At 41.0% G+C, this 116,142-nt stretch overlaps 3 protein-coding genes across 9 annotated transcripts; 1 reads left to right on the forward strand and 2 right to left on the reverse strand.

The window, feature by feature from the left end:
• Positions 1–14,496: 14,496 nt before the first annotated feature.
• Positions 14,497–18,034, reverse strand: LOC140085276 (relaxin-3-like). Its single transcript, XM_072126521.1, has 2 exons — positions 17,676–18,034; positions 14,497–15,051 (listed from the first exon to the last, which is right to left on the reverse strand). Exons 1-2 carry the CDS (start codon positions 17,890–17,892, stop codon positions 14,714–14,716), a joined length of 555 nt encoding a protein of 184 aa, XP_071982622.1. The 5' UTR covers positions 17,893–18,034; the 3' UTR covers positions 14,497–14,713.
• A 1,609-nt stretch (positions 18,035–19,643) lies between these two features.
• PLGRKT (plasminogen receptor with a C-terminal lysine) lies at positions 19,644–75,469 on the reverse strand. Of its 2 annotated transcripts, none has more exons than XM_072151934.1 (5): positions 75,250–75,469; positions 69,885–69,967; positions 37,927–38,057; positions 26,161–26,270; positions 19,644–20,352 (listed from the first exon to the last, which is right to left on the reverse strand). In XM_072151934.1, the coding sequence occupies exons 2-5, from the start codon at positions 69,963–69,965 to the stop codon at positions 20,231–20,233; spliced, it is 444 nt and encodes a 147-aa protein (XP_072008035.1). In that variant the 5' UTR covers positions 69,966–69,967; positions 75,250–75,469; the 3' UTR covers positions 19,644–20,230. The 2 variants fall into 2 exon arrangements, with proteins under 2 accessions (XP_072008035.1, XP_072008043.1); XM_072151942.1 differs by lacking the exon at positions 75,250–75,469 and adding an exon at positions 73,289–73,309.
• Positions 75,470–75,622: 153 nt separating this feature from the next.
• Positions 75,623–107,957, forward strand: LOC140132776 (programmed cell death 1 ligand 1-like). Of its 6 annotated transcripts, XM_072151965.1 has the most exons (9): positions 75,660–75,677; positions 83,619–83,640; positions 86,555–86,623; positions 95,789–95,856; positions 97,693–98,058; positions 99,167–99,457; positions 102,605–102,700; positions 105,859–105,984; positions 107,293–107,957. In XM_072151965.1, exons 4-9 carry the CDS (start codon positions 95,796–95,798, stop codon positions 107,331–107,333), a joined length of 981 nt encoding a protein of 326 aa, XP_072008066.1. In that variant the 5' UTR covers positions 75,660–75,677; positions 83,619–83,640; positions 86,555–86,623; positions 95,789–95,795; the 3' UTR covers positions 107,334–107,957. The 6 variants fall into 6 exon arrangements, with proteins under 6 accessions (XP_072008088.1, XP_072008098.1, XP_072008056.1 ...); XM_072151955.1 differs by lacking the exon at positions 95,789–95,856 and having other exon boundaries at positions 75,652–75,677; XM_072151987.1 differs by lacking the exons at positions 83,619–83,640; positions 86,555–86,623 and having other exon boundaries at positions 75,623–75,677.
• The last annotated feature ends 8,185 nt before the right edge of the window (positions 107,958–116,142 follow it).

Consider the following 116,142-nt stretch of genomic DNA (forward strand, 5'->3'; position numbering starts at 1 on the left):
TCTAGCATGGAAGGCTTGATCAATTCCGGAAGCAAAGCCAAGAAGAGATTACATATCCATGTCATTGGCGGCAGAGGTCCTCCAGGGGGTTGTGTCAGCTGCTCTTTCACCGTGTCTGCCTACAAGGGGCCTAGGGCTTGGCGTCTGCATGACGGGTTCCCCTGATCACTGCGAGATGCTCCGGTGGATTGGTCCTCATATGGGAGCCGGGCAGCGTCGTCTGCATAGGGGTTGGGCCTCTCGGGTATTGCATGGTTCACTCTCCTAGCCTCCCCCCTGGGGCTCCCGGAGGAGGCTGTTGGCCTGGCGTCCTCCGAGGCAGTTTCCGAAGCTCCTTCATCTTCAGTGGTGGCAGCCATTCTGCCCTTGTGTGGTGGCTCCACTGCCACGGATGCCACCATTACTGCTAACCCTCGAGTGTCTCCACTCTGGTGACTCGTCTGCTGGTGGTGAGACGAAGCAGGTATGACGGCCCCGTCTGGCACCCATGGTGGAGCTGGTGGAGGCCAGCTCTGTGAGATATCTCCCGATTATAGGGATATAGGTATTGCCAGAGTACTAGGCCAACCCTTTCTCTTTGCACCCATTGTAGGTAAGGGAAGCTGGATGGCTGGTGTGAATGGGGAAAGCCATGGGTAGAGACAGGAAATACACAAAGATGTGTACGCAGTACTCCATGGCTAGGACATGCCCCCTTGCGTAATTTTAAAAGCCCTTTCTTTGTAATAAACAGACATTCTTACAGCAAAATAACATTTAGGCCTCATGCAAACAGTTGTGTGTTTCATCCGGACCGAAACCCAGGCAAACCACACGGCTGTGTGGAGATGGGAGAGTACTCTTTACCTCACCCCTCTCCAAAGAGAGCTCACTACACCATCCCTGTGCACCACAGGCCTCAAAGGTTGCCGGCTTCAGCTTGTGCAGCCAGTTCATGGCCTTGTGTGCATGATACCTAGTGGTCATAATATAGAATTGTGTATGCTTACATTCCTTCCCTTGCAACCCCTGCTTGAACTTGATGTTATTTTCAACTGTAACTTTTTAATGCAATATATATTTCTATATAATTTACCATAAATTTGTTTTTCACTTAAATTCTACAGATTATAGTTCACATTAAAGTTGGAAAAAAGTTATGAGACTATTCTTCCTGGTCCAATTGTTTTTACAGGACCAGAATCTGCCATCCCAGTATATGAAGACTTTTTATATCCACTGTACAGTAAGATTATCAGATTGAGCTTGTTCACATTTGTCTGCAACGCCACCATGTGGCTATATAGACGTGTGCTTTATTCCTTTGCTAAGCTTACAATACTGTAAATACTTGCTGTTGTGTGCTTCTTAGTTTTTTAATCCTTCTTCATGATAATAACTGTATACAGTTTGATGGTTTTTACTTAAGGGTGCGCAAAGTGAATGCCAGAATTTAAAATATTTCTTTAAAGTACATTTACCACCGTGATGAAGGTTTGTAAAGCAAGCACACTGACATACTGGTGTGTGTCTCCTTTGTCAGGATCTTCTCTTCTTTTAGCTTCTTATGCCCTCATTTTTATAAGAAATGGCGTGAGAAGTTATGCAAATGGATTCAGGCTTAATAGGTGTTAATAGCCCCTCAGGCTCATTTGCATAATGCATAAGCTTTTTTTGTCACAAAACAAGGGCATTGGAAGCAAAATTAAGAGCAGATCAAAACAAAGGAGGCACACACCATCATGTAAGTGTGTTTTGTCATCAATCCTTCATCCTGATGGTAAATTTCTTTGAAGCAATTTAGCTGTATATTTTAACTAAATGCATCTCCTGTATTGCAACTATATCAGGTTGAAGTTTACATATTAAGTCAAGACCAGCTACTCTCTTAACCCCTATACGCATACTCACATTTCATGACAAAGCATTCCAATTTCTACCATTGCTCAGCTTTAAATCTCAGAGTACTGACTGCAAGAAAACCCATGTGAAAAGCACAACCTCCACCCTGCATCACTCCATCTCATCTCTGTTGATACCACATAAAGTGTAAACAGTGAAGTAGCCAATATGGGCAAGTGTGCAGGGCTACATATATACAGGGGGGAGTGTCCTGGGTTATATATGTTGGGGCTGTGAGTGTTTGACACATTTTGTGGTGGTGGGGGCTCTGTATATGTATGTATATGTATATACATATATATATATATATATATATATATATATATATATACAAATATGGGCAAGTGTGCAGGGCTACATATAGACCGGGGGGAGTGTCCTAGGTTATATATGTTGGGGCTGTGAGTGTTTGGACACATTTTGTGGTGGTGGGGGCTCTGTATATACACTCACCGGCCACTTTATTAGGTACACCATGCTAGTAACGGGTTGGACCCACTTTTGCCTTCAGAACTGCCTCAATTCTTTGTGGCATAGATTCAACAAGGTGCTGGAAGCATTCCTCAGAGATTTTGGTCCATATTGACATGATGGCATCACACAATTGCTGCAGATTTGGCGGCTGCACATCCATGATGCGAATCTCCCGTTCCACCACATACCAAAGATGCTATATTGGATTGAGATCTGGTGACTGTGGAGGCCATTTGAGTACAGTGAACTCATTGTCATGTTCAAGAAACCAGTCTGAGATGATTCCAGCTTTATGACATGGCGCATTATCCTGCTGAAAGTAGCCATCAGATGTTGGGTACATTGTGGTCATAAAGGGATGGACATGGTCAGCAACAATACTCAGGTAGGCTGTGGTGTTGCAACGATGCTCAATTGGTACCAAGGGGCCCAAAGAGTGCCAAGAAAATATTCCCCACACCATGACCTCAAAGGACCTCAAAGGTAATTTTCTCCGAAATACTGCCTGTACCACGTGCCACACCAGAAAGGCAGCGGGAGATCAAGGAGGTAAATAAGTGGCTCAAAAGTTGGTGTAGGAAGGAGGGTTTTGGGTTCATGGAGAACTGGACTGACTTTTCTGTCGGCTACAGGCTCTACAGTAAGGATGGGCTGCACCTCAATGGGGAGGGGGCCGCTGTTTTGGGGAAAAAATGGCTAGAAGGTTGGAGGAGTGTTTAAACTAGAGACCTGGGGGGAGGGCAACTACACTTGTGCAGGGCAAATAGACAGTGTACATAGAGAGCTGGGAAGAGTCATAGTCCATGGGGGAGGAAGGGGTGCTGGAATGAGATTGGCGAATAAGGACAAAAGGAATACGGACAGGGAAAACCATATAAAGTGTATGTACACAAATGCCAGAAGCCTCACAAACAAAATGGAGGAACTGGAACTCTTGATGTTGGAGCGGAAATATGATATAGTGGGTATCAGCGAGACATGGCTGGACAGAAGCTATGACTGGGCTGTTACTATAGATGGTTATAGTCTTTTTAGAAAGGATCGTATAAATAAAAAAGGTGGAGGGGTTTGTTTATATGTGAATTCTTGCCTCAAGCCCGTCCTGCGAGATGACATCAGTAACGCAAATGTGGAGTCCCTATGGGTTGAGATAAGAGGAGGGAAAAAGAATAATAAAATATTACTAGGGGTTTGTTATAAGGCTCCAAATATAATGAAGGCAGCAGAGGAAATGCTGATAAGTGAAATGGATGAGGCTTCAAAGCAAGGTGAAGTACTTATCATGGGAGACTTCAATTACCCAGATATCGACTGGGGGGCAGAAACCTGCAGGTCCTTCAAAGGCAGCAGGTTCTTGTCAACAACAAAAGGCAATTACCTGTCGCAACTAGTCCTGGAGCCAACAACCTTATGCTTACCAACAGACCTGATAGGGTATCAAAACTACAGGTTGGGGGGAACCTGGGGAATAGTGATCATAATATCATTGATTTTGTATTACGCTTTACTAAGAGCGTTAGTGAAGGGGCAACCAACACTCTCTAAACTTCAGGAGGGAAAATTTTCAGCAACTAAGGGAAGACCTTAAAGGCATAGACTGGGATAATGTTCTCAAAGACAAAAGCCCCCCCCAAAAAATGGGACTTTTTCTCATATATTCTGAAAAAGTCCTGTGAGAAACACATACCTTATGGGAAAAAGCATAAAAGGAACAAGAAAAACCCTATGTGGCTAACTAGTCTTGTAAGGAAAGCAATAAGCGAGAAAGATAAAGCGTTTAAGGTGCTAAAACGTGAAGGTAGTGATGAGGCATTACAGGATTATAGAGATAAAAATAAATCCTGTAAAAAGCAGATAAAGGCCGCAAAAATAGAGACTGAGAGAAATATTGCCAGGGAGAGCAAAAGTATATAAATGATAAGAAACTAAAAACAGAGAGTGTGGGTCCCCTTAGAAATAACATGGGGATCATGGTGGAAGGAGGTGAGTAAAGGGCCAATCTACTGAATAAGGTACCAATAACCTTATAACCCAGCGTCACCATGGGTTTATGAGAGATCGGTCCTGTCAGACTAATCTGATTGGTTTCTACAAGGAGGTAAGTTCAAGATTGGATCTGGGGGCCGCTGTGGATGTTGTATATCTGGACTTTTCAAAAGCATTTGACACTGTGCCACATAAAAGGTTGGTATATAAAATGAGACTGCTGGGAATAGGAGAAAATCTGTGTATTTGGGTAAGTAATTGGCTTAGTGATAGAAAACAGAGGGTGGTCATTAATGGCACATTCTCAGATTGGGTTGATGTTACCAGTGGAGTGCCACAGGGGTCAGTATTGGGGCCGCTTCTTTTTAATATTTTTATTAATGACCTTGTAGTGGGTTTACACAGTCAAGTTTCAATATTTGCAGATGATATTAAGCTGTGTAAAGTAATAAATACTGAGGTCGATAGTTTAGCATTACACAGGGATTTGTGGAAGCTTGAGGGATGGGCAGAGAAATGGTTGATGAGCTTTAATGTAGATAAATGTAAAGTTATGCACTTGTGCCATGGAAACAAAAAGTATAATTATGTTCTAAACAGTCAATTACTTGGTAAAACTGAAGCTGAAAAGGACTTGGGGGTATTGGTGGATGGTAAACTTAATTTTAGTGACCAGAGCCAGGCGGCTGCTGCTAAAGCAAATAAAATAATGGGATGTATCAAGAGAGGAATAGATTCTCATGATAAAGACAGTTTTGCCCTTATACAAATCCCTGGTCAGACCACACATGGAATATTGTGTACAGTTTTGGGCACCAGTGTATAAAAAGGATATAGTAGAGCTGGAACGGGTGCAGAGGAGAGCAACCAGGATTATTAGGGGAATGGGGGAACTAGAATACACTGACAGATTAAAAAATTTGGGATTATTCAGTTTAGAAAAAAGACTACTGAGGGGAGACGTCATTACAATGTACAAATACCTGAACGGACAGTACAAGGATCTCTCCAAAGATCTTTTTATACCTCGGCCTGTGACCAGGACAAGGGGGCATCCTCTACGCCTAGAGGAGAGGCGATTTTACCATCACCATAGACAAAGGTTCTTTACTGTACGAGCAGTGAGACTGTGGAACTCTCTGCCGCAGGAGGTTGTTATGGCGGACTCTATGTACATGTTCAAGAGAGGCCTGGATTACTTTCTGGAGAGAAAAAATATCACGGGTTATGGGGATAAAACATTTATTTAATTCTTAAAGGTTGGACTTGATGGACTTGCGTCTCCTTCCAGCCTTATATACTATGATACTATGATGACACCACCAGCCTGAACCGTTGATACAAGGCAGGATGGATCCATGCTTTCATGTTGTTGACACCAAATTCTGCCCCTACCATCCGAATGTCGCAGCAGAAATCGAGACTCATCAGACCAGGCAACGTTTTTCCAATCTTCTACTGTCCAATTTCGATGAGCTTGTGCAAATTGTAGCCTCAGTTTCCTGTTCTTAGCTAAAAGGAGTGACACCCGGTGTGGTCTTCTGCTGCTATAGCCCATCTGCCTCAAAGTTCGACGTACTGTGCGTTCAGAGATGCTCTTCTGCCTACCTTGGTTGTAACGGGTGGCGATTTGAGTCACTGTTGCCTTTCTATCAGCTCAAACCAGTCTGCCCATTCTCCTCTGGCATCAACAAGGCATTTCCGCCCACAGAACTGCCACTCACTGGATGTTTTTTCTTTTTCGGACCATTCTCTGTAAACCCTAGAGATGGTTGTGCGTGAAAATCCCAGTAGATCAGCAGTTTCTGAAATACTCAGACCAGCCCTTCTGGCACCAACAACCATGCCACGTTCAAAGGCACTCAAATCACCTTCTTCCCCATACTGATGCTCGGTTTGAACTGCAGGAGATTGTCTTGACCATGTCTACATGCCTAAATGCACTGAGTTGCCGCCATGTGATTGGCTGATTAGAAATTAAGTGTTAACAAGCAGTTGGACAGGTGTACCTAATAAAGTGGCTGGTGAGTGTATATAACTGCAATTTGTCTACTGATCCTCCCTCTCTACTGCAGGGCTAGACAGCCGAGCACAGGGTGAGGTTCCAGACGGGGTCGCAGCTTCATAGGGTTGCAATCCAGTGTTGAGGCCACAGGTTGCATTTAGATCCTCTTCCCGTCTCTCCATTAGGGACATTTAGGACCATAGGGGGACCTCTGAGACCTTATCAAGGTTCATCTCCCCCCCTCCCCTTGCCTCTGCATGTCTCAATACCTTTTATACCATACTTACCTCTCACTGTCCGTTGGTGTCTCCCCCTCCAATTCTACTGTTGGTACCTTGGTCCTCTTCATTGATCAATATTCAGCTTGGAGAATATGAATGCCTAGTACCTGCTCAGCAGCTGTTTGTTAAAACGGAATAGGCATACAGCAAACTACTCAGGTTTGAGAACCATCTGGACATGGATAAAGTATCCTAGCATACAAATACTTCAAGGTGTTATATGCTGACTGGCACAGCTATCTCACTGTTCATAACATTATTACTTTTTTCTACTCTTATATGATTTTGGATTATATTAAAAGTTACGTTTTAAATGGTCTTCTCACCCTCTGTGTACTTACTAGTTTGAATAAAATATGAATAAGAGTCAGAGTCAAGTACATCTTTCCTCTCATGCTAGGGAATGCCCCACAGATAAAAACAGAATTACAAAAAAAGGCTGCAGTTTGAAATTAGGATTCATTAATGACATGAAACGTGCAGTGCACAAGACGGCTCTGCGCTGAGCTTCTATTGTTACTGCACAGAGCCGTGCACTTGTGTGACATCATATTACCATGGACAGATTTCTATCCACAGGAAGTAAACAATGAAGCTTCCTGTTGAATGATAGCAAGCAGAGATCTAGAAATTTGAAGAATTGTGCAGAAAGTATAGTGTAAAATGAAATCACTTTTCATTACAAAGACAATATCAACTATTTTCTAAAAGTGGACCACCCCTCTAAGGCCCTGGAAGGTAGAGCATGCAAGTATTGCTCATCGACATGTAGGATCACATGACTCTGTCTCATTTGCTAGTTTATGGACAGGAATTCAGGGGACTTGACTTTTCATTTCAAGAAAGTGGTGTAGAACTTTAAATATATGTATTGCTCCCCCCGCACACATTACAAAAAACATAAAGTGGTTAACCCCCTCACGAGAATTGCATAACTAACAAAATAGTGAGCCAAAATTTGTCTTGAACAATGTGATGCAAATTATCATACAAATCTGGTATACACAAATCAGTGTTATTACTGACATAGGATCATGTGCTGTACTTAGTTTCTCACGTGTATTTTTTTATTTTGTTAAAAAGCCATGTGGTTTCACTGACTCCCACTTACTCCTGCTTAGCACATGCCTCCCTCTGAAGGATGTAATCTTACTGCGGCAGAGCAATAGTTTAAAAGTTTTTTTTTTAAACCTCTAAAAATACAGTGGGGCCTTGGATTACGAGCATAATTCATTCCAGGGATGTCCTTGTAATCCAAAGTGCTCTTATATCCATGCAAGATTTCCCAAAGGAAATCCTTGAAGCACACTGGATTTGTTCCACATGAAAGAATACCTTGCATTATGAGAAAAATTCTTACTTCTAATTCAAAGTGCTTGTAGAACAAAGCAGGATTTCCTATAAGACCTATATACACTCACCAGCCACTTTATTAGGTACACCATGCTAGTAACGGGTTGGACCCCCTTTTGCCTTCAGAACTGCCTCAATTCTTCATGGCATAGATTCAACAAGGTGCTGGAAGCATTCCTCAGAGATTTTGGTCCATATTGACATGATGGCATCACACAGTTGCCGCAGATTTGTCGGCTGCACATCCATGATGCGAATCTCCCGTTCCACCACATCCCAAAGATGCTCTATTGTATTGAGATCTGGTGACTGTGGAGGCCATTTGAGTTCAGTGAACTCACTGTCATGTTCAAGAAACCAGTCTGAGATGATTCCAGCTTTATGACATGGCGCATTATTCTGCTGAAAGTAGCCATCAGATGTTGGGTACATTGTGGTCATAAAGGGATGGACATGGTCAGCAACAATACTCAGGTAGGCTGTGGCGTTGCAACGATGCTCGATTGGTACCAAGGGGCCCAAAGAGTGCCAAGAAAATATTCCCCACACCATGACACCACCACCACCAGCCTGAACCGTTGATACAAGGCAGGATGGATCCATGCTTTCATGTTGTAGACGCCAAATTCTGACCCTACCATCCGAATGTCGCAGCAGAAATCGAGACACATCAGATCAGGCAACGTTTTTCCAATCTTCTACTGTCCAATTTCGATGAGTTTGTGCAAATTGTAGCCTCAGTTTCCTGTTCTTAGCTGAATGGAGTGGCACCCGGTGTGGTCTTCTGCTGCTGTAGCCCATCTGCCTCAAAGTTCAATGTACTGTGCGTTCAGAGATGCTCTTCTGCCTACCTTGGTTGTAACGGGTGGCGATTTGAGTCACCGTTGCCGTTCTATCAACTCGAACCAGTCTGCCCATTCTCCTCTGACCTCTGGCATCATCAACAAGGCATTTCCGCCCACAGAACTGCCGCTCACTGGATGTTTTTTCTTTTTCGGACCATTCTCTGTAAACCCTAGAGATGGTTGTGTGTGAAAATCCCAGTAGATCAGCAGTTTCCGCCATGTGATTGGCTGATTAGAAATTAAGTGTTAACGAGCAGTTGGACAGGTGTACCTAATAAAGTGGCCGGTGAGTGTATTTCTTTATTTTTTTTATTCATAAAATTTTTTTAAACGTTTTTCGCTTTCTTAACGTTGGACTTGAACAAGCTTTCCGCTGATCACTTGTTCAAGCCACTCCACTCCACTCCACTGCAATACTTTTACTAACAAACACAACACACTTAGTCCTGCTACATCATCCAACCCCACACAGACACACACACTTCATACCCAGTCCCAGCCGTTGTCCCCATCCTCTGACTTAGTGATGCAGGAAGCATGTGATTAATCACATGTTTCTGACATCATTGAAGATCCCGAGGTATTACTCATTTTGGGGTTGGCAAGGGAGATGGGGAGAGCAGTGCAGAGGTTGTGCTCTCTCTGAGAATGGTTTAAGTGCCTTGATACTAATTGATGGAGCAGTGACAGTGACTAGCCACAGGAAACCCTGGTATTGAGGGGAGAACATGATGCTTGTTAACAAAGTTAAATTTTTTTCTTACAAGTAAACTCATCTTGCGAAAAGCTCGCAGACCAGGTTACTTGTAATCCGAGGTATATAAAGAATTTAATTCACAGGGTAAAAGTGCTTAACCCCTTACCGACATGTGACGTAGTATTACGTCACATGCCAGGTGCGGGTGCATGGAGAGGGCTCATGGGCTGAGCCCTCTTCATAGCCGGTAAGTCTTTGCTACATATTGCATATTTGCCGCCGGCAAAGCTTCCGGCGGCTTAAAAAAGATGGTGGCGCATGGGTACCGCCATCTTTCTGAGGATTGTCGCTCCCCATGAGTAAAATCCCCATATACTGCCATACTGTAGTATGGCAGTATATGATAGGATCGTACAGACAACCTAGGGTTAAAGTACCCTAGGAAGTCTGAAAAATAGTAAAAATAAAAATTAAAAAAAAGTTTAAAAAAATATAATTAAACAACCTAAAAACTCAAATCACCCCCATTTCCCTAGAACTGATATAAATATAAATAAACTGTAAAAATCATAAACACGATAGGTATCACCGCGTCCGAAAATACCAGATCTATCAAATTATGCTAACCGTTTTTCACTGCTTTTAACCCAGTAACGGAAAATAGCACCCAAAGTCGAAAATGGCACTTTTTTGCCATTAAAAAAAAATTAAAAATTCTATAAAAAGTGATCAAAAGGTTGCACAGTCCCAAAAATTATAACACTGTAAACGACATCAAAATCCGCAAAAAATGACATGACCCATAGCTCTGTACATTAAACTATAAAAAAGTTATTAGCACCAGAAGATAGCAAAATCCCCCAAAAAATTTTTGTACAAGAGGTTTTAATTTTTTTAAATGTATGAAAACATTATAAAACCTATACAAATTTGTTATCCCCGTAATCGTACTGACCCAAATAATAAAGTAGACATGTCATTTGGGGCGTACAGTGAAATCCGTAAGATCTAAGCCCACAAGAATACGGCACAAATGCATTTTTTTTTACCAATGTCACTGCATTTGGATTTTTTCCGCTTCCCAGTACACGGTATGGAATATTAAATACCACCATTTTGAAGTGTAATTTGTTACGCAGAAAATAAGCCGTCACACAGCTCTGTACATGGAAAAAATAAAAAAATTATATTATAACAAAAAAGGGCTGTGGCGTTAAGGGGTTAAACATCAGGCTTTCCCTACATTTTCAACCAAATGTTAGTCTGCAAGTATTGTTTTTGGATTGCCAATGCTGAATAGTTAATAGCTAATGTGAAATCCACAGAATACCTCACAGCGCAACCTCTTGAGTTAAGATGATAGCATCTTTATTTTGTATGTATTTTTTTCTAATTTGTTTTCTTTGTTCTTTCACTCTATTATTATTGAACATTTTTCACATATATTTACTGTAAGGGGGGTGAATGCCATACATGCTGTCTGACTTCTTAGTTTTGATCTAGCAAAATGTGCTAGATTAAAAAAATCTAACAAAAAGTGTACATATTTTTTTGTTTCTGTAACTTTTAACATAACAAAATTCATGAATTGGTTCCTGTTTACTGTACAGCATTTAGATTTATAGTCATAGTGGATCCATTAGGATTCAGGCACAGTTTGGCATAATTTTTTTTTGACTGAACATGGCAATTACAAGAGCAGAAACTATAAGGCTGGTGCCACACACACCGCTTTGTCTGCGTTTGAAAACGCGAACGCAGACAAAGCCGCACCCACCGGGGCGGGCCGTGGCCCGATCGCATCAGCGTTTCTATGGAAACGCCTGCGATCGGGAACGAGCCACCGGTGTTTTGCGTTAATTTAATGCAAAACACCGGCGGCTCGTTCCCGATCGCAGGCGTTTCCATAGAAACGCTGATGCGATCGGCCCGCGGCCCGCCCCGGTGGGTGCGTGTGGCACCAGCCTTAGGGTGCGGTCACACGTCGCATTTAGAACATGTGTTTAAAAAACGCATTGCAAAAGCTGAAGAGAGATTTGCCTAATTAAACAACTGTTAACACTTGTGTTTACAAAACGCAGCCATTAACGCATGTGTTAACATCACGTTAATGCATGAGTTTGTTAACACACTGTTAACAGAAGCGCTAACATTTGAATTTTGTAAACACAAGGGTTAACAGCTGTTTAATTAGGCAAATCTCTCTTCGGCATTCATTAATCGCGACGTGTGATTGCACCCTAAACCCACACAGTGGGAAAGAATAATCTTATGTCTATGCTCGTGTCTGGCGTATAATAGAAGTCCAGCCACTCTTAGGCTTCCTCATATAACCGATGGGCGGCTGAGCCAAAACTAGTTTTGCGTAAAAAAAAAGGTGAAATTTGCATGGTCTAAGGAAAAACATGGATATCTTGGAGCAGCTTGACCTTCTTTCACCTCCTCGCTGTATGTTAAACCTGAATGATTAAGAGACTTGTATCACATGGTGAGCTGGCTTAAGCCGTTTCTTTTTCCTTTATTTGCATGGTCTAGGTAGTGCACAGGCAGACAGGAGGAATGCCCCTTGCCGACCCAGTCTGCTGCCAGCTGCATCGCCTTCTTGCCCACTCGGTGCAGAGATGGCGTGAAGGGGAAAATCATCACAATTACTGGCATTTATCACAAGTAATTGGGATTATTTCAGGGCTTATTCACTGTGGGTCGAGAGTAAGATTGGTATTAAAACCTAACTTTTATTAATACATACTGATAAAAGGATAGAGACAACTAGGTTATATACGTGTTAAAAACATTAGAGATCAGACCCCGGCTTCAGATAATTGTATGTCAATGCCTATAGGGATCTGAGGGATGTAGATGGGAGGCTGAAGCAGCTATCTAATGAGACGGAGACACTAGCCTGTACCTGTGCTGTTTAGGCACTAAACTCGCTAGGCTAGTCTGATATATTCTCTACCTAAAGCTAGCACTCCTCATGATAGTGTTATGATCCGACGCGTTTCCTGATTACATTCATCAGGGATCCGATATTAGATATTATGATCAACGAGTATGATTATGTGGTTGACCACATTTTGGATAAGACACATATAGATGGCGTGTCCCCGCATGGATATCAACGGCAGCCGCCCGCGGGGAACGCCGGGTATATATTGTTTAGACCCCACCCCCTTCGTGACGTCACATCGCGGTCTCTGACCAATGCGGGGGCGCTTAGGAGACGGGCCTCCCTGCATCAGTGAAAAACCCCTTGTGTCAGTGGACAGTGCAGCCAATGGGTATTGACCTGGGGCCCGCCCGCCCCCGATCATGTGACCGGAGGCGGGACAGAGCCCGGTCATGTGACCGCACGTCAGAGCTGATCCAGAGGGACCGCCCAGACCGCGCGGTGTAGGTTCCCATTGGCTGCTTGGGGCTAAGATGTAAACAAAGGTATGAGGCCGCGTATGCCCTTGGATAGTTCGGGCAAAGGGGGTAAAGTGTAAAATAACGAAAAGGGGATAAAGAGTACACTCGTCTTAGGGTGTACCTGGCCGGTAAGTATGTCGTACACCTGTAAAGGCAGACGTTATATAACGATGAGATGAGATAGGACGATAGGATTTGGTGTGATGCTCAGATAATCGTAGGATGTAAGAATATTGATTATTTCAGGGCTTCTATTTCCTGACAAATGTCCCTCAGTGAATTTAATATAAGGGAGCTGCATGCCATACATTTCAATGGTCTTTAATAGATCATTTTTAAACACATTGCAAATTATTGTACACAGACGTAAATAACCGGTAAGTTGTCAAGTTGCTGGTAAAAGAAAATTGGGTCAAACATTTTGATGCATTTTAATACAAATATTAAATTGTAACAATATATTGCAAAGTGTACACAAAAACTGAACCTGTGATCATCAAAATATAGTCCAATATACAGCCACTTGTTGCAGCACTGGGGTCATGGGTTAAAGTCCCATCCAGGTCAACATCTGCAAAGAGTTTGTATGTTCTCTCTGTGTTTACGTGGGTTTCCTCCGGGCCATCTGGTTTCCTCCCACACTCCAAAACATACTGGTAGGTTGTTAGATTGTTAGCCCTATTGGGGACAGGGAACAATTTGTCATGGTTTGTGCAGCACTGCGTAATCTATGCTCGCTATATATATAAAGAATTATTCTTATTATTAGACGTGTACAAGCTCAGCATGATAAAATATATATAGCTTAGTATGGGAAAATTTGTCATTTATATATTGATGTTCTTTCTATGCTCTGAAATTGAATAGTCTGTATGTACGGTGGGTGGGTCTTATGTTACTATTGATTCCTAACCATTATTTCCGCATGCTCATTCACACATTGAAGGCTGTCAATTACATATAGACTCTCCCTGAAATGAAATAATAATTAAAGTACAAACAGCCCAGAGATACATTACAATAAAAGTTTCAGTCCTCCTACTCAATAAATTCTTTCTGCAGATTGCACTCTATTATATGTAACAGGTTCAATATACCTTAAATAAAATAAGTAACTGATGCTGGGATATTATGTACAGTGACCCAAAGGTAACTATATTAATTCCAGGACAGGAGACATTATAACTCTATCATAACTCAATTAAACATTATTGATTACTGATGTAGTTCCAAAATTTTATTCCAACATGAAAAAAGACTAAAGACAAATAGGCACATAACTTTCTATATTAGCACATTATTAGATGCAAAGGCCCGAACAAGCATTTGAAAAGTGTTATATCTGTAAACGCAGGTTACCTAAAATAAAATAAGAAAACCCTCACCTGGTGTCCCAAAGAGCTTCTCCTTCTGGCACAGGTAAAGAGCAGTGTAGTGCAAATAGTATGGACATCATGCATTTTGTAGATAATGTATGCTTAGTTATTGGTATCCTGTTCGACCACTTTATATAAAAGCCTTGCACTTTGCTGGATTGCTGAATTACTAAATGACCAACAAATGTTCCACGGCACAGCCAAAAAAATATTTATTGACAAAACTATTACTATTCACACAACATGTAAAAGCCACAAAAAGGCCTTTGGTTAAAGTACAAATAGAGATCAACCAAAATATTCTGTATAGTCAAAGTATGTGAAATACTTAGGTGGATCACATTACTACTAAGCCTGTGTACACTGTATACGAGCTTTAGAAGTACATCATTATATCTGGCATTTTAGCACAGGGTGCTGATCTCTGCCTTTGTGCAGCCCCATTTGCAACAGATGCCTGCCACTCCAATAGACAGTTCCCTCTTCCTTCTAGAAGATTTCATCCAAGGAAAGCCATCAGAAAGTGCAGCAGGACTGTTTTCTGATTCATTGATATCTTCCACCTGCTGTACATATTGACCGAAATCCTCCACTGGTGTATAACTGTAATCATCATAGGAAAGGTAAGACTCTTTCAATGGATGCTGTCTTGGTGGTATATTTGACTTCTGAAGCTGTTCCAAGCGAGATCCTAAAAGTGACTGCATCTGTAACTGATGTACTGCTGAGTCCTGTAACGTGTCTTTAGAAAATAAAAAGGTACAATTACAAAACTAAATTGTAACAATGGAATTAGAGATTTTTCGTAATTTAGTCACACAATGCTACATGCAAAAAATTATATATTCTATATGTAACCCCCCAGTCCACTTAAAAGTGTTACATGGATTTTACAAACCATTGAACATGAACATGAAAGCGTCTCTGTAAAAAACCCTATGGTACCCATGTGATTCAGCTTTTAGGCTGGATTAGTACATGACAATGGTACAGAGTGCAGATTATGACTGAAAACTGTGCCATGTTTTTCATAGGAAAAAAATAAGCATGTAGACGCTGAATGTTCCTGATCAAGGTACTGTCTTCATCTGCTAGTATCATCATAACTCTATATTGTCAAATGTGAATCCATATGATCGATTGTAATACAGCATGCAGGTTGAATTGAACACCTTGTGCGGCCTAATGTAGCGCTGTATATGCATTTGGAAACATTAACGTCAACTGTCTTGAAAGAGCACTCGCATTTTTCACACCCGTGTTCTGCACGTGCTTTTGATGCAAAGAACTTGCATTGCACTCTGACCCATTGTAATCCACCATGCGCCAAAAATATGACAAAATTTGGTTCATGACAATGTAATTTGGCCCATACCAACATTTACTGTGTCTGATAAGCCCTGTCCCTTTTCCATATTAATTGTAAAAATCTCTAAAATGTGTCTACAACAGTTAGAAAACGTAGAACAAAGAATGTAAGGCATTTTAATTTTATTTTCTTCATTTATCTCCATTGATTTTGTTACTCTCCCCCCTAGACTACATTCCCATGTGCTCTCGGGCTGACAATGGGTCAGTCCTATGTGTGACATCTGCTCATATGCTGATTGACACCAATAAATAATAGGAATAGGACCTGCTTGTGATTTGCGGGAGGAGCAGTCAGCTCTTAAATGGAGCCGTGTAAACTATGCACAGAAATATATTGCACTGGGTGATAGTTGTTGGAACAACGATGGTGGGCATGTCGAAGGATATTTGCTTAAAGTTTGCCGCACAATGTACTACAGAAACCCATTGAAAATTGCCCGTAGATTTCACTATTTTAAGGTCAGATATGCTGTTTACAATGCAGATATTTTACAGCTTCTGTGCATGGGATTTGTTTCTATCTTATCCATTATGCTGCAACTGGGAATCACAATGGATTGTCTTCCCACAATTACATATAGATGACTTGCCCTATGTGTCCTGAGACTTGTAGTATATTTACAATTTCTTGAAGCCCAAGAAGATAAATGTATCTGATGTTCCCGAATTTTCTGCTGAAGAACTTACCCCTTGTAAATATACCTTTTGTAGCTATAGGAAACCTATGTAAATATATGAAATTATTAGATCCAATTTATTAGATATGGCAGGCTTGTTTTTATGCAATCCTTGATCTATGAGTCTCTCATGTTTTGAGGGAAAGCCGTGATTTCATAGATTGTAAGCTCCTGTGACAAGGCTCTCATTGTTTCACATGACTATGTTACTGCTCTGTCATTACTTATTATAATTGTATACCATGTACCTCGTGCTGAGGCATATGACGGCGCTTTACAGATAAAGATTTATGGATTTATTGAATAAAGACCTGACATTCTAAAAACAAATGTTGTAGACAACAGAAAATAATCAGCCTAAGATCTGCATCTGTGCCCTGTATATACAGTATTCAACATGATTGTTTGCTTCCATGACATACAATAATAATAATGATACAATTTTGCTGTAATTGTACCTACTGATTGTTTCTCTGTCTATCCACTGTCCACAAGGACACTGCTGTGGGGAAACCCCTAATGCCAACTGTGCCACACAGAAGCTTGCTGTGGGCAGAGGAACATTTGCCGCCTTATTCCTACAAGCTCTAAGTCCTGTTGTTGCTGGATGAAAGGATCCTCGTGGTTTTGGGAAACACTGCTCTCGGTTTATGTTTATAAACTATAGCAAATTATATGATGTTGTATTACAGCGAAGGGTTACGCATGATAAAGAAAATAGAGTTTTGCCAGTAGTCACTCCATACACTGCGTATTGTACTACATTGCTTGGCTGGTAGTGCCATAGAGACTATAGAGACATGGACTGGCAGGGCACAAGTTGAACCTGTGGCTCCTTTCATAAGGCAAAACAGGATCCCCATTCTCATGATCGGTGGATCAATTCCACAAACAAAATCAGCTTGGAATCTCGAAACAACGGATATATACATCCGCTCCGCATGTTAACTTATACAAGTAAATTCTGTGCCGCAGCTACATATGTGCGCTGTACTGTAGTTCTAAGTCTGTAAAGAAACCGCAACATGAGTATTTACCCTAAGCCTAAATTAGAGGCTGTATGTGAGTGCACAAACAGGAAATATTCTGAGTCCCTCAGATAAGCTGCAGGCATTTACTCAAAAGTTTAAGTAAAAGTTTCTTTTAGTAAAAGTAAAGTTTCTTTTATGTAAGAATTTAGATTGACTTTTTACCTAAACTTTTGAGTAAATGTCTGAGGGACACAGAATATGTTTACCTCATGGTCCCAGGTGAAGTTCTTCGCATCACCCCACCCCTGGATTCCTCTCAGTAGAATGAACTATGGGGGGCTCCTCACCTGTACTCCGGCTCCTCCCATCATCCTGCTGCAGCCGCTTCCATCGGGACCCGCCACAGGCGAAGATGACCGCCCGGATAAACTCGCGGCCACATAACTTCACCCCGTACTCTGAAGCGGCAACAGGGCTCCTCTGTCCCCTCAGCTCTCCGGGCAGCGCAGACACCAGCATGAGCAGCGCCGCGAGGAGCAGCGACCCCCTGACAAGAAGCGCCATGTGTAGCCGGCGGAGGAGGCTTCACTGCAGGACAGGACTTCTCTTACCGCCACACCGATACTTAGAGAGGAGAGAGCGCTGGTTATTAGCGGAGCAGCCAAGTTCTCATCACAGTGTCCTGCACTCCCTGCCCCTGTCAGTGATGCCCCTTATATCCTCCCTGATAGAGCATGAGTCACCGTGCCCCCGCCTGTATCCTCCTCATCATCACCTCAGCACAGCAACTTTCCTTCTATCATTAGCCCCCTCTCCTGTACAAGTTATTAGACAGACCTGCCTAGTTCAGTATGATGACATACTGGCTGCATACACAAGGACAAAAAAAATTACAGTAAAGGGATCACAAAAGAACCTCTTAGGATTAAACCTGTCAAAAAATGCCCTTTATTATCTGGCTATAATCATGGTCAGGTGACCATAATACTGCATATACTGCATTTTATCTACAAGAATATAACTACTATAATACTGTCCCTAGGTACAAGAATATAACTACTATAATACTGCCCCTTATGTGCAAGAATATAACTACTATAATACTTACCCCTATGTACAAGAATATAACTACTATAATACTGCCCCCTATGTACAAGAATATAACTACTATAATACTGCTCCCTATGTACAAGAATATAACTACTATAATACTGCTCCCTATGTACAAGACTATAACTACTATAATACTTACCCCTATGTACAAGAATATAACTACTATAATACTGCCCCTAGGTACAAGAATATAACTACTATAATACTGCCCCTATGTTCAAGAATATAACTACTATAATACTGCCCCCTATGTACAAGAATATAACTACTATAATACTGCCCCTATGTGCAAGAATATAACTACTATAATACTGCCCCCTATGTACAAGAATATAACTACTATAATACTGCCCCCTATGTACAGGGATATAACTACTATAATACTGCCCCCTATGTACAAGAATATAACTACTATAATACTGCCCCCTATGTACAAGAATATAACTACTATAATACTGCCCCCTATGTACAAGAATATAACTACTATAATACTGCCCCCTATGTACAAGAATATAACTACTATAATACTGCCCCCTAGGTACAAGAACATTACTATAATACTGTCCCCTATGTACAAGAATATAACTACTACAATACAGCTCCCTGTATATAGCCAGCCACTCCCCCAATGTATAGCCAGCCTGCCCCCTCGGTATACAGCCAGGCCCCCCCTCAGTATACAGCGAGCCAGACCCCTGCCCAGCACATAAAAATAATAAACCATGTACTCACCTTTCCTTATGACATGATGTGGGATTAAAACCAAACCAGTATATCTATGCCAGAAGGAACAGACTGCCAACTATAGACAGCACTGTTTCGACCTGGTTGGGTCTCTTCAGTACAGCGTAGAGAACTGGTTTGGCGTGAGAGGTTTGTGACTAAGATCAGGAAGTAAGAGTTCTTCTTACGAAGACTGCGAATTAAGGCCACCGTGTAGGCATGTGGAGTCTTATAGCCATGGATGCTCCACTAGGGGGATTCTGGGAAAATACACAGGGACACAGACAGAGTTGTATGCAGGAACTAGCGAAGCCCTGCTCTGATCACTATGGTAATACATGTAGGCCGCCTCCTGACACACACACAGCATATAAAAGAAATCATGTATGCATATAAACTTTATATTTAAAAGCAAAAATAGGAAGTGTAAATGTCATTATTATTAGCTGCAAACAAAAATAGAGATGAATCTATTGCTCGTTATTGGTTAAGTTTATTGGTAGAAATCTTTACATAATTTATTGTTCTCACATACTGTGCATTCCAATAAGTTTTATATGCTCTTTGAAATAATTAAAAATTACAATTTTTCATTTACAGAGTTTTGTAGGAAAAAAAAATGTCTAAAAGTATCTAAAGTTGACACTATTAGACATTGGCAGTTTTACAAATAAAAAGGCACCAGAATACAGGAATTGATATGCGCCAGCAAAAACTGGTGTATTATTTGTGACTCACCTGACAAGGGCTTGGCACATTTTCTAAACCAACAATAATATTTGTCTTATTTGTTTCTTGTAACACACTAGTCTTCATATGCAGACACTTGAGGTACATTACATAAGTTATGTACAAATGAGAATTTCATAGGTTGTTTCAAAGCTATCTGACCATGATATTTGTATCTAGAGTGTATTTTATTTTCAAGTCAACATCTGTAAAACAATATAAAAAAACTAGCACCAATGCCTTATAGAAATTGGAGACTTTAGCTTCGGACGGAATATAAGGTCTAGTCTTGACATATTATCAACTTCGTTTGATGTTGTGTTTTCACTAGATGCTCCTACTTTTCTACAAAAAACTTTCTTTGAGCCTTCCTTGCTTTTTCAATCAGTTCAAAAGTTGGTAAACCCTTTGGAATTTCTAGTAAGTGTTGCTCATTTTCAAGAATATCTTCAGCTGTACCTAAAACAGAAGAGAAAAAATACATGATTTTGATGACCAAAATAAAGGAGTTTAATATATATATATATATATATATATATTTATATATATTTATATATGTTTTCTTATGCTGAGGATAGGTCACCAATATCAAATTGTTGGGTGCCGAACACAAAACTAATAAGTTTCCAGGCAGCAGCTAATCAGAAACAGTGTAGAAGTTGAACAGTGCAGTTTAGATCCCATTCACATAAATGTGAGGTGGTATCCTGTAGTCTGACCATTTGTTAAGGACCTATTCTATGGTTATGTTATCTCTATCAATAGTTTTACCATTTGCCTACCTTATTTAAATTGTCTTCTTAGAGACAAAAGGTAACCAGTTCCATGCACATAATAGTTTCACTCTGAGACTATTAAGATTTGTCTTAGAGAGGAACTTCTTCATTTTTGAGGACCGCCTCTTCCACCAGCAGAGGGGTACAGCAATGGGGAGCCCTCATATGCGAATCTCTACCTCGGCTGGTGGGAGAGTGCGGTGGTCTTCTCTGAGGAATTGTCCCACTGGGCATCATCAGTGGCCTTGTGGATTAGGCACATTGACGATGTGCTAGTGCTGTGAATTTCCTAAGTACAGGCGGTCCCCTACTTAAGGACACCCAACTTACAGACGACCCATACTTGGAAACCTCAGCCCCCTGTGACCTCTGGTGAAGCTCTCTGGATGCTCTACTATAGTCCCAGACTGCAATGATCACCTGTAAAGTGTCTGTAATTAAGCTTTTTTGATAATCCTTGGTCCAATTACAGCAAAAAATTTTTAAACACCAATTGTCACTGGAGCAAAAAATTTTTTTGTCTGAATCTACCATTATAAAATATACAGTTCTGACTTACATACAAATTCAACTTAAGAACAAACCTCCGGACCCTATCTTGTATGTAACCCGGGGACTGCCTGTATCCTCCTTGAATGAATTTGTAACAGCCGTCAACATAAACAACCTAGGGCAGTGATGACGAACCTTTTACCGGCTGAGTGCCCAAAAAGACACCCAAAACCCCCTTTATTTATTGCAAGGTGCCAACCAAAAATTAAAGTGTAACTTACTGCTCCATGTTCTTCAACAATCATATTGGCCTCCTGAAGACAGCAACACAGTAGAAAGATGGAAAATTTGCATGATTCTAGATTCTTTCCAGTGTCCCTCTGTAGACCTGTAGGGGCCAGCAGGAGGTCCTCCAAAGATAATTTGGCCCTGTCTATTCATTCTCCCTCTTCCTACAGTCCCAAGTAGCAAAGTAAGTATCAAAATATGACCGAAAGCAGCATATTTTAAGTTGCTTGGAACTGCAGGAAGATTCTTCGAGTCCTGTCTGGTGTGCTGGGGTGATGGCCTGGGTGCCCACAGAAAGGGCTCTGAGTGCCACCTCTGGCACCCGTGCCATAGGTTCGCCACCACTGACCTAGGGCTAAAATTTACAAGTGAGATTAGCAGGACTGAATTATCATTCCTTGACTTACGAATTACTAAAGTGGAACCAAAGTCCACAGAAAGGTTACTGTTACAAAATGTTTTTTACAGTGGCACAATTGCCACCCCATACCAAATTGTTCCAAAATAGAGGATTATAGAGTTCAGGCAAGGGAGATGGAGAATCTATTCCTAAGGAGAGGTTTCCTCAAATCAGTGGTATACAAGGCCAACTCTGCTGCACAGGAAAAAACCTAAGAGATAGGTTGGTACACAGTTACCTAGAACCAATCCCCCAAAAAACAACATGGCTTGATGTTAAAAAAAAAAAAAAGGCACATACAGATGTGGGAATTGCACGACATGTCCCTATATACAGACAGGCGGTTCCTTTGTAAGTGCATCAACCCGAGAGGAATACACTATCAGGGACTATGTAACATGCCTAACCACAGTGATTACGTGCCCATGTCCCTTGAACTACGTAGGGAAAACCTACAGGCGATTTAGAAGAAGAATAAGGGACCATGTAAATGATATGGAGAATGATTGTGACACACCAGTAGACACTTACACCTACATCACACCATACAGCACTAAGGCTCTTCGGTTTAAAGCAATGGAATGGGTATGACCCCCCGGTAGGGGGTGGTGGGGTTGTTGGAACAACCTTATCCTACGGTAGGAGATTCAGTGGATTTTTCGAAATGAACTGTGAACAACCAGTGGGACTTAAAGACCAAATAATATATACCTGTTTGATCTGAAAAGCATTGAGTAACTACTATACACACATGCAGTGTCGGACTGGCCCACCAGAGTACAAGAGGATCCTCCGGTGGGCCCTGGCTCAACCCAATATTGAACCCCAGAGGTCCATCAGAAAACAACACAATTTGAAGGCTGCTAGGGTATATTTCCTGGGGGATAATGAAAAGTGGGCCCCCAGATTGATTTTTCTCTGGTGGGCCTAAGGAAACCCAGTCCGACACTGCACACATGCCCGTGTCTACCATAGTTTATTCACTCTTTCGAATATCTGAAACTATTCCCCTATGTAATGATGGGTTATTTACCCTTTTCAATAGCTGTAAATATTTGAAGATGTTATGATTATGAACATTCTCAGTTCTCTGGTCAGAGTTCTATGATAAGATTATCTACAATATCTTGGGCATTGTCATGAGTGAGCATGACTCCGGCTGGGAGCAATTTGGGACATGGTCCCCCGTTTATTGCATTCCTCAGTGCATTATGTACTGTCCCCTCACATTGAGTTAGGAATATGCTCCCTTTCTAGGGAAAGGGGGGGTGATTTGAGTTTTTAGGTTTTTTTATTATAATTTTTTTTTAACTTTTTTTTTTATATTTTTATTTTTACTATTTTTCAGACTCCCTAGGGTACTTTAACCCTAGGTTGTCTGTACGATCCTATCATATACTAACATACTACAGTATGGCAGTATATGGGGAATTTACTCCTCATACATTACAATGTGCTCATTGTAATGCATGGGTTAACCCGCAGTAGCCTCGGGTCTTCGTGAGACCCGATGCTACCATGGCGACAGATCGCCGCTCCCCTCCCATCTTTTTGAAGCCGCCGGTAGCTTTGCCGGCGGCGATCAGCACGGAAACACTCGCGATCGGTGCTGGCACCGTTTTTTGCGGGGATCTGGCATGTGACGTAATACTACGTCACATGTTGGTAAGGGGTTAAGTGTCACTGGTTTATCATGATGGATTTTGATGGTAGATTTTCTTTAAGCAACCAATGCAAAAACCTTTTTATGTAACTTCCACTTGAAGGTGATTGAGTGAATAACAGAGGGCAATTTTACAGTTTTAACCCCTTAGTGACCAAGCTCATTTGCGCCTTGATGACCAAGGCCTACTTTTCAAAACCAGCATGTGTCACTTTATTTGGTTATAACTTTAGAAAGCTTTAACTTACCCAAGTGAAATTTTGGTTGATATATTTAACATTTATTTATGAAAAAAGGTGAATTTGGTAAACATTTTTTTTTTTAAATTACTATTTTCAAACTTCAAAATCTTCTGGTTTTCAAACTGATAGTCTTACTATCCAAATTAGTTACTAACTAACATTTACTAAACTAACATTTACCATATCTCAGCTTTGTGTTGGCGTCATTTTGGAAGTTCCCTTTTGTTTTATTACGACACTAGAAAGATCACAAATCGAATGGCATTCTCTAAAATTTTCAAAAAATTGTTAGAATCAAATAGATTGTGCAGTTACTTCGGAGTAAGAGGACACCCCACATGTGTATGCAACCCACTGTCAGGGCACATGGTGGGCGCAGAAAGGAAGGAGCCATTGAGTATTTGTAGGGTAGAATAGTTTTCAGGTGCCATGACTTGTTTGTAGAGCCCCTGGGGCATTTTGGTTGCGTTTTGAAACAAAATCCAAAAGCTCCACCTGCGATCGCATGTTGAGGCAAGATTGCATTTACTTTGCGTTTAGTTAATGTGTTGGAAACACAATGCTACCAAAACATGTGGTCACGAATGAAGCCTTTGGATTGCATTTCCAAACTTAACCACAATGACACGTGTGAACGTGGCCTCAGGTATGACAAACCATTATCCCAGAGAATTTGTAAACTTTTTATCATGTGGGATTGGGAGCATATTAACCTCTTGCCACTGATGAGATTTTTCCATTTTACTATCTGATTATTGCTCCCCACTTTCAAAAATCAATAGCTTTTTTATTTTTTCATGTACAGAGCTGTATTAGGGCTTATTTTCTGCATAACATATTGTACTTTTGGACTGTTTTTATATTCCATCCCTTGTACTGGGAAGTGGAAATACAATTCAAAAAGTTTGGTCCCCGGCTGCTCGGCACTGAAGACTGCACCCCGCAATGGCATCGTGGGTTGGCAAGGAGGGAGCCCCTCCCTCTACTGGTACATCGATCCCGCGGTCACAGCATTGACAGTGGGATCGAAGGAGTTCACTCCGTTCCAATCCGGACTGTTAGAGCAGGGTCCCGGCTGTCTTATGGGTACGGCTCTTCCCTGCACGGGCAGCCCATGCTATCCTCAGGTAAGGCTGACGGAGAAACCCATCAGCCTAGCCTAAGGCTCCTTAGTGACCGACGGAGAAATCCGTATGGGTGGTCACTGAGGGGTTAAAGGAATAGTTTATGAAAAAAAATCATTCTATATAATGAATAAATAAGAAGCTTTTAAGTACTTAAAAGGATTGCCCAATATTGTAATGTGTCTCCTCTTTACAACACACTAAAAGCAAACCAGGTGTTCTTATTTCCAAGAAATCCCCTTAATTAACTGAAACATACATAATGCAGTATAAAGTGTTGTAGGTAAAAATTTACATCACAATTTCCATTGCATCTATACCTATTGTTTTGTAGATATTCAAATAATTACTCAACATAAATTATTTGTGGCTGCACAGAAACCTGTTGCCATAATATACCCACTACAACAATAGATGGCATTATCCTCTAGTAGTACATCAAGCGCAATGAGATTGGTTGTCAATACTGGTCACATCAGTTACTTAAAGGCAACCTGTCATCAGGTTTAAACATTTAAAGCAAATCACAGGTTCCTTAAGCATTATTCACACTTATGCCAAAGCTGATTTAATAATAAGAATCCATTGCTCATACGACCGGAAAATAAAGTTTAAAAAAAAAAAGTACCTGGCACCTTGTCTCTTATCTTCAGTCAAGTCATGGAGTAAAAAATTAGCACAGCTCCCCCTTCCTCATCCCTTCTGGCAAATTAATTTATTTCAAACCAGCAAATCCCACTCTTGTGAGATTCACAACCCTGCTCCTGACATACACATACTGCTTTACATCCTTCCGCTACAGAGCTTCTATATAATCTGACATAGAGCCAGCAATTATGGTGTTAATTCTATTGTGAAGGTAGCAATTGCAATTTAGACAATTTACTATATACTAAGAGTTACAGGCGGTCCCCTACTTAAGAACACCTGACTTACATACGACCCCTAGTTACAAACAGACCTCTGGATGTTGGTAATTACTGTACTTTAGTCTTAGGCTACAATAAACAGCTATAATAGTTATCACTGGTGTCTACAATGAAGCTTTATTATTAATCCTGGTTCTATTGACAATCCAACATTTTTAAAATCCAATTGTCTCAGACCAAAAAAAATTTGGCTGGGGGTTACAATGATTAAGTATACAGTTCCGACTTACGTACAAATTCAACTTAAGAACAAATCCACAGAACCCTATCTTGTATGTAACCCTGGGACTGCCTGTATATAAAAAAAAACAGGATAATTTTCTGTACATTAAAAAATAATAAAATATTTGTACCTTTCATCCTCTGAACTAGAGTTCCATATCCCATATCATACTGGTATGCAAAGACAAATCCCAGTGGTATAATTGGGATAAATAATGCTGGCTTCTTTCTTTTTACAGCCCTGCAAAAATGAACACAATTTCATAAGTCAGGAAAGTACAGAAAGAGGACATTAAAAAACTCTTGAATAAAGTAACCTATGTCCCAAATCACCCCACAAATAGATATATAATTGTGCAGGCCATTTCATAATATTTTAAGACCAGCCTTTTCTTAGTGCAGTTCTGCCTCTTTACACAGATTGATAACCATCAAAGAAGAAAGAGGGCATAGAAAAAAAGTATACTTTCCTTATTGTAAAGTGTATCAACAAGTTACAATATACATGTTCCATTTCAGAAGATGACACATGACACTGGCTAAGATGTAGCTTTTCTTTCTTTACTAACCACTAGTAAAATTAAAGCTTAAAACTAAATCAAGTAGAAAAATATTAACCATTATAATATTTGCAGAGAACATCTCTTTGCTGTGAAATATCATAATACACATAACTGGGTATTGTAAATAAAGCGTACTGGACACAAGAGGACATGGTATACATACATAGTACATTATCATATAGTACTATGTTTCCCCAAAATATGACAGTGTCCTGTATTAATTTTTTCCCAAGAAGTCTTATTTTCAGGGAATGTGTTATTTTCCATGACCAAGAATTCCCCTTAGCAGCATGACGTAGCCGGTGTACGGATGCTTCTTGCGATCTCCGCGCCCTAACGCGTGTTATGAGGCCTGCTGGCGTTCTCAATCCATCCAGACTCCCCAGTATGTGGGCAGGACAGAGGTCCAGAGCCCTCATAGACTCACCGGAGCAGCGATCCACTGCGAGAAGTTACCAAGGTAACCTCAGTGGAGATGACTACGGCTTGCAGCCAGTTTTGTGGTGGACGCAAGGCTGAGGCTGTACGGGCACCGGGACCCGTGGAGAGCCCAAGAGGGAAGTCTCTTTTTGTGGTCCTGGACCATCCCAGAAAGTTGAGGTGGGGCGGTGTAGTGGACTGGCGTGGTTGGCACCACGCGCTGTGAGATTGTTCCATGAACAAGCTATTATATGTCTTTATAAGCTAATATCCTCTTCTGCTAAAGTCTAAGTCGGTTGGTGTTTTTTTTACTTCTATTCTTTTTTGCTGCCCGTGTTCTCATTTCCCGCAATTTCTTCTTGGTGATAAGCGGGGACACATTGGGTATTAAGACCATAGACTTTGCATTTAGGATTGTCATTGTCAAATGGACAGAGTATGTATCATTCCTGTTGATTCATTCAGTTCCCTGTGGACTTATTCAAGATGGCAGGCTGCCTTTTTACCATGTTGAATGGATCTATCACATTTGGTATAAGGATTATTGACCAGGATTATCGAGAGATACATTATTAAAAAAAAGCTATAATTTATTTGTCTTACTAATTTACAGGTCAAAAGACTGGTCAAAAGATTGAATTTTCCTTTTGCCCCAGCGACAAGTATTGGCCCTTTGGGCATTAAGTCACTGTTTGTGTATCTATGGTTGATAAGGTGAAAGGAATTGATAGAGGATTTATTTTCTTCGCTGATTCGCATGGCTTTACCTGTATGGACTTACTCGAGAGGGCAGGTTCCCATGATTGAACAGGGTCTAGCAGTACATACATGGGACTGTTTTTTTCTGCCCTATTCAGATAGTACCAATTTTTCATACCTGTTGCATACAGGTTTCAGATAGAAACAAACTTTATATGGTTAAAAGGTCTATGGTTAAAAAGTTTACGAATTCGTGTATGTGTTTATGCATGTATATTTGTGATTTGGTAGGTGGTGATCAGGTAATATAAGGCCAAAAGCAAATGCCAGAAAGTCTCTGGGGACTTCCCCTCTAAAAGTGAAAACAGAGTCTCAAAGTAAGATTGAGAAATTATGGAAAACCTCCCCAGTGAAGACTAGAGGGGTTGGTAAATGTGTTGGACAGGATGGGCAACAGGATAATAATCTAAGGGTTCAATATACACCCCATTGGACTTAGAAGAAGAGGAGGAAGTTGGAAGGGGAGGAGAAGAGAAGGAGGATGTGTTCAATGGGATACTATCATCAGTTAAGATATGTAATCAATGTATAGAAGGATGTTAAAACACCATTAAGGACTTGTCTAAGCAAAAAGGGGCATTCAGAAACGATATATCACTTTTGAGAGATGTTTCAAAAGTTAAAGAATTGCCAAGAGCCAAGAGATGAGAAAATTAAAAAAGTTGAGAACCTACTGTTCATAGGGATTCCAGAAGAGGCAGAAGGGGATAACATGACCAAATTCATTCATGACTGGCTTATTGATAGAGTGGGGAAAGACAATTTCTCTTCATCATTTGTGGGAGAAAGGGCTCATAGAGTAACAGGCAAAAGGGCTCCCCCAGGTTCATTTCCTCGTTCAGTTTTATGTAAAATACTGCTATCCAATGACAGAGACTTTAAAAGAAATTGCGAGATCACCCGGACCCCACAGTTAATGCTACAAAAATCTCTGTTTATCCTGACTTCTCCAGGGAGACATTACTTAGACGGAAAACTTTTGATGAAGTTAAAAAAGGATGAGGGAAGCCAATATAATGGGTATTAAATGTTCCCTAGGCTTTGTATATATCCCACCCCCATTTAAATTGGAGATCCTCAAAAATATATCACGTTTTTGGACAAATATGAGAATTGTCCGGCATAAATTATGGGGGACTTCTATTCGGTCATGGTTCCTGGTAAGGATAAATGGAGTTCTAGTGGTGAGCCGCGGAAATTAGAATAAACAACCCAATTGTTTAAGTTCTGTGGGGAGATAGGATTGCTTGTTGCCTGCAGGGATTTGGGAGATGGGACACAACTTTTTCATGTTATAGTGCTACGTATAAGACAAGGTTTCATATTGACGCGGCTACGAGTGGTGGCTCTGGGTGAGACACATTTCTTTGATATGCCTAAGGATGCCAGGGACTGGCTTGACATACATAGAAAACAGATCCGGGAGGATTGTCACAATGCCATGGAGGACTGATCATTTCTATCAGGAGCAGATGAGTATGCAACAAAACAGTAAAGAAGGCCAGAATGAACGTTTATATGCAAATAAATGCGGGACTGTATTGGATATCTTGCACACTATCTAAAGGGTTATGAGATGGAGAGAGATGGGAGGCGCTCAGACCCCAGGTCCCACTATGAGTGGTAAATGTCGATGTTGTCAATGTCTGTTGGTTTCTTCTAATTTACATTTATTGTATTTTGAGTTTTCAGGCAGTTGGGATGGGGGTGGGGGTCGGGAGGCAAGTCAGGAAGCAGTGCAAAAAGCGGCACAGTAATAGGCATCAGGGACACAATACATACCCATGTATATGACAATGGCTAAAATCAATGTGTTGGCATGGAATGTGAGAGGCACAGGGGATGCAAACAAAAGGTATGCTATTTTCAGAACTCTTAGAAGTTTTCAACCTGCTATACTGTGTTTGTCTGAGACGCATTTAATTAAGGAGCATATTTCTCTCTCAACAGATCATGGGTGGGACAACAGTATCACTCCACCCATGCACGAGGGGTTAGCGTTCTGGTGCACCGGGATATCCCATTTGTATGTCATAGACAACTGATTGATAGCGAGGGTCGATTTGTTTGTCTACAATGCTCCATATATGACGTACAATGTATTATTGCTGCAATATACACTCACCGGCCACTTTATTAGGTACACCATGCTAGTAATGGGTTGGACCCCCTCTTGCCTTCAGAACTGCTTCAATTCTTCGTGGCATAGATTCAACAAGGTGCTGGAAGCATTCCTCAGAGATTTTGGTCCATATTGACATGATGGCATCACACAGTTGCCGCAGATTTGTCGGCTGCATGATGCGAATCTCCCGTTCCACCACATCCCAAAGATGCTCTATTGGATTGAGATCTGGTGACTGTGGAGGCCATTTGAGTACAGTGAACTCATTGTCATGTTCAAGAAACCAGTCAGAGATGATTCCAGCTTTATGACATGGCGCATTATCCACCACCAGCCTGAACCGTTTATACAAGGCAGGATGGATCCATGCTTTCATGTTGTTGACGCCAAATTCTGACCCTACCATCCGAATGTCGCAGCAGAAATCGAGACTCATCAGACCAGGCAACGTTTTTCCAATCTTCTACTGTCCAATTTCGATGAGCTTGTGCAAATTGTAGCCTCAGTTTCCTGTTCTTAGCTGAAAGGAGTGGCACCCGGTGTGGTCTTCTGCTGCTGTAGCCCATCTGCCTCAAAGTTCGATGTACTGTGCATTCAGAGATGCTCTTCTGCCTACCTTGGTTGTAACGGGTGGCGATTTGAGTCACTGTTGCCTTTCTATCAGCTTGAACCAGTCTGCCCATTCTCCTCTGACCTCTGGCATCAACAAGGCATTTCCGCCCACAGAACTGCCGCTCACTGGATGTTTTTTCTTTTTCGGACCATTCTCTGTAAACCCTAGAGATGGTTGGAAAATCCCAGTAGATCAGCAGTTTCTGAAATACTCAGACCAGCCCTTCTGGCACCAACAACCATGCCACGTTCAAAGGCACTCAAATCACCTTTCTTCCCCATACTGATGCTCGGTTTGAAATGCAGGATATTGTCTTGACCATGTCTACATGCCTAAAGGCACTGACTTGCCGCCATGTGATTGGCTGATTAGAAATTAAGTGTTAACGAGCAGTTGGACAGGTGTACCTAATAAAGTGGCCGGTGAGTGTATATTCCCCCTCCTTATAATAGCGAGGTTTTCAAGAAAGTACTGACCTTTGTGGCTTGCTCTCCGTGGTGCCAGTATTAATTGTTGGGGACTTCAACAACTACCTTAATCCATATTGGGACAAGTTCCATACTGGCAACATTGCAGAGTCAGCACCCCCAAAGATGCTAGCCCGCTTGGCAGAGGAGGTTGGGTTGTGTGACATATGGAGATACCAGAACCCAGGGGTTAAGCAATATACTTGCTACTCTGCCTCTCACAGATCACTCTCCAGAATTGACCTAGCTTTGGGCTCAGACTCACTTATATCATATGTAACAGAAGTAACATACTTGGCTTGGAGTATTTTGGACCATTCCCCACTCTCTTTGCTCTTGAAATCTGGAAGTGGGCCTGGGGGGGGGGGGGGGGTTGGAAAGTCAATCCGTACTGGCTACAAATAGTAGGGGAAATTATCCCGGATGGCTACAACAATATTCTAGAACCAATGATGACACGGTCCCAATTTTAGCTAACTGGGACTCCATGAAAGCTTACATTAGGGGCTCCCTACATCAGGCTATTAATAGGCATAAGACCAAGTCTAGGGCCCTAACTAACGCCTTACTGACTAGGGTGCAAGAAACGGAAGGCAGATATGTAGCAGACCCGACAGGAGGCACAATCCCTATATACGGACCATATGTTGAGTTACGCCGCTAACAAGCGGTACTTCATGGAGCAAAAGTATTTTGAGGCAGGGGAATCGGCGGGCCATCTGCTGGCTACAATAGTACATGAACAAAGGGGAGGATCTCACATTCTCTATTTAATTAGAGAAGACGGGGTAAAGGTGGCTGAAGATAGAGACATTTTGCAGACTCTGCAGGAATATTATAGATGTCTATACACTTCCACCATTTCTGACACTTGGGAAGATATGATGAGGTATGGTGAGACCCTCCCCGTAAAATCCTTCTCAGAAGAGGCCAGAGAAATTCTAGACTCCCCGATAACATTAGAGGAACTAGAATTAGCCCTGGATACAATGCAGAATAAAAAGGCCCCAGGGATCGATGGGCTCCCGGCAGAACTTTACAAATCCCATAAGGACATCCTTCTACCTAGGTTGTTGACCACCCTGCAGAAAGCATACAGTCAGGGGCGGCTGCCCAATTCTATGCTGGAAGCAGTAATTGTAGTGATCCCCAAACCAGGGAAAGATCCCGCCAGACCCGAATCATAAATACCCATCTCCCTTCTCCCGGTGGATGTTAAAATATTTGCCAAGGTACTAGCCATGCGCCTGAACCAGGTGATCCCGGAAGTTATACATCCAGATCAGACTGGATTTATGCCGGAGAGATCCACCTCCATTAACCTTCGCTGGCTTTTTCTAAATCTACAGCTGTTGGAGGAGGCGGGCGGAGCAAGGGCAATTCTCTCACTCGACGCTGCCAAGGCATTTGACAGCCTCGAGTGGAGATACCTATGGATGGTAATGCATAAGATGGGGTTTGGACCCAGATTTATGGCATATACTAAACTGCTATACTCTTCTCCCAAGGCCCGAGTGAGATCAAATGGCAACATTTCTCAGGAATTTTACTTGGGGAGAGGCACTGAACAAGGATGCCCTTTGTCCCCCCTTCTTTTCGCCCTGGCTATCGACGGGCTCCTGATATTGTTGGATTTCGTAGAGGGCATGCAGACGACATGCTTATCTATTTAGGAGATGTGGAGTCTACTCTAAATCCAGTTATGATTATAATTAGATCCTTTGGCCAGAAGTCAGGGCTTAAAATAAATTGGGATAAATCTGTGATTTTGCCAGTTGATCCCCTGCCTAAATCAGTGAGGCTAGTAGATACATGTATTCAGCCTGTCCAGTCATTCAAATACTTGGGCATGATGGTGTCTAAGAGACCACAAGATTATTTACATCTAAATATTCAGCCGCTTCTAGAGCGTACAGGGACTAAGGCCTCTGCATGGGGCAAGTTGCCCTTATCCTTAATAGGTCGCTGTAATCTTATAAAAATGATACTATAGAAGGGAAAACATGCGAGAATCAGACTAGAAACACTACAGAGAGGTAAAGAAGAGGGTGGGTTGGCTTCACAACTACAGCACATGAAGGGCTGGGATAGGGAAGAGCAATTAGGTTCGGCAGTAAGGTGAGTGATCACCATGGAAACTTCCAATACACCGCCTAGAAATTTTAGATGGACACAAACAGTGGAAAGACGCTCCGACAGTTCAGTTATTATACAAGGTATGGGACAGCGGGAAGACATGTAGATTTTTCAGGATGGACCAAGCATACCCCAATATAGCACAATGCCCATTTTCCAGAACTCCAAAAACTTAACGGGACTGACACTTGGTTGACAGCAGGAGTAGTGACAGTTGACAAAATACTAGAAGATGGGAGGCGAAAACAGTTTGACCAACTGCAAGAATAGTATAACATCCCTCATCGTTCCTTCTACCAATATTTGCAGCTCCGGCACGTATGGACAACTCAATTTAAAGATGAGGTCAGAGAAGTGGGATCCTTTCCTGTGATAGGAATATTGGGGCAGGCAGAGAGCACGAAAGGGCTCATCTCAGCTTTGTACAACCTCCTACTTAGTAAACATTTGGAGAAGTCTCTCTTAACAGTGAAAAACAAATGGGAAGCAGATGTGGGACCACTATCTGAGGAACAATGGAACAATATCCTAGAAATGAAACCTCAACTGTCTCTCTCAGAGATGCACAGATACTCACAGCTCCTGATTCATAGAGCATATAAGTCACCAGTTGTCCTGGAAAAAATAGGGGCATGGGATACATCAAAGTGCCCCAAATGTGGGGTGGAAGGGGCAGATATAATACACATGTCCATAACCCTCCAGGTCTCCCCAATTACGTGCATCCTAGGATGGCTTGAGGATTCATGTGAAGGCAATGCACTGACACTGTTGCAAGACTATTATATCAAGCCCGCATAATTATTGCCTCACACTGGATCCAACCCACTGTCCCTACCATTACAGAATACAAGAGTAAATAACTATATTAGACTGGAAAGAGCGGTCTATAAAAAAAGAGGGGTACTTAAGAAGTTCGATGCTGTTTGGGGTAGTTGGATCTCTACTCCAGGTTTACCATCTGGAGCTCTGCTTAGAGATGCCATGATCCACATCTAGAACTCTGGAAAAAACGAGTCTTATATACACTAGGATCCTATTAACACTCCCGATGCCCTTCTTGGAACATGTCGATCTGCAGGACAGATCGTTATGAGCCCTACAAGTTGGTATTGGGAATGAATAAAATCCCTGGTATAGGAATCCTGATAAAATATACACCGCTGCACTGCTTCTCTTTCCTGGGAGGGAGGGGAGGGGGAGGGGGGGGGGGGTTATTGTTGTCTGTATTGTATGTAAAATTATGTTTTGCAATGTTCACGTTATGTTTGTAAATTTCTGTAAGAAAATGGAAAATGAAGTTGGTGGTTAATAAAAATTACCCGATTTTAAAAAAAAAAGAATCAACAGGACAGCCAGTTTTTGACAGTGATCAAAAAAAAAAAAAAAAAAAGCTCAGGAGAGCTGGTTTATTTAGAGAAGGATATTATATTAGAATTTCAATTATTTTATACAGATATATGCATCAGATTTAAAGGCGACAGGAGCTGAGATTAAGGAATACTTAGACTGCTGGAATTTCCTACCCTCATAGAAGACGCTAGAATTCATCCAAGAACTATAGGAAACCCTAAAATCATGCAGGGGGAATTCATCCCCAGGTCTCGATGGATTTCCTTTTCAGATATATAGGAAATTTGGTAACATCTTATTTCCAGTATTGTTGAAGGTATGGGAGGCCAGTTTACAAAATGGGAAATTACTTATCGGCCCATCTCACGTTTAAACACAGATGGGAAGATAATAGCTAAGTTACTGGCCACCCGCTTAAAAAAAGAAATTAAGATTATTATTAATGAAGATCGAAGTGGCTTTATCCCGGGTTGTAATACTAAAAATAATATTGGGCGCCTCTATGCTGCGATACAGATGGGCCGCGGGGAGACCCGCTCCATCCTGTCCTTAGACACCCTAAGGCCGTGGTGGCGAACCTATGGCACGGGTGCCAGAAGTGGCACTCGGAGCCCTCTATATGGGCACCTGCGCCATCACCCCAGTGCAGAGTTCGCCAGACAGGACTCAAGGCCTCTTGCAGTCCCAGGCAGCCCAGGACCCTAAAAAGAAGCTACAATGATCTACACCTACTGTATTGGTGTCCTCAGGTGCCTATACAATTTAAACATGTGGCAGAGCAGGGAATTATAAGTTACTGCTTAAATTGACGCATCGGCACGTTGCGAAAAATATGTGGGTTTTGGTTGTAGTTTGGGCACTCGGTGTCTAAAAGGTTTGCCATCACTGCCCTAAGGCATTTGACAGGGTGAAGTGGATATTGCTCTGGAAAACAATTAACAAATTTGGCTTTGGAGACAGATATATAGAGTTCGTAAGGTTGTTTTATTCAGAGCCAATAGCCAGAGTAAAAATAAATGGATTTAATTTAAGCAGGGGCACAAGACAAGGGTGCCCTATGTCACCATTGCTATTTGCTATGTTTGTGGAACCGTTAGCTATAAAAATTAGAGGAGCAAGAAAGATAGAGGGGTGTGGGTCTGGTGGAGTAGATGATAAAATAGTTCTATATGTTGACAATATTTTATTATATGTAAGAAATTCAGAAAAATCGGTCCCTCTTATGATGGAGATCTTAGAGGAGTTTGAAATTTGTCTCAGGACTGGAGATTAATTGGAAAAAGTTGACTTTGTGTAAACTTGATAGACTTAGTTTGAGACAGGTAGGAGAACTATGTATCCTAAACCCAGGCGAGGCTTTTGAGTATTTGGGACTAAAGATTAGCCCAACGGTTCAGGAATATGTCGCCGTTGTTGGAAAAAACTAGAAATAAAATGATTAAAATATGATTAAAATGATTAAATTATATTAAGTCTAGTGTATACTTAAAAGTGGAAACAATTAATGGATATCTTTTAGTGATGAACTAGAAATTATGTATTGTGTTTGTATATTTGAATGTTGGTAATATGTTTAATAAAATTATTTAAAAAAAAAAAAAATTTCCCAGGGGGCGCGAACCACTACAATTTCTGCAGCATTCTGACACCTTACGTTACCCCCAGCAAACCCCTTCATATGCTATTCAGTTACGAGGATATCGAATGTGGTGGCGACGGGCCTCTTCCAGCTAAACAGGTATGTTCAGCGAGATAGCTGCTGTGACCCTCTTTATATGCACCATGTCAGCTGTCCCTGAAGTGGGCCTCTTACAGCTGATGCTGTGGGTCTCTTCAGCGAGACGTTGGCTGCAGTGGCCATCTTGGTATACCACAAGGACAACTGACACAGCAGTGGTCCTCCTTCAGCACAAATGTGCCTACAGCAACTGAGGCATCAGGCCTGATTAGTGGCGGCTGAAGGGCACTTCCCTTCATGTTCACAGATGCCTGATGTATGGCATGGGACAGCTGTACTAATGATTGCCGCTATGTCTTATTTTTGTAAGCCTGGAAAGAATTGCAGTAGGTTTTACTTTCAGAGGATGTCTTAATTTCAGGGGAAACACAGTAGATTATACAATATCTGTAATTCAGTATTAGGAATAAAGTTTTGCTTTTGATAACATTCTTTTCTTTATTGTATTATCAGGTACTGTAAAAAAATCTTTTAATAAATACAATCCAAACAAATACTACCATATATATATACTCGAGTATAAGCCAAGTTTTTCAGCACAAAATTTGCTTTGTGGCTTATACTTGAGTCAAGAAAAAAAATAAAGTCAAAACTCTTTCCGACGTCACCCGTAGGTCCTATGCTTGTTTCGATGCTCTGGTGCTGCCGCGGGTCCTTCGGATCTTCTTCTGGTTTTTCCTCTCCTCTTCGGCTCCTCTTTGGGAAGTTCCACTCCTCTTTGGGTCCCCTCGCGATGCCGGTGGCTCACAAACAATGACGTTGGCAAGCAGCTGAAGTCATTCTGTGTGCTGGCCGAGCGAAGACCCGAAGAGGAGCGGAATGTCCCGAAGAGGAGCAGAAGGATCTGAAGAGGACCGAAGAACCCAAGGCTGCAGCGGAGCATCGGAGACAGAAGATGATCGATGGGGGACGTGGGAAAGGTGAGTACAGTGTTATTTTTTTCCTACTACAGGGGCTGGGCAGGCTGTATACTACAGGGGCTGGGCAGGCTGTATACTACAGGGGCTGGGCAGGCTGTATACTACAGGGGCTGGGCAGCCTGTATACTACAGGGGCTGGGCAGCCTGTATACTACAGGGGTTGGGCAGGCTGTATATTACAGGGGTTGGGCAGGCTGTATACTACAGGGGTTGGGTAGGCTGTATATTACAGGAACTGGGCAGGCTGTATACTACAGGGGCTGGGCAGGTTGTATACTGGGAGGCTGTGACCAATGCATTTCCCACCCTTGGCTTATACTCGAGTCAATAGGTTTTTCCCAGTTTTTTGTGGTGAAATTAGGGGTCTCGGCATATACTCGGGTCGGCTTATACTCGAGTATATGCAATATATCCCTTTTCTTGTTAAAGATACTTTTCCATGTATGTATACATGTGAGTTTGTGTGTGATATATATAGATATATAAAAATATCTTTCTAATCACTTGGGCCGGTCAGAAATAGTTAGAGGCCGGATGTGGCCCTTAGCCAATACAATGCCCAGGTGTGCACTAGATAGTACTGCAGAAACAACCTTGCATAAAGTTTCTTCCATTTATTAGGTTAAAACAGAAACCCTGTTCTCAGGATTGTCCCTTCAGAGTTTTTAAAAGCCCAAATGCACATGCATATTTGAAACCTCCAGAACTTTATTCATTTAACACTAAAAACATGAAAAAGACAGAAGATAGTTTTTAAAAATTATTTTTCTATTTCAGATATTATAAAAAAAGAAGTAACAAACCCTGCTGTTAATCCAAGTGCAGCTAAACTGAAGAATGTCCCATAATACTTCAAAAACTCCCGTGTCCAGGCAATTTGCATGGCCATTTGTTTCTCTCGCATCTGATTCTGCATCAAGATCTGTCTTTCCAACTGCAAATGGAAAAATAATAAAAGACAAACCCAGTTAAATAAAATAAATGCAATTTTTCTACCTTCAGAAAAAAAAATGAATGCAGCATTTGGTGATCCATCAGTATTCAATCTGATATCTTCCACCTAGGTGTCTTGTACATAAACTCATTTTGTCAAGGTTAAAGGGTATTTGAGCAGGTGTACACAGTCATTTCTCAATGGTAATCAATTTTAACACAACGTTCTTACCACATTTTAATGTTGAGCATCTTATTGCGTTTGTAGCATACAATAACCCATGTATGGAAAAAAAAAAAAAATTATATATATATGCTCTGTGGATAGACTTACTGGGCAAAAGGGAGAAGACAAAGGTTACTGTGTGCTAGGAGTATTGGATACAGACGTTTGCAACATAAAAATCTTCAATTCCTCCTACACTGGACCTCAAAAAAAATACTGGAGAGAAACTATTTTGTACGTATTTCTGCTGTTGAAATGATGTTACATATATATATGTATTATTATAATTTACTCAGAAGTGCCATTAATGTCAAGTTACTGTATTTATGATAAAAATGGCTTAGAAACTCAAGGCAAGAAAGATGTACAATTACCGAGAACAAAATAATAGATGGGTAAAGTGGGAGAAAAGACCCTACTGAAGAGGATTTCTCTTGACCCTTCCTGAACCAGCAATTCTGGTCTTGCTGAAACTAATGTATATGTCCAACTTAAAGGGAACCTGTCAGCTGCTTTTTTTTACTCTATACTAACCGTATGAATTAAAGGCCTTTCCAATGGTGCTCTTCACTAAGCTTCCCGTTGCTAAAAAAATGAAGTGTGAACGCTGTTTGCTGTGGATGCTACTGGAGGGCATAGGAGGGAGCTGCTACTGGTAGAGAAGAGCATTGTCCCGCATACCCTGTGCACCGCCCCCATGACATGCCCCCGGTACTGGGAGCGATGAGCATGACCCATGATTCGTTCTAGTCTTTGGCAGGCAGCCAGGTATGCACTTAACAGAGCAGATGGCTTTTTTAAAGGTGCTTTCTGCCTGTTGTATATTATACGAACTTGTCATCAGGTTGAAGACCTGGCAAGTTCCCTTAATAACAATAACATTTAGTAGGGAAGAAGAACATTTTTACTTAAATGGTATCTTTCACCACATTTTCACAAATACATCTAGTGGCAGGTTCTCATAGAGCCCTATTATCTGTCACCTTTCTTTTAGCTAAAATTTGTATCTCAGATCCCCATAAATCATCTTTTTAAACTTGCCTTGCATACAGCCAAATCTAGAGGGTGTCAAGGGGGCATGGCCTCCCCAGGCTAAATCCAGCAGCTTCTTCTCAGCAAGCAGCAATAATGTCATCAGACTCACATCATCCCAGGTCCTATAGCCTCCTAACATTAGCAAACTGTACCCCATGCATATATCTGATCACATAAAGACACAGCAGCCTCCATAGACTTCAACTCCTCTCCATGCAGACATGCTGTGATTTCATGAGATCAAGACCTGAGATGATGTCTGCCTGATCACATGACATTATTGCTGCATGCTGAGAAGAAGCTGCTGGATTCAGCCTGAGGAGGCCATGTCCCCTGGCTGTATGAAAGGCCTGTTTATAAAGATTATTTCATAATTAGAGAACAATTAACAGATACACAATTATTAGCTAAAAGAATGGTATCAATTAGTTAATAGGGGAAGTCGCCACTAGCTGGATTTGTGAAAAATGTTGTGACAGGTTCCCTTTAATTAGAAATATGTCATTAAGATCAACTCCCCAAATAGGACAGAGAGTTTCTTGCAGGCCCGGCGCTATGGGTAGGCAAAGGTGGCATTTGCCCAGGGCCCCCATTTGTAATCGGGTCTCCTGACCTGCCAGCTGTTAAGTGTGAGCGCCTGCTTGGACTCCGCTGCATTGTACAGACAGGGAGAAGTAAAAGCTGTTGCCTGAGAAACCAGAGCGGAGGAGGGGAAGGCTTACACTTCTCTGTAAGCACGCGGGTCGGGACTGGAGATCAGACATCAGGGCATGGTACGTCATTTCCATGAAACATCTCGGCCTTACAGACGTCTGCCTAGGATGAGAGAGACCCTATTTCTGTGAGAGGTGGAAAGGTGTTTTAGAGCCAGAAGGTCACCAAGGTTAGAATTAAGTGCTGCCAGAGGTCATTTACTAAGGGCCCGAATCACGGTTTTCCGCCGGGTTACCCGAATTTTTCCGTTTTGCACCGATTTTCCCTGAATTGCCCCGGGGGGTTTTAGCGCACGCGATCGGATTGTGGTGCATCGGCACCAGCGGAAATGGGGGGGGGGGGCGTGGCCGTATGAAAACCCGACGAATTCGGGAAAACCGCCACATTTTTAAAAAATGTGTCGCTTGACACGCGCTTACCTGCACCTGGCCTGGCTTAGTGAACTCCAGTGCACTCCAACAGAATTCAGCGCAGCAGCGACACCTAGTGGACATCGTGGGAAGTACCTTAGTGAATCGCCGGAAGACCCGAATCCTCCACACAGAGCGTGCCGATGGATCGCGAATGGACCGGGTAAGTAAATCTGCTCCAGTGTGTGCAGATGCTAGGCTGACTTCACCTTATCTCTCTTTGATGCATATGCTGAGAGATCTTCTTCTCAGATCAGTCTCACTGATTTCCCCAAGAAATGAAAATAAAGAAATCCCATGGCATCTCCCTCCAAATAAGAATCAACCAGATTCTATGGTCTTCAGAGGGTATGAAAATAATAGGTTATACTTGCCTCTCTTTGGTGCACTGAATGACAGCTGTCACTGAGCCTCTTTATACCAGTAGAGGATGGCAGTGATAATGTAGCATTGTGTCAAAGAGAAGTGAGTGTCAGGGAGCGGTCACACGTCACGTTTAACACATGCGTTTAAAAATGCATTGCAACAGCTGAAGAAAGATTTGCATGCGTTAACATTTGTATTTTGTAAACACAAGTGTTAACAGCTGTTTAATTAGGAAAATCTCTCTTCAGCTGTTGCAATGCGGTTTTAAACGCAAGCGTTAAACACGACGTGTGACCGCACCCTAACCTGCTTGTTACTTTCATACCCCCGGGGCTACAGTAAAAAAATCCCAGGGAAGCCCTTTAAATGGTGAATTTTACATACCACAAAAATGATGCCATCAAACACTTCAATTTGTCCAACAATTAACATACACTTATTGTTATTTTACCAAAAATAAACCAAAAATCTGCGTATGCTAGCACCAAAATAATGATAATTTTTGGTTCACATTTTTTGGGTATGAACATCATATACGTCTGGAATGCTCCCGACATATATACTGTGCATATACATTGACATAATAGGGCACTAATAGGGCACTAAATAACTGCACTAAAAATGCTCTTCCCGTGTATAATTCTGGGTGCAACCAACTCATTAAGAGCATGTGCCAGAAATTGTGAATTAGACTCACCGGTAATTCGGTTTCCATCTAGTCCTCCATGACGGCCCACTAGGAGGATGACCCTTGACCTCTGTAGGGACAGGAAGCAGAGAGGTTAAAAGCCTCCCCCCCACATCCTCCCGCCAGTGTCTACCAAATAACTACACCGGTGGAAGATACAACGTATTTTTATTCTGCCTGTTTGAATCACATACAGAATTTACAACAAAGTGAAAGAAAACATGGGAGGGAAAATATATAGGCCGTCATGGAGGACTAGATGGAAACCGAATTACCGGTGAGTCTAATTCACAATTTCCATAACGTCCCCCATGACGGCCCACTAGGAGATCTACAAAATTAGTAGAATTAGGGTGGGACCACAGCCTGGAGAACCTTCTGACCGAAGGCGAGATCCTGTGAGTTGGGTAAGTCCAGCCGATAATGTTTAGCAAAGGTGGATGAAGAAGCCCAGGTGGCGGCTCTGCAGATTTGTTCAAGAGAAGCGCCCCTCTTTTCTGCCCAGGAGGCGGATATGGCTCTGGTGGAATGGGCTTTAAGGTTAGGAGGAACTTCTTTCCCTTGTTCTGTATAACAAGAGGCTATGGCAGTCTTTAACCATCTGGCGATCGTGGTTTTGGATGCCTTTACCCCTTTGTTCTTCCCCTGAAACTGAACAAAGAGATTGTGATCTTTGCGCCAGGATTTTGTGGCTTTTAAGTACTCTAAGACCGAGCGCCTTACATCCAGGGAATGCCACGCTACTTCCTTGCTTGAAGAAGGATTCCCGTAGAATGATGGAAGAATTATTTCCTGATTCTTGTGAAAACCAGACGCCACTTTGGGAACAAAGCTTGGATCCAGAGTCAGAGTTATCCTGTCAGGGAGAATACACATATAGGGTTCTCTAATAGAAATGGCTTGGAGTTCCCCCAGCCTTCTAGCTGAAGTCACAGCTATTAATAGAGAAGTCTTTAAAGTTAAGTTTTTTATACTAGCGTCCTTTAAAGGCTCAAAGGGAGGTCTGGAGAGAGCATCCAGAACCAGGGAGAGATCCCAGGAGGGAACCCGCTTCAGAATCTGAGGCCTAATTCTATTTGCAGCTGCAATAAATCTTTTGACCCACCTGTGGTCCGCCAGGGGATGGTCGAAGAAAGCACTCAGAGCCGAAATTTGGACTTTCAGGGTGCTAGTAGAAAGACCAATTTCTAGTCCTTTTTGCAGGAAGTCTAATACCTGTAAAATATTTGGGTTAGTCTGAGAGGGGGAATTAGCCCCACAAAAGGTCACAAACTTTTTCCATATTTTATGATATATGGCGAAAGTAACCTTTTTTCTACTTGCCTTCAAAGTAGTTATTACAGCCCGACAGAGACCTTGGGACCTTAGGAACTCGAACTCAGGATCCAAGCCGCCAGACGGAGTCTTCCTGGATCGGGATGGAAAATCGGACCTTGGTACAGAAGGTCCTTCCGAATCGGTAGCATAAGAGGTTGCTGGACAGATAGGGACCTCAACAGTGGGTACCAGCTTCTTTTTGGCCAGTCTGGGCAGATCAGGATCACCCTTGACCCGTCGAGCAAGATTTTCCTGAGTACTCTCGCAATTAGGGGAATTGGGGGAAAGGCATACATGAGACTTCCGTTCCAACGATGGCTGAACGCGTCCATGTGGTCCCTGGACTCGCCTGCCTCCAGAGAAAAGTATTGTTGGCATTTTGAATTCTCCCTCGTGGCAAATAGGTCTATTTGGGGCATGCCCCAAATGCTGGTTAGATGTAGGAAGATCTCTTGGTTGAGACATCATTCGTTCGGTAGGATTTCTCTCCTGCTGAGATAATCCGCTTCTCTGTTTAGGGATCCCTTCAGATGAGTGGCTGAAATGGAAAGGATGTTTTCTTCTGCACACTGGAAGATGGTACGAGCCAGCCTCGATAATACTGGGGATCTTGTACCCCCTTGTCTCCTTAAATAGGACACTGTCGAGATGTTGTCCGAGAGAATGTGGATATGATGATTCCTCAGATAGGCTGTGTTTGATCTTAGCGCTTCCCAAACCGCTCTTAACTCCCTGTAGTTTGAGCTGTTTCTTGCTTGGGCTAGAGTCCAGGACCCTTGCTCGTAGTGGGAAGGAAGGATTGCTCCCCAGCCTGAGCTGCTTGCATCTGTCACTATAGTGATGCTTGGGAGGTGGTGCCAACATACTCCTTTCCCTAGGTTCCTTAATTCCGTCCACCACAGCAGGTCCCTCTTTACGAAGGAAGGAATCCGGATCTTCTTGTCTAGACCTGAAGACTTCCTGTTCCAGAAAGTTAAGAACCAATTCTGAAGGATCCGAGTATGGCTCTGACTCCAAGCGACCGCAGGTAGGCATGCTGTGAGGAGCCCCAGGATCTTCATCGCCTGCCTGACTGGTATAGAGTCCTTCCGTCTGAATGAGTGAATCTGATGCTTTATGTTGGATATTTTCTCCTGAGGAAGAAAAGACATTTGGTGAGTTGAGTCTAGAATGATCCCTAGAAAGGTCTTTCGAGTGGAGGGTACTAAACTTGATTTTTTCAGGTTGATTAACCATCCCAACTCTGTTAAGATTCTTAGGGAAGACTCTCTTGCCAAAATTAGGTTTTGTTTGTCTTTCCCTATAATTAGCAAGTCGTCTAGGTAAGGGATAATTGATATATCTTGTAGTCTTAAAAAGGCTACCACCTCCACCATGATCTTGGTAAAGACCCTTGGAGCCGATGAGATACCAAATGGAAGTGCATGGAACTGAAAGTGTAAGACAGAGCCCTCGGGAGAGACAACCGAGAATCTTAGGAATCTCTGAGATGAGGGGTGGATAGGTACATGATAGTATGCATCTTTTAGATCTAATGTGCACATATAGGAGTCTGTGTGAATAAGTTGGGTAGCTGTTCTTACCGACTCCATGCGAAATCTCCTGTAAACGATGAAGCGGTTTAGCTCTTTCAAGTTGATGATTAGGCGATTTGATCCATCTGGTTTTTTGACAAGGAACAACGGGGAGTAGAATCCCAATTTTTCTTGTTCTTGAGGGACCGGCACCACTACTCCCATGTGGATTAGATGAAATACTTCCTGCCAAATGAAGGAATGTGTAGAGTGAGAGAGAGATGATAAAGGGGCGATGAACCTTGGAGAAGGGGGGGGGGGGTGATGAGAATTCTATCCTGTAGCCCGATTCCAAGATGGTCAGTACCCAGGGATTCGAGGTGATCTTTGTCCACTGGGATAGGAATCCCAGGAGACGCCCCCCCACTTTGGCGTCATTGTTTCTTGTTTCCTGGACCCTCTGGGAGGTTAGAGAAAAGGAAACCCCTTCCCCTTCCTCCTTTGGGATAACTCCATCGTCCTTGCTTACCTTTGCCACGGTAAGTCTCTCCGGTGTTCCTAAAAGGACGAAAGGAAGACTTCTTGGGTATTGTTTTGGACTCTGGAAATCCCCTTTTTCTGTCAGACGCCTTTTCAAGTATAGCGTCCAATTCGGGTCCGAACACAAAGTCCCCGGAAAAAGGAATGCTGCACAACTTGGATTTAGAGCGGATGTCCCCGCTCCACTGCTTCAGCCATAAGGACCTCCTGGTGGCATTGGTAAGAGCTCCTTCTTTTGCAGCGAACCTTATTCCTTCAGCAGATGCGTCAGCAAGAAAGGCAGTAGCTGATCTTAATAACGGTATGCTTTCCAGTAAGGCTTCTCTGGGAGTACCCTCCCGGATATGGGACTCTAATTTCCCCAGCCAGAAATATAATGTTCTCGCCACCGAGGTGGCTCCTAAGTTTGACTTAAGGCTTAGCATGGAGGTTTCCCATGCTTTCTTTAAAAGGGCTTCAGATTTTCTGTCCATCGGGTCTCTTAACTGAGCCGAATCTTCAAAGGGCAGGTCCATCTTCCTTGAGACCTTGGATACTTGTACATCAACCTTGGGGAACGAGTCCCAATCCTTTGATTCTTCTGGGTCAAAGACTAAGCGTTTCCTGAAATTCTTAGAGACCGCGATTTTCCTCTCAGGGTCTTTCCATTCCTGACTAATTAGTCCCCTAAGGGTATCGTTAAGGGGAAAAACTCGATGTTTCCTGGCTTTGAGTCCCCCAAACAATTCATCTTCACGAGAAAGAGGGGGTTCCTCATCTTCAAGATTCAATGTATCCCGCATAGCTTTCAGAAGGTCGTCCAGATCTTCATTTTGGAATAAGTAGCAGGAGCTTGTTGCCTGCTCACGATCCTGATGTTCCTGGTCTCCAGCCAGAGAGCAGGAAGGAGAGTCTGAAATGCACCCTTCTTCTTCCTCTGAGGAGGAAGCCGACACTATCCGAGCTTTCTTACGTGGGGGGGCTCCTTGCGTTGCCGCCGCCACCGAAGAAACCACTTTCTCTTCTATAAAGGTCTTAAGTTCGTCCATAAATGAAGTTTTCTCCTCCCGCATGAATTCTTCAATGCAGGTTTTGCAGATCGGTTTCTTATAGCCTTCGAGTAGGGTACGAAAGCACATACTGCATTTTTTAACAGGAATCCTGCTTTTTTCCGGTTTTTCTCTAGTCTTTTCAGACTTCCCTGATTTCTCTTCCTTGCCTTTCCCCTTAGAAACTTGCTCCTAGGGAAGGAAGGCAAGGAAACAATGACTTGGTGATCACAACATAACAATTGTATATCTTGCCACACAGCACCACTCACGTGCACCGGGGGGTGGAGTAGGCCCAAGTCTGCCTCATCAGCCATTATGATGTCTGGGACGGCCAGCCAAGAAAGAACCCGAGTCATAGACCTCAGACCAACTGACTACCCGCTTTTAAGGATTTAAATACCTTCATGGGGAGCCCATCCCCCTGCCGGTGGCCTCCTCCGTGTCCCGCGCCTGGCGCCGCGGTCACTTCCGGTCGCGACCGGAAGTCGTCATCGGTCAGGAGGATTTCTGGGAAACGTAGTTCCCGCGTCCGCGCGAGAGTCTGGCGGACCAGCCCGCCGGAGAGGACGCCAACCGGACGATGTTCCCGTCCAGGGAGAGCCCGCAGCGCCGGGCCAACCGAGGACCTGTCCGGAGGGGAACTTGGACCGCAGTCGGCGTAACCCCAGGTAAGATAGGTGAGTATGGAGATTCCTTCTCCATTTTTTTTTTTTTTTTTTTTTTTTTAAAAACGTCCCCCCCCCTCTTAGGAGGAGAGAGACCCTCTCTTGACCTGACCCCTGTAGGGACAGGAAGACACTGGCGGGAGGATGTGGAGGGGAGGCTTTTAACCTCTCTGCTTCCTGTCCCTACAGAGGTCAAGGGTCATCCTCCTAGTGGGCCGTCATGGGGGACGTTATGGAAATCATGAATATGGCACTTCTCTGCACTGGCCCAACAGAGTTCACCAACTTTTTTGTGGTGCACCTTTAACATAGGGATGCAACAGACTTTGTATGTTTAATATGGAGCTCAGTCTGACCGCCGGCACACCCCCAAATTTGTGTCGCATGGAGGCTAGTGTAGCTGCACCACAATAGGGTCACGTGCAACACAAGAAGCCAAGCGAATTGCCTCCCAGTGCCCCAATTAAGGACAGTGGCATAACCCCAGACACCCCATCACGTCACACTTCACGGCTAACACATTTCAAAACACATTGCACCGACTGGAGATAGATTTGCCTAATTAAACAGCTGTTAACATTTGCATTTACAGAACGCAACTATTAACGTGATGTTGACACATGTGTTAACATTGTATTAATTATATAATTAATTAAACATGTGTTTGTTAATGCTATGTTAACACATCTGTAATGTAACACAAACATTAACATTGGCATTTTGTAAACGCAAGTGTTAACAGCTGTTTGATTAGGCAAATGCAGCTAGTGGACTGAAGGGAAAGGGGACTGATGATATTAGCACCCTTCCACAGTACAGAATTGGGCTGTCATATAAACATATATTTCTACATGACCATCTTTGAGTTCCTTTACTGAAATAACCAAACTATGTTTTGGTACAAAATCTTAAAATTTAGGGCCCCTACTTGTAATTTTGCCCAAGGCCCCAGTTTGTCTAGAACAGGTCCTGGTTTCTTGCAGTTACTTTATGGACAATTGTGGTGTTCCCATTTCAGCAAATAAATGTTATTGTTTGAATAATAATAAAGTTGTACAATTTTCCAATATACCTTTTGTATCAATTACTCACAGTTTTCTCGATCTCTGCTTGCTGTCATTCTATAGGAAGCTTCATTGTTTATTTCCAGAAGAAATCTGACCATGGTCACACAGGTGCCTGGCTCGTTGTAATCAATAGCTCTGCTACTCTCTAGGATACTAACGAGCCGTGCATCTGTGTGACCATGGTCAGATCTCTGTCCACTCGTAAACATTTAATCCTTCTACAGAATGACAACAAGCAGAGATCAAAAGAACCATGAGGAATATACACAGAAAGTATATTGGAAAATTATTTAACATTTAATAATACAAACAATAACATTAATTTGCCAAAATGGGAATACCCCTTTAAGGGTAAGGGAAATTTCCACAGAGAATACTGCAGATCACAAAAGAGTGTGCTTCATAGCGTAAAAAATTTGTTATAAAATGAAGGCTGAATTATCAAGCATTATCAGAGTTAATAATAAGCACAGTTATCTTTAGAGATGTGCAAAAATGAAAGAACTCCACAGTGCCCAATTCAAATTATAGCAAAAATAAAAAAATATGTCCTTGCTCCATAAAGGAGAAATTATGAAGCGAAAAATAGATTGTTTACAAGTTTCTCACAATCGACAAGAATTCCATTAGGATTGACAAAATGCAATTTGATAGTATTTAATGAAACTAAACTAAGAGAACATAAATTATATCAATAAAAATAGAACTATATAATTACTTAATAACCACAAAAGGTACCAGTGCAACCATTTGATTTGCACTTGATAATATGGGTACAAAAATAGTCAGGACACCCACAGCCAAATAATATCTAAATGGATTAATAAATCAAAATTGAAGCAATATTTTATGAAAAATTCAAACTACACATAATAGGCATTGCTCCATACATAATGGGGCACATTTACTTACCCGTCCAGAGGAGTTCACTGAAAGTGCAATGTCCGACGAAAATGCAATCTGCTGTGATTCACTAATATTGTGCGCCCGATATCCTGCATGTGTTGCTTCCCTGCTCAGGTCCGACGGAGTTCACCTTCTTCATTCTGGTGCATGTAAGTGCATTGTCTTGTGACACAATTTGAATCAATCAGTTAGATCGTCCGACGGCATGTCCCCCGATTTCTGTTGCATGAAAGCCAGGGCAGCCACGCCATAATCCAATCGCGACAGTTAAATACCTGTCACAGCAGCGCAAATCCCGAAAACGTCAGAAAATCGTCTGCAGACCCTTAGTAAATGAGCCGCAATGACTTGTCATAGCTCTGCACATGCGCAGTGACTCCTTCCTCAGGGCCAGCAGCAACAACAATGCTTAGCCCTGCATAAGCATGAGTGTATGCAGAACCACTCAAGCACAGACCTCTGAAGAAGCTGGTGGACAGATTACAGCTTGTGCACAAACAAGATCAGGAGCATGCAGAAGACCCTCAAGGAGGCAACTGCTCGAGACTTTAGGGTATGCCCGGTGTATAGAGAAACTGGGTAAGAGGTGATTTCAGAGTAGCTAAAGAATATCGCATGTGACACTTCTGCCATATTTCTCTGGTAAAAGCCAAGGGGCCTAAGAGGTAGTGTGCAGGGATGGCTGGTGGCCCCCAAAACAATACCGTGGGGTGGGTGGGAGCTAACCAAAGAGTCCATATTACTGTCCATTTATTGAAAGCTGCCAGTGAAGTCCAAGATACTATGTGTCATAGAGGAGTAGCATAGTAGTACATTGTTATGTCAGGTAGTCCCAGACCCCCCCGTGACTTAGGCGCTGTTAAGACTGTCTTTGGAATCCTATGGAGTGAATGTGTCTCAGAGTACTAACTGGAACCCTTAAAGGTTCAGTGAGTGCCCACTTTGTAGCTGTTTCCTCACATCCTGAATCAGTGGGGGGAAGTTTTCTTTATAGAGGGAAGTGAAGGATGGGGTAAGTTTAATCCCAAGGTATTTTATGGAAGTCGGGTTCCATTTATAACGAAAATTATCTTCCAAGGATTGTAGTAATGTAGGGGATAAGTGTACTGGTAAGGCTTCTGACTTAGTCTGGTTAATTTTATATCCAGAAATATTACTATATTCTTTGATTGCAGCATTTAGATTCAGCAGCGATATGAGGGGATCGGTGAGGGTAAGGAGCACATCATCGGCAAACAAAGCTACTTTAACATGTTTGTCCTTTACCCCAATGCCTTTAAAGTCTGGGTTATTTCTAATGTGTGCTTCTAAGGTCTCAATGCTTAAGACACATAATAAAGGGGATAACGGACAGCCTTGACGGGTTCCGTTATTGATCGTTAGGGAATTCCAGTGGGCATGCGGTAGTCGAAATTCTCCTGTAGGGAAAGAATATAAGTTCGACAAAGCGCTCAAAAACGGTCCATGAAAACCAAAGTGGGTCAATGTCCGGAACATGTAGTGCCAATTTAAACCTTCTCAGCATCGAGGCTCAACACAAGGACTTCTGATTTAGTTTTCTGCACCAGATTTATCAGATAGTGCAACAAGTGTTGCCTGCATTCAACAGGCTAATGGGCCTATAACTTGAACATTCTGAGGGGTCTTCTCCCTGTTTAGGGATAACCGTAATATGTGAAGCCAACATTGTTTGGGGGATCGCCTCGTCTTTAAGAAATCTATTAAACAGCTCCACCATATGAGGCAGGAAGTGTGGTAGGATAGTTTTATAATAGAGATTGGAAAATCCATCCAGGCCTTGGGCTTTATATCCGGGTAAATTCTTTACAACTTCTTCTATCTCTTCTGGAGTTATTACTTTATTTAATTAGACTAGAGAGATATTGATCTAGTTTTGTTTGCCGGTCAGGAGAGAAGGAAGGGAGCGTGGATGGCAGTGAGTAAAGGGTGAATAATAGAGTGGAAAAGCTCAGCAATTTTAGTGGGATGATAGTGTAAGGTACTATTTTTATCCTTGTTATTATATGGTGTTTGGTTAACCATCTTGTGTCGCAACTGATGTGCCAACATTGTGTGTGCCTTGTTCATAAAACCTGTGTGCTCCCCATCTAGCAGGTCTAGTTCTCTTATTTTGAATTGGAGCACTAGGATTTTCCCAAGTAGGAGGTGTGTGGGGGGTGGGAGGTATATCCCCTTTCCGCTTGGCGTAATTGCTGTTTAAATATAGAGTAGTGTAAAAGTCTATCTTTCTTTAGTTTGGAGGCTAGTGATATCATTTCCCCTCTAAAGACTGTTTTATGCGCCTCCCATAGAATCGGAACCGTTGGTGCTGTCGGGGTATTTTCTTTAACAAAGTTAACCAAGACTGTTTGCAGGGCTTCTCTGGAGGGTATGGAAGTGAGAAGAGTATTGTTTAGACGACAATGTGGAGTTTTGGAGAGAGCATCTTCAAGTTGCATCGCAATGAAAACCGGAGCATGATCGGACCATGTAATGTGTCCAATAGTGGCCAGATGCATAGCTTTTAGGGCAGGGTAGTTACCAAAAAAGTAGTCTATTCTAGAGTGTATTCTGGGGGGTTGTGAGTAGAAGGTATATTCTTTAGCGGTAGGATTATTTACTCGCCATAAGTCATATGAAGAGTGCTTGCGAATTATTTGGCAGAAACGTAGCACAAGTGATTTCACACCCTGTGGTGTTGGACGTGCATTAAGGTTAAGGCGGTCTGCAATGTCTGAACAAGTAGTGTTAAAGTCACCCCCTAATAAGAGTACTTCATTCCGGGTCGAGCACAATTTGGAAAGGATTCTAGTGAGGAAGGGTATCTGGCGGTTATTGGGGGATAAATATTGCACAGGGTAATGTTACTAATAAACATAGTACCCCTAAGAATAATAAGCCTCTGAGGGTCAATTAGGCTATTCAGTTCCTGGAAGGGAAGCTACTCCAGCTTTATTTGTTGTGGGTGCATGCACCATAAAGGCTGTTGGAAACCAATGTTTAGCGAAATGGAAGGACCCTGCTGCTGTGAAATGGGTCTCTTGAAGAAAGACTGTTGGCTTTAGCTTGTCTTATTTCTTTGAGTGCAAGTCATCTTTTAGTGTCTTAGTTAAGGCCTTTTACGTTTAAAGAGAGAAATTTAACCATTGTCAAGCTAATGAGGCCTGTGAGCTATGTAAGTGAAAAGTAGAGTAGATGGAAACATGGCTATAGGGTCTCCCGGGGAAATCCAGTGGAACACTATTTACACACTACGGCAGTGGAGAGCAACCTATAGAGCGATCCATGAATGTACCTAAAAATCAAATTACAACCTTTAAAGGAAAACAACATAGTAACAAAAAGTGCATACAGTGAGGGAGGCTTACAGCCAATCTTGCTGCGAATCTTCCATAAAACAGTCACATACCACAGGAAAAATGTCAGCTCCTCAACAAAGGGGCAAGGACTATCAGGAGGATTCACTACAGGACATACTACAGGGTAACCAGACAACGGTCCTGGGACATGTAATTAAGGCCTATAGAAACTATCTAGGCAGGGGAAGGCTGAAGAGCTAAAAAATGTATACAGGTGGTTTCAGTAAGAGATACATCTAGCCTAACATACATTTGGCACATAACAATATTAACCAAGTAAGCAATTCTGAATATATCAGTATACAAGAAATGTCACTAGTAATACTCATCGCCCCACTGGGGACCTGCGATTCTGATCCGGAGCTTTCTGCCTTTTTCTTGGGTGGGCAGGCAGTGTTGTTGTCGCTGGTTGTTGGGGCCAATCATGGAGGTCAGGAGGATCAAGCTGGAAGACTCCAAAAAAGGCCTGGAGGTCTTCTGAGAAACAAAGAGTGGCAGAGAAACCATCTGTCTTGGCCATCAAGCTGAAAAGGAACCCCCAGTGGTAGGGTATCCCCTTGTCTCGGCGTTGTTGAAGTGTAATCCAGGAGAGACCGATTTAAGCTGTCAAGAGCGTTTCATAATTTCCTCATTTATTTCAAAGTCCGTAATATGGCAGATAATGTCCCTGGGGGGACCACTTGTTTTTGGGCATAGTTCCCTATGAGCTCTGTCCATTTTTAGTGACGTCTCCAGTGGTCTTTCTAAAATAATTTTGAACAGGCGGTGCAGATAGCCTAGTACATTTTCCTTTATTTGCTGTTCTGGAATGCCGAGTACTCTAATATTGTGTCGGCGTCCTCTATTATCAGGATCCTCTTTATGGCTTTTCAGATCTCTGATAGTTGAAGCTCACTCAGTCACTTGATGCTGTAAGGTCGAGACCACCGCTCGAGCTGCATTATGATCATCCTCCAACACATCCACTCTTTGCGCCGCCTGTTGCACATCTTTGAGAACTTCTGCAATTTCTTGCCTACATGTTGCTTTGACTTTACCAATTAGCTTTCTAAAGTCCATTTTAGTGATCATTTGCTGGATATAGAGCCGAAGTGGATCTTGAAGAGGGGGAGACAACTGGGGTAGAGAGGATAAATGTAGAGGCGATAATGCTTGAGGCGTGGATAGTGGACTACACGTCTTTTGTACAGCAGGAGGTAATTGTGGCGAGTGTGGTAGAGAGTCCATAGAGGGTCTCCATAGCAGGGCATCCTGCTATGCTGTGAATCCCTTAATCCCTTTGTCAGCTGCAGCTCCTGGGGCGTTCCTCTTATCCTCTCCCTGTGGTAAGGAGGTTGAAGGTGGCAAAGAAGGATGGTGTGCAGGTGAGGCCCAGTCCATAACTCGCAAATTCACCCCCATGCTCTCTTCTGCAAAAGCAGGGCCTGGCATTGACGGTGAGAGAGAGGGGGCTGGGGACCTCTGGTAGCGTGAATCCTCCACCTGGTTTGGGGCCTCGTGGGAGCACTGCTGAAGTCCTGAGGGCGGGATGGCACACCGACCCTCCATCATCTCAGGGCACCCGAGTGGTGTCCCCGACTCATCTTCCCTCTGCAAGGCTGTGGAGGGTCCCGAAGGCAGGTCCCCCCTCTCTGTGTGGGGCTAACAAAGCCTCACTGTAAGAGGTGCATGGCAGATGCTGCGGCAGGGGAGAGGAGGAGGGAGTCGGCTTACCATTCTGAGTTGCGGGCGCCATTTTGGAACGCGCCACTAGAGCGCCCGATGCTCGTTTTCTGAAGAAATCCGCCATGAAATGCGGCGCTGGTCTCACTTGACTCCTAGACGGGCGGACTTCCTGTCCCCGCCGTCCGCCCATGTGTAGCTAGGTGCTGGCCCGCTTGTGTGCAGCTAATTTGGCCCGGGCTGTGCAGCGCTGAGTGATCACATGTCTGCACCTGTAGGCATCCAGCAACGCCCCAGTACATTTTTTTGTTATAGAATCCAATCGATTAAATGTCAGATGAATAAAATTAAATGTGAATGCCCAGACGAGAATACACCTTTAAGTGTAATCAGTGGATTAAAGGGTTCAGTCACCTGTTGTATATCTGGACTTTTCAAAGGCATTTGACACCGTGCCACATAAAAGGTTGGTATATAAAATGAGACTGCTGGGAATAGGAGAAAATCTGTGTATTTGGGTAAGTAATTGGCTTAGTGATAGAAAACAGAGGGTCGTCATTAATGGCACATTCTCAGATTGGGTTGATGTTACCAGTGGAGTGCCACAGGGGTCAGTATTGGGGCAACTTCTTTTTAATATTTTTATTAATGACCTTGTAGTGGGTTTACACAGTCAAGTTTCAATATTTGCAGATGATACTAAGCTGTGTAAAGTAATAAATACTGAGGTCGATAGTTTAGCATTACAGAGGGATTTGTGGAAGCTTGAGGGATGGGCAGAGAAATGGTTGATGAGGTTTAATGTAGATAAATCTAAAGTTATGCACTTGGTCCATGGAAACAAAAAGTATAATTATGTTCTAAACGGTCAATTACTTAGTAAAACTGAAGCTGAAAAGGACTTGGGGGTATTGGTGGATGGTAAACTTAATTTTAGTGACCAGAGCCAGGCGGCTGCTGCTAAAGCAAATAAAATAATGGGATGTATTAAGAGAGGAATAGATTCTCATGATAAAGACATAGTTTTGGCCTTATACAAATCCCTGGTCAGACCACACATGGAATATTGTGTACAGTTTTGGGCACCAGTGTATAAAAAGGATATAGTAGAGCTGGAACGGGTGCAGAGGAGAGCAACCAGGATTATTAGGGGAATGGGGGAACTAGAATACACTGACAGATTAAAAAATTTGGGATTATTCAGTTTAGAAAAAAGACGACTGAGGGGAGACCTCATTACAATGTACAAATACCTGAACGTACAGTACAAGGATCTCTCCAAAGATCTTTTTATACCTCGGCCTGTGACCAGGACAAGGGGGCATCCTCTGCACCTAGAGGAGAGGCGATTTTACCATCACCATAGACAAAGGTTCTTTACTGTACGAGCAGTGAGACTATGGAAGTCTCTGCCGCAGGAGGTTGTTATGGCGGACTCTATGTACATGTTCAAGAGAGGCCTGGATGACTTTCTGGAGAGAAAAAATATCACGGGTTATGGGGATAAAGCATTTATTTAATTCTTAAAGGTTGGACTTGATGGACTTGCGTGTCCTTCCAGCGTTATATACTATGATACTATGATACCTGTCGCAATTAAAACTGCATTGCGATCAGCTTTGAGGTGGTTTTAGGTGCAGTTTTGCTAACTTAACTGGTAAAAGACATTTGTTAAACAGTTGAATGACATTTGTGGAACAGGTTTTCTTTTCAAAATCAAAGATACCGTATATAATTGAGTATAAGTCAACTTGAGTATAAGCCGAGGTACCTAATTTTAACACAAAAACTGGGAAAACCTAATGACTCAAGTATAATCCTAGGGTGGGAAATGTATTAGTCACAGCCTCCAGTCAGTATAAAGCTGATCAGCCCTTATCCCCCAGTATATAGCCTGCCAGCCCCTGTCCCTTAGTATATAGCCTGACAGCTCCTGCTCCCTCAGTATATAGCCTGCCAGCCCATGCAGTATATAGCCAGCTAGCCCCCCAGTATATAGCCTGCCAGCTCCTGCTCCCCCCCAAGTATATAGCCTGCCAGCTCCTGCCCCCCTGTATATAGCCTGCCAGCCCCTGCCCCCCCAGTATATAGCATTCCAGCCCGTGTAGTATATAGCCTGCCAGCCCCTGCAGTCTATAGCCAGCAAGTCGCTGTAGTATATAGCCTGCCCCACCTGTAGTAAAAAGCCTGCCCATTCCCCCCAGTGTATGGCAAGCCCATGCCCCCAAGTATGCCAAGCCTGTAATAAAAAAAGTTAACACTTTACTCACCTTTCTGACACCCCCCGCAGCTCTTCTTCTTGCTTCCAATGCTCCTGTGCCTCTTCGGGTCCTCTTGTTGTCGTTCGACTTCCCTTTGGGTCCCTGTGCACGGCCGGCACACAGAATGACGTCAGAAGCTTGCTGACGTCATTGTTTGTGAGCCGTGGGCATTGCGAGGGGACCTGAAGAGGAGCCGAAGAGAAGCAGAAGAACCCGAAGTGGCACTGGAGCATTGGAAGCAAGAAAAGGACCTTAGGGGGGATTTGGAAAGGTGAGCACAGTGTTCATTTTTTTATAGACTCGAATAAAAGATGAGTTAGTTTTTTTAAGTACAATTTTTGTGCTGAAAAACTCGGCTTATACTCGAGTATATAAAGTACTCATTCAGTTCATGTCTTTCTTTAATTAATAACCGCACCTAAAACCACCTCAAATCTGATTGCAGTTGTAACTGCAATGTGTGACCACACCCTAACTGCTTTCTGAAGGTCAATTTATAGTTTATTGCATTTACAAAACAATAATTAAAGTTTTTATTGACTAGGAAATAAATGTCTAACTGCCGGGAAACTGTGTGATCAGCAGAACAGGGATCATCCTATGATACATGCTGGAAGTACCACTATAGTCCATGAAGTGCAGACCCATTGAGGTCTTCTGGATGAGCCAACGCCAGAAGTCCGTACTGCAAGGCAGCTAAGGGGAACACATGGTCCACCATTTTGCAGATTGTGACAAACATTGCAGTTGGATCATCCACCTGTCCTGTGGATAGGGAATAAAAGTTAAGTATAGGAAGATCCCTATGAGCACCTTAAACATTGGTGCCAAACAGCTGAAATAAACATTCATGTACTGTAATTTCTAATAAAAATGTCAATAATTCTGCATATGATGGAACACGCTATAAAAGTTCCAGAATGCTACCTATGCTTTATTTTGTTTTCTATAGATATAGGATTAACCCGAGTAATAAGGAATTGACATAAGTAGGGAGCAGGTGGCTCAGCAAACACCTAATAAGTCATATTTAGAAACCAGCTCATTCATTTTTCTTTGACAATGGTGTGTAGGAGTTGAATATGGAAATACACTGCTATGTAAAAGATAAATCATGTAATTAGAGCCAAATGTCACCTTATAACATAGTAAATAATATTTATCTAAATATATCTGGCAATATAAATGGTTAAACATCACTGAACAGGTAAGCCTTATCATACATAATGTAAATAAAAAAATTAAATCTTTGGGCACAAGCTAGATATTACTGTACATAGTCTAAGATCTATTTTAAGAAACTCTTGGGAGGTGGTCTCTGCTCTGTCTAGAATAAGAGTACTTAGAATGTAGAAACCCAGGGATCGTAAACTGAAGTCTACACTACACCTATGTTTGGAAATGTGCTACATCTTATCTTTCTGTACCATGAAACTAAATCATATGAATTTTGGAGAAGGTGCTTAAAAATGGGCGTGTCACAACACACAATACATGCGCCATTTTTCTCATCTCGCACCAAAAAAGCATTTTAAAATGGACCTTTCAAAACACACTATAGAAATCACTTAGGACGTACCTGGTTTGGGTTTGAAATGTGTCTCCGCATTGATTTGATCATTATCAGTGATATTTTATTTATGAATTTTTATAGAAATAAATGGTTAAACCCATAGTCGAGCCCTAAATGGACTATACGCCCAAACTAATTTTGGATAAACTGAAGTCTATAGGCATTGAAAGAAAAAGCCATATACCCCATAAAAAAGGAATTGATTCTATTTGTCACATTTACATCACATTCTAGCTCCAAGATAAGTTCTGAATATGTAAATTTTCTTTGTGATGCATTACAGCATGAATGTAATCAGTGTAAAAAAACTAAATTTTGAAAAATAGAAATGCTTGACGTCAGTGTTAGAATCTCTGCCTCCTTGACTTCATACAACCAATTTATATCTCACTTCAAATTTGATTTTTTGGATGATGACACCACACTGGACCAGAAAGAAACAAAAACTAGAAGGTGTTGCACTGTTTGACAATATACTGGTAGTGGTTTATTGGCCAGTTGCTGATGATGGATTCCCATTAAGGACTTCAAAGTATGGTGACACAAAACTAGCTATATACCCTTCAGGGGCGTCGCTAGTTCAAAAGATCTAGGGCAGTGATGGCAAACCTTTTAGAGGCCGAGTGCCCAAACTACAACAAAGACCCGCTTATTTATCGCAAAGTGCCAACACAGAAATGTAATTTGTGATTTATACTCCCTTCTCTGTCACAGCTTTCATTGATACCAGCACCTGAGGACACCAATAAAGCAGAAAATAGTCCCAGGTAGAGCTGTCACTTTAAAATAGCTCTGTGCACAGCAAGTCCTGGGCTGTCTGGGACTGCAGGAAGATACCTGGATTCATCTCTGGTGATGGCCTGAGTGCCCACAGAAAGGGCTCCGAGTGCCACCTCTGGCACCAGTGCCATAGGTTAGCCATCACTGATCTAGGGCCAGCTCCCTGGATCTTTTAAACGGAGCCCTGGATGTCTCCAGTTCAGTAGGACACTCATCCCGGGCATCACTTCCCACTCTCAACACTATTTGCGTCCTCAGGATGTAGATAGTGATAAGTTTTGTAGAGGAGAATGGAGCCATCAGCCCTGTTCTCCACTGCAGAGAGCAGGAGACACTCACGCCATCACACAGCGACTCCGGCTTCAGGCAACTGACTACAGTGCCGGGAGCAGGAGACGTGAAGTGATGACATCACTGTGCCCTGTCCAGCTGTACACAGAAAGAAGAAGACGGGAAGACTGAGGTGAGTATTAATTTTTTTAATTATGCAGGGTGAGGGGGAGGCATCACTGGGGGGCTGTGTGGGGCACATTACTGTGGGTCTGCGTTCTTCGTGTGGGATGTGTAGGACATTAATGGGGGCATTGATTGTTCGGATTTGTACTGTGTGTACTATGTATTGTGTGTAAAGCAGAATGTATATGTAAGTATATATATATATATATATATATTATGTTTGGGTTTTATGGATTTTACAACATGTTAATCTACTAAGCATTATTTCAGTGTAAGTAGTGTTAATGTTTAGGAGGACACTAGCTGTGTTGCTCTATAAGGCTTTCTTACATGTTTAGTAATACAAGGCAAACCCCTGTCGACCCAATCGCATATAGGTTTCTATAGAAATGCGTTCGATCGTTAACTACCCGCTCGTTTGCATTCTTTGAATGCAAGCCAAACACCACATGTGAACACAGCCTTACAGTATTTTGGGGAGAGTGTAAGGGATAGCAACAGGATTACACCGTCAGGTGATCGAGATGTAGGGACAATAAAGAACATAAGATGTCTGTGTGGTAAACTCTACAGGGATGACATGTAGTTGGAGGGGAGGACATGGTGATGCTGGACCTAATGGAGAAGATAGAGTCACCAGCAGCCACTGGAAATAGGGATTTCTCCTGTGTAGTCTGTAGCTGCATATAAATTTGTTATTGGCACAACCACAAGTGAGGGGTTATGTATAGGAGTGGGCCACTACTGAAAGTGCGATATATATCCATTTAGGCCCGTGCCGATCTTTTACCACCCTACCAACACCCCTGATTCCTTTCATAACAATAATAATCTTTATTTATATAGCGCCATCAAATTCTGTAGCGCTTTTCATGGCATTTACTGTTCCTACTTTTTCTTAAGGCTGTCATCACCCCTCTCAGCAGATTCCAATATACAGCAGGATGAGAAAGCACTCATTTAAACTTTGTCAAGCACTGTGGACCAATTAGGAGGAATACAACACGCAACTCTCAGTAATTGATACATCCAGACTGACGGGATCATACAATGTCGTCATAATGAAGCGTGGCAGCAACTAATGCCCGGAAATCTTACCTCAGAGGACCTAATTTGAGCTTTTATTTAGTGTGTCAGTATAAATGATACAAATGTGTGAGAGATGAGCAATGAAACACAGCCGCTTGTTCTACCTGTCAAAAGCCGGAGACCGACACAGGGGACCTTTGTGCCCTAATCAATACTGTCAGGAAGCAAATGTTTCATGTTTTCTCTAATAGGAACAAATTCTCATTATTACTTTAGACCCTGTGCTTTGTTTTGTTTTCTTATGGATGTTTTTAATGAAAGTTCAGTCTTGCGCAGGATTAGGTTAAATGACAACTTACATCATTGCCCAATTCCTTTAAAGGAAATCTACTGTCTGGAATATACTTTTTTTTAAGTAGATAGAGAGGTTAGATTCCCTCATCCATGCACATGCTTTACTATTTCCTGTAAAGCTGCCTATAGGTTTTTTTAACTTTATTCTATGTATATTCCCTAAGTGAGCTCTGGGGATCACGCTAGCCTCTGGGAGCTCTGGGGCTCTGAGTAGCCTCTGCAGAGCCGCCCCCCTGTGCATCCATGCCACAATTGCAGTGGCTGCAAATGCATTGTGGCACATTGAAGTGGCAGAGGACTAGGAGCTTCTGCGCATGTGTACAATGTCCACAAACAGCATGGACGTGCAGGGTAGGGCTCTGCAGAGGTTCCCTAGTTAGCCACGGGAGCTCACAGATGCTACTCCATGGCAGAGTAGCCTCTGCAGCCAATTTGCATATACATAAAAAATAACATTTTAAAACCAATAGTCAGCTTTACAAGTAATAGTAAAACATATGCAGGGAATCTAACGCTGAATCTATTAAGAAGAAATTTCACTGACTAGCCACAAAGTAGCAATATTATAATGATTTAACACATGGGGAAATTTATGAAGTCGTAAAATTTTTACATACACCTGTATTGTGTCCAGGAATGTGCAACTCTTTACTGTTTTACACTGCTCGCACCACTTTTATAAAAGGTTGCCATGAAGAGGGCAGGATCTGACAAGTTTACAATTTACTCCCCTGAACTGGAGTAATTAAAAGTCAAAAGTAAATAAAAAACAAACAAACTTACAACAGAAATTTACTTTCTCCCCATCCAAAAAACGGGTACGTATAATTTTTTTTAAGTAACGTGCACTTTAAATTTAAGGAGTTATTTATCCCGCCCAGTGATTGCAGTAAAACAGGAAAGATTTAAAAATTACTTTTATTGTGTGTTTATTTTATAGTGGTGAAAAAATAAAGAAACAAATAAATAATGATAACATGTTTTTTAAGCCAAAAGACGCCAGATGTTGAATCAAAGTGAAACTGTTAATAAATTTGAGTCTTATGATAGCTACCAGAGTAAAAATAGTCCTCACACATTCAAATTGCAAAAAAAAAAAGAAACATAAGAAGTGATACGGGGGGCATGCATTAGATGAAGCTGGAGACTTGAAGGGCTCTGGTGATGCCCCTCACCAAAGCGCCTCATTTGCATATGTTTAAATGTCAGCACATTAATCAGCTATATAAAAGCAATGCCAGAATCTCGGTGTGCAGATCTAAAAGATTATCATGTTAAATTCAAATGATAGATTGCCTTCATAACTGCATAGATGCCCCTAACTCCCCCCCCCCCCCCACACAAACACATTATGGTTTGTCATCAGTAAAGCTCAGTACATTAGAATTCATGGTGTCTAATGGCGATCTGCCAATTACACAGAGTAATACTATAAAAAGTAAATCTATTCCACTACAAATGCCATTAAATGCACAGCAGAAGTTATTAAAAAGTTGGGCTTGCATGTATTCTTTTATCATTTCACAGTAAGTCAATTGTAAATCACATAAAATTAAACTTTTCAGAATATAGAGGTTAAATTGGTTTTCCTATGAATCAGTTTTGTTCCAAAAGTTTTGCAAAATAGTATTTTCTGGAATTTTAAGAAAAAGATTTTGGTTTCTATGTGTCTACCTTGGAGTTTCTATGAATCCATGCAGCTACGGTAGGCTCTTGGCAATCTTTTTTCCTTTAAGGCAGTTGACAACAGTCTTTTGATACGGGAATCACTCAGATATACTATCATGCCACTGCAGAGGCAAAGTTCTCTGCCTGATAAAAGGCATTTCTATCTGCTGCCGGGAAGTGGCTGTAGAGAGAGTGACTGAGCATATTAACACAGATCATTAGGTAGACTTGTCCATAATAAGTATTCCCATTTGTCACCACAATTTACCTACCTGAACTAATTGCTATGCCCACACTTGCCACCTTAGAAATATGCAAATTAAGATGAAGTACTTTTATGGGCAGTAGTAGACCCCCAACCAGCATTGTTTATCATCCTTTCTTTTCGGCTACATCACACGTAGGCCTAGCAAAATGTGGAGGAGGCCAGAGGTGCTGTGCCAAAGCACCTCAGCCTAATTTGCATATTTCTTAAATGAATTTGTGCCATGAAAGGGGCAGATAGACAAAAAAAAGCTATGGGTGGCATGAGTTGGCATAGCCCTACATATCAAAATAGTAAGTTAGGGTATGGAAATTATGGGGAAGAATACAAAAAAATACAGTGGTGGTTATCTGCTACAATTTTCCAAAGAATAAGCTGGATTTAGTCCTGTGCGCAGGTGAAAAGTAAGTTCTATGGTTACAGCCTATCTAGATATGATAATAATGGAGAGTTCCCTTAAACATACTGTATACTACAAGTGCCACTGTGTGTACTTTCCAAAATAGGTATGCAAGCTGATAAAGATGCCTAAAATAAAAGAAATGTGCTGAATGGAAAGATATTCAAGGACTTCAGTGCAGAAAATCAAAATGTACAGAATCTGACTCAATGCAATGTGACAGAAAAAGGCAAAGGAGAAAAGGTCACTAGCTCTAAAAATGATAGGGCTAATAAATTAGTCAGCGATGACCCCCTTATGCAAGTTACCACTAGTGAACTAACTGAACCTTGTTTTTTCTTGACTTGACAGTTTAAATTTAACCATCCCTGGTGTTTAGAGTCTATGAAACATGAGTACGATAACACTGGTTGTACAAAGTCACATAGTAAAGCAAACAAAAAAACAAACACACATTAATAATAATAATAATAATAATTCCTTTATTTATATAGCACACACAGATTACACCGCATTGCACTATTACGCATTGCTGCACAGAGCTTGCCAAATCGGGCCCTGTCCCCATGGGGCTCACAATCTAATCAACCTAACAGTATGTTTTGAAGTGTGGGTGGAAACCGGAGGACCCGGGGTAAACCCACGCAAACACAGAGAGAACATACAAACTCTTTGTAGATGTTGACCTTGGGACTTGAACCTTCTTTGCTGTATTTTTCTCTTGTTTCTAAAAATTTAGCTTGCCTAAATGTAGCTTGCCTTTTATAGGACGTGCTGAATTTTTGACTTGTATTTTAGGATACATATTGTTTACTACTTTTTTTTTTACTACTTAACTCCCCCACAGTGTCAGATTAGAATGCCCCCCAGTAAAATCTGTTCTTGGGGACCACAATGTAGGATGGCTGAGATGCTGTACAGTGAGGGTAATGCATGGCTCAGAGATCAAGCTACCTCAGAGACCCAACAATGGATTCCACTGTGGGCCGTTCACATCTGGACATACATTATATTAGGCCATGGTTCTGCCAGAGACTAACACAAGTACAGAAATGGCAGCCATGGAGACCATTATTAGACCTTCTACTGCATGTCAACTTCCAACCTCTCGGACAGTGTCAGTTATTCTTTCAAACCCCTAAATGGTGTTAGGGTATCAGAGAAAATACTGAATTAAACTTTATATAACTTTTTTTTCATGACCCTAGCAGCCACTCACAATGCAACTTGCATTCCATAGTTTTCTCTTTAAATGCAGAGACTACACTATGACTTGATGTCAAGTGCCTCTTTTACCTTTTATATCGCATATGTATACTATTTACTTTCATCCATTGTTATCAGATTGTACATATGAAAAATGTTTTATGCAGCTGTATATTTAAAAGGCTTGTTACATTCTGTAATACAATACTGTATTGACAATATGTTAAGGAATATTTTCATATTCATAATATCTTGGTTGTTTGCTTCTATCTAGTGTAGTTTTTATAGATGTGAGACAGGTAGAATTATGCTTTGATAAGTCAATTAAATGCTTGCTATGAAAGTGGCCAACACTACATAGGCAGAGGCAAGGTAGAGTTTCAACAATGAGGAATTAGTCAGTGCCTTGCAATGTAATGCTCAAGATACAGAGTTTCAATTCAAACTTGGTGTTGTCCCATGAGGATTATAACTGGACTAAATCATAAAGCAATTTCTGTTTATTTGCTACTAGCATAACCTAAGCATCCTGCAAATACAGAGTTCACAGCTTTACAAAAATCAATACAGGACACAACCAATTTACTAGATCTCTCCTGTAACAAGTAATGATTACAAAAGCCCACAATGTAACCTCGTCCGTCTCAATCAATCACTACAAGCATTTTCTCCTTCTTATGCTTCGTCCCTAGGGTTATCATTTTGGATAAATTAGCGGACAGTATGTATAACAATAGGCAGTAAGTTTTTTTAATTTAAGTTAACTGAATCCGAAATGTTGTGATCATGAATAAAGTACAAATAAAAAGTATCAGATCACCAGACTTTCAGTGTGCCATGTGGGGAAAACAGAGGCCCATTAACAAAAGTATAAACTGTCTTTTGTTGGAAGTATGTTCAAGTATACATAAAGAAAATTAAACCTATAGTATACATAAAACATAAACATGCCAAAAGGACAGATATGAGAGTGTATTTGAGGCCTAAGGATATGATCATTATGTTATATAGAATTATTTCCTCTAAATCCCTTCCACATCCAATCCCTTCCCTTTCTTGGTTAAATTTGATGGACATGTGCCTTTTTTTTAACGGTATAAACTATGATACTATGATCATATGTACTGAAAGCATTTGCAGGACATATGCACATTTCCTTAAAAGTATGTTTTCTTTAAGTTTATTTTATCCTACTTTCTATTATATGACTTTCCACTTTTCTGCTATTTTCTAAGGCATGCCTTCACATGGAGCATTCAGTCCATGAAATATGGACCATATGTCTATCATATTTCCCACACTGAACACTACCCCCGGACACACACTCACAGCATCATCGTCATCATCTATGATGCAGTAAGTCACTGTCTACCTGCAGGGTTACCGTCCTGTACTGTAATTGTGCGTTCAGTAGTCCTGCGGGAGGCAGTGACATACAACATCATAGTTGACTATGATGTTGTCAGTCCAGGTCCTGAGGCAGTGCTCCATTTAGGAAACATAACAGACATATATTCTGTACTTCACAAGATGAATAGGCCTGTGTGGCCTAAGAAATATTTAGATTTGACTAGTTGTGATATACTGTAGGTGTTATACTTTTAAAACCATAATCACTGCTTTAGTCACGGGATCGGTTCTTTACTGTTTACTCCCTGGGAATGTTGTGGTCATAGTTCTACTGTTCAGAATCATAATATAGACACATAAGCAGAGTGTGCTGAATACTGTAAAATTACAATATTGACATTCTCCAGCTTCTAAAAGTTGCAAATTCAGTATTTTACAGACTGCGAAATTACAGAAAGTTTCCAGATTAATTGCTATGACTAGCTGTCATGGTCAAGCATTCTAATTCCCTGATATACCAATGTTCTTTTTCTTGTCAATGGTCCCACTTTACAGGTGATCTTTGTTAATGTAAGGTGTTAACAATTAACCCCTTCATGAAGGCAGCAGTGCATGTATGCTGGCTACTGGTAGTATAAAGATGGTCACTGCTTAAAAACAAATCATTGATCCTACAAATGGGGTAATCTACTTAGACCACTATAGCGCATTTTTGCTTTCAATGATACTGAAAGTAAGTGTAAGGATCTTCCATGTGGAGATAATGGGAGCTGATCCTCTTTTCAGGAAACCTGGGGACTTGTAATTGCTTTTCAGAAATAACTATTAAAGACCGCTTCGGGCAGGTATTCCTGTGTCTCAAAATGACCATACTATTCCAATACAAAAGTGAGCATCCCATACATTGACCTCAGCAGAAAAAAAATGTACTGCAGCTTTATTTTTTTTTTTAATAAAAAATGTGTTAAAAGAATTTCACATTTCCCAAAATGATTTCAATAATAACTATAGCTTGTCCCACAAAACGTATCTTTTAGAGATCCATACACAGTATTTTTCTAAATATTTTAATTATCCCTAACTGTATTAAACCAGCAATAACCTGCTAAACGAACTTAAAAACTAAAACTAACACTAAAAAGGTGCAAATGTCATTTATTTGTTAATACCATTGTGAAAACAATGCAGTATATTGCATTATATATTAAATAATGCCAATAGGAAATACAAATTGTTGTTTTTGAAGTTTAATTTTTCACCCTCAAAAAATCTGTAACTTTTTTATTTTTCCTTCCATGTAAAGAGCTGTGGGAAAGGGCTTGTTTTCTGTGTAACAGATAGCACTTCATAGTGATGACATTTAATATTCCATGCCGTATAGTGGGAAGCAGGGAAACAATTTAAAATGTAGTGAAATTGGTGAAAAAACTGCACCATTTTTGTTCTGTGCGCCGCAAATGACATGTCCGCTTTATTCTTTGGGTCCGTATGGTCACGGGGATAACAAATTTATATAGATTTTATAATGTTTTAATACATTTACAAAAATTAAATTCGACTTTGGGTGCTATTTTCCATTAGGGGGTTAAACGCTGGGAATAACGTTTATTATATTTTAGTAGATCAGACATTTTGGGACGCGTCGATACCTAACATGTACAAGATTTTTATTGTTTATTTATGCACTGCTCAAAAATCAAAGTGTCCACTGTCTAGTAAGCAACACTGATCAATTTCACAGGAAATTAGCAAGACACACTCAATAAAGGATTGGTTCTGCAAGTGGGGACCACAGACCACTTCTCAGTACCAATGCTTTCTTGTTGATGTTTCAGACAATTTTGAATGCTGGTGGTGTTTTCACACTCCTGGTAGCAGACTGTACATTCATACAAGTGGCTCTGTTAGTGCAGCTCATCCAGGATGACACAGCAATACAAGCAGTGGCAGGAAGGTTTGCTTTGTTTGTTTGGTCCGGTGGTTAAAGGCACTACTAGGAGACAGGCCAGTACACCAGAAGAAGTGGAGGGGCCGTAGGAGGACAACAACTAATCATCAGGACTGCTACCTCTGCCTTTGTGCAAGCAGGAGCAATGCCAGAGCTCTGTAAAATGACCTCCGGCAGGCCACAAATGTGCATGTGTCTGCACAAACAGTTAGAAACCCACTCCATGAGGATGGTATTAGGGCCCAGCTTTTTAACGCCACCAGCAGCTTTGCATTTGCAGAAAATAGAGAATTCCGGCACACTTTGAAACAACTTCTTTATTAATATAGGTTTAAAAAGAACATTTAGTCATACAAACAATCTTAGTCATAGCGATTATTAAGGCCCCTTTCTCACACGTTTCTTTGATGGTCATTTGCTAGTTTCCATTCATTCAAATAGCATACAGCCGCCATATATGATCGCATTGAAAGTCATTTGTATACCTGAAATGTGTAAGCTGACTTAAGAACTGAATGGATATGTATTTTTAAAACTGCATTAATAAAAAAAAGTTGTTGTTTTACAGAGTGGTGGGATTCCCTATTTTCTGCTATAAAAACACCAGGAAAGAGAGACTAGAGAAAGTTGTGTGACATTAGAAAACAGAAGGCTGGGATAATTTGTAGTCTGTCACATCTATGCAATGGGCCCAGGCACACCGTGTTTGATATTTTATGATTCAGATCACTATTAGATGCATAACAAGATAGGAGCAGTAGCATAATATAACACGAACACAAGTATAGCTTTATGCATAAAAATATAAATTCACCAGGAATGGGTTAATAGTCTTTAGAAAGTTGGTTAGAAATGTGGTTTTAAATGGGAGGCAGGCAGTATAATAAAGGAAATGTAGTTCTAGTACATAAAGGATAATGTGTTTCTATAATAAACTGTCCACAGGGCTTTAATATGTTTAATTTCCATTATAAGTCTAAAATAAATCCACTACCGCAGATACTAGAAAATGTTCTTTGACAGAAACCATTTTATTCTCATGGTCGGTATTTCCACTCACTTATCTAACTAATGATGACTGTTTTGAGTGACTACGTAGGCTGGACATCTGTGGTTGAGGGATAATGAAGACAAAATGTGAACAATTACTAGCAGATAAGATCAAATTAGCAGGACCCAGATAACGATCTCTGTGACACACGTGTACAAGCAATTATTTTGTGCTTCACAGAAAGTTCACACAGAAAGTGAACAATTCTCCTACGGATGGGAATCTGTGAACTTGCAGAGCTTTGTGTGGAGACTCAGCTTTTGAGCGCTAATAACTTAAGAATGTCACCTCTGGTTTCGGGCTCTATTCTGTTCGTCATTGTTACATCAACAATTGACCTTTCCATTCCTTGCTAATGTTAAACAGGTATTTTTTTATTTGCCTGTGTTCAATGACTTTTAGTACTATTGTTAGGGAAGACCACTGGTGGAGAGATGGTTTCCTCTGGGGGAATGGAAGTCAAGATTTTAGGAAACACCAACTAAAGTTTATAAAATACTTGGGTGATTATACACCTAGATTTTGAATAGAACTGCACCATATGTTTTATATTTTCTGTAAAATGGATAATGATCTAGAGTGGAATAAAATTAGCTTACAGCACACAGAGAATCTATGGATTTTTGAAGAGGTAAGTTGTTATTAATGGCCAGCAGCAAGGCTAGCTCATTAAATAGTTCATACTATCATAATGAACAGCTGGATGCTTTAGTAATCGATTAGTGGCAAGGGTATGGTACTTTATGAGGACAGAGGAAATAGGCTGGGGGAAGGAGAAAATGATCCTATGAAGGGCCCAATAATGGCAACGAGATTTAGTCTCTAATGAATGATATGGAAATCATAAACTAACAAGAAAATTTAAGGCTTAAGAAAAAAAAAATTCAATGTCAACAGAGTTTAGATACATTAGAAATCTTACACAGTGCCTAATTGTAATCTATTACAAACAGAATATATAGAATGTTTTTGATAAGCCAAAACTATTAGGAAAACTCCACTAGATTTTGATGCATTCCAGGGTTCAAATTATACCTTCCTCAGACACCAATGTCCACAGATTAGTGGGCAATTATCTGATCATGGGGAGTCTACAGATCATGAAATTTTAAAGAAATTTAGAATATTATTTCTGATTTGCAGGTAATATTGAAAACACTACTGTGTAGTAGTACAGTAGTAACTGTAACTACTGTTGAAGAATATGTTAACACGTGGCATCCGACATCCAAATGGGGTTGTTTATGTAGCATTTATATGAGATTTTTACATAGGACCAGCACCAGGCATACCTGGGCAAGTGCCTGGGTGCAGAACTGCTGGAGGGGCACACGCAGCCGAATCTCAGTCCACAGCAGCCTGGCAGCACCTGGTGAGGGGAGGGGTATGTAATGAATGCATGGGGTAATGTATATAATTAAACTATGAGGGGGCTGTAGATAAAATTACCATGACATGGCTGTTTGGGAATGATAAACTAGGGTATACTTCAGTTACTTTTTGAATTTTTAATTCAAGCTAAGGCTTTGTTGCCCGGGGACCTACTGAAATCTGGGGCCATCCCTGGAACAAGATGTACACATCACTCTTTGGGCAAGTATAGTTTTGGTGTACAATTGGGAAATTAACCCCCCTGCAAACCTATTTCAGATGCAAGGTAGGTTTTTAGTCAAAGTAATGCAGTTTCTCTATATTATTAAATGCAAATGAATGTTATATTTGCATTCCGCCGATCTGATATTAAAGGGAGTACACCATCATCTCACTGATGCACAAATTGCCTCATTGGCATAAGGATTACAACAAGAATTTTTCAGAAACAGCATCATGGACAGAAATAATAAAAGATAGGTTGGGAATTACAGTGCATTTCTCTACAGCATGCTACCAACTATGCTTGCTGGAGGTGGAAGACTCCTTTTCATATAAAAAGGTTAACAATCTGATATTTCTGTAAAAGTCCACTGCATTTATCAGAACTATTTACCTGGAGCTGAGAGTTTATTAGCATGAATTCCTGTTGTTTCTTCATGTTTTCATCCATAGTTCTAGAGAATAAGGACCCCATTTCTAGAAAGGTAAAACATAACAGAAAGTTGAATTTTCTTTCTCAAATACTGTGCAAAGTTTTCTAACTTCAACTATTCCCATATCAATGTTAAAGTCAGCCTCTGAAAAATGTACTATTTTGTCTCTAAAGTTACTTAGTGATCAATGCTGCTGGTTTCTGTGCCCAGAAACTAATATCCTATTTATCATGTTGGGTGTAAAATCTCATATAGTCCTACTTGGCCCACTGAAATTTATTCTGATGCGGGAACCCTTGTAAGCATATCATTTGGGCCAACCTGAAAATCCAGGATCTTTGGATGGGATGCTGTTGATCTTTTGTTATTTTTTTTATCACAGAGCTGACCACTTCCTTCACTGGCCTACTGGAAGAGTTTTGGAAATTTCATTGCATCTACAACATTAAGATCAATTTTCAGATATCAGAGTCCCTTAATCTTACATTTTCCTGACTCCTGGTTGACTACCTGAAGGATAGTCTTGAATTTTGCTAGGCCCTGGATGCCACTAAGTACCTGGAACTCTAAAGGCAAAATTTCCAACCTTTGGTAACACGGATCAGTAAGGAACATTCATAAATGGGCCAAGGGATTATATATCTTGTTCGGTCCCTGTGCTATTTATAAAATGAACACACTCCCAAGTATTCTTTACCTAATCCAAACCCTGCCAATCAGTGTCCCTCTCTCATGTATAGGTTAACATACTCCCTCTGGTTTTTTACCCAATGCTGAGCTTGTGGTGGGTGTACTTGATATATGGGGGATTGGATGGGCATTCTACAGCGACTGGTGTCAACATAGTCAAACTAAACAATGGGTTCAGATTGAACAGTCATTAACTAAGATCCCCCTTTCCCTTCGCTTTCTATCCCCTCTCTGACGCTGTGTCAGAAACTCTATGGTAATACAAGTCTCTCTCTCTCTGTCTTGCGACAGAGACTACGAATATTACAATTTTCTTTAGTTACACAATCAGTTTAAATAAACATTTGGGTACAATGGATTGAAGATGAAGGCCTTAAACATACTATTTTTTATAACAGTCTAACCTTAGCTGGACACTTCAAAGAAAAGATATGAAGAATCATATAGAATTGTAAAATAAAAACAAGAATTCTAGAACACTCAGGAGACATAAGCAAAATAGAATCAAAAACTTTAGCCCCAAAAAAGCTATTTCTGGAGCTTCCAGACAATTTAATGAGAAGCATGGGGGAAGCACACAAGGCTTCTCAGTCTATGGCATCAAACAAATTTGGCACTGCATAAATCGTAGTAGAAACCTACTAATATAAAGTTAATATATTTGTATATAGCTTCTGAAAACATTAGTCTGAACTGATTTCTATTATATGTATATACGGTACATCTCCTGAAAATATCTGTCTGAACTGGTTTCTAATTTTCCATGCATGCAATCTGTTGGAATTAGTTTCCAATTTGTTTTTATAAGTATTGTTACACACCATGCCTGAGCAGTGGCAAGGCATTCCACCCGGTGCACCTCAGAGGTAGGGACTGTTTGTTCCTCCTAACTTTGAAGTGTTTCCCTTCACACACTATTAAGCCATTTACCTCTCAGATATGTGTTAGCCATGTTAACGTGTGAACATGCTTGAAACGTGTAGGCTGGAACTTGTAGTATACTGTACGGAGACAGAACTTTTGATTTGATTGCACGTTTTTCTACTCAGAGTCAATAAAAGAATGGAGGATTTCCCATTATATCCACTGGATCATTGTTACTTGTGGACTATACTATTTTTTATAACAGTCTTACCTTAGCTGGACATTTCCAAGAAAACAAGATATGAAAAATCAAATATCAGAATTATCATTTGCGAGCCATGGATCCCACATGGCAGAGTAGGCCGGCAATGTTCTCTGTCAGAGAGCAAACACCTTTTCATATTGGCAGTGTTGATCTAGCATTTCTATCAGTTCAGTTTTGGCTAGCACAGGATCTGGAATTATTTCTTTCTCTAGCATTGAGGAAAGAATGTCGAAAATGTCCCTCCAAAATGGCTGCAATACTGGGGATGCCCAAAAGGTTTGCAGGAGAGAGCCTTTATGTCCACAAAATCTCCAACATCTATCTAAGGAACCTTGGAAAATTCTGGCCAGAAAAGACAGGGTGAAGTACCAACGTGTGAGGATTTTTGACTGCACTTCTGTCAGATTGGCATATCTAGAGGCCTTGTTGGACCACCTAAAGGCTTTCTTCCCATTCAGCTAAGGAAAAAGTTACTCCCAAGTCCTTCTCCCAATTTAGCATGTGAGCTTTTTTGGAGATCTCCTTTCCCCCTGAGAGAGCCCTTTAAATTTCTCATCATACGAGTAGAAACATAAACATAACCTCCAGAATGTGAGCTTCTTGTAGACTCATGATCCTGTTGGTTTTGACCACACTCTTACATCCTTTGAGCTTGCTTGAGCTTGTGATGGTCCCAAGTCAGATTCTCAATCTCACGTCTATCTCCTTTTTTCCCCACATATGCTTACTTAGTGAACTGGAAATGTGACCTGGGTCCCTCATTCACTGATGCTCAATTTTTTTTGAGTTTAGTCATAGATCTTTCATAAAGCTTCTGTCTAGGTGGTAAACTACACAAGGTGTTACCTTCATCCTAATCAAAATGCTGTAGGAGTAAGTGGGCTAAAGGCACTTTCCAACTTTTTTGTGATTGTTTGGTCCGAAATTCTTCTGGGAGGGAATCAGGTTCTTCATACGGTCTTCACAGTCACCAGCCCTACTCTCTTGCCAACAGATTTGCCAATGCTTACAATAAAGCAAGTTGCTGCAACATCTTCTTATGCAGACTCTTGTTGTGCTATCTGCCAGATGGAAGTCCTGCACTGCTCCCTCATTAGCCCAATGGTGCAATAAAGTTCATAATATTCACCGTATGGCAGACTTAAAGTGTATCTCCAATTTCATAATGATTTTTTCCAAACAGTCCAATGCATATAGAATGATAGATTTTTTTCCAGAGCTATAGCATTTTTAACTGAAACTACCTGTCGGAAATCATCCTGAGTGGCCCGAGACTAACCTCTTCCCTTCTTTCTCCTAAAACTGAGTTAATTATAAGCTGTCCTCACTTCCCGTGATGCTTTATGTTCTCTAATGAAGTAAATTTGTAGCGAATCCAGTATGACAAATAACAAATGGCAGCAGAGTCTATCAGTCTACACAAAGTACGATTTCACAGAAATAAGCTGCAGGAACAGGCTAAACAGAGGACAATAGCAAAGTAACTAATATGTGTTATTTTACTTTTCTTTTAAATTGTTTTGTATTAGCCTTTTTATTTCTTACTTTTTTCCCAGACGTAATTGTTTTTTTAACATCATGTATTTTCTTGATGCCTGATCACTTGATTGCTTGTAAATGCAATCCGCTACTTATGAAGTAGTGAAAACGGAACCAATAGAAATATGGTACAGGTAGCCCTGGAGTCCTTCAAAGGACCCTGCTGTGTGACTTCATAGGCAATCCAAGAATGCTTCTGTGTGGTGCCAATAGAGACAGAGGAGTTCATAAATATCAATAAACTTAAAGGAGGTTCCCATTTCAGCAAATTATTGTTATTGTTTTTATGATAAAACATAAAACAATTTTCCAATATACTTCTGTATCAATTCCTCACGGTTTTCTAGATCTCTGCTTGCTGTTATTCTATGGAAAGCTTCTGTGTTTACTACTAGTGGACAGAAATCTGACCATGGTCACACAGGTGCACGGCTGGTTAGTATGAGAGAGTAATCAGAGCTGTGTGATATAACGAGCCGTGCACCTGTGTGACCATGGTCATCTTTCTTACTAGTAGTAAACACAGAAGTTTTCTATAGAATGGCAGCAAGCAGAGATCTATAAAACTGTAAGAAATTGATACAGAAAGTATATTGGAAAATTATATAACTTTATCATAAAAAGAATGACATGCATTTTTGTATTGGGAATACCCCTTTAAGGGGGAATTCCCACAAAGACAAGATTCTTAAATATACTCAGGATAACAAAATAACACATTCTCTAAATCACTGTTATTTACAAAAACACAGAAATTCACAGATATAATTCCAACCTTTCTCTATCAATCCGGGTGTATATAATTTTGGTTGCACCCGGATCCGACCATAAATCAGAAGTCTAGGGTCGGGGAAGGACAAATTGTTCTCCTCTCTGCATCGTCTTCTACCCTTACATTCCAAGACTAGCTCACACACACACAAACAGGGAGGGAGGCCCAGCAGAGCTGACAGTGTATGTTTTGTCTGTGATAGAAGAGCTAAGAATGTCATTGCGTGGTATATGCATCTAATGGATCTCATCAACTCTCATCTCTGATTTTTCTATGTGTCAGATCCTAGTGAATGTTCAAAAGCTAAATGAAAGTGTATATAAACCAGTACCCTAATAATCTAAGCACATTGTCTGCACACAGCATCTTATAGCATAGAGGAATCATGAAGCGTCTGCTTAGAGAGACTAGAGGACCAGCCTAGGGAGTGATAGGAGCTAAAACTGAGTAAAATTGTAAAGTAAGGGATTAAAAATGATCTTTATACACTGTATATGTAAGACATCCATTATCATTGGTTTAGTGATGGAAGATAACAGAAAAATGCCTTCTTCACTTGCAAAGATTGCATAACATGCTCCACTGCATACATGGCAATTTTCTGCTTTTGTAGCTAGTGTCATGTGAATTGTGTCAAATTTTCACATCCACGTTTTAAAGCCCAGAACTACTACTTCTTCTATTTCTACAGTATCTCCAGTATTTCATTGCGTGAAAAGTGGCATCTGAGTGAAGTCATTTTGACCTCTATGGGGTAAATCATACACGTAAATCCGACAAAACCGGTGATGATCTGTTTAGTAAATTGAACATGTGGGTCGGCCCATACACTATTGTTCAATCCGAGTACTGTCTCATTCAAACTGGATGAGAGAAACTTTTGTGTGCCTCAGAAACACATTACTAATTTCTGTGTGATCCGTGAAGCCTGAGGATTAGTCCTATATGGATTAGCCACACCAATATGGATTCACTTCACATCATATACATAAGAGAAATGTGTGTAAAATCCTAGATTTCTGCTGCGGATATTGTAGTATAATACATGTCAGATCCGCTTTAGTCCTCATAACACTGTGTGCTGCTATATGCAGTCTTCATTAGTGGGGATTAGTCCTAAATCACTGTCACAATCTCTATTATAGGCCTATGGGCAAGATTGAAAATTATAATCTTATATCAATGGTGACTTTACCGTCTCGATCAGGAAATTCCTGAGCCCCTACAAGTCACTCTCAGGGCGGAAGGGAAAGGTCAGTGCTGTGCTTTGTCAATGACAGGGATCGTTAACTCTTTCTGCCTTAAACTGGAATCTGGCATAAGGCACAGCTAGGTGCTGTACTCCAGCGGCGGAAGAGTTAACTGAAGGTGTTGCAGGCAGCGTCCACAGGAAGGGCGTCTCTGCAGCGGGTGGGCGGAGCACCAGAGCTTTCCCTCCGCTTATGCTGAAAAAGTTGGAGTGACATCTAGTGGTGGCTTTCTGAAATGACAACATGGGAACTTCGCTGCAGCTGTTATTTATTTATTTTTTTACTGAAAATCACATGACATAACGTGAGTAGAAATCACATGACTGGGAACTGCTAGGAGAGCACGTAATTTCCTTGTGGGTTAGCAATGAAGGTATTTACTATCAGTATATATATGCAAATCAAAACAATATGATAAACTGTGGCAATTCCTCCTGGGGAAACGATTTTAGAAGTAGATACAGGAAATATTTCTGTAGTCAAATTCATGTGGTATTGTTAAAGATCTTTATCTAGGGCTCAAACAGCCCTTCTACAATTGTAAGGTGTTTTTTTGGATCTTTGGTCTGCTCTTTATTTCAAAAACCTTGCGGAGGGCGTGAAAAGGTAAAAAAAATAATGAAATGCTATAGGTTAGCTTGAATGTACCAAAACCAGCAATTTAGACAACAGAATGTTTATATTATCCCAGCTACAAAATGTACGCTCCAAAAGCTACTTGGTAACCATAATAAGGTAAGGAAAAGAAAACAGGCTGAAGGACAACAAGAGACAACAAGGAGAAACAGGCAGACAAGCAAACAGATTACACAAAATGATGTTTGAATCATGACATGGCTGGACAGTGGACAACATGACTCCCAACTAAAACAAGATGGCAGCAGAAATATTATTATGTGATCATGGTCAGATTTCTGTTCACTAGTAGTAAACACAGATGTTTTCTATAGAATGGCAGCAAGCAGAGATCTATAAAACTGTAAGAAATTGATACAGAAAGTATATTGGAAAATTATATAACTATTTATCATAAAAAGAATGACATGCATTTTTGTATTGGGAATACCCCTTTAAGGGGGAATTCCCACAGAGACAAGATTCTTAAATATACTCAGGATAACAAAATAACACATTCTCTAATTATTGTTATTTACGCTGTTATTTACATTTACTGGCTGGACAGTGGACAACATGACTCCCGGCTAAAACAAGATGGCAACTGGAATGAAATATTATATCTCTCACAGGTATAAAATTTACAGAATAGAATGCTTCCTACAGTGGATTCGAAAAAACTAAGTCGGGCCATTTTCTTATGGGCTTTGTGCAACGCCTTCCAACCAGGTCCTGACTTTTTGGTGTGGAGACAGCTGGATTCCTCTGGTACCCAAGTGGCTGGCTTAGAGTGTGGCCTAGTGCTATTCGGGTCACCAGTAGCTTGAACTAGGTGAACAGGCCTCTTCCACGCCATACAGGGCCAGTGAGCAAATGCAAGAAGAGGTGGAGGCCGTAATAGGATGGAGGGTTCCTTCTGGGGCAGTCTCAGTGTGCGTGTAGTACAGGATCTCCGGGAGATGGTGAAGGCCTGTGATGTTAGTGCCAGCATCCAGGGATCAGTTGTGGAGGCAGGGTTATAAACATCAAACTCATAGTCACTTTATTCCAAGACTCCAACACAACAACGGTTAACAGTCTGAGGTAGAATGATCCTTTCTATCAAGTCCGAGTTAGCTGGTGGTTGGATGCAGTCTCGTAGAATCTCATAGCCCATGTCCTATGGCTTGCGGCTGGAAAATAAATTTGGCCGAAAGAGAAGAGCTGCAGGCCTGATGGAGGGGAAGCCCTCTTAGGGGGATGCAGCAGCAGCAGGCTTGGAACTTCAGCCAGTGGGACTATTAATAAATTTCCAGTCTGGGAGCAGACTTCAGTGCAGTTTGTGGCCCTAATGAAATCTGGAGCCAGCCCTGGGGTTAAGCATATTGTTTAGGTTCATAATTCACTAGTGAGTGGGCCATTATATTTGTTGTATGGCTTTATGTAGTTGAAAGGACACAATGGAAAGAAATTATTAAGACTGGTATGTGACACACCAGATGTGCTAAAAGGTAAATTTGGCGCATTGTTAAGTTCTTGTCTGCTGTATGCTATATATGGACTGGAGTGGGCTCTACTCTTAAGCCCATACACTCTTAAGGATACACAAATCCCAAAAGTCACAATCTATCAATATTAAAAAACATTTATTCCTGTTAGTGAATGGAAAATAGCTGCCAAATGTCTGAAATGTCACTTTTTGCCATTTTGCGACACATAAAAATTTGAATGAACAATGATCAAAAGGTTGTAAAGTCCCCATAATGGAAGCAATGAAAACCTCATTTCATCAACAAACGATGCCTTCTACAGCTCCATACACCCAAGTATACAAAAGTTAATGGTCTCAGAATATGGCAAAATAAAGGTTTTTGGGGTTTTTTGGTCAAAAGATTTACATTTTTCAAATCTACTAAAACATTCTAAAACCTATATAAATGTGGTATTTCTGTGATTGTACCGAACCAAAGAATAAAGGGGAGGTGTCATTTGGTGCGCACAGTGAAAGCCGTAAAAACAGATCCCACAGGAATATGGCGCTATTTTTTTTTTCTCATTTTCAGTACATTTCACATTTTTTTCTAGCTTCCCAGTACACAATATGGAATATTAAATACCAACTCTAGGAAGTACAATTTGTTGAAAAGAAAACAGGCATGTATGTGGAAAAATCAAAAAGTTATGGAATTTTGAAAGTGGGGAGTTAAAAATGAAAATGCAAAAATTAAAAAGGTTTAAATTCAAGCATTCCACCAATGTTTGAAATGTATCTATTTCAGCTGCACTTTGCCCCCCACAGATCACGAAAAGGAGGGGTCCGATGGGGTCCCATGTATCTCCGTTGGACCCATGTCGATCCGTCAGACTAATTGAGCAGACAGCCGGGCATGACTGTTCTTCTCCATTAATCTCTATGGAGCTGCCGGAAATTGCCGATCTCCGGCGGCTCCGTAGAGATCTTATTTCCAGTTGCTAATTTTGACAGAAGTCAATGGAAAAAAACTGAACAAAACAACCAAAATTTTGCTAAAAAATCAGCTTCTGGGAAGGCTGCAGCCTGTATAATGATTCAGTTGTTCTCTAAAGATGTAAATAAAAACAAATGTAATACAGCCAAACTATTAAAAAAAAGGACACGATACAAATGCATTGAAATGTGATCATGCCTCCCTAAGCCATATGGTGGATTTTTAGTTTTACTGTGCAGAGGATTGTTTTCTGTGTCATAGATTTCTGGGTAATAGGCCTGCTCCTTGCTTGTCCTGAAATTGATATTTTTCCTGGAGAATTCTTATTTTTATTTTCTGTTTGTCATTTATTGACTTGAGAAATTCTGTGGTATGTGTATTCCGCAGGTTTTTGTTTTACTTTTCTGTTACTCATTGTTCTTGGAATAAAAAGAATTGTTTCCCAATTTAGTACATAACTGCTGATATGAGTTGTAACATTTCCTTGTTTCATCTTGACTTTATCTCCACAAATAATAAATAAATCTTTATTTACAAGTATATAGGGTCATCATATTCAACAGCACTTTACAAATCATTTGGTACATATACAGACATATGAGATATAACATATATGAGATTTATAGAAATAACATGGTCATATGAAACAACAGTAGTGAGGGGCCTGCTTACAGACTATAAGGATGAAGGAGTTACACAGAAGGGACACATCTTGTGCAATGGTTCAGCCATTATTTAATGGCTTTAATGTTCCAACCATCAAAATAAAGCATGATAAACCAGGGATGCTTACTCATAGATCCAGGCACTGTGACTGTGGTGTCTTCATGTATTTGTTATCCATGGCCTCCGTCCTTCCAAAATCAACTTTTAAAAGTATGCTAATGAGCTTCATATTCTATAGGGTGGTGTTACCAGACACCCTCCATGCTGTAGCTTCACAGGCTGCTACCCTGTGCTGCAGAATGTCATTCCTCTGCTCTCTCGGCACTTCCTTCTTCCTCTGACCCATGTAAACCTACTGCAGCAGAGGAAGTGTCAGCACACAGTGGGAGGGGGGGCTTTGGAACAGTGTAACAGCCTGTGAAACTACCCAACAGAGGGGCTCTGGTAACATCCCCCAGAGCCCTTCCTTGAAGGGATGAAATAATTAAATAAGTAAACAATACTGCTGGTTTTGAAAGTGACCTGAGGGATTACATTGATGGGAGGAGATATCAGCTGAGGTTTGGAGAAAGGAAAGTGAAAGTTACATGCATCACATATGTCTTTATTAAACATTTTAACATTTTAATACAAAGACAAGCAAAAGAAATCCCTCCTTTCCCATTTACTTCAATGTGTTTAGTGTGTAGGAAGGGCCACATTTGCCATGAGACGTGATGAAGTTCTCACCTCAAGCGGCAGATTGCGGCTGATCACCAGTAGTATGGACTTGCCAAACACTGGCAAGTCCATGCCACTGTAAAATCAATTATATCTGCGATGGGTTGAGGGGCACAGCACAATCCTGCGTGCCTGCACCACTATGTGCTGTGTCATGATGACAGGCTGGTGCATGTGGTGGCAGGTCATCAAGAGGAGGAGAGACAGAGGCAGCAGAGGAGTTGAGTATTGTATTTATTTGTTGCAGTATATTCTACCTAGGGAGGGAGCTCTGACTGTATATTCTACCTAGGGAAAAGGCTTTGACTGTATACTCTACCTAGGGAGGGGGTTCTGGCTGTATATTCTACCTAGAGAGGGGATTCTGACCATATATTCTACCTAGGGAGGGAGCTCTGACTGTATATTCTACCTAGGGAGAGGGTTCTGGCTGTATTTTCTACCTAGGGAGGGGGTTCTGGCTGTATATTCTACCTAGAGAGAGGGTTCTGGACGTATATTCCACCTAGGAAGAGAGTTCTGGCTGTACATTCCACCTATGGAGAGGGTTTTGGCTTTATATTCTACCTAGGGTGGGAGCTCTGGCTGTATATTCTACCTAGGGCGAGGGTTCTGGCTATATTTTCTACCTAGGGAGGGGGTTCTGGCTGTATATTTTACCTAGGTGTCATGGGTGCTCCTGCAACCCATGTTCCGGGTCGCAGGTGCACCTGTGTGCCTCTGTGTGCCCCCTCTCGCCAGCCTCACCTAGCTGTGCTCCAGCAACGGTTTCCTCGCTTCAGCGCGCGCGACCCCGCCTCCTAGGGCGCATTTTAATACAAAGACAAGCAAAAGAAATCCCTCCTTTCCCATTTACTTCAATGTGTTTAGTGTGTAGGAAGGGCCACATTTGCCATGAGACATGATGAAGTTCTCACCTCAAGTGGCAGATTGCGGCTGATCACCAGTAGTATGGACTTGCCAAACACTGGCAAGTCCATGCTACTGTAAAATCAATCAATTCTGGCTGTATATTCTACCTAGGGAGAGGGTTCTGGCTATATTTTCTACCTAGGGAGGGAGCTCTGACTGTATATTCTACCTAGGGAGAAGACTCTGACTGTATACTCTACCTAGGGAGAGGGTTCTGGCTGTATTTTCTACCTAGGGAGGGGGTTCTGGCTGTATATTCTACATAGAGAGAGGGTTCTGGACGTATATTCCACCTAGGAAGAGAGTTTTGGCTGTATATTCTACCTAGAGAGGAGGTTCTGGCTGTATATTCTACCTAGAGAGGGGGTTCTGGCTGTACATTCCACCTATGGAGAGGATTTTGGCTTTATATTCTACCTAGGGTGGGAGCTCTGGCTGTATATTCTACCTAGGGCAAGGGTTCTGGCTATATTTTCTACCTAGGGAGGGGGTTCTGGCTGTTTATTTTACCTAGGTGTCATGGGTGCTCCTGCAACCCATGTTCCGGGTCGCAGGTGCACCTGTGTGCCTCTGTGTGCCCCCTCTCGCCAGCCTCACCTAGCCGTGCTCCAGCAACGGTTTCCTCGTTTCAGCGCGCGAGACCCCGCCTCCTAGGGCACATTTTAATACAAAGACAAGCAAAAGAAATCCCTCCTTTCCCATTTACTTCAATGTGTTTAGTGTGTAGGAAGGGCCACATTTGCCATGAGACATGATGAAGTTCTCACCTCAAGTGGCAGATTGCGGCTGATCACCAGTAGTATGGACTTGCCAAACACTGGCAAGTCCATGCTACTGTAAAATCAATCAATTCTGGCTGTATATTCTACCTAGGGAGAGGGTTCTGGCTATATTTTCTACCTAGGGAGGGAGCTCTGACTGTATATTCTACCTAGGGAGAAGACTCTGACTGTATACTCTACCTAGGGAGAGGGTTCTGGCTGTATTTTCTACCTAGGGAGGGGGTTCTGGCTGTATATTCTACATAGAGAGAGGGTTCTGGACGTATATTCCACCTAGGAAGAGAGTTTTGGCTGTATATTCTACCTAGAGAGGAGGTTCTGGCTGTATATTCTACCTAGAGAGGGGGTTCTGGCTGTACATTCCACCTATGGAGAGGATTTTGGCTTTATATTCTACCTAGGGTGGGAGCTCTGGCTGTATATTCTACCTAGGGCAAGGGTTCTGGCTATATTTTCTACCTAGGGAGGGGGTTCTGGCTGTTTATTTTACCTAGGTGTCATGGGTGCTCCTGCAACCCATGTTCCGGGTCGCAGGTGCACCTGTGTGCCTCTGTGTGCCCCCTCTCGCCAGCCTCACCTAGCCGTGCTCCAGCAACGGTTTCCTCGTTTCAGCGCGCGAGACCCCGCCTCCTAGGGCACATTTTAATACAAAGACAAGCAAAAGAAATCCCTCCTTTCCCATTTACTTCAATGTGTTTAGTGTGTAGGAAGGGCCACATTTGCCATGAGACGTGATGAAGTTCTCACCTCAAGTGGCAGATTGCGGCTGATCACCAGTAGTATGGACTTACCAAACACTGGCAAGTCCATGCTACTGTAAAATCAATCAATTCTGGCTGTATATTCTACCTAGGGAGAGGGTTCTGGCTATATTTTCTACCTAGGGAGGGGGTTCTGGCTGTATATTGTACCTAGGTGTCATGGGTGCTCCTACAACCCATGTTCCGGGTCGCAGGTGCACCTGTGTGCCTCTGTGTGCCCCCTCTCGCCAGCCTCACCTAGCCGTGCTCCAGCAACGGTTTCCTCGCTTCAGCGCGCGCGACCCCACCTCCTAGGGCGCACATCAGCCATTTGAAATGTACAGGGCCAGCGCACCACTAATTGGCGCTGGCAACCTATATCTGCTCAACCTCTTCCTGTGACCTCTGCCAGATCTTTGTGCTAAGAGAAAGCTTTGTTCCACGCCCTTTGCAATTATCCTGATTTCCTGTTGTGACTTCAATTCAGTTCCTGACTCCGATCCTGTGCTGCTTTTTCTGACCTACCGCTACTCCCCGACTCTGTTCCTGTGCTGCCTGTCTCAACCTCCTGCCTGTCCCTAACCACGAGCTTACCTTACGATTCTGTACTACACCTTGGCCCCCATCACGGACAAAGTCGTGCCTGTGGAACGACCTGGTGGTACCACTCTGCAACAAGTCCAACCTGCTTTGTGGCGGGCTTTGGTGAAAACCGAGTACCACTTAGACTCCGGTCCCAGGTATCGGCTTACGTCAGTGGTCCAGTGGGTCCACTATCCCTGCTTCCTGACACAAGGGAAGGCGGCTCTGGCTATATATGCTACCTAGGGAGGGCTCTGGCTCTATATACTACCTAGGAAGGGGGCTCTGGATGTATTTATTACCTATATACTGCCTAGGAAGGGGGCTTTGGATGTATTTGTTACCTATATATTAATTAGGGAGGGGGCTCTGGCTACTTAAAATCATTTGTAGGTGCTGTATATATTTTAATTTATTCTTGGAGCAATATACTTTTTATAGGATGTTTTATTTGTGTTGTCAGTTATATACGGGGTATAAATTATTTAGGATTGTTATCAGGGTGACATTATACTGTTAGTGACTGGTATTTTTATTTGCATGATGTGGTGATTTGCAGCATGGAGCTGAAGACATCTGGTGGCGAATTCAGCATTGATAAGTCACAGCTGCAAGAAATCATAATGAGGTCCTCTTCCTGATGGAGCAGATCATATATGGTACTAAATGCCACTAATGTCTGTGTCACTGACTGATCTACTCGTCCATGAGACAGCGTCAACATGTGTTGAACATACAGTTCTTCAGACCTGCTACCAAAACACTACTTGGCATTTGCATGGTCAGAAGCATTAATACACTCCCTTGTATTGCAACTAATGTTATTAACAATTTATTTCCTCTTGTGCAGATTCCCCTTCTCAGTGCTTCTGGTAAGTTAACTATGTTATAGGCTTCCCTTAACTTCCTTATGGCTCTAAAGTATAATGATTTAATGACTATGCGTAACATCAGAGTACACATTTCATAATACTGCCTTAAAATATAATAGCAACAGCATAATACAATAGAAAAATGCAGGGCTTTGGAGTTGATATTAAAATTCTGACTCCACCAAAATTGTAACTGATTCAAGTTACAGCTGACACCAGCCTCTAACACCCTCGTGCATGTTAACCCCTTACACACCGTGGTTATGTGCAGATGACCATATGAAAACATATGAGATTTTCCCACTAAAATTGTAAAAATAAATAAATATATATATATTTGGCATCACCATAATCGTAGTATTACGTATTATTACAATGTATTACGTAGTATTACATATTATTTTATGTGACGTGAATGGCCACAGAGACTTACTGGCTATGGAGAGGGCGCGTTGGGAAGTACGGCGCACGTCGGGAAGGGGTTAATGATTAGCGGCTGCATTTCCTATCCTGGAGGTTGTCCTCCAGTCAATAACTTTTCCCAGTTTTTTTTAGGAATTTAGGAGCCTCAGGTAGTACGTGAGGATGCACAGAGGCCAAGCAGCCAGTGGTAGCATCCACGTCTCCGACACTGTCTGGAAGATCTGGTCTGGACGGCAGTCAGGGTAGAGGGTTTCATGTGGTTCGGGAATGTTCAGCTTTTCCAAATAGATTTTATTAAAAGAAGTTCATTAAATTACTTTTATAGACAATACAAGATTAAGGCTATACAGTAATACTTAAGCCCTAACATCTGGACACATGTTGGTTTGCATGCTGGTGGGGGCCCTAGTGTGTCAACAGCCTGGGACACATGAGACAGTTAATCCGCCACTGCACAGTAGCTACACCTCTGGAGAGAAGGCATATATGTCAGTCACACAGAAGTGAATGGAGCAATAGGTATTCATGTTCTTCACTGCTTCTTTCAAATGTGAAATGTGTATTTTCTTGTGATCAATAGTCCCAGTGGTCAGACCAGGGGTGGACACAGATAATAGAGGGTTACTGTGCAAAAGCAGTATACGGACCCACATCTTATCTTAGAGCAGCATCCTTATGTTTTTCAAACAATCTAATAACCCCTTGATGTATTGTGAAGTACATGTACATCATAATGCTGTTTAGAATGTATGAAGAGGGCTCACCGTAAGAGCCCACTACCTACATGGTGGGTGTTGGCTGCATTCTCCAACCATACCCACCGCTGACACCCACTATGGTTAACATCGATCACGGATGTTAACCATTTACCATTTGTAAATGCCGACGGGGCATGAGTGCCACCATCTAGGATTAGATCGTTGCCCCCTGTGACCTCATCAGGGAGCAACAAACCATTCCCAAGACAGTGGGGCAGATTTATCAAGCAGTCTGAAAGTCAGAATATTTCCAATTGCCCATGGCAACCAATCACAGCTCCCCTTTAAAATATTCATGAGCACTGGTGAAATGAAAGCTGAGCTGTGATTGGTTGCCATGGGCAACTGGAAATATTCTGACTTTCAGACTGCTTGATAAATCTGCCCCAGTGTGAGACTCCTTTGGCAGCATTGGTACACTGTTATATATCCTTAGCAAATCTCTAAATACTGCAATATATGCAGCATGTGGGAGGAATGAGCAGTACCCTTGGGGGTCTAAAAAGTATTTTTCTTAAAAGTAACAAAAATTTTTTTTAAAAGTTAAAATCTGCTTATAAAACCGATATAATTTTGATATTCCAGCCATTGTACCGACCCAAGGAATAAATTAGAGATGTAATTTGGCATGAACAGTGAAACCTGTAAAAACGTTGTCCTCAAGAAAATGGCGCAAAAACATTTTTTACTACAATTTCATCGCATTTGGAATTTTTTCCAGCTTCCCAGTAACCAATATAGAATATGAAATTCTATCACTAGGAATTTCAATGGCCAGGTCCTTAAGGGGTTAATAACCATAAGCCATGAAATGCATTATCGCAGGACACATATCCCATATCCTAAAGATTGAGGATAAGTGTTATTTAAGGGATAAACTCTCTAAGGTTACTTTGGTAGCTTTAATAGTTGGCTACAAGGTGTCAATTTATAGATGCAATCCAGGTAGCACAATATATTGAATGCTGCATGCAGGTTTACTGCAAGATGTCAGCCATATGTACACTGGCCCATATACAGCAGACACCAGACATTAAAGGAAATCTACCATCAAAATTAAGCATGATAAACCAAAGAACCAAAGACACTTACACATAGATCCAGGCACTGTGATTGTGGTAATATTCTTATAATTGTTATTTTTGGCCTCCTTCCTTCTAAGATCAATTTTTAAGATTATGCTAATGAATCAGAAGGGCTCTGAAGTGCGTTAACAGAACCCCTCCATGCTGTACTGTCACAGGCTATTACGCCTTGAGGAGTACTCCCCTTCCCCACTAGTTGTTTGAACTTCCTCTGCCTTTGTGAGATTACAGGAGGCAGAGGGATGTGCTGAGAGAGTACAGGAGAGGGTGTAACAGCCAGTGAAGCTGCAGCACAAAAGGGCTCTGTCTCATTAGTATAATTTTAAAAGTTGATTATAGAAGAAAGGAGTCCATGGATAACAAATATAAGAAAGATTATCAGTTACAGTGTTTGGATCTATGAGTAGAGTAAGTGCTTGATATTTGATTTTGTTGGTAGATTTCCTTTCACATTTAAGAACGGTTCTGGCAAGCTATTATGTCCTGGAAGCAGGCTGTTATAGTAAAGCAGTATGTTGTCAATATACCGAAATACCCCTCACAACAAATCATCCTATATTTCTTGGCAATCTCATCATGGGCAAGCCCAGAATATGTAAACTACCATAGTTTTCCTTTTACTATCATGGTTTCTATTTCACCGAACAGTGATTCAACAGGATCAAAATAGGTTGTACAGCAAGATAGAAGAATATTGTGATTCCTATTTTGACCCAGGTAAGGCTTTAGAACAAAGAAATGTTTAGTTTTACTAAATGCTGTGTATATTATGTTATTTTGATTCATATGTTTTCTTTTAATAAAAAAAACATTGATACAGACAGTCTATAAACCTCACTGAAAAGAAAGGAACTTCTAACTTGTACCTAACGTGTGATAATAGCAGTTCCTTTACATAGTCATATGATTATTAACAAAATCAATACTGCAGAAGCATGCAAATATGCAAATATAGTAAACTTCTCAGGTTTTATCTTAAATTATCATCTCAAAACAAGTTGCTGAGCTGCTTAAGGGGTTTGAACTCTTCTGAGAAGTGATGTGGAAGATGGATGACGTAAATCTGGAAAAGCTCGCTTCTCATAAGTTTATTCTGTCACTGGACTTTCTCTTCAAGAGCAAATATAATGTTCTTTCAGTTAGCATGTTTGCTAGAAGACACAGCAGGTTCCAGTTTATATAACTAATTTCTTGTGCAGCCTGGTACTATAAGATTCCTGGGTGAGTAGACTAAATAACTTGAAACACTTTAGTTCACCTTTATCTGACACTTCACATCAACTATTCAGTGAACTTATTTCCTGAGACAATTTTCTTTTTAAAACTTCTGCATTGTTAAGCTGTAATATGTATATCTGAAAAAGACCACACACTTTTCTTTCAGTAGCTTCTAGAAGTCTACTAGCTGTGTATTATAGGCTACCAAATTGTTTGTTCTTACTCTACTGATCTACTCCGGAGAGCGAAGAGCAGAATTTTCTGGCAAAGGCTGCTAATTCTATGATTGTGTAAAGAAAAGTCATCACAGGTGGACTATTTATCAATGGGTCCTGCTAGGAGAGTTGTGTATTGAGTGCAATTATCGTCACTGCTATCAATGGTTATAAGGGTAAATTTGTTGTCATTATTACTGTTGTTGTAGTTCCATGTATTTGGAGAAGCCTGCTGGCACAAAATTGTACATTGCTGGAATTCTACTGGCATTGTTTGTTTGCAGCGCTTTGGAGGTGCTATTGTTTTCATTGTGTCCAGTCTTGGTGTTAACCCCTTACCGCTCAGCACCGTACTAGTACGGCGTGGGCTTCTGCTCTTCGCACTCAGCGCTGTACTCGTACGGCACTGAGCTGATGGTGGTTCGGCTCTGCACCAAAGCCGGGCTGGCATCAGGAGTCACGGGGTGTCAGCGCTAATCTACCGCTGACATCCCCGAGTAACACCCGAGAGCAGAGCCCACTGTTAAATGTTTAACCTGTTAAATGCCACGGTCAGCGTGACCGTGGCATTTAACTCGACCGACAGGGGTTTCTGCCCCACGATGTCCCCCCCTCCCCGCACCGTCTTCGGGGGATGCTGATCATTCCTATGGCAGCCCTGAGGTCCAATCAGGACCCCAGGGCTGTCCGCAGGCAGTGCCATTAAGATGGGGTCTATGACGTTATGCATGTGCATAGGCTGACACAGCTAATACCCTGCAATACATCAGTATTGCAGAGTACTATAATGAACAAGCAATCAGATGATTGCTTGTTCATGTCCCAAGGTAGAAGTAATTAAAAAAGTGTAAAAATATTAAAATGATATACAAAAAAGTCTATATCAAAACACAAACCCCACATATCACCACGTCCATAACAACCTTTAGAATAAGAGTAAATAATTATTGAAGCCGTACGATAAATGCTATAAAAGAAAACTGTTAACAACCAGCCAAAAGTTATAATTTTTACCTATTTAATCACAAAAACATATGTACTCCATAATGATACTGTTGCAAATTACAACATGTCCTGCAAAAAACAAGCCATCAACCAGCTCCATAGCCAAAAAAGTAAAAATGTTATGCCACTCGGAAGACGGCAAGGCAAAAATGATAGATTTTTCCCTCATTAGGGTTTTATTTGGCAAATTTAGTAAAATATAAGAAAAAAATATTCAAGTATGGTATCCCTGTAATCGTATTGACATGGAACATGTACAATGAACACCCCAAAAAATAAAAGTACAGAATTGATGCCTTTCTATACCTGACCTCAAAAAGAAGTTCATAAATTTTCAACAATAGGGGATACCAACCCCAAAATGGTAATACTGGAAAAAGCATCTCATCCCGCCAAAAAAAATAACGAAAAAGCTAAAATGATATAGCCTACAAAAGGGCCCAATGAGGAAATTAAAATTCTGGCAGCTGCACGGCGCTCCTTCCGTTCTGCGCCTCGCTGTGTCCCCATGAAACAAGTAACGGCCACATGTGGGGGGTCTCTGTACTCAGGAGAAATTGTATAACAAATTTTAAGATGGGTTTCCTTTTTAAATTTTTTTGAAATGTGTAAATTTTAGGGCTAAATAAACATAGAACCGACAAAATTTTACTGGAATGAGGTGCGAGTGTCCGGTTTTCCTTTTCGGAAACTCAACTCATTCGCAAGACCGGAGATTGGCACCGCATTCCAGTGGGAGCCGCAGGATCCACGGGTACTTCGAGTTGAAAAGAACGTTACACCATGGGGGGATAATGTGCAAATAAGGTTTTTTTGCCTCTACTCGGGTATATGTGTTTGGAAATGGAGAGGTACTGTGTTTTCCCTATTGACTGTTTTATCCAATAATACTTAATACATACGGAGGACGTTGATGCAGAGGGACATTTGTATTTTTGTATTTCTGCCTTTGGATATTGGACTTTTATCTGTTTTTTGTCTCTCTTGCACCGTTGCGCCGTTTTCTACAGCGGATTTGGTTTTCTTTTTCGTTTTCTATACATTTGTGCTATTGAGTTCTGCCTGACCACCTGGCTTCAGCGATCATTACCACAGGACGGCTGTGGGACATGCAGTAACTCCCGGACATTTTATATACAAAAACATTTTGTTTCTTTGTGAAATCACTCCAGCAGAGGTGGCCATATCCAAGGACACTGTCTTCTAAGGGCTTATATAACTACATTTATGGGAAATTATCTTCACACAGCAACATTTTTTTTAATAACATCTAATTGAAGAAATGTTTATATATGGCAGATTAATGAAACTGAATGTGAATGCTCAGACGAGAATACCCCTTTAAGCTATAAACTGGCTGCGTCCTTAAGGGGTTAAGCAGTGAATGTACAATGTGCCATATATGTTATGTTTTGCCAGAATTGTTGAAGATAATAATTTTAGCATTGCTCATATAAAATTAAATGAACAGGGATCACATATGTTATTCTTATACAACACTAGAATTGTCTTTTTATAAAAGCATTCTGATATGTGGCTAGCATAGATGCAAGCTGAACGCAGAGGTTCATGCTGAATACAATGGTGATTTCACTTGCAATATAAAGGTTTTCCAAAGACCAGTACGTATATCAGTTTCCACAGTGCAGATATTCACCTAAGTGGTGTAATGCATTCACTGGAAAAAAATAACACAGGCTGCAGCGCTATTTTTTTTTAACGTAATAACAGTAACATGACAGAAGAGATTCTTCCATGTATGCAAGGCTTACATTTACCATCTGTATTTCATTTATTTTATTCTCGTCCATACCGGAAGAGTCAATAAATTAAACCCTAAGGTCACTTTAAAGATTCCATCATAAATGGCAGACAAAATTAATGTAGTCATATGCAACATCCCCCACGTGGCCTAGCCCTTTCTTGTGGCCTGGTGGCAGCTGAGGCCCAGAATATCGGTGTGGCTTGGTATGGGGCCAGAGGACAGGCCTACAGCCTGGCAGTTCTCCAGCAGGTGGTGTGTACAATAAATATCGAGGGAGAGGCTGATGCAATAGTTTCTCCCTGGGACAACCCCAGAGGTGTCTGTAGGAGGAATCCCTGGGTGATGGGGAGCCCTTGATGGTATGCAGCCTCATCCAGAGATTAAATTGAGGCAACGTTGTGCAAATAAACTTCAACTTTGAACAGCAGGGAATGGCCAAACGGTAGCAGTAGATATAACAAGCTGGTGAGCTGGTGGGATATAGCTGGTCTGCAGGAAAGTTACTTACAGCCTGGTAGTCACTGCAGGCTGGGCTTGTAGAGATGGAGCTGAGTACAGATGGGGACCTCAGTTCTGGGGCTTAAATCTCCTGACTTGCCCTAAGGTACCAGCCTGATATCTTTTTCTCCAAGATTGGAGTGGGTTTTTTTCTTAAACGCTGAAAGAATGGTGCTGGCTGGTCCCGTAAAATGATTTATTTCATTGAATGTAAAATAAAGTAAAATAATTAAAATAGAACAACGCGTTTCGCGCTTGGGCTAAGCGCTTCCTCTGGTTCATAAATAGATGACCTTGGTGATCGGAGTCGGAACTGAAGTACCATCTCCCGGTTTTTTCTTAACTTACGGCGTATGTGAGTTTTTACATGACAATATATAAACAAATAACCATAAAATGCATCAAAGACATAAAAATGTTATATACACATATTACAAAAGTATCATTAAAAAAATCGAGGTATTATATATATATATAATATATAATATATATATACACACCTTACTGTGTAAAGACTCTTATTCCCATGTGTCTTTGGGGTATCTGGACTACATCTACAGGTGCCTCAGGAGGTCAAACCATGGTTTCTATAGTGACTCTTAAAACAGACTCCTTATCGTCTGTGGCGGGAGAACTAGATCTTTCTCAAGGGGGAGTAAGCAGGACCACAAACGCGGCAGCGGAGATAAAGGTCCATTTAAGGAAGCATCATTTGGGAGTTGTGCCCTGGATGCACAACCCCATAAGGTTAGTAGCTTAACTCTTTTGTGACCGGAGCTCAAAACCGAAAAAGACGATCCATGCAGGTTTCCTCCTTATTTGTGCACCAAACACAAGGGATCACTTTCAGGGATAAGTCACCATTCAGACCAGAAACCGTCAATATTTTCACTCCTGTCCTAGTCTCCTCCACTCACTGCATATAAGAGACATATCCAGACATAGTGTAGACAGTTTCAAACTTTTAAAACTTTTATTTCCAGTTCTACTCACATATGTAGATAAAAAATGCGCATATCACAAATAACTCCACAAGGACGCCAATCCTTGCCCGACCCAGGGTTTCGCCTCTGTGCTTCTTCTGGGGCATGATTAGCGTCCGTCCTCTAGCTTTATTTATACAACACTGTTTCTCCATAAAATATGTTTTCAATTTCATACATAAATTTCATACACTGATATAGGTAGGGACCTAGTCCACATTGAAGCACTTTAACACTTCAACAGTGATATAGGTAGGGATAAAAACTTTATAGTCTTCTAAAATTAAATTTATAACATTTGGCTAACTATGAATAAAATTATATACATACAGAATATACCTGCTTATACTATTTAGTTTTAGATTTATATGTGCAGCTCCTTTAAAGGGGTATTCCAGGAATCAGCATAATTCATATAGAAGTGGGTACTCAAAATATAAGCTAATGTGTAAATAGTTGTTATTAAAAATTTTGCTCCCCTTAGCAGTAAATGCTTTGCACATGCACTGTGATGGAGAATTAAAATGCTACAGGCCCTTTAATCAGTCCGTTAATTGTCTTCGCGCGGTCCGTTGTAGGACAGAAGATGGCTGCTGGTCACATGTCCACATCACATGTCCTGTACCTGCCTGGGCAGGGTCATGTGATCAACACTACGTTTGGCTGTAGTCGGTTGGTTGCAGTGCATTCAGTATGGCTAGTGTTGTGGTGATGGCAGTTACAGATCATTACTATGGAAAAAAAATTTTGTCTGGATCTACAATTATAAAATATACAGTTTCGACTAAAGGACAAACCTGTGGAACCTATCTTGTACGTAACCCGGGGACTGCCTGTATATTCATAATTACAACACCAGAACCAAGCTCTGTACCTAAATACAGTTCCAAAATGAAGAAAAATTAATGCCCTCAAAGTAGAAAAATCAAAGCACATCATCGCATAGGGGAGATGTAGCAGAATTGTGAACTCACTGGGTAATACAAGAACTTACTGTAAACCTGTTCAAACTACTTGTCTCTGTACAATTTGCAACACAAACATGTTAGGTTTTTACTTCATCATTGTCTACTCCAAATTCTTATCCCAAACCTGATACTGTTTTCTGGCTTCCCTAGATATCACTATAATCCCACCAAAGTAGTTAACAAAGTACCAGGGTCCCCAAAGTAGCCAATAATGTCAAAGAGCACCACAGTAACCGATATAGCAAGAGTATCCTAACTTTAGCCAATATAGTCCCCCCACAGTAGCTAATATAGTTATATATATATCAATATAGTAATACAGACGGTCCCCAACTTAAGGACACCCGATTTACAGATGACCGATAATTTTGTCTAGAACTACAATAATAAAATTAACAGTTTCAACTTACCTACAAATTCAACTTAAGAACAAAGCTATGGAACCTATCTTGTACGTAGCCCAGGGACTGCCTGTATATAAAAATAATAGTAGCCAATATCATAATAGTATAATAGAAGCCAATATAGTATTAGTGCCCCCACAGTAGCCAATATAGCCATAGGGTCCTAACAGTAGACAATTTAGTAAAAGGGTCAGGACCCCCTAAGTAACCAAAATAATAACTGGACCCCCTTGAGGGCCAATAATGTAACAGTGCCCACAAAGTAGTCAACCCCACGGTAGCCAATATAGTAACAATGCCCTGCAATACTCACAGTTTTCCACTGTAGCCAATATAGTGACAGTGGACCATGCTGGCCAATATAGTAAGAGTGCCTCACTGTAGCCAGAAATTGCAGTGGCCCTCAGTAGCCAATAGTCGTAGTGCCCCAAAGTAGGCAATGGTCGCACTGCAACAGTAGCGAATAGTAATAGAGCCCCCAGTAGTCAGACATTACTGTGCCCCAGTAGTCAGATGTTACTGTGCCCCCAGTAGCCTGAAGAACCATACCCCAAGTAGACAGGAGCAACAGTATTCTCAGTAGCCAGTATTAACTGTGCCCTAGTAGTCAGTAATACTAGAGACCACACAGTAGCCAGATGTAACACTGCCCCCAATAGCCAGTAATACTAGAGCCACCAGAAGCCAGAGCAGTGCCCCCAGCAGCCAATAGTAATAGTGCTTCCAGTAGCCAGGCATACTAGAGCCCCAATTAGCCAGAACATTGCCCCAGTAGCAAAAAGTAAAAGTGCCCCAGTAGCCTATAATAATAGAGCCCCCAGAGTATCCAGAACCCCCCCCCAAAACATAGTATTTTCCTCACTGCTCCAGCACTGCCTCCCATGCGGCACTACAATTATGTCATCTTATATGCCTGCACTGAGACAGGTGCATTACAGGTCAAAGGCCTGTTTAGGCCACTGGCCTGTGTAGCAGGGACCCAGGCTGGCGCACATGTTGAGATCATGATGGCAGCATCCCAACTCACACAAGCCAGTGAGAACCCTGAATATACTCTACATTTTAGATTTCACTTTTAGAGCTAGAATAACAATGGCAGTTCTTGCTCAGGTAGCCCATATGATTGAATTAAGATGTGCTATATTGTACCCCAGAAAGGTGCAATTTAAAAATGCTACTTATTGTGCAAAAGGGAAGCCATGAATTGAAAACAGTAAAAGGTATGACGGTTCGAGGTGAAAAAATGAAGAAAAGTGTTCTTCCTTAAGGAGTTAATGAAAGCAGAGCTTTGGACTCGCTTGTATTTATTGTATTTTAAGATATTTTGTAGGCCCCTGCTTTATATCACCGTGTGTATGCTCAAAGTCCACTTGACTTGAGTGGTAGGAAAAATATACCTGCGTAGGATAAAAGTGGCTTTTTTTAACCTCCATGCAGAATATAACTGTCTGAATAACACCAGTGTGTGGGATTCAAGAATAGAGCATCTCAGTGCTTACTGGAAGAACAAATTGCCAATTTTTCACAATTCTATAACAATTATAAGTTTCAGATTATTTAGCCCCTTATCTCTGCATCTGTTTTCCATGTTAACGAGCAGGCATTTTTCTATTGTTTTTTGTCAATGCTTTCTACAAAATATAACTTTTTTTATTCACTATACAGTAACTATAGCTGTATAGAGTCATGTTCTTTTCAGCACAAAATGTAGTTTTTAAGTGCAGTAACTTCCAACGGCTACAACTTTTGAAATTTTTTATCAATTTAGCTTTCTGTGAGCTTATCTTTTGCGAAAAGACCTGTAGATTTTATATGTACACACTTAGGGTTCAAAAAGTTTTTTGAAAGCAATTGACATACTTTTTGTAAGATGAATGAATTAAAAAGTTGAACATAGTTTGTATTTATTTATTAGTTTTTTGTCATACAGGATAAATGCTTCTATAGTTTTGTACCGCGGGTTATTATTATCATATTATGGAAACTTTAAACAGCATATTATCTGGTTAACATGCAGACCGTTAAAACTTAATTCCAAAGCGACCTGGCCAAAATAGTTTTAGCCCAGCTGGAGAGAGGCATCTCCAACAATAACTATTTACTGCTGCTGGCTTCTTCCTAGACTGAGATCCAGCCTCATATATCTATAAGAATTAGTTATAAAATTTCCAGCTTCTCCTGAAGTAGGCGGGCACTTCCTAGTTGTGACATCAGATAAGGGCACACAGGCCAGAGCAGCTTCCCTCACTTCCCATAAGGCTGAGCTCTCCTTTCTACCACTTGCAGCCCAGGCAATTGGGACACAGAATCTCAAACTGAAGTTTCTACTCAACTTTACTGCTGTTCTAAACTGACCCTAGCCTGTATTACAGTTACAGTGACCCAAACACATAGATTATTACACACACATACAACTATGCACTATTACACAGATAGACCTATAATCTAATACAGCCATTTGACTACTATATACTCTACCTGCTAAGATGAGTCTGTCAGCCAGGTTGTTCATCAGATGCAATCACTCTCCCCTTTTCCAAGGATGGTCGGGAGGGGGAGTACAGAGAACAGAGGAGACATAGCAGACAGAAGTTAATAGTCTTCATCCTAAGTATCTGACTGCTGTGCTGATCCTCTCCCTTGTAACATTTTTATTTGTCACCGTGGTTTTTTTTTACATCGGTTTTCACTGCACCTACTACAAGGTGATGAGATACCACAATAATGTACACATACCAGATTTGATATGTAAAGCAAAGAGAATATTTTATTATACAAGACATAAAGTGAAATATTTTTCAGTTTGTTATTGTACTTGTGGTTTAGGCCCCAAATGGCTATACGAAGCAATCTTCTCCTTGTTGTGTTATTTTGGAGGTGTTGCACTATAAGTGGTAAGTAGTTTATTTTTTCAACTAATTTGTACTGTATGTGCTTTTACCACCAGGATGAAGGATTGTAAACCAAGCACACTTACATGCTGGTGTGTGCCCCCTCTGGCAGGATCCCCTCTTCTTTCACGTCGGCGGTTGGGTCCCGCTGCATGGAGAGGGCTCACGGGCTGATAATATTGCTAGCACCATTCGCTGGTGTTATCACAGCGATGGCTGCCGGCAAAGCTGCCAGAAACCTCAAAAAGATAGCGGCACATGGGCTATTTCGTTTTAACCCCTTCATTACAATGTGCTGATAGCACATTGTAATGAATAAGGAGGAAAATCCTACAGTATGGCAGTATATGATAGCATCGATCAGACAACGTAGGGTTAAAGTACCCTAGGGAGTCTGAAAAATAGTAAAAAGAAAAATAAAAAAAAGTTTTTTAAAAAAATTATAATAAAAAATTATAATAAAAAAACCTAAAAATTCAAATCACCCCCCTTTCCCTAGAACTGACATAAATATAAATAAACAGTAAAAATCATAAACATATTAGGTATCACCGTGTCTGAAAATGCCCGATCTATCAAAATATATTAACGTTTTTTCAATGCGTTTAACCCCGTAATGGAAAATAGCGCCCAAAGTCAAAAATGGCACTTTTTTTGCCATTTTGAAAAATATAAAAAAAATCTATAAAAAGTGATCAAAATTTCGTACAGTCCTAAAAATGATATCATTGAAAAAACCCACAGCTCCGTACAACAACGTATAAAAAAGTTATTAGCGCCAGATCATTTGGTATCCCCGTGATCGTACCGACCCAAAGAATAAAGTAGACATGTCATTTGGCACGCTCAGTGAAAGACGTAAAATCCAAGGCCACAAGAAAATGGCGCAAATGCGTTTTTTCACCATTTTCACTACATTTGGAATTTTTTCCCCGCTTCCCTAACCGGTTAAAATAATGCAAATTAGCCTGAGGGACTCCTAGGCTAATTTGCATATTTTTTAAAGCTTTTTTTCTTAAAAACAAGGGTATAAGAAGCTTAATGAAGCACGGATCCTGCCAGAAGGGACACACACCAGTATGTCAGTGTGCTTGGCTTACAATCCTTCATCCTTGTGGTAGATGTCTTTTAAAAGAAGCTGCTGATGTTTTGTAGCTAAACGTGCATTAAGACGCCCTCTCCCTCATGCCCGTGTTGCCTCTGCTACCATTAATATTCATAGCTTATGGCTTTTAGTGCAGGTCCATGTGAGTTTGAGTTTTTTATGTCTGCCTGATTACTACATCCTTTGGGCATTCCTTTGTTCCCCTTTGTTTTGTGATACTTTTTCATCAAATGTGAACTATTGTTGTATATTTGTAAATATTTATTAATTGTGAATTATTTGTGAATAAAGATCATGTTTCATATGTATTTAGTGGGAGTTATAGATTATATGGTTCCTTCTACCTTATGGTTTACTTGCTAGTGAGGCCCATGTATTTTAATTATTTTCAGGGAAACCCAGTGGGGCTTATGTATCTTTAAGATTTTGTCTGTTTTGGTGCATCCTCCTTTTGTGCCGAAATGTGCACCAAATTGACATAAACTTTTTCAAAGTTACGTAAACATAAACCCATTATGCGAAAAATTCACAATTACCACTATGTTTGATCTATTTCTTTGTGTTATATTTCTGATTTGGGACTTTCTATTTGGGTGCATAATTTGTCTCTAAGAAACTTCAGTGCTAGCATAGGGGCAGCAAGACAAACCATTACAAAGTAAGACAGCAAACAGACTAACATGTATCATGCAAGATATACGGATACTGTTTCCTGATATTATGTATGTTTTAAGTTTCAGGGTTATTTACAGTGGAGGCAAGAAAGCCGCACTACATTGCAGAATATGGAGGAAATATATCTATGGAATGTCAATTCAAAATGGACCAGGAAACAAATGTGGAAAATCTAACAATTTTATGGAAACGCATCAAAGATAACATAAACACTGTGGAAGTAGTGAAATATATAAATGGCAAAGATAGTGAAATATTGCAGGAAATGGATGACAATAGCCGTATGAAGCTTTTATCAAATGAACTTCACAAGGGCAGTGCTATTCTTCACATCAATAACATAAAGATGACTGATGCAGGTCAATATGTCTGCATTATATCTTCTCACGGATCAGACTATAAAGTGATAAATCTGGAAGTGCAAGGTAATGGGTTTTCTATTATATAATTATAAAATACATACTTTAGTAAACTGATAGTTTTTGTAAAACTGTTTACAAAACTGATTATCATTTATTGCTTAGATTTATAGCTATCATGTGCTTAAAATCTACCATCAAAATTGAGCAGTATAAATCAGGAATCCGTTATCCGTTTTTTGTACAGAAACAATGACAGAGGCTGCAGTAGTTTTCCTCTGTTTGAAAAAAAGCGCACGGATAAAGAATCCATGACAAAACTGACCATAACGGATGACATAAAATTTATATTGATGTCAATCAGATTTTTAACTGTACATTAAACCTCTGTTAAACCTCCATTCTTAACGGAGGTAAGGAATGGTAGTGTGAATTTAGTCTTATGTGGTTCTTCCTGTTAAAATAGCCATTCAGGCAAGAGTGAAATAAAATAGATCATAACTAATGAAAACTAATGATGGAAGTTTGACAATGGATGTGTAGCAAGCATATCATCTTGATCCTTGCTTCAGTTCAGCTCTATGTTATTTTGCTTCGTTATCAAACAAGTTTGATTTGACACATTAGGGTCTTATAACAAATAAAAAGCGTGTCATTGGGGCTAATTTACTTACCCCATCCATTCGCAATCCAGCGGCGCGTTCTCTGCGGTGGATTCGGGTCCGGCCGGGATTCACCAATGCAGTTCCTCTGACGTCCACCAGGTGTTGCTGCTGCTCTGAAGTTCCCCCGGAATGCACTTATCTTCACCAAGCCGGACCGATTGAAGGTAAGCGCGAGTCCAGCGACCTTTTTTTAAAAAAAATGCGGCGGTTTTTCCGAATCCATCGGTTATTTTTACAGCCACGCCCCCAATTTCCGTCACGTGCATGCCGGCACCGATGCACCATAATCCGATCATGTGCGCCAAAAACCCGGGGCAATAAAGGGAAAATCGGCGCAAATCGGAAATATTTGGGTAACACGTCGGGAAAACGCGAATCGGGCCCTTAGTAAATGACCCCCATTGTTTTCTACTCCTCCTCCTACCTAATTACCAAAAAAAAGGGCCAGAAGTTCATTATATATTTAACAGTCATCATATCCTAGTGGTATAATATCTCTCTCTCCCCAGCACCATATAAGAAGATTACGACACAAATCAGAGATGTGGTTAATTCCTTTGGAGAAACACTCAAGGAAGTTTCATGTCAATCATTTGGATATCCAGAGGCCCAGGTCAATTGGACGGTGGATAAAGAGAATCATACATTGGCCCATAATATCAGCTACATACTAACTGCAGACAGATTGTTTAATGTCACCAGTGTGGTCAGAATCCCAGCTACATCTTATAGAAAACTCACTTGCAGTTTCTGGAATGGAATCACTCATAATGCAACATCTCTCAGTGTCACAATATCAGGTAATCATATTTTTTGTTGCTGCAGTCAGAGAAGGCTGAGTATTTTAAATTCTTTCCTGAAGATAAATATCAGGTATCTGAAACAGAACTTATGAACCATAAAATACAGTGAAATACCTGCATGCATATGTACTTTCAACTCTAAGTGGGAGAAATAGAATTTATTTCAGAGATTGGGGGAGAGTTGGGAAACCACACCCACTATGTGTCCTAGTCCTTCCTCAAAACACAAATACTGTCTGAAACAATTATCAAGAATACTGAAACATGTAAAGGGAACCTGTCACCAGAGGGCCATCCCAAAATGTCCGATCTATCAAAATATAATAACATTTATTCCCTGCGTTTACCCGTGATAGAAAATGGCACCCAAAGTCGAAAATCTCGATTTTGTTGCCATTTTGCAAAATATAAAGAATTCAATAAAAAGTGATCAAAAGACAGCACAGTCCTCCAAACAGTAGCATGGAAAACGTTATCAAAAGTTGAAAAAAATGACACCACACACAGCTCTGTACAATTAAGTATGAAAAAGTTATTAGCACCAGAACATAGCAAAATGCCAATTTTTTTTGTACAGGAGGTTTTAATTTTTGTAAATGTATGAAAAGATTATAAAGCCTATATAAATTTGGTTTCCCCTTGATCGTACCGACCTAAAGAATAAAGTAGACATGTCATTTGGGCAAATGGTGCAAATGTATTTTTTACTATTTCACTACATTTGGAATTTTTTTCCTGCTTCCCAGTACATGGAATATTAAATACCATCAAGCAATTTGTTATGCATAAAAAGCCCTCATGCAGCTTCTTACATGCAAAAATAAAAAAGTTACAGATTTTTAAAGGTGGGGGAGTAAAAAATGATAATGCAAAAACAAAATTGGGCATAGTCGGCATAAAGCAAAACAGTTTTCATAACTTCCTTGACTTTAAAAGTCATAAAAATAAATTTAATTTCACTTTATTTAACCTGGTGCCCAGACAGCTTTCATTCTTTAGTGAAAGGAGTAGAGTCCTCCCCCTTAAGGGAAACGCTTGTCATCCTTCATATTCAAAATCTACATCCTTCCTTCCCTCTCCACCTATTTTTGCTGACTGCAGCAAGCAAATCTCATGGTTCACCAGTCAGCATCTAGTATTTTCCATGCTCATATAACAGTAGAGACAGGCCCTTCTCAATTCTCTCTGGGCATCCCATAGCGCGTCAGGTTGCTAGCAACATTGGTAAAGGGAGGATGGAGGATTTGAATGTGAAGGATGATAAGCTTTTTCCTGTGGGGAAGGGCATTGCTCCCTTCATTAGTCCCTGTGACTCAAGTATGAAAGCTGGCAGGGAGCCAGGTAAAGTTTAAAGGGGTATACTGGAAATGTGAACATCTGATACAAAAACCCATAATGCTATAAATAAATTAATATAACAAAACTCAATGTCATTATTCACAAAATGGAGCTTAAATAGTTTGATTGTATGGTCTCTGTAAAGTAGACAAAGTTATCACCAAGATGGCCGCTGCTGGAAACTACAAGTCCCATGATCCATTAGCTCTCAATAACTCCTCCTTCTCAGGTTCTGCATCCAGTGATGATGTAACAGACTGTCCTGCTCTGTTACCATAGTAATGATGTGTTACTGCCATCACTGCACATTACCCCACTGAGATGACATCTTACCACAACACTGGCCATACTGGATGCACTGCAACTAACCGATTACAGCCAAACTTAGTGCTGATCACATGACCTTCTCAGGCAGGTGCAGGACATGTGATGTGGACATGTGACCAGTGACCATCTTTTGTCCTGTGTCTGCTCTGCGCTGAGGAAATCAAAAGACTGATTAAAGGGCCAGTAGCATTTTAATTCTCCATTATATTCACCCCCTTAATCCTCATTACAGCATTTTTCAGCAAAATTTTAAATAACAACTAATTACACATTAGCTCAGCAATGGCGAACCTTTTAGCGACCGAGTGCCCAAACTGCAACCCCGAACCCTCGATTTATCGCAAGGTGCCACCAAAAATTAAAGCAGTTACTTATTGCATCCTGTTCAACAACATTCAATCATATTGGCCTCCTGAGCACAGTAGAAAGAAAGAGGGAAAATTTGCATCATTGTAGATTCTTTCCAGTGTCCTTCTGTACACAGAGAATCATGGGGCCCGCAGGAAGTCCTTCAGAGATAATTCGGCCCTGTCTACACATTCCCCTCTTCCTACAGTCATAAGTAGCCAAGTAAGTATCACTTTAAAATATGACTGAAAGCAGCATCTTTTCTTCCAAGTTGCTTAGAACTGCAGGAAAATTCTTTGAGTCCTGTCTGGTGTGCTGGGGGTGATGGCCCGGGTGCCCACAGAAAGGGCTTGGAGTGCCGCCTCTGGCACCCGTGCCATAGGTTAGCCACCACTGCTTAGCTTATATTTCTATATGAATTATGCTTATTTCTGGAATACCCCTTTAATATAATTTATTTAGATAACCTGTTATGGTCAGTGATGTTATAAAAACTGTTTTGCATTTGCATTTAATGTGTCTATGGGAACCTGGGCACAACTAAAAAACCGTCCTCTGGAGCAGGTTCCCTTTAAAGAGGACCTGTCACCCCAAATTAGTGCCCCCATCCAAACATACCAACTGAATCTACTTCCCGGCCCCTTTCTAATGCTGCCCATTTCAAAGTCCTGGCTTAATCATTAGGGGGCCGTCCAGGGACTCCTCTTCTCCACAGGCCGCCACTCCCCTGGGCTCCAATCGTCATGCTGCGCATGCTAGTAAGTTCCCGAGAGCATTAAGACTGCAGCACTTGCGCACTGGATGCCACGATCGTCGGCATCTAGTGCATAGGAAAAGAAGTGGCGGAGAGTGGCGGCCTGTGGAGAAGAGGAGTGCTTGGACGTCCCCCTATTGAATAAGCCCGCCCGTCGTTCGGATATCATGTATGTTATGTGTCATATGCTATAGCACCGATTACTAAAGTTTGATTAATGCCAGGGCTTTGAAATGGGCAGCATTAGAAAGGGGCCGGGGAGTAGATTCATAAGGTATGTTTGGATGGGGGCACTAATTTGGGGTGACAGGTCCTCTTTAAATCAGTATTTTTTGAATGTTTTGTTTTGAATTAGCATTGTTTATTTTATTTTACAGAGAATGTGAAAGCTAAATCTCAAGAATGGAAAATGCTATTGGCCAGCTTTACAATATTGATTGTTATAGCTTTTTTCTTGACAGCTGTAGTATATGGTAAGTAAATGGAATTATATATACAGTAACATATTAGTTTTTTGATCAGAAAGAAAAAACAAAATTGTTATAAGACAGGAGGGTTCATATGTTAGAAGTGAAATTTCTTTCACGGTGGCTCAACTTGCACAGGAATACTGGCCTTTTAATAGTTCCAGAACTGAAATGTTTGTATGTACAGTATGCAACTGGCATCTATTTTTGCTATAACCTGTGTCAGTTTTCTGGTGTAAGTTAAGTTAAATCTGCCGCAGTGTGCGCTCATCCTCATCTGTATGATAAATAAAGCCACAGAAAAGAAACCAAAAAGTTTTCTCAATTCAACATTATTGTAATACATGGTTCCTGGTTTCTGATGGTCCGAAACCCAGGTCTGGGCCGGGTCCAATTAGAGAAGGGTGCTGAAAAAATGTGTTATAATTCCAAATTTTAAAACACATTTATTAAGAACCTTCAAATCATAACATGCACAAAGATGTAGAGGAAAAGTTAGAGGGCATCTATCCTGATGATGCATGCCAGACGGTACACTGGGGGGGGATACAACAACCTATGGCAGAATTCTGGAGTGGGAAAAGTAGCGTGGCCTAACCTGGGCACCAGAATTTTCAGTCTGAGAACCATAAAATTCAGACATAAACTAGGCCAACTAATAGCTGATCTAAAGTTCGACTTCACATTTATAAACTACTCCAGATAAATCATCCAGCATTATTAACCTGGTGCACAATAAGACTCTGCGCTATTCACAACACTTTTTATACACCTCCCTCATTGGAGGGAATTTATTAAAACTTGGATTTTATTCTATAGTCTCCATTGGAGATTCTGGAAAAGGTATAAAAAATTTCCCCCAATGTCTTTATTTGTAGCCAGCTTTTCTCCACTGAAAAAAACAAAGAGACTGAATATAGAAACAAAGCGATTAGGTATAATAGTGTCTGTTGCAACAGCCGGTAAATGGCTATGTAAACCACTGCATTTAAAGTGATACAATAATAATATAATAATCTTTATTTATATAGCACCATCATATTCCGTAGAACTTTATATATCATAGGGGACATATACAAATAAAATAAAACATGACAGCGCACAAACATTCATATGGAACAAAAGGAGTGAGAGCCCTGCTCACAAGAGCTTACAGTCTATGAGGATGAAGGGGATGACATAAGAACTGAAAAGCTTGTATAATGGACCAGCCATTGTTCATAAGCGAATAGAAGAAAATGATATAAAAAATAAAGATGCTGCTGCTTGAACCAGACATCAGCCGTCATTTTATATATAAAGTCCAAGGTCAATTGGACTGCAGTGAAGCCTTGAGCTTGGTATCTGATGTTTGCTGGATACAGATGGGAGGAGGACACAGGATGGGTAAGTAAAGAGAGTTGAAGTTTCATGCAGTTAGCAAGAATGTGCAAATAAGTTTTCTAGGATGGGATAAGGAAAACCTTGCCTCTTTTAGGCAGCTCCATTGACATCAAACATGACCTTTAGGAAGCCTTACGACATGATGCAAGATTAAAACCAAACCAGTATATCTATTCCAGATAGAAAAGATTTGCAACTGTAGGCAGCACTGGTTGGGTCTTTTCAATAAAGTTTAGGGAACTGGTTTTGCTGAGAGAGGTTTTTGACTAGGGTCAGGAAGCATGAGTTCTCCTTACAAAGACTGATAATTAGGACCGCCTTAAAGGTGTGTGAAGTTTTATAGCCACTGATGCTCCACTAGGGGATTCTGGGAGAATATGCAAATAAGTTTTCCAGGAAAGGATAAGGAAAGAGGCTTTCCTTGTCCCATCCTGAAAAACTTATCCGGGAGAACTCTTACTTCCCGAACCAGGCCTTTAGCAAGTGTTACAGGCTTTCCTAAAGAGATGGTTTTTAAGAGCACCTTTGAAACTTTGGAGGGTGGATATTAGTCTCATAGTCCCGGGCCGGGTATTCCAGAGAATTGGCGCAGCTCGCGAGAAGTCCTGGTGTTGTGAGAGATTCAAATTAAGGAATAGATTAATCTAACTTCACTGGCAGATCGTAGAGCACGGGTTTGGGCGATAGACTGAGATGAGAGATAGGGAAGTGCAGCATAATGCAGAGCTTTGGATGAGGGTGATTAGGGCAGGGGTGATGTTACGTGCAAAAGTATATAATTGGGAATCATCAGCATAGAGATGATACTGGAAACCAAATCTGCTGAAGGTTTGTCCGGTGGGGGCAGTATAGAGAGAAAAGAGAAAGGATCTAGGACTAAGCCCTGAAAAGCCCCCGATAGTTACAGGAAGAGAACAGAAAGATCCAGAAAAGAAGACCCTGAAAGTGCGATCAGAGAGATAGGAAGAAAACCAAGAGAGTACAGTGCCCTTCAGGCCACAGTATTAAATGCTTCTGAGTGAACCTGTTACCAGGGACCTCATTTTCACTAAAGACAGGTTACAAAAGCCCATTACAGCTACATTGAAAATATGCCATTCTGCTTTCTCTAAGCATTTGCATTACAATATAATTGTTTGTTATACCTTACCTTGCACCCTGACAAAATCCTCTGTAAAGTCCTAGGGGTTGGGCTTTGGTTTGGATGCATTTCAAAAAACAACATGTGACTTGTCTGTGCTGCAGACTGTTGTTTTTTGAAATGCATCAAACCAAAGCAAATCCCTGTGACAGAGGATTCTGTGTGGGTGCAAAGTAAGGTATAACACAAAATTATATTGTAATGCAAATGCTTCGAAAAGGCAGAAAGGCACATTTGCACTGCAATGGGCTTCTGCAACTGGTCTTTAGTGAAAATGAGGTCCCTGGTGACAGGTTCCCTATAATTACAAATTTCTGCAAACGTTGGGTAGTCTTATCCTGCAGTTATATTTAGTGTGTGTGTGTATATATATATATATATATATATATATATATATATATATATATATATATATATTATTAGATTAGATCATCCCCAAGAGGTAACAGAAAATCTTCAGTGACTACAATATATATATTTTCATCTTTTTCATCCTCCATAGCTCGTCTATTGGACTTTGTTATAGATTTGCCACATATGTTGTTACTATGTACTGTTCAAATGACTTGATAAACATTGCAGAATGTAGACTTTGTTTAGTTTAAAAAAGTTTATTGTTTGTCTGCATTTGCATTTGCAGTATCAGGACAATACAGAAGATTTTATCAGATAGGAACATGTTTTTACATGAAAAAGGATAATGCGTCATCCACAAGGAATTTTCCTAGTGTATATATCAGAAGCCAAGCAGAAAATACAATTGTTGGTAAATACTTTACTCTCTCTTTCACATGAATACCTGTTGGCTAAACAGCTATTCCTCCCTACTGCCCCATACACATGCACACTTGGTTTGGTCACAGGGGAGTAGGGAAAACCTCAAATACCATTGGCTGTGGCTTATCTTTGGGAAAAACATCTATTTGGAGAGAAACATACACATAAAATAGTTGTGTGCCCCTGCCTAAATCCGTAGGTACTCTTATCTTTAACAGCACACATCATATAAAGTCATCCTCAAATGTTCTGTATATGTGAGAGCTATATTTAGCCCTAAAGAAATGTAAATCTGCTTTTAGGTTCAGGATGTCGTAGACAGAACTAAGATATTAAGCCCTTGTGCAGAGGAATGTGAGGCACTGTGTATCACAGCGCCATGAACATGATGACTGCCTACATCAGCAGTCATTTTCTATGTAGTGTTCACTTTTCCATGCGTGGAGCCTTAATAAAATGAACACGTTTGTGCCTCAAGTCATAGTCACAAGATTTCACATCTTAAAACCAGATGCTGCAATGTTTATTTTTTTTCTCTTTCTAATCTGCTTTACTTTATTTTAGTTTCTGTACATAATTATGGGGAAAATCATCACAGCAGGTCATTAACCATATTGCTCTGAAAATGACTTGCAATAGGAGTGTCACTATAGGAAAATGTCTTCTGATGGCAATCTTTGGCTGTGAAGCTAGAGATGAGTGGTTTTGCTTAGCTGCCATTAGCAAACTATAAAGCTTCCTTGAGACTGTGATTCCCTCAAGCTTCCATTGTGACTGAGATCCTACAGAGTGCACAGAGAGTCTGCACACAGCACTAAAGGAAGCAACAGGGATGGTGAATCAATTGGTGAACATTCAGGAAATATCATAAAGTCATTATAGACACATGGGCAATTTATGTTAAAGGGTGGCCAACCCCTTTAACTCCTGTTTTCACTTCTCCCTCACTTTAGTCAATGTAGGAAACATCACCCAGTAGAGTGGTTGTCAAGCAGGCAAATTGGACAAGGAGGGTCAAACTGTGCTGGACATGTCCAAGTGCTTTGCTTCTCAATAAGTGCCACACCCACAGTATTAAATGGGAGGGCCCCCATAATCTGGATTGTTTTCTTTTTGGTTGCACTAATCAGCTTGTTCCCAGAAGCATAGGGAATAACATGCAAATTTGGTACAACCCATTTGATGGCCACTTTGAAAATTGAAGGCCTTTTTTATAATATTGTTCAGTAAAGAAAACAACTAACATTTCTTAATATTGTGAGGTTTTAATCATTGCTGGTTTCATTTCATTTTACAGATGTAGAAAACACGGTCACAACACTCCTGAACAGTTCCTGAAAATCTTTCTAATGATGAAACTTCAAAGAAATGGAGAATATTTTACTTGCACTTTATGAGAGGAGAATGTTTACTTAATTCAGTTTATGTGTTTGGCTGGTCCAGAATCTGGAATTCTGTTTTTAGTCTTTAGTTTTTTTTTTATGTTACCAATATAAAAAAATGCACTGAAAAAACTGAGAAACCATGGAAAAAAACATATAGGGCACATTTACTTACCCATCCGCTGGAGTTCACCGAAAGTGCATTGTCCGATGTGCCGCGATTCATTAAGATTGTGCGCCTGATATCCTGCATGTGTTGCTTCCCAGCTCAGGTCCAATGGAGTTCACCTTCTTTTTCGTGGTGCATTTAAGTGGTTGGGCTTGATACACAATTTAGTTAAAGTTAAATCCCACGCTCAGTACAAATCAGTGGGATCGTCTGACGGCACGCCCCCCCAGCACAGACACCTGTTAAATACTTGTGCAAGCCATGTAATCCCCGAAAAAGACGAACAGTCTGACAAAAGTGCAATCCGCGACCCTTGGTAAATAAGCCATGTACTGTTTCTTCAGTTTACTTTGTGAAATTACCTCAATTCTTTCCAATATTTATAGAATTATGGAACATAATGGTTACAATAAAAAGGTCAGAAAACTTTCATCAGTGTTGTTCATTTAAGTTTACAAGTGAATAAAACACCAATAAAACATTTCTGTAATCTATTCATCTTTAAGTCTACATGCAAAACTATTTTTGCATCAGTATTTAATAAGTCAAAGGAGTTGATATTAGAGAGAAAATATATAATGAAAATATCTTCTGGGTTTAGGATCCATTTCTTGTTTTGACTACAAATTCATTATATTTAACATTCTGGCAGTATATTAGAATGCTGGCCTGAAATAACAGTTTTTGGGGGGTGTGTAGCCTGCTCTAATAGTTTTTGTTGCCCTCAGGGCTACATGATAGAGAAATTCTTTTTATTTAAATTTTAAGCTTTTTTGGAATGTAACATGAATGTGGGTTTAATATAGGAAGCGGCTATTTGGCTTACCTATAGAAGGATAAATTACATATTAGGCCTTAACATTTGTTAATTGTTTGAGGGATTTATCAGAAGTGCCCATGGCAACCAGAGCTCCGCTTTCATTTTCCCACAGCTGTTTATAAAATTAAAGCTGAGATTTGATTGGTTGCCACTTCAGATAAATATCCCCCAATGTTTTAGTTAGTGTTCTGCCTCTGTGATTGTAAGCAAAAACCAGGAGCAGATCATGAACACACAGAGTTGTTTCAGATTACTGCATTATCTCTATGTAGTATCTCTTCATTCCTGGTTTTATTTCACATTTACTCATTTACTCACGTTTACTGACGCAGGACACTGACCAAATCACTGATGTGTAAATAAGAAATTTTGTTTTCATTCCTGTGCCCCAAACCTGATTGTAATACATAATACTAATTTAGGATTTGTGAGACATTCATATCACTGCAGACCAGTCTAATCTGTGGTCTAATCAGACACCACCTGGACAAGTTATTTTTAAAATGATTCCATAGCACTGCATCACATGGGCAGCTACAGACTCTACCGTTTGTAGATGCTGCAGGAATATTGTTATTATCCTTGTCAATGACAAATAGTCATCAATGACTATGATCAGTGTCGGAGTGGGTTTCCTTAGGCCCACCAGAAAAAATTTGGGGGCCCACTCTTCATTATCCCCCAGGAAATATACTCTAGCAGCTTCCAAATTGTGGTGTTTTCTGATGGGCCTCTGGGGTTCAGGATTGGGTTGAGCCAGGGCCCACTGGAGGATCCTCTGGTACTCTGGTGGGCCAGTCCAACACTGACTATGATGATAGTATGTGCTTGTCTCTGTGGTGCGTGGGTGTATCACAGTGGATACCTAAGGTGGTGACCCTTGATTCAATAAAGTCATAGGGATTTACTGGGGGGGGGGGTCACCATAGCATAACATGAACCAACTGAAGAGAAGATAGAAACAGACAACTGTAAAATGTAATGTAGACTGTATTGTATATTTTGGCGCTTTAGGGAAAGAATAAAAAGTAAAACATTTTACCAGAGTGCTTTGTTAAGTCTGGGCCCACTTTCAATGCTGATATATTCAGATTTGTGGCATAATGGTGGCAATTCACATGAATTTATCTTCACAAGGATTCATTATGTACAGGAACTGATGATGCCATAAAAAGAGGACTAAGGGGAAAGTGCTGCACATCCTTCCCTCATCACTATTGTGTGCTGATTAACACAAGATAAAGAATAAGGAAGGAATGTTTGGGGAAATTTAGATGTGAAATCATCAGCTAGAAATTACTGGTATAAGATAATTTTATAAAAAAGTTTTCTTATCTTTTGTCCATATCTTCTTGTTGAGAAAGTGGGGGGCAAAGGACAGGGTGTAATGAGAGAACAATATTGATAAAGATGTAAAAAGTGACCAACGGTTAAAAGAAAATCACAATGAAAAGTATAGTAAACTGTATTTACAATACTAATTGCAAGAGATCAGAGTCCTAATAAATAGACAAAGGGGCGTTGTCTCTCGCTTATATCATACAACCAGAAGGTGTCAGTTTATGGTTACCTTTCTACAATGGAGATAGCATAATGAGAATTATTCTCAGAGTTTGTCTGCTCAAACATATCTTATTTACAATTATTTTAATATAAGGGTTCATGCAGACATACAATTACATTCGAAAGTACTAACAACCACACCCTTTGCATATCATCCATATATGTTATAGTACATGACACTAATATATATTCTTGTCATCATGCTTGAATGAAATCTTTATGTGCTCTCCAGAGTGTCTAAATAATGCTTGGTCATAATAGGCAAAACAGAAATGAATCACCTTTTATTGTTTTTGATTGCAATTCAGATCTTTAGGGGTTGTCAGGGATTTTTTGTACTTCCCTGGGAAGTATAAAATTAACAAACATGCTGTACTTACTCCTCTGCAGAATGCTGGCTCAGCTCAGCACCATCCTTCACCGCTGGACCCTATCTGAATACAGAGGCTCAGCAATGATGTAACCCTCATTATACAAATGAGGATTACATTTGTAGTAGAGGGGTACGAAATTTAGGGAGGTAAATAATGTAATTTGGTCCTTTTTGTTGTTGTGTTTTCAGTATTTCACTTCCCACCTTCAAAAATGTTTAACTTTTTCTATTTTCCCATGTGTGGAGCTGTGTGTGGGCTTGTTTTCTGTGTAACAAATGGTACTTTATAGTGATGTTATTTAATATTCCATGCCGTGTTCTGGGAAGTGGGAAAAAATTCAAAATGCAAATGAAATTGATGAAAATATTTATTTGCACCATTTTCTTGTGGGCAAATGAAATTGGTGAAAATATTTATTTGCACCATTTTCTTGTGGGCTTAGTTTTTACAGCTTTCACTCTGCGATTCAAATGACTTGTCTTCTTTATTCTATGGGTCAGCACCCTCACGGGGATACCAAATTTATGTAGGTTTTATTGTGTTTAAATACAGTGTTCCCCATCCTTTTTATATCTGGGGCCTGCCTGCACCCAAAATATTCCATATCTAACCCCAAATCATATCAAGTGCCCTTTTAATGTCTCCATAAGAAGAAGGCTACAAAAAAGGGATTATAACATCCCTTTTTCTACAGCAACCCCCCCCCACCCCACACACACACACCTATAAAGTCCCCTTGGCTTTGGGCTTTTTACTGTGAGAAAAAAAATATACATACCACATATACACAAGGGTAAGCTGACCTGAGTGAAAACCCGAGATACCAAGGGTGGGAAATTCAGCTGCTACTCTTAATAAAATGTCCCAGCAGCAACCTCCACTCACCAATAAATGTCCAGTAGTGGCCTCCCTCACTAATAACATGTCCAGCGGCAGCCTTCCTTCACTAATAGCATGTCCCAGCAGTGTCCCTCCCCCCATAAAATGTCCCCAGCATTGCTTCCCCCATAATATGTCCCCAGCATTGCTCCCGCAATAATATGTCCCCAGCATCAGTACCCCCTAGAAAATGTCCCCTGAATTGCTCCCCCCCAGAAAATGTGCCCTGCAGTGTCCCCCCCCATTATTAATTGTTCAGAAGATGTCGAAAAAACTGAGAAACCATGGAAAAAAACATATAGGGCACATTTACTTACCCATCCGCTGGAGTTCACCGAAAGTGCATTGTCCGATGTGCCGCGATTCATTAAGATTGTGCGCCTGATATCCTGCATGTGTTGCTTCCCAGCTCAGGTCCAATGGAGTTCACCTTCTTTTTCGTGGTGCATTTAAGTGCTTGGGCTTGATACACAATTTAGTTAAAGTTAAATCCCACGCTCAGTACAAATCAGTGGGATCGTCTGACGGCACGCCCCCCCAGCACAGACACCTGTTAAATACTTGTGCAAGCCATGTAATCCCCGAAAAAGACGAACAGTCTGACAAAAGTGCAATCCGCGACCCTTGGTAAATAAGCCATGTACTGTTTCTTCAGTTTACTTTGTGAAATTACCTCAATTCTTTCCAATATTTATAGAATTATGGAACATAATGGTTACAATAAAAAGGTCAGAAAACTTTCATCAGTGTTGTTCATTTAAGTTTACAAGTGAATAAAACACCAATAAAACATTTCTGTAATCTATTCATCTTTAAGTCTACATGCAAAACTATTTTTGCATCAGTATTTAATAAGTCAAAGGAGTTGATATTAGAGAGAAAATATATAATGAAAATATCTTCTGGGTTTAGGATCCATTTCTTGTTTTGACTACAAATTCATTATATTTAACATTCTGGCAGTATATTAGAATGCTGGCCTGAAATAACAGTTTTTGGGGGGTGTGTAGCCTGCTCTAATAGTTTTTGTTGCCCTCAGGGCTACATGATAGAGAAATTCTTTTTATTTAAATTTTAAGCTTTTTTGGAATGTAACATGAATGTGGGTTTAATATAGGAAGCGGCTATTTGGCTTACCTATAGAAGGATAAATTACATATTAGGCCTTAACATTTGTTAATTGTTTGAGGGATTTATCAGAAGTGCCCATGGCAACCAGAGCTCCGCTTTCATTTTCCCACAGCTGTTTATAAAATTAAAGCTGAGATTTGATTGGTTGCCACTTCAGATAAATATCCCCCAATGTTTTAGTTAGTGTTCTGCCTCTGTGATTGTAAGCAAAAACCAGGAGCAGATCATGAACACACAGAGTTGTTTCAGATTACTGCATTATCTCTATGTAGTATCTCTTCATTCCTGGTTTTATTTCACATTTACTCATTTACTCACGTTTACTGACGCAGGACACTGACCAAATCACTGATGTGTAAATAAGAAATTTTGTTTTCATTCCTGTGCCCCAAACCTGATTGTAATACATAATACTAATTTAGGATTTGTGAGACATTCATATCACTGCAGACCAGTCTAATCTGTGGTCTAATCAGACACCACCTGGACAAGTTATTTTTAAAATGATTCCATAGCACTGCATCACATGGGCAGCTACAGACTCTACCGTTTGTAGATGCTGCAGGAATATTGTTATTATCCTTGTCAATGACAAATAGTCATCAATGACTATGATCAGTGTCGGAGTGGGTTTCCTTAGGCCCACCAGAAAAAATTTGGGGGCCCACTCTTCATTATCCCCCAGGAAATATACTCTAGCAGCTTCCAAATTGTGGTGTTTTCTGATGGGCCTCTGGGGTTCAGGATTGGGTTGAGCCAGGGCCCACTGGAGGATCCTCTGGTACTCTGGTGGGCCAGTCCAACACTGACTATGATGATAGTATGTGCTTGTCTCTGTGGTGCGTGGGTGTATCACAGTGGATACCTAAGGTGGTGACCCTTGATTCAATAAAGTCATAGGGATTTACTGGGGGGGGGGTCACCATAGCATAACATGAACCAACTGAAGAGAAGATAGAAACAGACAACTGTAAAATGTAATGTAGACTGTATTGTATATTTTGGCGCTTTAGGGAAAGAATAAAAAGTAAAACATTTTACCAGAGTGCTTTGTTAAGTCTGGGCCCACTTTCAATGCTGATATATTCAGATTTGTGGCATAATGGTGGCAATTCACATGAATTTATCTTCACAAGGATTCATTATGTACAGGAACTGATGATGCCATAAAAAGAGGACTAAGGGGAAAGTGCTGCACATCCTTCCCTCATCACTATTGTGTGCTGATTAACACAAGATAAAGAATAAGGAAGGAATGTTTGGGGAAATTTAGATGTGAAATCATCAGCTAGAAATTACTGGTATAAGATAATTTTATAAAAAAGTTTTCTTATCTTTTGTCCATATCTTCTTGTTGAGAAAGTGGGGGGCAAAGGACAGGGTGTAATGAGAGAACAATATTGATAAAGATGTAAAAAGTGACCAACGGTTAAAAGAAAATCACAATGAAAAGTATAGTAAACTGTATTTACAATACTAATTGCAAGAGATCAGAGTCCTAATAAATAGACAAAGGGGCGTTGTCTCTCGCTTATATCATACAACCAGAAGGTGTCAGTTTATGGTTACCTTTCTACAATGGAGATAGCATAATGAGAATTATTCTCAGAGTTTGTCTGCTCAAACATATCTTATTTACAATTATTTTAATATAAGGGTTCATGCAGACATACAATTACATTCGAAAGTACTAACAACCACACCCTTTGCATATCATCCATATATGTTATAGTACATGACACTAATATATATTCTTGTCATCATGCTTGAATGAAATCTTTATGTGCTCTCCAGAGTGTCTAAATAATGCTTGGTCATAATAGGCAAAACAGAAATGAATCACCTTTTATTGTTTTTGATTGCAATTCAGATCTTTAGGGGTTGTCAGGGATTTTTTGTACTTCCCTGGGAAGTATAAAATTAACAAACATGCTGTACTTACTCCTCTGCAGAATGCTGGCTCAGCTCAGCACCATCCTTCACCGCTGGACCCTATCTGAATACAGAGGCTCAGCAATGATGTAACCCTCATTATACAAATGAGGATTACATTTGTAGTAGAGGGGTACGAAATTTAGGGAGGTAAATAATGTAATTTGGTCCTTTTTGTTGTTGTGTTTTCAGTATTTCACTTCCCACCTTCAAAAATGTTTAACTTTTTCTATTTTCCCATGTGTGGAGCTGTGTGTGGGCTTGTTTTCTGTGTAACAAATGGTACTTTATAGTGATGTTATTTAATATTCCATGCCGTGTTCTGGGAAGTGGGAAAAAAATTCAAAATGCAAATGAAATTGATGAAAATATTTATTTGCACCATTTTCTTGTGGGCAAATGAAATTGGTGAAAATATTTATTTGCACCATTTTCTTGTGGGCTTAGTTTTTACAGCTTTCACTCTGCGATTCAAATGACTTGTCTTCTTTATTCTATGGGTCAGCACCCTCACGGGGATACCAAATTTATGTAGGTTTTATTGTGTTTAAATACAGTGTTCCCCATCCTTTTTATATCTGGGGCCTGCCTGCACCCAAAATATTCCATATCTAACCCCAAATCATATCAAGTGCCCTTTTAATGTCTCCATAAGAAGAAGGCTACAAAAAAGGGATTATAACATCCCTTTTTCTACAGCAACCCCCCCCCCCCCACCCCACACACACACACCTATAAAGTCCCCTTGGCTTTGGGCTTTTTACTGTGAGAAAAAAAATATACATACCACATATACACAAGGGTAAGCTGACCTGAGTGAAAACCCGAGATACCAAGGGTGGGAAATTCAGCTGCTACTCTTAATAAAATGTCCCAGCAGCAACCTCCACTCACCAATAAATGTCCAGTAGTGGCCTCCCTCACTAATAACATGTCCAGCGGCAGCCTTCCTTCACTAATAGCATGTCCCAGCAGTGTCCCTCCCCCCATAAAATGTCCCCAGCATTGCTTCCCCCATAATATGTCCCCAGCATTGCTCCCGCAATAATATGTCCCCAGCATCAGTACCCCCTAGAAAATGTCCCCTGAATTGCTCCCCCCCAGAAAATGTGCCCTGCAGTGTCCCCCCCCATTATTAATTGTTCACAGCGGAGGCCCCATAAAAATAAAGAAAACACTTATTTTCTGCACTCCACTGCTCTGGCTTCCTCTATTTCCAGATTCCCTGCAGTGCCAGCAGAGGTACGTCTATGCTCTCTACCACATGCACCTGCTATGACACGGCCATGTCGCCGCCTGATTACATCATCATACCGGGTGCATGCGGCAGAGAGCATAGACGTGCCTCTGCTGGCACTGCAGGGAATTTGAGGATAGAAGAAGATTGAGCCGCGGGGTGAAGCGTGAAGAGAAGTGCTAGAGGGAAATACCGATTTCTTTTTTCTTCAACCGCCAGACCGTGGGCCAGGACCGGGTGACTACAGTCCGTTCTTGGGCCTAGGCCCAGCTTTTGAAGACCAGCGTTTTGATATATTTTAAAAAATTCAACCTTCTGTCCAAAAAAGTTCTTTGTTTCGACATCTTCTGACGCTAATAACTTTTTTATACTTACAGTGTACGGAGCTGTGAAAATTTGTTGGCTGCAATAAGTGCACAGGCCCAATCCCTGCCGGCCATGCGATTATTTCAGGGCTTCTATGCCACTCGTATGGAGCAGAAGCCCTGATAAATACTCCCCATTATGTCTACTAGCTACTATCTATTGTTACTATATTGGCTACTGTGGACAGGAACTGTGACTACTGGCTACTGTGTGGGGGCACTAAGACTGTTTTGCTATCTGCTGCAGATAGTGGAGAGGTGGGTTGTTTCAGGTAACAACACACAGATGATGGGA

This window comes from Engystomops pustulosus, chromosome 1 (assembly GCF_040894005.1).
Source record: "Engystomops pustulosus chromosome 1, aEngPut4.maternal, whole genome shotgun sequence".
Taxonomy (NCBI): Eukaryota; Metazoa; Chordata; class Amphibia; order Anura; family Leptodactylidae; genus Engystomops; species Engystomops pustulosus.

Coding starts and splice junctions, on each gene's coding strand:
- LOC140085276 (XM_072126521.1), bottom strand. CDS start 17,892: ATGGCGCTTCTTGTCAGGGGGTCGCTGCTCCTCGCGGCGCTGCTCATG. Junction 15,052..17,675: donor TGGGAGGAGCCGGAGTACAG/GTGAGGAGCCCC, acceptor TATTTTCTAAAG/ACACGTTACAGGACTCAGCA.
- PLGRKT (XM_072151934.1), bottom strand. CDS start 69,965: ATGGGGTCCTTATTCTCTAGAACTATGGATGAAAACATGAAGAAACAA. Junction 38,058..69,884: donor TAATAAACTCTCAGCTCCAG/GTAAATAGTTCT, acceptor TTCCATTTGCAG/TTGGAAAGACAGATCTTGAT. Junction 20,353..26,160: donor TCTAGTTCAGAGGATGAAAG/GTACAAATATTT, acceptor CTTCTGTTTTAG/GTACAGCTGAAGATATTCTT.
- LOC140132776 (XM_072151955.1), top strand. Junction 86,624..97,692: donor TGATTCCTATTTTGACCCAG/GTAAGGCTTTAG, acceptor GTATGTTTTAAG/TTTCAGGGTTATTTACAGTG. Junction 105,985..107,292: donor AGCAGAAAATACAATTGTTG/GTAAATACTTTA, acceptor TTCATTTTACAG/ATGTAGAAAACACGGTCACA.